Source organism: Megascapheus bottae, chromosome 1, assembly GCF_031878675.1.
Source record: "Megascapheus bottae isolate mThoBot1 chromosome 1, mThoBot2.hap1, whole genome shotgun sequence".
Classification (NCBI taxonomy): domain Eukaryota; kingdom Metazoa; phylum Chordata; class Mammalia; order Rodentia; family Geomyidae; genus Megascapheus; species Megascapheus bottae.
The window spans coordinates 16,408,340-16,552,518 of record NC_143509.1 but is presented as its reverse complement, the minus strand read 5'-3'; the positions used below and the strand labels follow the sequence as shown (position 1 = coordinate 16,552,518).

Sequence of the window (144,179 nt, the reverse complement as noted above, 5' to 3'; positions counted from 1 at the left end):
CCCTGGTTGTGGTGAAGCATTTTGCAATGAGTGAGATGAGGGAGAAAGGCTCCCACTGGCTGTACCCACACCCCACATGCCACACCCCACACCTTGCACACACCCACAGGCTGAAGGCAGAAGGGCCACCCAAGGCCTCAGGGTCTTGCCCTAGCACAGAGGCCCCGCCTCTGCCGCTGTCACTGCCAGCAATTCTCCCCTCCCAATATTAAATCTGAGCAACAGGAAATTAATCCACCTCCCACAATTCTCTCAGCCTGTTACTATTCTCTAAGGTTGTTTCCTTCATTCTCCAAGCTGTCTGTCCATCTCTGTCTCTGTCTCTGTCTCTGTTCCTCCTCCTCCCTCCCTCCCATTCCCCCACACCCCTGTCCCCTCCTCAGATGTGTATTTAAACACTGAAAAGCCAGAAGTGGAGCTGTGCCTCAAGTAGTCTTGAGCACAACTCTCAAGGACACTGCTCAGGCCTTGAGTTCAAGCCCCAGAACCAGAAAAAAAAATAAAAATAAAAAATAAAAAACGAAGGAAAGAAGGAAGGAGAGATGGAGGAAGGGAAGGGAAGGGATGGGAGGGAGCCCAACTGTTGCCCTGGAGTCGTGGGCAGGCTGGTGGGCTGCTGGCCCCTGGCCCTAGTGTGGTCTGAGATTTCTCTGAGAAGCAAAGGTGCTCTCGCCTTCAAGCTGCCATGGGCTGCCAAAGCACAGAGCTCTGCACTGCCCACAGAGATGGGCTGAGGTGAAGGTCTGCAGGGCGCCACCTCACGTCCAACCACGTGAATGGAGACCAGAGAGCAGCAACTGCGGGGCACAGCGACGAATGGGGGGGTAGACAAATCCAAATTAATCTTATTTGCTCTCCATTTAAAAAAAAAATTTTAAAGAGGAGTTTTCTGAGAGTCGAAAGTGCCACCAGGAATGCTGGCGTCCAGCTCTCCGGGGTGTGCGACTGGGCTGAGAAAGGCTAACTTCTACCCAGATGTCCAATAAAAACACTTAGCAAGTATCATTTCCATAAGGCTCCGTCTACTTGAAACACAAGCCAGTTGTTTGGGTCCAATTTATGAAGCAAGGTCACACCAAGGTTAAGGGTGAGGAGGCCTGATGACAACTAAATTGCCCTAAATGGAGCTCGAAATACCACCTTAAACATTCTCCTTTCCCAAGAAATGCTTAATCGTAAATCAAGCCGTTCAAAACGTATTAAAAATGACAAAGAGAGCGAGCACTTACATTTCATTTTTTTCTCTTTTAATTCACCAGTGCATCAAAGATTTTCTCGAAGGCTCTGATTCTGCACAAAAAGAAGATGAAATGTACCAGGAATGCAAGATTCCGGGGATAAGAAAGGATATTAAAAAAAAATCAAATGGTGACCAGACTTAATGTTAAAAATTATTCTGAAAATAGACATATTCATCTTAAGACAAGGAGATGAGGGCTGTCTTCTCAGAGCATAGGAGGCACGCTGCCTCTCACAATAATTAGACACCTGGTTTTCATCTTTGAGGACCTGGGACATCCATTGGAGTGCGTTTGAGTTCATGGGCGCTATTTGTCTACAAGCTCTCTCCTCATTCTTTAATAGGGTTTTGATTTCAGTGAAGCTTAAAAAAAAAAAAAACCTTCCAAAGCTCAGTCATGTTTCCTGAATTGCCATTAGACTAACTTTAGAAGTTTTAAAGACTGTGGTAAATGAAACTTTATGTGCAGGAATCCTTCCTATGCCTTGCTTCGGGAATAACAAGCCATTTTTTAATGTGTCCCTTCCGCTGTCTGTAGAAATTAATTCTCAACCAGAAGCACTGTTACGTGACTAACTGAAGATGCGAACTTCATCTGGCGCTGGGATAGATTGGGAAGCCGATGGACAGTGCAGACAGGCCAGCCTGCCTGGGGAAGGGGGACTCCGGCATTCAAAGCCTGGCCTGGAGTGGCCTGTGGCCAGAAGGAAGAGCTAACTCTTCTCCTTCCCTCCCCGGCGACTCTACAACACCTCCGGGAATCAAGCAATTCTCCAGGCAGCAGGCCTGATTTTGTTTTTCACAGCCATTTTTAGTCTGCTTGGAAACATCTGTTTTTAATTGACTTTGGATTCGAAAACTAATTTCGGCGAGATTGGGTTCAGGCTCCAATCAAGTTGGAACGGAGAGGTTATTGCTTAGACACGTACCCCAAACTTCAGGAGGCGTGGGGCCAAGGGTACCACACTTCCTGAAGGCATGCATGAGACGTGTGCCCTGGAAATGAAAAGGGAAGGGCTAATTCTCTCAGGGAAATGTCTTTGAGGCCAGTGATTTGGAGTTTTAAGTTACAGCTTTTAGAAGCGGGACTTGATTTGGGGAAAGGTCAGTTAGAGGACAGTGTCTTTCTGGGTATCCTGGGGGTGATGCAGTCATTTGGGGTGCTCACTGAAGAGATCAGAGATCAGAATCTCTCTGTGTGTCTCTGTGTCTGTGTCTGTGTCTGTCTGTCTGTCTATCTGTCTGTCTGTCTGTCTCTCTCTCTCTCTCTCTCTCTGTCTCCCCATTTGAAAGAAATGGAAACAAATGCTCTACTGCTTGTACTACAGTTTCTCTTCTGATTTCTCAGTGTATACCCCACTGCTTCATTTCATACCAGAAAGGTAGACAAAGGAAAAAAACACAAGTCTCAAGCCTCACTCTATCCCAGTCCTGGGGCCACCTGCTGAGCCCAGGGGTCTCTCCAAACTCTCCATCCACCCAATCTATACTAAGGCCTCTGCCTAAACTACCTAATTTTAAATGAGGTTCTTAATTTTCTAAATCTCTCTCTCTCTCTCTCTCTCTCTCTCTCTATATATATATATATATATATATATTCTTAAAGTAATTACTGATATATCACAAAGTACTGAAGTCATAAAGATTGCTCAAGTGCAAGAGTCTGTTTTGATTTTCTTTAATGGTGCAGTCCAAAAATAAATAAAAGTAAAACTCATGCCAAGAATTCTTAAGTGATTTTTTGGTTCTGTCCTGGAGACTTACATTGTTTACCTTGCAATGTGACTTCCAGCTAGTGTCAGTTTTATCAAGCTGACGAAAAATATAAGAATCCTCACACCTGGATGCTTTGAAATTCAAAAAAAATTACTGCAAATGTTAGCACACATCCATGTTAAGAAAAGAAAACCCTTGTGTTCATTCTGCATGATCAAAAGATGATTAAAAGCTGGGTGTTAGTAGCTCATCCCTGTAATCTTATCTACTCAGGAGGCTGAGATCTGAGGATCACAGTTCGAAGCCAGCCCATGAAGGAAAGTCCAGGAACCTCTTATCTCCAATTAACCACCAAAAAGCCAAAAGTAGTGCCGTGGTTCAAGTAGTAGAGTGCTAGCCTTGAGCAAAAAGAGCTCAAGGGCTGTGCCTAAGCCCTGAGTTCAAGCCCCAGAACCAGCACAAAAATTAAAAGCTAAAAATTAAAAGATGCAGCTGGGCACAGTGGCTCACGTCTGTAATCCTAGTTACTCAGGAGGCTGACATCTGAAGATCTCGAAAGCCAGCCCCTGCACTAAAGACCTTGAGACTCTTATCTCCAATTAACTATGAGAAAACAGGAAGTGGGGCTGTGGCTCCAGGGGGTAAGGCTGTAGTCTTGAGCTGAAGAGCTCAGGGACAGTGCCCAGGCCCAGAGTCCAAGCCCACAACCAAAAAAAAAAAGAAAAAAAATTAAAAGATTCTAGAAAATTTCTTTAAATCTATTAAGCAATCACTCTAAATATTTTATTCTCTATAGACTATTAGCACTTACTTTTATTGAGAAAAAAAGCACGGGTTATCATTCTAATTTGAACTGTTCTCTGCTGAGATTTTTCAAAAGTAACAGCTCTTTTTTCCCCCTCAGTACCTGCTATATGATCTCACTGGAATTTAATATCTAAAATGTGTCAATTTAATGTTTAATCTTGGCTCACATTTTTTATTTGATGAACTACAGATAGCCAAGGAAAAGACCTTCATTTGAATTTGCTCCCCTGCTAAAATGCTAATAACCTTGGAGACGTTGGAAAAGGAAGAACTTTCCTCACAAATTAACGTCTCAGATACAATGATGAAGTGATTATAGCACTATTTTATTTCTCAGAAGAGACAATATCTAAGAACACTGCTATTCCTCAGTGGAATTTTAATGACAGAAGAGTCCCCCAAAATCTGAGAGAGAAAACTCTCGGACTTGCAACAAGCCAGGGACAATACTGCATGGCGGGGGTGGGGAGGCACTCCTGAGACACGGGACACGGGACACGGGACACGCAGTGTGAATCCCCCAGGCCAGGGAACCACCCGCCCATGCTGGTCCATTCCCAGGCAGCGTAGCCAGACTCAGGAAGGCCCATCAGAGCTCAGAAACTGACAGAAGCAACAACCAGGCAACATGTTATTCATGGTTCTTTTCTTGCCACTACAATACACATCATTTCCCAAATCAGCAAAGTTTTGCCTTGTGTTTCACAAGTATAAATGACATCTTCTTGTTATTTAATAAAAATGTGCAGGGCTGGAAGTTTGGCCTAGTGATAGAGGTGCTTGCCTAGCACACACAAAGACCCGGGTTCGATTCCTCAGTACCACATACATAGAAAAAGCCAGAAGTGGTACTGTGGCTCAAGTGGTAGAGTGATAGCGTTGAAAAAGCCCAAGGGTAGAGCTCAGGCCCTGAGTTCAAGCCCTAGGACTGGCAAAAAAATATGCATGCCTTGCACCAATTCTGAAGGATGTAGAATACACAAAACCTAAAAGAGTATCAACCATAATATCAACAGTTGGAGATAGTATTCTTGTTTGTCTCTACTTTTCATTGGTGATGTTGCTTTGGGTTTGAGACGAGGGCTTGCTACTTTAGCACAGGCTGGCTCTGAATTTGCCATTCTCCTGCTTCACTCGCCCAAGTGTTAGATTACAAGCATGTACCAATAGGTTCAGCCTGGTTTCTACCATTTTTATACAAGAGATATGGGACTATGTTCATGTGATATAATATATATACCTATATACACTGAGTGTATACAACATCGGTAATGCTCATTTAATATATAATACATGCGCAGTGTCTGTAACATTTTATCACGTTTCTCTCTATGATATATACTTCTACACCATTACAATTTCTTTATCAACATTGTTCAATTGCTTTAGGCTTTCCCAAATTTATGGATCGCCTTGTGATCAAGTTCTCAGTTCATATAGCTCTTCCTTTTTGCATCTTCCTAGGAGTTCCTGACAATAGATATTTAGGTGAAGGCTCTTGATAAAAATGTTAAAAATGTCTTTTTAGAAAGAGAGTCATATTCTGCAGATCATAATCAACTGTGTATGGATGAGGAGTGAAGACTGTTCTTACCAGCTTTCCTTCCTATAATATGTTCATATTCACTGATTTGTCAGATTAAAAGTTATGTTTACTTTATAGTGCATTTATTCCATATCTATAGAAGCTAAATTACACATGTACTAATTATTCCTGTTTCTTCCTTTTTTTTTTTTTTTGGTCAATCAAGAGGCTTGAACTCTGGGCCTGGGCACTATCCCTGAGCTCTTCAGCTCAAGGCTTCCACCCTACCCCTGGAGTCACGGCACCACTTCTGGTTTTCTGGTGTTTCGTTGGAGATAAGAGTCTCATGGACTTTCATGCCCAGTCGGGCTTTGAACTGAACTCCTCAGAACTCAACCTCCTGAATAGCTAGGATTATAGGCATGAGACACCAGCGCCCAGCTGTTTCTTCCTTGTTGATTGTCTGGGTTTAAGTCTCATTTGCTTTGCTTCTTGACTTGGGAAAGTTCTTGTCACAACACTAAATTATGTCCTATGCCTATTTCCTAATCTCTTCTTTATCTTTTAGTTTTATATGTATGGTTGGCATACTGCCCTAGCAAATTTTATAATTAATTCTAATTCAATATTAGAAAGCACTAAAGTTTAAATATGTCATCTTGTTTCTGAGTGGGATAAACATCATCTAGACACAAACTTACCCTAGGTTCAGTAAAGGAAAAGCCCACATGCTGTTGGCCCTCATGTTCAAGGTCAAGGTGGCTGGCAGAGGTTGAGGAGGGGATGTTATTGTGGAAACTCCCTTGACCAAGCATGGCTCCTGGGTTTGGCTGTTGCTGCCTTTTGTCTTCTTGACTTGGAATATTTCTTTACAACTGGGAGGGGATGAGGGAAGGGCAAGTGGGAGAAAACATGGGAAGGGATAGGAATATTGAAGAAGTAATGTACCCACTACCTGACCAATGTAACTGCAGCCCTCTATACATAACTCCGACAATAAAAAAAAAATGCTTCATCTCCACATACTAACTACTATGCAAGGAGGTTCCAACTGATTGGGTGCTCAAATGCAACAATGAGAAAAACCTGATTTTACTCCCATTAAACATTGATTTAAAGGTTTTGATTTCTAGGACCTGTGATGAAGGGAGGGAGGGAGGTTAGGAAGAGAGAACAAGAAAAAAAGATAGAGAATATAATAGAATATACAAGTGCAAATTTAAATAAAGGGTTGAGGACGATAAAGGACACAGATTCTCATTGGTTCCTGTCTTGACTGCACAAAGTGCAAGGAAAGTGTGACTTGTTCAGAAGTTGACACACGGCGCTGTCCACACCAAGTGGCTTGTGTGACTTCTCAGGTCTTCTTGCACTGGTGTTAATATTGAAATCTGGATTTCCACCTCGATTCTAGCTGATGTGATTGCTGTGGCACTGAGAGGAGACTGAGAAGCCCCAAGGATGTATTCTGCCCCTCGTCCCTGCAGGTGATCGGTCCCCAGAGCGCTGCTCAGAACCCAGGCATCACGGGAGGCAGACACAGAGAGACAGGAGGCACTGCAGAGGGACCAGGGCCTGCCCAGCAAAGAATGCTCTCGGCTCCCGCAGAGGCCAGGGGCTGGAGATCCAAGTAGAAGACAGGCCATGGAGTGCCATGAACAAACTCTGGCATCTCAGTTGTGCCAAGAGGACCCTAAAAGCAGAAACATACGAAGAATTGTTATTGGAGGACAATCTAAACACATTAGAATCTGAATATTTGAAGAGAGTCCAGCAGTCACTGGAGATAAAACTCAAGTATTTGTTCCCTGTATTCTTATTATTTTGGAACCCAGCAAATATTTAAAAGAAGTGGGTGGTATTTCCTCATCAGATGGAAAAATTACCCACGCATTCAAGCATGCAAAAACTGTGACTAATAATTGTCCTTTTGAAATAATTTCAAAGTGGGCTGATTTTTCTTTAATCTGGTCTCTATCTAGCTTCCTAGTTCGCTCACACAGTGTCTTCTCTTCCCGATCTATAAAATTATCTTTCCTCTGTGGAGGCAGGCAAACTCATCAGCAGTGAGGCCCTCAGTTAGCCTGGGCTGCACCCTGGCCACTTCCCCCGTCCCGTGCAGGAACAAGGCCAGCTCTAGCCATTAGAACCCGGATGTCCTCTAGAAGGAGGTCTTATCCAGCCCTGCCCAGTTCTTGTGTATACAGCTACTCTACTCTGAGAGGAACACTGCATCCTAAATACATTCCAAAAAGCTAACAGACATTTTTACTGTTTTGTTTTGGTTTTTTTCTAGATTGTTTTACTGGGAGAACATGGAGGGAGGGGGGAGAGGTAAATCTCTCTTCCAGGCCTGGGCTTAAACCCAGGGCCTGGGCACTGATGCCCCTTTGTGCTCAAGGCTAGCACTCTACCACTTGAGCCACAGCACCACTTCCAGTTTTTGAATGGTTAGTTTGAGATAACAGTCTCATGGAGTCTTTTCTGCTCAAGCTGGCTTTGAACTGTGATCCTTAGATCTTAGCCTTCTGAGCAGATAGGATTACAGACATGAGCCACCAACTCCCAACACTTTTTGTTTCTTTTCTTCCTCCTTTCCTTCTCTTTCTTTCTCTTTTCTTCTTTCTTTCTCTTCCTTCATCCCTTGCTTTCTTTCTTTCCATTTTCTGAAGATATATATATATATTCTTATATATATATATTCTTATATATATATTCTTATATATATGTATTCTTAACCAACTTCAACAATGCTGCAACATCTTTGTGGAGATAAGATTAACAGCAATTAAAAATCTAGGGGGGAACAAAGAATCTTTCAAACTTGACCAATAATGAATGAGAGAGAAAGAGAGTCTGTCCTTTCCAAATGAAGATCCCTGTTCTGTCCAAGCCCCGCGTCAATCATCCATCAGTGATTCAGGTGACATTGTGTCAGCCAGCATTGTGTCAGCCAGCATGGCATATGCAGGAGCCCTGACCCACTTCAGGTCTGCAGACCTCTCCTCCTCACAAGACCACAGGGAACAAGTTGCCACGAGCAACAGAGCAGATTTTCCACAGCAACCCCCTCGTCCCCGAGGAATGACTGGATCACGTCCCTCCTGCTCCCATGCAATGTCCAGGAGGCCTGAGCCCTGAGAATGGCTCCACTCTGGAAGCCACCCATGGAAAGTGTCCTTCGGTTGGAAGGCAGTGTGACAGTGTGTGCCTGTGAACAGCCTGCAGGGCCCTGGCAGTGGCTGGATAGAGTGCAGGAGAGGTCCACGCTGTCTGACTCATCCTGTCCCACCCCTGCAAGTGGCACGCAGCCACCCTGGAGCTGACCGGCCTGGAAAAGGAGGGATCAACCAGACACAAAGAAAGGAGGCAGGGCAGGCTAGCATTCAAAAAGATGAAGTGTGGGATCAGGAGCCGTAGAAATTAACAACCAAAATTAACCACAGGAAGCCGTCATAGAGTGTGCAGCCCCAGCCTCTGAGAAAAAGAGAGAACGGTGACAGAAGGACCGGAATGTGAGATCCAGAAAAGGCAATATGGCGTGAGACACCCAGGATGGCTGGAGCAAGCTACCCAGGGACCCTGAGATGAGGAAAAGGAATTTTTTTAACCAACCAATTGCGTGCATTCCTGAGGGCCAAGTGGATGAGACAACACAATTCACACCTCTGCATCCAGAGGCTGAAAACGGAGTTATTACCTCACAGGAAATACATCTTCCCCATCGCCGCCCAGGTGGCTGAAGATTTGTCAAAAGAGCCAGCCAAAGGACGTTTCTGAAAGATCTCCAGGGAAAGAATGAAAAGGCGACGGGGCCATAACCCTCCCTATCGGAATAGGGAGCCTCACTCCCTGCAGTCACTGACTGTTCCTATGCTCCCTCAATCAGGTTTTAATAAAAAGCTTGAGATGTGCCAGGAGTAATGAACAAAGTAAGTGCTCTTCTTTAGGAAGCCAGGAGGTACTGGAATGCAGAATCTTAGTAAATATACAAGACAAATACCTATGTCGAGGTTTTTAAAAAAAAATGGTCCCTTAAAAATCAGCACATCCAGATGAACGGATACAGAAAATGTGGTATACACACACAATGGAATTCTACATAGCCAACAGGCAAGATAAAATAATGGCATTCGCAGGGACGTGGATGAATCTAGAGCGAATCATGTTGAGTGAGACAAGTCAAGACCTAAGGAACAAAAGGCGCATGGTATCCTTAATATGTGGCTATTAAATCCAAAGAGTACAAGAGCGAGGACTCAATAACTGCATACCCAATGCTATGGACATGGTAATGGAAATATAAACATAAATATATAGATATAAAAACCTATGACTCTGTAGACATAATGTTTTATTTCATAAATCAATATGTTTCTATGACATATAAACCCTTAGCCTAATTTGGATTAAGTTCTAAATACTAAGTCCCAGTGATTGTAAATAGAAATTCCCTTCTTGAACACTTGTTTGTTAAACTTGTCATTTAAAATATGATGTAAAAATCAACGTTAATAATTTCTTTTTTTAATAATTTCTTTAATAAAAAAATATTTTCAAAAAAATCAGCACATCATCCCCCACGATAAGTCTGCGAGTCCAGAAACTTCTCTACTCGATTCTTAATTTTTTACTGCTGGCTTCACATCAGGAGGCGTGAGACACAGAGACATGTGATTGCAAGACTCTGGGTAAATCACTTCCATTTGTTTAACATCAAAACTGATGAAGCATTTATTTTAAACCATTTGGGGAGCTCAGGATGCAAAGGTAGAGTTCATGGTTTCTTACATATTACAACCACATGTTGAGACAATAAAAAATTACCTTCAAATACATTTTGCATCGGATGGGATCTGTTTTATTCCACAATGCTCCAGGTTAGAGAGACCATCAAATACACAATCCTTGGTGAAACTTAATTTTTTTTTGAACTCTGCATTGACCCTACGTTTAACAGCATTCCAAATTCAGTCTTCTTTTCCCACACAAGATATTGGAGCTAAGCAAGACTCACTTCCAGAAACCTCATAAATTGTCTGAGCTGCTCAGTTCGGGCCTGAGGAGCAAATGGGACAGAGCGGGGCTATTATACTGTTTCCGACTATTTGCTGCCGAAATTCTGGATTAATTCTAGGTTGATTGAACGAGCTGTAGTGATGACTATATATATTCCATTGTCTTAGTGACCTTTTACCAAGTAGTCACTTTGCTTTAGTTCTTGATGCTGTGATTAAATAAATCGCCTCAGAGTAGCCTCGCTGAGGGGAGGGAAGACAGCGGAGGAAAGCAATTGGGTGCCCTGAAATGCTAACGGCTTTACCAGCGGCTTCCACCCAGTTTATAATTCATTCATTCCCCCCACTGGCCACCAAATCCATGCAGCATGCTAAATTCTCAAGCCTCAAGACTAGATAAGATGGAAGCAGCCCCTGTTCTTATGATTCACACAACTATACCATAAATCCACCTGATAAAACCTGACAGCATCTCAGGTTGGTTTCCAAGTGGTATGCCTCCTCTTCCTAGGCCCTGTTGGTGTGGATTAGCAATGGCTCAGTTTCCTCCTGTGTTCAGAAGCAGTTGCTGTGGAGAGCAAGAGAGCCAAGCTCATATGCAGGAAGCCCTCTTCGGGAATCCCTCACTCTCCAGTGCATTAGCACCCAGTGAGTGGTTGGGGCACAAATGAAGAAGCAAACAGAGTCATCTGAAATCCCGGGGACCAAAGCAACAACACAAACAGTATCATTGAATCAGTCAGTAGACGCACAGGTTAAGAACCTGATCTGAACTCAGAAATGTTACCACCCCATCAGGTGGTAAGAAAATTAAGATATGGCAAGACTGAACAACAGTGACCAGGCAAAATCTATGTGTGGGCTCCATTCCAGATCAGCTACAAGATAAATGGTGCCTGGCACCACTTACAGAAATCGCTAGAAGAGCTTGACTTTTCCAGCCAGTCTCTGTCTTTGCCTAACTGAACATTTTCTGATGTATCATTTCTGTTCATTTTCCAAATTACATAGGACAATTGAAACACAAGGCAATAGCATGGGATGCAATATGTGGTTTTAAATGAGAAAATAGTCTATTAAAACAAAGGTATTGGGCTGGGAGTGTGGCCTAGTGGTAGAGTGCTTGCCTAGCATGCATGAAGCCCTGTGTTCGATTCCTCAGTACCACATGTACAGAAAAAAACAGAGGTGGTGCTGTGGCTCTGTGGTAGAGGGCTAGCTTTGAGAAAGCCCAAGGACAGTGCCCAGGCTCTGAGTTCAAGCTCCAGGATTGGAAAAATAAAAGATAACAGTATTAAAAAGAATTGCTCTCAGTGTTACTTTGTTTTCCTCCAACTCTTCTGACTTGTGGTGTGGAAATCATGAGAACTGGGCCATACCCACACTCAGGCAGATGATGGCTGGAACACATGAAGTGCAAACGAGGATGGGGTGTTCGGGAAAGCCAGTCCAAAGCCATCATTAGCCCAGGCCCATAATGTAGTGTATGATTGTGGCAAACACATTTACATGATCAAACACACTCATCTACTACCAGGGCCCCCAGACACTCACTGCTCACACATGCCCCCCCAGCCCATCGATTAGAATTTCCTTCCCAGTGGTGATAAATAGTAAGTAGTGTCTGACTATGACTCTGTGTGTGTGTGTGTGTGTGTGTGTGTGTGTGTGTGTGTTTGTCTGTCTGTCTGTCCTAGGGCTTGAATTCAGGGCCTAAGCACTGTCCCTGAGCTCTTTTGTTCAGGGCTAGTGCTTTCTCTCTTTTGCCACAGCTCTACTTTCAGCCTTTTGGTGATTAATTGGAGATAAGAGTATCACGGACTTCCCTGCCTGAACTGACTTTGAACCTCAATTCTCAGATCTCAGCCTCCTAAGTAGCTAAGATCACTGGTTAGAGCCACTAGCACTGGAGATGATCTCTTTTTAAGTTTTCATTATGCTTCATATTTCTAGTGCATCTGAGGACTGGTTGCACTCTTTATTTTTCTACAATATCTTACAGCAGCTGACCTATCTGGACATGACCAATAGGTCACAGTTTCTATGAAAGTCACTCTCTCTTCCCTGAAACTTTTCTGGAGAGCATGCACTTAGTGTCTGATTTCTCATTATAAATAAACTTAGTGATGATAGAAAATGTTGGCTTTCACAGTTGAACTCCTTTGAAAGATCACCCCCAGGACCACAGAAAAGAATAATTCAATATCTCACTAAAGGTTGCTGAAATTCTTGCTTTTATCAAAGAATATATTCAAAATGAATTCAACATAAGATGGTGAATAGGTTAGGTACATAAATGTTTTATTGCTTTTTGAAATGAATATAAAAGATTTGTAGGTCTTAATCAAGGAAAAGACTGTAAGCACAATGTACTGACAACCTTGTCGTATTGAAAGTGTTTTAGAGCACTGCTTATTTAACTCAATGTAATTTGAAATGGTCAGTACAGTTAATATAAGAACATTTTAATATTTTAAAAGTAAATGAACATCAAAAGAGGGAGAAGACAATTCAGTGCATCTTCTACAAAATAAAGAAAATTGAGGGGAGGGTGTTTTGGGAGGTCTGGCACAGAATATTGAAAAGGATGACATCTGACTGCTTTGCTGAATGGCAACTCCTTTGCACAACTACATAGAGATTAAAATAAAAATAAATGAATTTTAGGGGGAAAAATCTTAAGTTGTAACCTAGAAGGCTAAGATTAAGTTACTGCAATAAACAGAAAGCAGATCATAGAAACAAGACTGACTGCCACACTCCAGTATCTGAGAACTGGGCACACGTTTCTGCCAGAGGCTGAGCCATGGGGTCTCAGACACATAGCTGCCATGGGCACAGCCACTTGGGATTCTGTAATGAGGGGCTGAGCAATCCATACTGCAGGTTCCTGGGCAATGGGATTTAATGTTAGAACAAATTGTCTCCTTGGCAAAGCTTGCCTGCTTTGGTCTGAAGTTTCGCCACAGATTATATTGAAACATCTATTGCAAATGTAAAATCTAACTCTTGTGTGAATGTCATTTCCTCAAATTGAAGACTTCAGGAATAGGAAAGACATCCCACGTTCATGGATTCTGAGAATTAATATCGTGATAGGACTATAACCCAAACAGATGTACAAGTGTGATATAATCCTTATCCAAGTCACAACCTCTTTTCCTAGAAAAATGGTACAAGTTGATCACAAAGAACCCCAAATAAAGAACTCAAATGGAAAACTCACTCTTTGTGACTTCAGAACTTATGATAGCAGTCACAACAGTGAATTAGTAGGCTCCAATAGTCCTACTGAGGAGTAAAACAGAGCTCAAGACCCGGAGAGAAACCCAGATATCTTTAGTCAATTGTTACTTGATGGGAAAGCTAAGACTGTTCAAAAGGAAAGAGTTTTTGTTCCCAACAAATGATATGAGGGAAACTGGAAACCCACATACAAAAGAAGTTCATTTCTTACCTCATCTCATGTACAGTATTGCAAAACACACACACACACACACCACTTAAATAGATTTAAAAAAACATCTTATAAGAAATCCTAACGATAAAGATACATGAACTTGTATTTGGCAATAGAGTTGTAACTACAAAAGCACAAACAATAAAGAAAAACACAAACTGACTTCATTAAATTAGAAAGAAACTACTTATCACAAGACAGTATAAAGAAACTGACCAGACAATGTGCAGATAGAAAAAAATATTTGTAAATTATGCCTCTGTAAGGGTGTAGGATGCAGAACACATAAAGAAATCTTCTTACAACACAACCACAAAAGAAAGATACCCCAATTGAAACACTGATTCCTTTGGAGTGCGTTCGTTTTTTAGGTTTGTTTTTCTACTGACTTTGAATGGCTATGGAAAGGTCAATGTATCTGCTTATGCATGCGATCAGAATCATTTCTCCCCATACCATCTCCAGAGGCCCACCCAACCCTCAAGCTATCCGGTCCCATCTTCACATGTGGACACTGAATATTTTATTCTCTTTTTCCAATATGATTTCAGCTATTTGAAGCTCCTTGAATTTCCATTTGACTTGGAAGATCCTTGTCAAAACAGTTCTTTTTCAGGCTGTTGGGGTTTTGATAGGGACCCCACTGAATCTCTAGATCGCTTTGGTCAGTGCTTCGTCTAAACAATATTCCATCTTCCTATCCATGGATAGTGGGTGCTTTTCCTTTTTTATTTCTAAGGTCTTTTATTTGTTTCGGCAATGATTTGTACTTTTCAGGGCACGGGTGTTTCACTTTTGTGGTTCTATCTATTTCCACCTCTGTTCTTCTTTTGAATAGTATTCTAAGTAAAATGGTTTTCTTCAGTTCCTTTCCACATGACTCATCTTGATGCATAAAGGCACAACCATTTCCTGTGTGTTGTCATTGTATCCTGAAACTCTGGTGGTCACCTGTTAATTTCAGGAGATTTGTTAGTAGGCTTTCAGGATTTGCTCTAGTGAAATCCTGTCATCTGTAAATGGAGATGGTTTTATTTCTTTCTTTTCTGTTTCCTGAACTGTCCTGGCTAGAGCCCCCAGTACAGTTCTAAATCTTGGGGAACGAATTGGGCATCCTTGTCTTATTTCTGATGACAGTAGGGAATGTTTTCAGTCTTCTACCACTGAGTATGCTAACGGTGAGTTTTGCTACAACCACCTTTATCCTGTGAAGAAAGCTCCCTCCTGTTTCTAGTTGCTGAGTATTTTCATCATGAATTGGGTGTTGGATTACATCAAAAAATATTTACAGCAATTGAGATGATTATGGGTCGCTTTTCCTTTGTTCTATTAATATGGCATAGTACACTGATTGACTTTCCTGGGGTAAATCCCCCTGGGCCAGGGTATATAATCTATTTAATTCGCTGTTGGTTTCAGTCTGCTAGTATTTTGTTAATCAGTTTTGGGGTTATGTTAATAAGGACAATGGCTTTCACCTTTCCTTTCTGGTTGTAGCACTGCCTGACCTGAGTCTGTGCCTCCTTGAATGGGTTTGTTCCCTTCACTTCCGCTCTGCTGGGCAAGTCTGAGGACTGGCGTCAATTTTCTTTAAATGTTTGATAGAATTCACCACTGGCATCTGTGCTTTTTCTTTTCTGGGTGGGTTGATTTTTTGGTTTTTTGTTTTCCAGTCCTGGGCTTGCACATTAGGCCTGGGCTCTGCTTGAGCTTCTATTGCTCAAGGTGAGCCCTCTACCACTTGAGCCACAGCACCACTTCCAGCTGTTTTGAGTAGTTTACTGAAGGTTAAGAGTCTTCTGGACGTTTGCACCCCAGCTGGCTTTGAACCACAATCCTCAGATCTCAGGCTCCTGAGTAGCTAGGATTACAGGCTTGAGCCACTGGGGCCCAGCTTCCTGGGTGGGTTTGATAAATGGTTCCATTTTCATACTTCTATAGATCTGTTCAAATGTTCTACCTTTTTTTCTGTCCGTTTGGGCAGATTGCTTCTCTAGGAATTAGTCTACCTCTGTGGCCAGTGCGTGTCACAGCATTGAGTCTGGACCCTTTTCACGTCTGTGAAATCTGCAATATCGCCTCCGCTCTCACCTCTCATCTTATTTGCATTTTCTTTTGGTTCTGCTTGGTCTAGCTGAGTTTGCCAATTTGTTTGCACCCCCCCCCACATTCCCTCACAAAAAAGAATCAATTTTGGTTTTGTTGAGGCTCTCTGTCTCTCTCTCCCTCTCTCTCCCTCTCCCCCCCCTCTCTCCCTCTCCCCCCCCCGTGTGTGTGTGTGTGTGTGTGTGTGTGTGTGTGTGTGTGTGTGTGTGTGTGTGTGTCCTGGGGCTTGAACTCTGGGCCTGGGTGCTATCCCTGAGCTCTTCTAGGGGTGAATCGGAGATAAGAGTCTCACAATCTTTTGTGCCCAGGCTGGTTTTGAACCTTGATCCTCAGATCTCAGCCTCTGAGTAGCTAGGATGACAGGCGTGACCACCTCGCCTGACATTTTTTTTTAAGACAAAGTCTCATAGTTAAGTGTAGGCCGGCCTTGAACTCCTGGTCCTTCTGCCTCTACTCCCGAGTGCTAGGATTGTGGGCAGGTGCCACCCTGCCCAGCTTTCTACTGATCTTCTATCCCGTTAAGGTAGCCTTAGCAAGGAGAAGCCGACCGAACACCTGGGAGAACAGGAGCCAGCCCACCCGCAGCCTGGACACAGTCTCACCATTTCCTCAGCCCAGGACCCCGAGGGACACTCACCACACCCGAGGACTCCGCTCCGGGCCAGGCTGCCCCGCTGTCCCCATCCACACTGTCCCCTCCCTCGCTGTCCCCACCCCCCTTCTGGCTCCAGGCACCAAGCATGGTGATGCAAAGTGGTAGTGCTCCTCAGGGAGGTCAGGCCCCAGCACACACTCACACACACACACACACACACACACACACACACGTAGGGACATGCACACACATGCACGCACACACGAAGGCACACACGAGCGCGCACACGTCCTTGGACATTCTAGCCATTATATCCATGTAACACCATGATGAAAGATGACTGGAATCCCAGAGAGCAGGGGGGGGGGGAGAGAGAGAGAGAGAGAGAGAGAGAGAGAGACAGAGAGAGAGAGAGACAGAGACAGAGAGAGAGAGAGAGACAGAGAGAGGGAGAGAGAGAGACAGAGACAGAGACAGAGAGACAGAGAGAGAAAGAGAGAGAGAGAGAGAGAGAGAGAGAGAGAGAGAGAGAGAGAGAGAGAGAGAGAGAGAGAGAGAGAGAGAGATCATAGGTTGCTCTCTCATGCAAAACACCAAGACACCACCAGCTTCTCATGGGGGAGATGCCGCCCCCCTTCCCTCCATCGATCATAGACCTGGGCTCCTCCAAGATGTCTGGATTTTGACATTTCGATGTTCCCTTTGGAATGTCTGCTTTCGTTAGTAATCCAGTGAAGGTTTCCTCTTCTGGAAACTGTCCTTTTGATCCACTTCACCAAAACTGAATTGCTGCTTTCTTCTTCTCCTCCTCCTCCTTCTTCCTCCTCCTCTTCCTCCTCCTTCTTCCCCTTCTCCTTCTTCCCCTTCCCCCCCTTTCCCCTTCCCCCTCCCCCTCCCCTGCTCCTCCTGCCAGTAGGAGAGTTTGAACTTACCACCTTGTGCTTGCTCAGCTTTGCTGGCTGGCTGGTGATGTACCACTTAAGCCATGCCTCCAGCCCTATTTTCACTGGTTAGGTTTGTGATGGGGTCCTGAGGACTTTTCTGCCTGGGCTGGCTTTGAATTCTGATGTTTACATCTCAACCTCTTAAGTAGCTAAAATTACAGGCATGAACCACCAGCCCCTAGACTTGGATTGCTTATTTTTTCTTTTTAATTCTTTATAGATGTTGCACGTTCATCCATTGTTCATTGTATGAACTTGGGCATATCTTTTCCCCGGCTGAAAACAAAATGTATATTTATCATTTACTCTTTTGTATATTTTAAGAGAAGTTCTAAATTACAACCTAATTAAATTTATCAAATGCATTTATAGTTTTTTTTTGTCCTCAGGAAACATTTTTCTTTCTTTTTTTTTTTTTTTTTGGTCTAAGACTGGGACTCAAAGTAGGTACCTGAGACTTTTGCTCATTAGCTAGCATTCTGCTCCCAATCCCAAGAAACATTTCCACCTAAAGATTTTTTTTAAGTTTTGAATTTTATATTTTTACTGTTTACTTCATAAATTTTATTTACGATGTGAGTTGAAACTATGGTTGTGCTTTTTTAAAAATTTCACTAATTATTTCTTCCCTTACCATTTGCTAGTTTTTTTTTTTATTTTCCCCTTGGGTCTGCACAGCCAGCTATGAAATAAATGCACTGTTTCCAGATCCTACCAGACCTTTCCCGCTTCATTCAGCTTCCCCAGTTCACTTGTCTTACATTCTGTCCATACCCCACTGCCCATTGCCACAGCTTGCAAAGAAATCCTGCCATGACTGTTTTTGCAGAATTATAGACATGTGAACAGTGAGGCAGAATAGAAGAAAGAAGCTAGTGTTTTCTGTGTGTGCTCTTGGTGTGCCAGAGTTTTTGTGCTTTCCCTTTTTGGGGTGCTGGAGGTTTAGATTTTCCTGTCAATGTTTCTGAGTTTGGCTTAGAAAGTTTGTAGCCACAAACAGTGGCTCACGCCTGTCATCCTAGCTACTCAGGAGGCTGAGATCTGAGGATCGTGGTTCAAAGCCAGCCTGGGCACTAAAGTCCATGATACTTTTATCTCCCATTAACCACAGAAAACCGAAAATGGCCCTGTGGCTCAAGGAGGGATAGGGTGGTAGCCTTCAGCTGAAGAGCTCAGGGACAGCGCCTAGACCCAGAGTTCAAGTCCCAAGACTGACAAGAAAGAAAGTAAGTAAGTTAGTTTGGTTGGATGGGGCAGAGCCTCATTCAGCCTTGGACTGATTATTTCCTAATTCTGACCCACGTGTGAATTCTGTGTATGAATTCCATGCATTCTCGTCTGTAAGCTGGGGCGGGGTGGGCGTGGGGGTGCGGCAGAGCTTGGCGGCCCCTCTGACACTCCTTCTCTGGGACTCAGGGGCTCTACCTGACTTTCCTTGTATCAGCTCAATCTGGGGTGGAAATGCTCTCAAGCTGTGGCTTAGACCGGACACAGGGCTAAAACAGTCAACAGCACACACATAGTTACTGTAATGTCCTGAGGTTTGTTTATCATTTGGGGGTTAAATCCAACTATAAGGAAAAAAATCATCTCTGAAGAGCCTAGCTAAAGCCAATTTTCAGTGTATTTTTCTCCTTGTAAATAACTGATAGCCTCATGATAAACACGATGATACCTCTTCTGATTATCCTCCCCCAAAAGTAAATATTTCTTTTGCTGGGTCTTTTGTGCTTCACAGTATTATGTATACATTGCCACACAGGAGGGAAAGAGAGTGCTGCCAACATTTGTTTCCCATACAAAGCATTCACCTACCTTACTACTTTTAGGGGTTTTTGATTGTGTTTTGGTAGCCACCATCTTGTGTGCACTGAAGGTTTAAGCAGGAGAAACCACAGTCAAAGTTAGGTTTGAAGATGAGTTTGGTTTCTGTGAAGGGCTGGCTGGAAGACAGAAAACCAGACACGGGGTTTGATGAGATTCCCCCAGCAAGAGGCACAATCTAGGACTCTCCAACCCAAGTGGACGGAGGAGCAGAACCCAGGATGTGATTGTGCTCTAGAATGAAAAGTTGGCTGTGGCATGCAGGCTTGGGGTGTCAGGAAGCCGCTGGGGTCTAGTCTTTGTACACAGGTCCTAAAGTGTGTGCGTGGAAATCCCAGAAGCTGGGGAGCACAGCAGGAAAGATATGGGAGTGTGTCAGGGCTGTGGTGAGACTTCAGTGTGGACTTGCTCAGTGTGACAGGAAGGACTGGGCCATGGAAACATAAGCTGGGTCAGGGGAGAGAGGGCCTGGAGGCTGATGCCCTGCTGCTCTTTACAGCAGGTCACCAGAGGTGTGGAATGGGATACAACTGGCTTTTTGGTGGTTCATTGGAGACAGGAGTCCCACGGATGCTCCTGCCCAGGCTGGTTTCAAACTGTGGTTCTCAGCTCTCAGCCTTGTGAGTAGCTGGGATTACAGGCATGAGCCACCAGTGCTTGGCTGAGATTTGGATTTCTTGATAACTTCATCTTCCCTATGTGATGGCTCTGCCTGGTGGACAGCTCAGCCCCCCAGGGATCCAGGCACAGCCAGGCTGACCCCCAGCTGGTCCTCAGGCTGGCCCTCAGCCGGGGCCTCGCTCTGGGAGGTTTGGGGTAAGCCTCCTCTGGGGTTCGTTTCCTCAGCTGCACAAAAAGTCCACTGTGGTAGGCGTCACTGCCTTCCTAGCAGCATTTGGTGAGAAATGTCAAGATGGAATTAAGCTCAGGCACTAAGATTTACAGCCAAACGCCAGCCTTTTTCCCCATCTTTATGATTCATCCGGACTTTGTATTCAGGGCCTCTGGCCATAGTAATAATGCAAAGAGAATCGAAATCATCATTCATATTATTAACAAGTGGTTTTTTTTCAGTAATATTTTGAGTAAGTGCCTAATAAAGTTGAAGAAATAAAAGTTACTCATGTTTATTAAAGAGGAATTACTAGGTTGCCATTCATAAGCTTCAATATCCTGCTTAATGATTTCCATACAGCCTAGCAGAGACCCAGTCGATGAATTATGGGCAAGCAGTCCACAAACATGAAGTGGTTTCCTTTTTTACCATTCGTTCCCACTCCATGAAATCTCAGTGAATTGTGTAGCCCCAGGAAGGTCACTTCTTATAACAGAATGAACGTATTAGGGTGACACTGGTTGTATTTTAGCCCACAAGTGAGGGCCGCAAACACTTTGCGGTCCGACGATGCCCCCTTGTGGGAGGTGCTGGGAACAGCAGATGGGAATCCGCTCTGGATCTGGTCTGGCTTGAGAAACAATGACTAGAATTTGTGCTGACCACACTGTTTGGATCTCCCTCCCTCTCCCTCGCTCTCTCTCTCTCCCTCTCCCCCCTCCCTCCTGTGTGTGCATTAAAGCAGTGCCAGACCTTTGCCTCTCTTATAAGGCTACCAGAGGTCCGATTGCACCCATAGTGTGTGTGTGTGTGTGTGTGTGTGTGTGTGTGTGTGTGTGTGTGTGTCACAGAATGACAAGACATCCTGAGATGTTTTCTGAAACTTCCTTCCCAAAAAGAAAGTGTTTTCCTGTCACTCCCTCTAGTGCAGAAATGTGGAGACCCAGAGCAGGGCCTCCCTTGGAGAGTGGCAAGAGTGGTGAGCCTCTCCCAGGCCACGCTGCCTGCTTGCCCTCAGGCAGAAACATTCAGAGTGGTGTTGGTGCCTGCCCTGCAGCCATCACCCTGTGCCAGGGCAGTCGGCTGGCCAGCCACCCTCTCAAATCTGCTCCCGTGGTGCTGATAGCCGATCTGGGGCTCTGTGTCCCTCGACTAGCAGGTGGAAGTTCTCATCCCACTCCCAACCAGGGAAGCAGTGAGTTTATTTAGCATTTCCTATCACGGAATGGCAGCTTAAAGAGCCTTGAAACTGAATTCATCTTCTCGAATGTGATGAAATCAAATACAACCAACTTTAGTGACGCCAGTCATCCATCTTGGACTGTCCCTGCAGGCCTACCGACTTCTGGTTTTGTATGGATGGCCCCTTGGCCTGGTCCTTCTGCTATCCTCTCAGCCCTGTATCCAGTTCTTCCTTTCGGGGGACTTGGGTAGCTCCTCTCTGGCCAGCCCCTTTTCTGGGCCTTGACAAGCATTTTTAGTGGTGGGGAGGGGTAGGGAAAGCGCACAGCTCTGATGGATTCTTCATGGCTCATGGCCCTCACCCGGGACCTGAGACGCTCCTCCAAGTCGTTTACTCATTCTCCTTCCTGTCCCAGTGCATTTCTCCTGTAGGCTGTGCTAGCTCTACATCTCCATCTCCACTTGCCACTCAGTAGATCTGTGGTCATTTTCCCGCTTTCTCCACACAGACTGATTTTCATATTTGTCTTCAGCCTTCTCTTTCTGGCTCACACTGGGATCCTCCTAATTAAACTTCTCATGTGGTTGGGATGACAGATGTACAACACTGTGCCAGATTCTCATTGGTCCCGGTGGCTGTCCTTCAGCCATGATTCCCTTGATCTCAGCCTCCAGTAGCCAGAATGACAGGGATGAGCCACCACACTCAGCCTAAAGGAATTGTTTCAAACAATCCAACTAGATGGATAGCGATGAAGTCAGCTGATTCTCCCAGAGAGCTTGCCATGTCTAAGTTGTGCCTCTAATGACTTGGATGACAGATTTTGTACTAGCTCATTTAATTCTCCTAGCATCTTCATTAGGTAATCACAAGCTTGTTTTCACTGAAAGATGACAGAATGATGGTCTATACTGAAAGGAAGCAACTGCTGCCCTTGGGTCAGCTTGGGCCAGTGGCCAGAGTTTGTAAATAAACACATGCTGGTCCACAGCCACAGTCCTGTGTGTGACCGCTGCTGTGGCCGGACACGGAGAAGAGGGAGGCACTCACAGCAGATGACAAGGATTAGTACCTGGCCTTTCCATGGGCTCTCACTAACCACCAACCTCAAAGCCTTTGTTGTTGCCACTGTTGGCCATGGGACTTGAACTCAGAGCCTGGGAGCTGTCCCTGAGCACTTTCACTCAAGGCTGGCACCCTACCACTTTCAGCCACAGCATGCTCTCAGTTTTTCTGGCAGTCTGTTGGAGATAAGTCACTCCGACTTCCCTGCCTGGGCTGGCTTTGAACCGTGATCCTCAGATCTCAGCCTCTGAAGTAGCTAGCATTACAGGCATGGGCCACCAGCACCTAACCCCCAACAGCTATGCAGGCACACTAAGAATTCATTTTTATTTTATGCAATTTGTTCATAGCCTGGGAAGGCAACTCCACTACTCTCGAATCCCATTTTCATCTTCCATTGCTATTATTTTACGTTTTGATAGTAGATTACAGCAAAGTCTATCTGTTGGTATTGTAAAATAACTTTCCTTGGTAGGAATGTTTTTTAACCATAACCTGGTATTTTTATTTTACAAAATTTAGAAACTGGTGGTGTCTAGGACTTGACCTATCTTTTCTTTTCCTTTCTTTGTTTGCCTTTTCAGGCATTTTTAAAAGTGGATTGAACGCATGAGATCTGCTTATGTGACCCCAGGGGGTCACAGGAGTGAGGATGTGAAGGCCTTTCACACTGAAACCAGAGCCTCCTCACCAGCAAAAGCCTTCCCACCTTCTCCCCCACGTGACTCAGGCCCCAAGCTTTGTTGTCGGAGACAGAAGCATCAGATGATTTATTTCTCAGAAATAACAGCAAATTCCTGAGCTTTCAACATCACGAGGAAGCAGAAGAATCCACGGAAGCATTGTTTTTGATTCTGTTGGACCTTGTTTGGTTGCTTAGACTCAGGTTTTGCTTCCTTTGTTTAGTCTCATTAATGCAGTGTGTGTGTGTGTGTGGTTCACACTTTCCATGGCCCAACCTTAAGCAAATGCGAAAAAGACCGGAAGGTCCAACTACGACAAATCTTCCTCTAATACATACTGGTTTGATATCATCGGAGCCCTGGGACAGGGAACAGGCTCCTCCCAATGGTTCCTATGCAGCTCAGTGAGCCAAAGGCACGTGGCCGCCATGCTGCAGAATTAGTACCCATGGCATCCTCTCTGCCTCCCGCCAGCCAGGCAGCTGCCTCACCCCCACCCCGCACGACCAGTTCTGTAGTTAAAGATCTGTCACGGCGAATCAACAAAATATGCGGTTTGATCAGCACATTCTGAGAGCAGATCATTAAAATATGCAGCCGGATCCCCAAGTACATGAAAAATTAACTAACAAGTTTTGTATCTTGATCAGTTTAATGAGCAAGAAGCCGCTGAACAAGAGTGTCAAATCGCCCAGGCTGGCAAGGGGCAGACGATTGTGTGGAAGCCGTGGGAAGGGTTGGAGCGAACGCTTCCTGAGTTTCAGAATGCCAGTCAAGTTCAATGTCAGGGAAAGCTGATTAGCATGATGATGCAGTCCAGCTGGTGTCCAGCAGGATGTGGGATGCGGACCCTTCGGATGCAAATTAAACATGGATTCTCCCTTGCAGGCCTCATGCCTTGGCCATGCATCTGGAAGGCCCTGCCCACAGCATCACACGCCTGGGTGTGGGGTAGGGGAGCAGCAGCAACCTCCTAGAAATGCCTGCGTCATCGACCCTGGGGAGGGGGGTGGCTCTTGAATCAAACCATGTCAGACATGCGCTGTGTCCTATGAACAAAGAGGACTTAGAGGCCACAAGTGACCAGGCTAGGGAGCAGGTGGGAAATGGGAGGGAATGAAGTCCAGAGGTGGAGTTGCGTCCAGCAGATGCGATCATCACACTGCCACAGGCCGCTCTGCACACAGCTGCACATGCCCCACTGACTTGGCTACCGTATCAGCAGGGACTTGATCTGCTAATTCTGTGCCGTTACTTTATCTTAACCAACCGGCTGGCATGGTCGCTGTGGGAAGGCTGTGTTTCCAGGGCATAGATTTCCCTCTTTTCATAAGGTGCTGGGCAACAGAAAGATGGCAGTCCTAAAGAAAAGATCCAAAGCAAATCCACAGGAGAGCGGGTCACAGACAAAAGGGATTGGCAGCAGGGCAAGGCTGAGGCAGAGCCGGCTGCTGGCTCACGGTGCTGCCAGAGGGCAGGAGATGGAAAAGACACACGTTCAATTTCTTCCTCCCCTGACTAAATATGGTTAGACTTTCCCAAAGGATAGGCCAAATGACTTTGACCCAAATGGCTTTGGGTCAAAGGTGGAATGTGAACCAATTTTTCACTGTTCATTGTTAAGAGGTCTGTTTTCATGAATATTAGGTAATACAGAAATATGACACCAAACTATGACATCATTTCCCAGTCCTTAGGGTTAAGTACAACAATGAGCCAAAGTATATTGAAAGAAAAACTACTGCATGTGTACTAATACACACAGTAAGTGGATTTCTCAAGAAATATCAAGGAATTCTCAAATGGATTCAAATGGAATATTTGAGCTGGGAAATTTTTGTTTGAATAAGAAAGTCATATGCAATTTGATCTATGAGCCAGCATTCTCTATGTACATTGTGAGTGTGTAGATAAGGTTAGATGATTTGTGTGTGTGTGTGTGTGTGTGTGTGTGTGTGTGTGTGTGTGTGTGAGCACAAGTGTACCTGCACCCTAGACCTGAGCTTAACTTAGGGCCTGGGCTTTGTCCTCAGGGCCTGGGCTCTGTGTTCAAGGCTACTTAGTATTCTGACACTTGAGCCAACAGGTTTATTTCTGGCTTTCTTAGTGTTTTATTGGAGATCAGAGTCTCACAGATTTTCTTACTCAGGCTGTCTTTGAACCACAATCCAAGATCTCAACCTCCTGAGTAGCTAAGGTTACAGGCATGAGCCACTGGGCCAGATGGGCTTGATGATTGCAAGACATGAAAGAGTCCTAAATTATGAAGCAGAAGAATTGCCATCTGAACTTAACCTGGGCAACAGTCAAGCAAGACCCCCTCTCAGCAGCGCCATCACCCCATTTGAAAGAAGGCCTTCAATCACAAGCCTGGGAGGAGAAAAAAATATTTATAATTTTGGCTACATTAGTAATTAGTATATCAAAATACATGATAGTAACAGAATGAAGTTCAAGCCACACCCACTGGGAGGACATATTTGAATAGGTTGTACATATTGGAAGATATTTGTATATGAATAAAAGAGCTCTAATGAAAATGAGCACAACGAATGAATAAGCAAAGAATGGACAAGTAAGCAAGAGAAATAAAGCTGCACACAGATGAATTGTGCAGAAAAGAAAAGATGAACAGCCAATTGATGGTAAGAGGATGTTCAGGCTCACCGGCGATGAGTAGACTCTCCACTTAAGACCTGAGAGGAACAGGACTTCCACACCCAACGACTTGTGCTTGGAGACATAGCTCCGATACTGGAGTACCAGCCAGTGAGTGGACACAACAGGTACTGGTCTCAGATCAAAAACAAAAAAGGAAAAAGGAGAGAAAAATTTAAAAAACAAACAATACTAACTGTTGGCAAAGTCGCATAAGTACAGAAAAACAAAAAACAGAATGGGTCAGCTATGCATGGAGAAAGAATCATATGCTGGAATAAAGACATACAGTGAACTGCTATGCAAGTTTACTAACAAAATCAATCACAGACCCACAGACAAACTCCTGGAGTAGAATACTGAGCAAGGTCATGAACCACAGAATGATCTCTACTTAGAATCACATTGATATTGATGTGCTCGTGGGCAGCACCCAGCGAGGCCTTGCTGGGGGACCTGGGTCTCCCACGTGGACTCGGCCTGTGTTGCCCGATCCTCCCGTGTGGACATGGCCTGTCCTGTCCAGCCATCACTAATGGCCGTGTTGACAGCTCCCGGCCACCGCTGAGACTTGCTTGTCAAACATTGACTGCTATGCGGGATTATTATAGATTTTTTTCCTGATAGAGTAATCACTACTGCTTATGTGAAATGACAGAAGCTGCCTGATAGTATTTAATCGACTCCAAAACTATAAGAAATAGCCCAGCTATATAAGAACAAGATGGATGTTGTTTGTTTGTTGTTGTTTCTGAAAAATCAGGCTGGAAAGAAGCTGTGCCTGGCCTGGTTGTCAAGCCTGCAATCCTAGCTACTTACATCATTCCAAATTTTCTGCTGGGACAGTGTTCAACCTCTTCCGTGAACTTGGCCCAACCCACACGGGGCCAGTGCCTTCCTCCAATCCCTGTCTCCGTGCTGTCAGCAGCTCTTCATCCAGTTTCTTCTTGCTGTTTTCGTATATGCTTGCAAGGTGCTACCAAGTTATTCACCTTCTTTCTTTTTCCCTCTCCCTTCTGTGTATCCATAAAACTAATTATGTGAATGGGTATATGTGTGTGTACATGTCCATATATGTGTGTATGTGTGTGTGTCTTTTAGGTTTAGCTTCCCCATATGGGTAAAAACATAAGTTATCTTGCTTCGAGGTTGGCTTGTCTAGCTCAACATGATCTCATCTAATTAATTACATTTTCCTGAAAATGATATTATTTCATTTTTTGTGTGACTGAACTATTCCATACTGTACATAGATAGGTGATGGGGAGATGGGGGAAGAGAGTAGATAGATAGATGATAGGTAGACAGATACATCATGTTTTCTTTATCCATTCATGTGCTATTGGGCACATTGGTTGATGATCTCATTTTGCTATTGTCAGCTGTGTTTTCATGATGTGGGCCTTTCTGGGTGGAGTGAGATGGAATCTTAGTGCCCTTTGATTTGCATTTCCTGTATGGCTAAGGATGATGCACATTGCTTTGTTATCTGTTAGCTGTTTGTATTCTTTCTATGTGAACTGTGTGTCCTGTCTGACCGCCCATTCATGGATCAGATTACTGGTTACCTTGTGGTTGAACTTTGTGGACTCTCTTCTACATTCTGCACATGAACCTTTTACCTGTTGAATAGTTAGAAAAGATTTTCTCCCATTTTAATTGGACTCTTGGGGTGACTTATTTTTTGCCCAGAAACTCTTTAACCTAATATAGTCCTATTGCCCGTTCTTGCTTCCATACTCTGGGCATCTGGATTCCTATTCAGCAAAAGATTTCCCTTTCAGCAGAACTTTTTGAGATTCACCCAAACATAATTTATGTGTTCTCAATCCGCTCAATCCTTCAGCCATTCACGCCATCCCATTGCATTACTTTTCTTCTAGGTTGGTATTGAAGCATGTAATTGTGGTTGCACTCATGTTTTTGCGCTCACTTCCCTGTGTGTTTCCCTAGCACAGTGACTGGGCATGGCCTGGATGGGTCACAGAGCCCACAGTTGGGCCCTGCCCCCTCTGGACGTCCTGCTCCAACAGCGTCCTGGAGAGCCGCTCTGATTGGGAGCCTGCCAGGTCTTCCCACCCAGAGACGCAGTCGACGCCACCGTGGGCACATGGAAATCTCTGCCCTTCTGAGCCAGTGGCTCCTGTTGAATTTGGCCAGATGTCATTTCCAAGTTTATCAAAGAGCAGAGCTTTTTAAAAAGCTAATGACTACTTTTTAAAAAGGTTCTGACTGATAATTCCAAGGGGAAACAAAAACCATGATGTTAGTTGGAGAAAGTGAAATCTTATTTGGGAAACTATTGAGAAAACACCCAATTCCTGTGGGTTTCTCACTGTGTATCTACAAGGTATTTGGATAAAAGTATAGTTACTTTAGGTGACATATGGATTCATAATCCAAGGAGGGGGGAAGCCTCATAAAATAGCTTAACATTAAGTATCTCTTACAAAAGAGCCATTAAACTTGGCAAAATATTAATGAAATAAAACAGATGGGTTAGATTTCCCTTAAAATCCACATAGGAATAAAATGTGCTCAAAAAAATATGTTACAGGCTTTACCAAACTAGAAACATCTGAAAATAACCTAAGAAGTCTCCTTAAGACATGGCGAGTTTCTGGCTTTGTAGACCTTTTAATTATGTGTTGTTTTCATAATGAAGCACTGTAAGGATAGAGGCCGCAACCTAGCTAACCAACTGCACAAATCACTCTTTATGGGGCAGTAAAGATAAAGACAATAATACCACCCCCAAATACTTAATTTCACAGTCAAACCTTCCTAACACATGTTTTATATCCAGGGTGCTAGTTGTTTTCTGAAAATCCCCATAAGCTAATTTTTTGGTCCTTGAAATCTAGTTGGAAATCTCTCAGAGGGCTGGAGGACACAAGGACCAATTAGGAAGTTTCCGTAGCAACCCTGATGGCATCGTTTATAAAGAACCAGCGTTACCTATGCTGGGAAAGTATAAATGGAGGCTAGACCCTTTTCAAGGCAAAAGATTGGTTCATTTTGTGTCTGAACTCTATAAGATCTTAAACTTTTAAAACCTACATTATAGACATTATACCAAAAATATCCACAAGTGCTATTTAAAAGAAAATGTAATAAAATTTAGTATAACCCCAGTGCATGTGTAGACTAATTCTGCAATCATATGAGAAAAACAATGCGCTTTTGAAAGAAAATCCTTACGGCCTTAGAATTGCACTTTCCATAAAGATAATCTAGGTAAACCTAACCAATTTGCTTTGCTTTGCTGAGGGCAATAAAATATGGAAATGTAATTTTTAAGCATTTGGGGGTAAGAAACAATCTTCTCAAGGTTGGGAATACAAAACAGTTCTGAGTCAAGATGTGGAGAGAGCAGAAGCCCTACAGACTAGCCAGGAGGGTTTTGGGTGATTCTAGGGTGACAGAGGGCACGAACGTCTGGGAAGCTCCAAGATGGTTCACAGTGATGCCCAGAAAAGGGAAGAGATCATGCAGTCCCAGGCCTACCATAGAGGGCAGGAGACTGGCTGAACCCTTGAGAGTGTACAGGGGAAATTGGAATGAAGAAGCTAAGCTGAACCTTAACTCATCTCCATATGCAAAACTGGAGGAAAACCAATGCTAATGCCCACAGGTATCTGATAAAAACCAATGTAAATCCTCTTTCTAAGAACATGATGTTCTTAGCCTTAAATTATCTGTACAGTGCACATTGCAAGTGAAATGTCCATTCACACACCAACACATGCTTTCACAGATACATACAGCACACATACACATTCACACACAAGCAAAAAACAATAGTCCCAAGTGTTCACACGGGAACAAAGAAAACCTCACCAAATTAAAAAAAGTCTAGGGATATAAGATGACTGGGAGGGGGCCGGGAGAGGGAAGGTGGGAGAAAAATATGGGAAGGTATATGAATGCACCCACTACCTGACAAATGTCACTGTAACTCTCTGTACATCACCACGACAATAAAATACAATTAAAAACGAAAATTCTGGGGCTGGGAGTTTGGCTTACTGGTAGAGTGCTTGCCTAGCATGCACGAAGACCTAGGTTCTATTCCTCGGCACCACATACATAGAAAAGGCCGGAAGTGGTGCTGTGGCTCAAGTGGTAGAGCTCTAGCCTAGAGAAAGCCCAAGGACAGTGGTTAGGCCTTGAGTTCAAACCCCGGGACTGGTAAAAAAAAATTTTTTTTAATTCTAGACCTATAAAAACTATGATGTTGTGATTAAATTAGTGAATGGAATAGTATCTAGTCACAGCTAAGGAAAGAAGTCATGAACTGAATGAGAAGGATAAATAGCCAGAATGAAATATAGGAAGCCAAAGGATGGAGACAATACATAAACATGACACCTAAATGGAAAAACAAAGAAGGATGGCGTGCATGGATTCCTAGGTTCTTATTGTTTTTTCTTGTAAGAGGTCAAAGAGAGGCTATGAATCAATGACCTTAGTTTCACTTGATCTGGGGCGGGGGGGGGAGGGGCGGTGGGCACATGTATGCGCGTGCACACATACCAATCCTGGGCCTTGAACTCGGGACCTGAGCACTATCCCTGACCTATTGTGCTCAAGGCAAGCAGCATTCTACCCCGGAGCCATAGCACCACTTCCAATGACCTCAATTACAAACTCAGAAAAGTAAAACTAAAAAGAATAAATGTAGTAGGAGTGCTACATTTTTTTCTTAGTAGTGCTATGTCTTGAGGGGTATGGGGGTAGCCTTGAGCTGAAGAGCCCAGGGACAGCGCCCAGGCCCAGAGTTCAAGTCCCATGACCAACAAAAAAAAAGAAGACGAAACAGCGAGAAAGTAGTAACAGTGTATGAATGTCAGCCATTGATGGCTCACATTTGTAATACTAGCTTATCGAGAGGCTAAGAAGTGAGGATCGCAGTTCAAAGCCGGCCATGGCAGCAAAGTCCCTGTGAGACTCATCTACAGTGAACAACTCAAAAACTGGAAGTGGTGCTGTGGTTCAAATGATAGAGCACTAGTCTTGAGCACGAAGAGGCTCAGGGACTGCACCCAGACCTTGAGTTTAAGACCTACCACCACTAACCGACAAAAAAAAATCTACAGATTTTTTTTTAGATTTTATTAACATGATTTGTACCTCACATTTCATGTTTAACAAACAAGTATTCAAGAAGGGAATCTCTGTATACAATCACTGGCATGTAGAGTTTAGAACATAATCAAAATTAAGCTGAGTCTTTGTATGTCATAGATACATATTAGGAAATCAAAGAATATCACTCCAGGAGTTGAGAAATATAAATAGAAGATATAGAAGATAGACAGTGGAGATCAAAGAGAACTTAATGAAACAGAAACAGCAAAAGAAAACCAATAGAACTCTCATTCTTTGAATAATGAATGGCAAGATGACTGAAAATGCTGGTGTCTGGCGCATGGTTATTTTCACTTGTGTTTGAATTTCAAACCTTCGGGAGGAGGTGTGCTTGTTCTTGTGCTAGAGTGTCAAACAGGAGCCAGGTCATGGACTACAGGAGTACTAAGGTGTGTTCGTGGGTATCTTTATGATTCTACTAGAGCTTAATGTGTAAATAAAATGTTTTAAAAATTAACTAGAGTAAGCCAGGCACGGTGGCTCATGCCTGTAATCCTAGCTACTCAGGAGGCTGAGATCTGAGGATCATGGTTCAAGCCAGCCCCGGTAATACAAAGCTGTGAGACTCTTATCTCCAATTAGGCACTAGAAGATGGGAAATGGGGCTTGGCTCAAGGGTAGAGCAGTAGCCTTGAGCTGAAGAGCTCAGGGATAGCGCCCAGGCCAGAGTTCAAGCCCCATGATTCCCCCCCCCCCGAAAAAAATTAACTAGAGCAAAATACAGCTTTTTTGTAGCAAAGACCTCCTGACAAGAAAACAACTCTGAAATACAGTTTAAATATTATTACTATTATTATTATTATATAAGTAGTAGAGTTTAGAAACAATATGCAAAATATAAATCATAAGAAAAAAGAGATTTCATACAAATGCACAAAAGCAATATGACCTCTAGCATTTCAGAAAAGTCAAAAACATGTTCAGAATTTAAAATATATTTAATCTCCTCACTTGACAGAAAAAGATGGCATTTTTCTTCACTAGTAGGTCAAATTAAGGAGTCTTTCCTAAGTTATCAGAGAGGTGACAGAAGAGCTACCCTAACTGTGAGTGTATTGGCTGTACTGTTATTTTGGAGTGTCATTTGGCAGTGTTTTATAAAATTAATGTTCCATGCGCCATGCTCCAGCATGCAGAATCTCAGGCGAATTCTGGCCCCGGGCTCGGGGAATCCTTCCAGGGTCTTCCTTGGTGTGTGCTTAGCTAATTCCAGCCATGCACTGTACAAGCCTCACCTGTGGCCCCATACAATCTCGGGAAATGAGCACCATGTGTGTCCATTATTCACTGTGATTTGCTCAGTTTCCCCCTACTGTCTAGCACTGTCCAGGCTCTCACACCACAGCCCCCTCCCAGGCCATAGGCTGGGACCATGTTGAGAGCCATCAGACTAGAGTGACCTGGCTGCAGGCCCACTCCCCTCCCCTGTGGCCACGCCAGCTCTCCTCGGGGTAGGATTGCTCACATCCTGTTCTGAGATACCTGCCGTCTGAGTCCAGTGCTTTTATCACTCAAGCCTGTGTGACTCTCTCCCATGGGTAGCGTGGGGTCCCTCAGGTGTGGGTGGCATGGGAAGAGGCCCAGTGCAAGTCACGTACACTGAACCTGTCTCCTCCCTGTCTGCTTCAGCTGTAGGACTCACCGGGGACGGAGCAGGCAAAGCACATCTGGAGCTGGGAGAAAAAAATGTTCCTCTCGCTGGAGTTCTCCTGGGAGGGGGCCAGAGTGGAAAGAGCCACAGCCAGACCCCCGAGTTCATCAAGACAACCCAAGCTCTCCCCGTGCAGGCCAGCCCTGAGCACGCTGACCCCAAGTGACAGCCCTCTGTCCTAGAGAGCCACTGGGACCAGTCTCTCCCCTGCTCTCAAAGCCCAGTTCTTGGGCCACCACACCTCTTGCAGCACAGGTGCCCCCATCCCCCAGCAGACAGGTGAGTTCCTGAGGCAGCTATCTGCAGCGCCAGCTCTGTGGGACCCAAGAGTTTGCCCATGTCCATGGGAGGAGATTCCTGGCCACAGCACGCTGGAGCTTGCTGGGAGGTAATAGAAATTCTTTGTTTTAAAGCCAGGCTACCCAGCAGACTTCAGATTGCTTATCTAACAGGCGGCACCCCAGGAGGCTGGGAAGCATTCCCAGAGCTAGTCCTGCCGGTAAGGGCCAGATAGAGAATGTAAAAGCTCTCTCTCTTTCTCCCTGGCCCTGCAGAGTGGAGGCTCTCCATCCCTCCCCTTCTCTCTCCTCCCCCCCACCCCGCTCCTCTTGCTGGAGCCTGGTGGCAGGTGCCAGGATATTTTGTTTCTCCCCCTGTGTTATTGTACCAAGGCTGTGGATCTTACAAGGTCTCCTTTCTTCTCTTGGTAAACCCCGGAGTTCTCCAGGGAGCGCTGGCCTGCACCAATGGCTTTACACCTGTTGTGTGGGCTCTTCGGGAAGTAGCAGGTGAGTACCAGTGCCTCCCCTCCACCCTTCGGGAGACCCCCTCTCTCTTCTTCACTTCTATTTATTCTTAAGATGTCACCCCTTTCACACCTGACACGGGCAATATATGTCTGGTCTGTGTTTTTCCTACTGTTTAGCGAGCTTTACTTTTTCTCCTTCCTCAGTAGAGGGTTGTCGTTTCTTTCCTCTGCATGGTTAGGACTGAGAAAATTAGAAATTTATGTATTTGTTAAACAATTTGACAAGAGAAGGAAATGTGTCTCATTCCGGGAGCTTCTTTTATCTGCTCATAAAGGATTTCTGTTGTGGAATTTTAGCTCACTGGTGCTTTTATAGAGGTGTGCCATCAAGTGTGTCCTGAGTTGCTCTTTTGTGCTAGTAGAAAGCAGAGCTGGAGTTCCCCACAAAGAACTCCAGACTGCCATCTCCTTACAGGAGCTTCTGAGAGAGGGTGGGGTGGACAGCCAAGGTTGGGGGACGAGGTCAGAGGCCAGGGGTAGGGCTTGGGAATGCCCCGGCCACAGGCAGCATGCCCCAAGTAGGGGGACAAACAGCAGCAAGGCACCGGTGAGAAGGAAGAGATCGGACATCTCATCCATCACTTCTTAGCTGTCAGTGACAGAAGCAGCAAGGTCTGGCGAAGCTGGGCAGAACTGTCTGAAGGATAACAGGAGCCATCACAGGGCTAGAGTGTGGGGGTGCAGTGCTGCTGCCCACACAAGGCAGCCATGCCCCAGGCTCCTGGCCCTGGCTGCCACCTCCCTGGGCTCCCGACCCCTCCACCTGCCACTCCGTCACTCCAGCAGCCTGACCTTGCTACCCCATCTGCCCATGAATCTTGGAGGCTTCTGCTGCTAGACGCAAAGTCAAAGTCCTTTCTGTGGTTCCTCTCCTCCAAGTTCTTTGTGTCTAAAGCACAGTCTTGCCCAGAGAGGCAGTGAGCTTTGGTGACTTGCAAAGTGGACTCAATCTCTTGGGTGTGTACCGTGTTCCAGACACCATCTCACACCCCAGAGATCAGAGTCAAGCATGCTAGCTCATGTCTATATGACTTGGAAGGCAGAGAGCTGAAAGATTGTGCTTCAAAGTCAGCCTAGGTAAAAGGTCAGCAAAACTTCAGATCAACAAGTAAGGCAAAGACAGTTTTTATGCTGGACAAGAATGTGAAACCCTACACAAGTTAGAGCTGAGACACTGTTATGATCACAGCAAGGGTGGCAGAGCTGGTGGTGGTCCTGAGCATGTGACAGGCAGGAACAAAGATGGAGGGAGATTGATGGGGAAGGGTTATGAATCTCCTTGTGTACTCTAATCTACAAGGCACCATTTTGAATTTGAAGCAGAAGAGTGATGTGTCTGGTGGCAGCGTTATGAGGATGGCCTGGGGGCTGTGATGGTGACCTGGAGTGACAGCTGTCACTCTCCAGTCCGACAGGATGAAGGGTTACCAGCTCCTTATCCAGGAGGGGCTGGCGGCCACCAACCCACTTCCTATCCCTGTGTGGCATCTTACACATACTTCGTGGCTCCGTGTGATGCTCATGTTGCAGACCTGGCCTGAGAGGTCCCGGGCCGGCGTGTCACAGGCCTTTCACGAGGGGTGGTTTCCTGGTGTCCTGCAGGCCAATAGTCAGTGCACTTGCTCAGCTGTGGCCTCACCAAGAATTCCTCGTGTGAGAAGGGATTTCTCTCTTTGTGTTTGTAATCTGAGGACCCTGGCTTCATTGTAGTTGGATGGAGGTGAAGGTCATTTTTCTCTCCTAGGGGTCCATCTCCCCTTCACCCGTCCCCAAGGCAATTACTTCACCCAGCCAGGAAGGGAATACTTAGCACTAAGCCTGACAGCAAGAGGGAGTCTCTGATAACAGGGCAGCTGTAGGTCTAGTATTCTCCTTCTAAATATTTCATTTATTGGATGGAGCCATAAACCCCACCCCAGTCAAGGGAGGGGGAAGGGTCTTCATGCAAGAGCAAGAAGACCAAAAAATGGATTCTGGAGGCACTTTCAGACCTCTTGATCCAGGTCATACAGGATGTGAAGGACACAGAGTGCCCAGGACTCAGTAAAGCCACTGATGTGTGGAAGAAGAATGGAGGAGAGGGTGGAAACCCTCAGCTTCCACACGAGGAAGGAGGGGCCAACGCAGGGCCCTCTGACCTGGAAGTAGAGGTGCTGCCTTCACTGCCCTATGTCTCTTTCACAATGAGACTGACTTTGCATCTTAGGCCTACTTCTCTAGTGCCCTGCTTTTAAGTAGCTGGACACTCAAACCAGCTTTAGGACACCTGGCTTCAGAGGCCCACATGAAGGTACCATGTTTGTTGGTGGTAAGTCAAGGACAAACAATCAGTCTATCCTCTTGCTGTCCTGTCTGGCAGCACCAATATGGCCTCCAGCAGGGACTGGCATTCACCCTTGCCCTCAGCTTGGCCTGGAAAGATCCCATCTCTGTGCCCTAAATGCATGATCCCTTAGGGCCCATCATGGTGATGGACTTTCATACTACCCAAGGAACATGGTTTCTCATGGAGATTAAGGTATGGTTATAGCTGGGATGCATGGAGAGTAGGTGGTAGGCGGGAGGAAATAACTTGCACCTCACGAGCGTGGCTTTTTATTCAGCCAGCAATTTGTTTGCATGGCAGCCTTGCCAGTGATGTGAACATATTATTGTTCCCTTGCATGTTCCCTCCCCAGAGGGTCAGCATTTGCCAGAGGCTCAGATCAATTCTGTCATCTCACAGGTAGGCAAGACCTGGGGTCTCCAGAGAGGAGACAAAACCCCTTTCTTCTGTCCCTTTGGGAGAGAAGAGCCTCCAGGAGTCTTCAGAGCCTTTCAAGTACATGCTCTTAGAAGAGCAAGAGATGAGGGACCATGCAGAAAGACACCCCCGTTCCCCGTTGTAACAGGCCTGAGAGAGGAGTTCTCTGCTTAGAAAATAAAAGGAAGCATGTTAGCTGTGTGGGTGGGAACCTGGCTGGCTTGGAAAAATCCCTGGGGCTGTTAGGGTTTTCTTTAGCAGCTCTAAGAGTGTGCTACACAGACATAGAGACTGAAGCAAAAGCAAGGGCAGGTGCAGCCTGCCGCTCCTCTGTGACTCCGGAGAGCCATGTGGTATTTTCTTCCAGCATATTTAGCTGGATTCAGTCCACTGCTCCCCTCTCTGTCTTCATCCTCAAGCCCTCTCCTCTATGCCAGGAAAAAAAGAAAAAGAAAAAAAGAAAAAGGCTCTGCGTCTGATATTAACCTAAAACTTCCTTGATTCCTTAAAGTGAGTTATTAATTAACAGAACCTAAATTACTGGTTGGTAGACCAATGTAAATCTAATTCTTTCATATTGCTGAGCAGTTCTGAGAAGCTGCTGGAAATCTACCCTAGAAGTCAGTTAGGCTTTGTGCCAGTTGTCAGGTCTGAAGAGAAGTTTGGGAAGCGGGCGGGGAAGTTGTGGGCGTGGATCCCACACGTGGGGCTGGAGGGAGGGGCTGCAGCACTGGTCTCCCCGGATGGCGGCAGTGCTGGGAGCCAGTGACAGCAGCCCTGCGCTGCAGACAGAGGGCCTGGCAGTTCACTCTAGGGTCACAGATCTAAGGATCAAGCTTCATCTTTCTGTTGCCTATGACCAGCAGCACAATCCTCTGGACTATGAGGTACGGCCATCTACCTTCCTGTCCTTTTGTTCAGTTGAAACTAAAGCTGCTGTCAGAAAGTGCAAGGAAAGGGCTGGGTACAGACTGGGCCCAGGGGCTGCGTGTCCACGCGGGTGGGTATTGGGTAAAGTCCACTCCTTGGTGGCTGACTGCAGCATCGTTAGGCCTCAGGAGCTAAAATCTGCTGTGTTCTTTGATTTGCACAGTGTGCCTTTTGTTTATGCATTTCCTCTGTGATAGTCGATTCTCCTTTCCGACATAATTTTGTTGATCTCAAGAAACACTGAAACGGGCAGGAACTGTCCCCGCCCACAGTTCTTCTGCAGCAACTGTGAGGTATGGCCTCGGCTGTTAACTTTTGCCCCTTATACTTCCACATTGTCCAGTCTAACCACCAGTTTCTCTTTTCCTACATACACAGTTAAGTGAGTATGCTAAGCAGCTGTTGGGTCCAATTAAATGCATGGGTTCTTTACATTTAAAGAATAGAAAAAAAAATACTTGGGAGATTACTTGAGTTGCTCCTAGAGTTGTATAGCGTGTGTCCTGTACATACAAATGAAGAAAGCATCTAGCTTGAGTGCTTTTCATAGTTGGAGAGTCTGGGTATGTTTTCCTGGGGGCGGGGGCGGGGAAGGAAGAGACACAATAGAATTGTAGTTAGGACTTTTTTATTTTTGCAAAGCAAGATTCATATCATTCCAGAACAAAGATGACGTGCCAATAATCCCCCACAGGTGAAAAAATGGAGACAGAATGAAACTATCCTGAAAGCCTGCAGAAGCCTTAGGTTTAGAAAACTCCTTAGTAAGTTAGTTCTCTCTCATTCCTCTACAGAGCAATGTAAGTTTCCTCTCTATGTGGATGGAAAACAAAATGGATTGAGTTCTTACCTAAATGGGTGTCCACCTTGATTTTTTTGTCTCAACTTAATGGCCGTCAGCCTAGTATGAACACATCATGCATGACAGAACACACCAACACTCCGTAAGACAGAGCCAGTAAGCATGGTTCAGAAGAGCCCGGCCTGGGGGCTCTGTGCAGAAGTGGAGGGTAGCAACTTGCCAGGCAGAGGAACCCGGGAGCGCAGGGCACAGAGTAGGCATCCTGGAAACAATAGGCCTGTGCAAGGGCTGAACTGTGTGCGGTCAACTCCATGGGAACGCCTCAGGCCTGTCAGCCCTTGAGCAAAGCAATGCACCCCCAAAGAACCCCGACCCGTTCTTTCAAGGGGGAAACATCTCTGAGATAGCGTTATTAAAACTGCTGGGACCCGAAGGGTCTGCGTTAGTGGATGGGTATTTTTAATTCAGCAAAGATATTTGAAAATGTATTGGTGAAAAATAATGCTGTCCAAATACACGAGAGAGAGAGAGAGAGAGAGAGAGAGAGAGAGAGAGAGAGAGAGAGAGAGAGAGAGAGAGAGAGAGAACCTTTCCATTCTAGAAATTTCTGAAATTAAGGAAATCAGGAATATTCTAAACTAAGTTGGAAGCTAGGGGCTGAATTCTTCAGAATAAATTGACTTCCTGAACTAAGCATGTTTATGAAAAACCCCCACCTCCTCAGAGAATCTGAATTTTCTACTGGCATACCCTGGAGTGGAGAGGATGAACTCTCCCGTTGGTGTATTTCTGCAGAGTATACATGGGTAATAAAGTGCTCGTTTACTTAGCAGTGTAGGTTGGGTACCAGTCACCTTGAGAGATCAGGGAAAGAACACTCAAGCTCCCTCTCCTAAACCTAATTGGAAACTTCACGCATCTGCATCCAGGCACAAAATGACCTGAGATATAAAGGATTAGGATCAATTTCTGCTCTGGTTAGGGGAGGGGAATCACAGTTACTCTCAGCCTTGGTGGGGGTAAGGTTATCACAAGAGTGTTTCTCCAGAGAGTAAAATAAAGTTGTTCCCCCAAATCTCCAGAAATACATTTCAAAGCATGAAGATGACCCATAGCAAATGAACAGCACCCGAATGTAAGACCTGGGGACAGGGCAATCAAAGCGCATGCAAGATGCAAACGGAGAAGACCAGATCAAAGCTTCTTGACGCAGAGAAGTCCATGTGTCACCTCTAGAAAGGTGGGACAGGAAGCCAGGGGCCTCGGACTCACACCTGCAATCCTAGCTGCCAGGAGGCTGAGAAATGAGGCTAGTGGCTCCAACTAAGCCCAGGCAGGAAGTCCACAAGACATATCTGAACCATCAAAAAGCCAGTAGGATTCTTGAATACTTGTGAAATATGTCATTTGAAATAGGATGTAAAAATCAATGTGAATAAATTCTTTAATAAAAAAAATAAGAGAGACAAAAAAAAAAGCCAGTAGTGGAGCTGTGGCTCAAGAAGCAGAGTAGTGCCTGCCTTGAGGAAAAACAGAAAGCCAAACAATGCCCAGACTTCAGGCCCCAATACTGGCATGTGCGTGCACATGCGCGCACGCGTGCACATGCACACACACACACACACACACACACACACACACACACACACACACACCAGTACAGGACAACAAACCTGGTTGCCACAAAGAATCCCCAGATGCAGTGTCATGGACTAAGTGTATTCCATATCTGAATCCTCTTGTTCTAGAGGCAGAGCAAGAGGACTCTGAACCCTGAGTGGGGAGCGAGTTTGTGGTGCATTGGGTGAAATGCTGAGAAGGACGCAGGCATCAGGCCTCACCCCCTTGTTCCCCTGGGCCGTGGGGAGCTGGCTGCCCTCCCCTGCCCGCCTCATTCTTCCCAGGGTGAGTATAGGTTTTCACCAACACTGGAGTTTCGTCTTCTCCCCTAAACAAAACAAGACTCCTTTACTGGAGCAGGCTTTGTGTCCCCCATGAAGCAGCTTCTTCTGGGTGCCTTTCCGTGGCCAGGTGTAGCCTGTCACCCGACCCTGCCCAGGGCTGCCCATAGCTTCGCATTCCTGGAATTCCTCCCCTGGCCAGCCCTGCACCCCTGAGCTGAGCAGATGTCACCAGCCCACTAGGCCCAGCGGGAAGATGTTCTGCCCACTAGCAAACAGCAAGTCAGGGAGGCTGATCTGGGGGGCATTGGAGTCTCCTAGAAATGGCCGTGGTCATTTGTTAGGGAAAGGGCCTCCATCTGTGTGTGCTGAAAAACCAGAAAGTAAAGAACTGTGAGCCTCAGATAAGGATTATGTGAAGATTAGAGCAGGAAATAATGAAGGAAAGAAATGAAAGAGGCGCAGACAGGAGACTTTTGTAAGCCAGTGGGGTTTTATTTTTGTTTTGAAGGTTTGGGGGTCTCTTGCGGGGATGCAAAGAGTATTGAGATTTGAAGGCTGAACTACCAGGATGTAAACAGTGGGCTCTGTGTGGCACTGAACTGTTTCCTCTTCAATAACAACATGTATTATTAATTCAATGACTAAAAAAATAATTATTAATGCAAGGTTGGTGGGAGCACGAGGAGGAGAGAAGTGTTCCACAAAGAGCTTAGAGCATGGAAAGCCCCTGAGTCTGGAGGCATGTGTGTGTCAAGCACACATGTGTTTCAAGCATACACAAGTGTGTGTACATATGTGCGTATACAAGCATTCAGGTGACCCTCAGGATGGGAGATTCATAAGGATAAGGAGTTTCCCAGAGCATGAGGCAGAATTTGCTTGGCCTCTGACCACATCTGCTGTGGCAGAAGTGACAAGCAGGAACCTGGTGCTGCAGTTCACCCTACAATCCCAGCCCCTCAGAAGGCTGAAACCCCACAATCATGTTCAGAGTCAGCTTGGGCGGAAAAGTCCTCCAAATTCTATCTCTAATTAGGGGGAAACATCTAAAACAATCAAACCAGTCCACAAACAAGAAACCCACTGGACTGCTGGCACAGTTCAAGTGGTGGAGAACCTCAGAGCATAGATGCAGAAGAAGAGTACGAAGTCCTGAATGCAAGCCCCAGGACTGGTATTAAAATACAACTCAAAAAAGAAAAAAGGGCCCGGAGTTTGGCCTAGTGATAGAGTGCTTGCCTAGCATGCATGAAGACCTGGGTTCGATTCCTTGGTACTAGATACATAGGAAAAAAAAAAAAAAAAACAGAAGTGATGCTGAGGCTCAAGTGGTAGAGCTCTAGCCTTGAGAAAATCCAAGGACAGCGCTCAGGCCCTGAGCTCAAGCCCAGGACTGGTTAAAAAAGAAAAAAAGAAAGAAAAAAGACAAGCAGAGGGCTAAAAGCTTAGAACACTGACCAGGACAGGCACCTTAGCAATCATCATTCAGAACGGGGCAGCGAGCTGCAGCAGGTCAGGATGAGGACTTCTGGGAAGAGGGGAGCTCAGAAATGACCAGCACATAACCTTACTGGCTGTGCAAAGTCCAGAGACCCAAGGCCTTCACCCCTCTCCCCACAATGCCTTTGCTTTGCGTGTCTTTTGGCTGGTGTCTTTTGGCTGGCGGCTTCTCACCTCTCGTAGCATGGGTTTTCGTCCCGTGGAACTGCAACAATGGAGGACTCGGTGCTCTGAGAGTGTGCAGGACAGGAGGCCAGCACCCACAAGACCTCAGCCAGTGGCTGTGTGGGGATCAAAATCAGAGCGATCTGATGGATGCCCTGGCATCTCAGGCTTTGTGGGAAGCTGAGACTGGGAAGATGGCAGTGCCTGGTGAGCCCTGGCGGCACATTTGCCTGATTCCACCACCTTGGAGGATAGCTGGACGCCATTCTGGCCACCCGTGCTCCCGGTGATGGCAGGTACCGTAGAGTAGGTGGAGGTGGGTCGTGGCTTATGTGCACACCTGTGAGGGCAGCAAGACCCAGTCTGAAAGTAGCCAGTGAAAAACAGGGCTGGAGGCATGGTTACAACCATGGGCTTGATCTAACCCCAAGGTTTACCTAGCCTTGAGCTCTGTAGCAGAATCCTAGAGTTTATTACTACCTGATTAGGAGCACATAGCAGAAGGGTAAGGGTTGAGATCCAGTGTGAACTGAGGGGAAAGCAAACTTCTGTCCAAAATAGCAAAACGAGTCTGGGCAGGAGGGGAAGGCTTGGCTTCCATGTAAGTCACCAGACAGGGGGTCTAAAAGGCAAGGCCTGTGTCCCCTGGTTCCGCCCATTCTCTCTTTCTGTTTGACTCCCTCCGCAGTCTGCCAGGTTTATTTGTTGCTTGTCCACTTTTTTTCCTTGAAGTAGAAGAGAGAAAATAAGAATGAAATAAGTGTAGGGTATGAGCTGCTGCTTTTTTTTTTAGGTTAAAATTAAATTCCAGAGAGATCTAATAGCTTCTGACAGAACTTGCTGAGCCAAAAATAAGTAGAGAACTCATTTGAAGACCATCAAGTGGAATCTGTCACTCTTGTCTTCGTTTCTCAGTGTCTTTTCTCCCTGGTGGGTGCCAAGGTCATGTTCTGAGCTCTCGTCATTCTGCCAGTGGCTGCATTGTGTCATTTGTCTCCCCTTTCAGAGAGTGGCAGCAGTGACCTCAAAGTCTGGAGGAAAATGGCTTCTCACGGAATATGAAGTCTCCCTCCTGCTACATGGTTTTCTCTTCCTAACACCTGATATCTGAACACATGGATCTTCAGAAAGTCAACTGATCGAATCCCTCACCATGCATCAACTGTTCAGACTTGTGTTGGGACAAAAAGATCTCTCCCGAGCTGGGGACCTCTTTTCTCTGGATGACTCTGAGATTGAAGACAGCCTGACAGAAGCTCTGGAGCAGATTAAGATAATTAGCTCGTCTCCAGTAAGTACCCTGGTTTATAGACCAGATCTTTGAAGTAACCAGGCTAGGACTAAAGGAGTGGATACCACCGGGGAAGGGGAAAGCCATGGTCCCATGGGAGAGGAACTAGTGATATTCACATCTCTTCAGTCTACTCTGTGGTTTAACTGGTGTCTAAGAAAAACCATCCAGTTGCTAGCACAAAGGATCGTTGTTGCTGTTTGTTTTTGGCCAGTCCTGGGGCTTGAACTAAGGGCCTGGTTACTGATCCTGAGATTATTGTGGCTCAAGGCTAAGACTCTACTCCTTGAGCCACAGCACTACTTCCGGCTCTTTCTGAGTATATGGTACTGAGGAATTGAACCCAGGGCTTCCTGCATGCTACACGAGCACTCTACCCCTAGGCCACATTCCTGGCCAGAGCACAAGAAATCTTACAGAGCAGTGCTGCGTTGCTCCACGTCCACAGGGCTGTACGTGCCTTTCCATGCCCAGACACTCACCTCCCCGGAGGCAGACACTCAAAAGGAGGCAATCTTTTCTCTTGGCTTCCATATCTGGTTCTACCTTGACCAGTCCAAATGCCAGAGGCTTCATAAAGTGCATAGGTCAGTAACCACCGAGATCATTAACTTTCGAACCAAGGTAAATACAAACCCACTCTTTTATAAGACAGTGAGAATGTGCAAGGTTGTCAAATGATTACAGTGTGTGTGATAAACCAGGAGGGGAGCCCTCCTTGAGCAACAACTGGCTCACACTTTAAAGATAATGATGATCACAACTGTAAAACAGGTCCTGTCTGGGGTATAGGGTACTAGGGCGGCGAGAGGGCCCAGGGAACAGAGGGAGAATACAGTCACACATACACATGTATGAAAATGAAAAAATAGTCTTTGTTGAGATTGTATTAGAAATGGAATGAGGAAAAGTGACAGAGGTACGTTGTGTGCGGTGTAGCTGTGCCAATATGAAGCCCTATTCTACAACTAATGGAGGCTAATAAAAAAATGCAAAACCAAGAAAAAAAGAAAAAGAAAAAACATCCAAGGAGGCCCTGGCCTAGCAGGCACGTGTGCTCCTGTGTGCCTTCCTGTGGGGACCAGAACCCTGGAGATGGCAGCCCTGAGTGACAGTCTCACAAATGGATTAGTGAGCGCAGCTTTTACACCCTTAAAATGACGTGGTGAGTCACAGTAACAAATTAGAGGTAAAAGCTGGCCTGCCGAGATATATCAGGGCTGCAGGGTCCCAGGCAGGTGTGTGCTGGAGGATGAATAATGAAAGAAGACAGGTGACACTTCCTGAAGCCCTGATACTGGGAGACCGGACAACAGCTGCCAGTGCCAGAAAGTGACATTTACCAGGGCTTGATAAGCCCACATTTGCTCCTCTGGGGTCTCTCGAGCTGTGTGCCTTTCCTGTGCCCCATCCTCTACCCTCCATTCCCCCATTTAATTCAATTCACCCATTATTAATTCCAGCGGTGAACAGACTATTTTAAACCCTTCACCAGCCCGTCCCTCCTTGCTCTGTCTTCTGTGTCTGGATTACATAGTCTGATGTCATTTCCCCCAAGTGGACGTGGGGGGCCCAGCGTGGTGTGATGTTGACTGTTAGCCTTCTTGTTTGTGTTTGGACCTTCTGTGAACTTCTTCCTTCTTCACTGACTAGCACACTCAGCCTCCTGTCACACCCTGCAGTTGTATTCAGCTTACCAGCGCACAAGGCAAACACCCCAGGGAGGGGCAGGAGCAGAGAGGCTCAAGCCAGCAAGCAGGGAATTGGTGTATGTGTTCACATTCCGTGGCTCTTTCCACATTCTCCTAAGGAGGCATTTCAGAGGTATTTGGGCAGCCAGGGTGGCTCCTCTTCAAGCCTGTCAGCATTTTCGCTTGCTGGCAGATAATATTTCCCCTCTAAACAATGAAGTCATGTCCCAAACTCTCTTCCTTCCCCAGGTAATGCCTCTGACAGCAATTTATGTGTACACGTTTTCTTTTCCAGAACATTAATTAAGAGTGGCTCGAATCACAAAGAGTTCCTGGTACCTTTCCACCTTGGGGGGACGCTGCCATTTCCAACATCCCCTCTTCTGCTCTTCTAGAAATGATTTGGCTGAATCAGCCACTGATTTTTATCTTTCTACAAGGAAAAAACAAAAACCTCATACAAACAGAAAACTCAGCTAAGATCCCTAAAGCTTATTTCCACCAGAGGTCAGTAGTGGCTCTTACTTCTTTGCTTCTCTAAACTGCTTTCTCTTGGTCAGAGGTAGGATTTAAAACAAATGGGCTGTCATCTGTCTCCATTGGTGAGGGGGGAAGGCTGGAACTGCCCCTCATTAAAAGCATGGCTGGCAGGTTAAGCTATCCAATTATCACCCCACGTGAACAGCAAATCTGGAGCGGAAGACGTCTGTGGGTTTCCTTCATTTAATTTCTATCACTTTTTTCTCTTTCTTTCCTTCCTTCCTTCCTTCCTTCCTTCCTTCCTTCCTTCCTTCCTTCCTTCCTTTCTTCTTTTTTTTTTTTTTGTATTCCTAGGGCTTAAACTCATGGCCTGGGTGCTGTCCCTGTTTTTTTTACTCAAGACTAATGCTCTACCACTTGAGCCACAGTGTCACTCATAGCTTTTTCTGAGTATTTTATGGGAGATTAGAGTCTCACAGACTTTCCTGCCTAGGCTGGCTTTGAATCATGACTTTTAGATCTCAGCCTCCTGAGTAGCTGTGATCACAGGCCTGAGCCACTGGCCCGACAGCTCACATCTCTTCTTTTTTTTCTTAATATTTATTTAATTTTATTGTCAAGGTGAGATATAGAGGGGCTACCATTCCATATGTAAGATAACGAGGACACTTCTTATTGAACATTGTTACCCTCTCCCTCATTTTTCTCCCCCCTTCTCCCCCCCCCGCCTAAGTTTTAAAGTTAATGTCCAACATATTGTCTTGTGAGTATCACTGTCACATCTCCCTTCTAAAGTTTGCCCTCAACCATGGAAGCAGAAGAAAACCTGAAACTTCTACTTTTCATACATTAAACTTAAGGTGACAGCTCTCTATGGCCTCTTCTTGTCCTTTCCAGGCTGACCACAGGACCACCCTGTGACTTGCTTCCCTGTCACTGACCTATGACCTCCTTGGGTGACTGGACTTCCCCTAAGGATCCAGGTCCCAGCAATCAATTTCTCTTCAGAAGCACAGAGCTGCCTTCCCGGCAGATGACATGGCCCCTGGGCGTATGCTGATGAGGCTGGCGTAGGTTGGGGGTATTGTTTTCTGCTCTTCATTTTCTTTCTTTTTTCCCTAAATCACTTGATTATTGTTTTAAAGGTGATAAACAGCAGGGTTACCTTTTTTATTTGCCAGTCCTTGGTCTTGAACTTGGGGCCTGAGCACTGTCCTTGGGCTTTCTGAAAGCTAGTGCTCTACCACTTGAGCCACAGCACCATCTCTGGCTTTTTCTGTACATGTGGTACTGAGGAATCGAACACAGGGCTTTGAGGATGCTAGGGGAGCACTCTACCACTGGGCCATGCTCCCAGTCCTGAGCGGGGCTACCTTTACCTACATCAGGTGATCAGTGCGTTTTCTATTGCATGGCATCTTCTGCTAGCTCATTTCTGTCTATCCCCTCTTTCCCCTCCCCTCCCCACGGCAGATCGCACAGCTCACTCTCCTTCATGGCCTGAGCACGAGTGCATTCCATGGCGACCCTTCCTCAGTGGTTTACCTGGGATTCTGTGCCCTTCCCTCCCTGCCCCAGATGTGCTTGAGAATTCACCTTGTACAGTGCAATGAATGCAGAGTCATCTGCAAATGAAAAAAAATGAATAAAGAAGTCCTTTGTTTCCTGTTTTTTGGCGTTCACATGTGTATTCCATAAACATCTAAAGAGGTGCTTGGAGAGTGCATCTCTGAGATTCTCTCCTAAGAATATCCTCTTTTGATTTCACTGTATGTGAGTATCTGGGATTCTGTCTGATTTGTCATATCCTACTGTGTTTTAGATCACACTTGTGTGTGTCGGGGAGAGCATGTGCTGTTTGTCCCTCTGCTCTTGTCTTACCTCACCCAACATGACTTGTTCAAGTTCCATCCATTTCCCTGCACATTTCATTGTTTTATTCTTTCTAATGCCACCTTATGTAGGCACCACAGGTTTTGGACGCCTTCATCTATTGTGAGGCAATAGAAGAAGATATGACCATATCTTGGCTACTGTGAATAGTGCAGTGATGAACATGGCTGTGCAGGTGTCCTTGTCTTATCCTGGGTTATGATGCTCAGGGTAGATGCCCAGGGCTGGTATGGCTGGGTTGCAGGGAAGGTCTATATTTAGGTTTTGAGGAACCTCCAAAGTGCTTTCCAGAGTGGTTGTCCTAGTTTACATTCCCACAAGCAGTGCAGTAGGGTTTCTTTACCCCACATACCCACCAGCATTTGTTGTCTGAATTCAAAATGTTGGCTAGTCTAACTGGGATAAGTTGGATCTCGGGGTTGTTTTGATTTGCATTTCCTTTATGACCAGGGATGATGAGAATTTCCCCATGTATTTCTTTGTCATTCTTACCTCTTCTTCTGAGAAGTCTCTTAGCTCCCTTGCCCATTTTCTGGGTTATTAAGTTGGGGGGGATCATTTCTTGAGCTCCTTGTGTATATTGAGTATTAGGCCTTTGACTGATATATTGCTAGTAAAAATCTGTTCCCAACTGGTTGGCTGTCTTTCTAGTTTTGTAGCTATGTTCTTAGCTGTGCAGAAACTTTTTATTTTAATGTAGTCCCATTTGTCAGTTTTCTCTTCTCTCTATTGTTCACGTGGGTCTCTGTTCAGGAAGTTTCTCCCTGTACCTATAAGCTCTAATGCCTCTTCTACTCTCTTTTGAAGTAGTTTCAGCGTTTCGGTTCTGATGTTGAGGCCTTTGATCCACTTGAGTTAATGTTAGTGCATGATTACAAGCAGGGATTCACTTTTAGTTTTCCACATGTGGCCGCCCAGTTTTCTCAACACCAATAGGTGAAGAGGCAATGTTTTTTCCACTGTATGTTTTTGGTTCCTTTGTGAAATATCAGATGACTGTAGGTATGTGGTTTTATTTCTGCATCTTCTATTCTGTTCCATTGATCTTCAGGTCTATTTTTGCGCCAATACCAAGCTGGTTTTGTTACTATGGCTCTGTAGTAGAGTTCAAATCTGCTATTGTGATACCACATGCATTGCTTCTTTTGCCTAGAATTGCTTTGGCTATTCTTTGGTTGTTCCACATAAATTTTTGGATTATTTTCTCTAGTTCAGTAAAACCATCATTGGAATTTTTATGGGAATTGCATTGAATTTGTGTATCATTTTTGGCAGTATGGCATTTTTGCGATATTGATTCTACCTAAGCAAGAACATGGGAAATCTTTCCATTTCCTGGTGTCCTCTTCGATTTCTTTCTTTTTAGAATTCTATGGTTTTCACCTTATAAAGGTCTTTTACATTTGTGGTTAGGTTGATTCCTAGGGTTTTATGGGGGGATTGTAATGGGGTTGTTTCCTTTTCTGCCTGTGCATTGTCCTGCACTCTGTTCTCTTTTGGTGAAGAGTCCCTCTTGATGGGGTCTTTGCCAAGACACACTGCTATCGGAAGGCCACTGGCCTACCAGTCAGGGGAGGGAGGTCAGAGACGGCTCCTAAGCTTGTCCAGGGGAGGGAGGGAAGGATGGAGACTACTCGCCTAAGCTTGTCCATCAGAGCTGATTCCCAGAAATCACAGGTGACTTACTGCAATAATCATGGCCAAGAGAGGAACTCGTTTCTGTCACCCAAGCTGCCTCACCCACATTCTCCTTGCCAAGCACATCAGATTTCCTTCAGATCTACAAGTCACAGGCTAGTGGTAACAGCAGTAGCCTCAGTTGCTGAAGTTACCCCAAGTTTTACTGTTACTCACTATCAAAATACTCTGGCAAAGAAGCTCCTCTTCCTCTCCTGGAAGTTAAAACACTTTGCGTGTGTCGTCTTTTAGCAGATGAAATCTTGTGCCTAGAACTTTCTTGTTCCTAATCTCTATATCCAATAATTCAGCGTCTAGCCTCTGCTAATGCAAAGAGGGATAAAGCCCTTAAACTTTGGTGAGGAGTTCACGTGTCATGGCTGGCTTCTGTCTTTCTGACTGAACACTCTTAGCACCCCGGGGTTTCCAGGATGGAGGAAGGAGGAGGTTTTTCCTAGGAGTGTCAAATTAGCTGACTGTAAGAAATACGTTTCTCTAATTTATCATGATAGCTGTAAGAATGAGAGTACTTTATAGATTCTAGAAAGACATTTTAATGAAATTCACTCTTCATTCTTTGATAGAACACCAGAATCAGTAATTAAGAGAGTACACTGGTTCTTTTTTAATGCCATAAATTGTAGTACCAAATATCTATCTCACTGACAAAAGCCAGTGTTATGCTTATTAAAGAAACAGAATAAAATATGTAAACTTTGAAAAGTGAATGAGGCATGTCCTACATGATTTAAAGCATTTACTGAGCTCTCTTGGTTTGGCCATAAAGTTTTACATCAAAAAAGAAAGGATGAGGCCGGGGGTGTGGCCTAGTGGTAGAGTGCTTGCCTAGCATGCCTGAAGCCCTGGATTTGATTCCTTGGAACCACATATACAGAAAAGGTTGGAAGTGGGGCTGTGGCTCATGTGGTAGAGCACTAGCCTTGAGAAAGGCCAAGGACAGTGCCCAGGCCCTGAGTTTAAGCCCCAGGCCAAGGAAGGAAGGAAGGCAGGAAGGCAGGAAGGCAGGAAGACAGGAAGGAAGTCAGGAGGCAGGAAGGAAGGAAGGAAGGAAGGAAGGAAGGAAGGAAGGAAGGAAGGAAGGAAGGAAGGAAGGAAGGAAAGAGTTGAGATCTGAAGATGGAGGTTCAAAGCCAGCTCTGGCATGGAAGTCCGTGAGACTTATCTCCAGTTAATCACCAGAAAACTGGAAGTGGTGCTTATGGCTCAAATGGTAGAGTGCTAAGCCTTGAGCTGAAGAGCTCAGGGACAGAACCCAGGTCCAGAGTTCAAGACCCATGACTGACATGGAAAAAAGATGTCGTAGGACTTATATACACCAAGTGACAAAATTAGAATTACAAAAGAACTGAGAAACAGAAAAGGTGAACAGCCAATACAGCCATGCAACTGAACTTCATGTACACAAAGCAATGATCTAGGCAATGAGTTTCTGTGTGTGTGTGTGTGTGTGTGTGTATTTTGTGTTCACAGAGCTTGAACCCAGAATCTTGTGCAGGTTCTCCCCTCCTGAGATCTACCCCCAACCATGGAAATGAAATGTCCAGTGACTAATAGTAAGCAGCAAAAGACATTAGCTATTTGGAAGAAAATAGACATTTTCATTTACTTCTCTAAACACAAAGAAGTTTAAAAGCTAAGTTGAAGTGTTAAAAGATGAATTTCTAAAAAGACAATAATGCAATGTTTTGTTGACTTTTTATACATCTAGGAAAAAAGCAGAGGTGTCTATTAGAGTTTTATTAGACTTTTCAATAAAGAAAACAACTATTTTAAAACATAAAAAAATCACAGAAAAGGGAAGGTGTAAATGACTTCTATGCATTCTCTGAACCCTATTTATGAGCTAGGGTTTGTGGAGCACAACCCAGAGGGATTGGAAGCCAAACTTACTGGCACACTCATTCATCATTAGAAACTCCTTTTTGCATCTTTTGAACTTTTGTACCATATCTACGCATTGTATTTTAAGTCAATAAAAGTCATTAAAACATCAATTTTCTAATTTAAAAAAGGAAAAACAATGAAACATCAAAAGATTGATAGGGTTTGACTACATAAATTCTTAGTGCATTAGTAAGTAGTAACAAAACACTAAAAATAATAAAATGTGCAGTCACATTTGCAACCCAAATGCTGGCTTAGTGTCCTTAATAGAAAAACAGATTGTACTAAAAGGGAACCATCAAAGAAACCAAAATAAAGTCATCTAAGGTGTAAAGTGAGGACGTAAGACACAGTGTGCAATGTTCAAAGGAGGAAACACAAATGACAAGAAGATGTGAAAATATGCAATCTTACTTTGGGTCAAGGAAATTCCTAAGGTAAGAAGCAAGGAGATACTGTTTTTCAATGAGTAAATTATTTAAAAAAATAAATAAATAAAACTTGAAATACTTTGATCTTACTAAGGCTCCGGAAGCTAACCAGGTCTTCATCCCTACGGTGAATGGCTTTACCCTCCCCCAATTATCTGGAAAGTCATAGTGTGGGTCTTGGAAATACCCCTGCCTCCGCTTCACCTCAGAAACATCTTCTTTAGAATCATCTATAGTACAAGGAATCCATGATGCAGAGAGGGAATTGTGCAAGAGGTCCCATTTGCTCTATCATTTGTGTGCTGAAAGAGAGAGGTAGCTCATGAGGAGAACCAAAACAATAACTTGGTTTTCTTTTTCATAATCATGACTAAAGTCCAATAGCCTGAAGAGTAACGTTACTTGCAAATGACTAACAAAGCTCCTTTGGGCTCTGGCTGTTCTCCTCTCTGTGTGCTCTAGGACTGTGAGATATTTTGCCTGCGCCAAGTGCTCCATAGCTGAGGAAGAAGGTACATATTACATGGGGCCATGGGCCCTCACCCCCCATCCCAGCACTCAGCATGGCTCCCATTTTCTCAGTGACTGAACGAGTGTTTCCTCCTTGGAGGGATGACTTTGTAGAATTCTGTTTAACATGAAGGTGTCCTTTCCAAACAGGATTATCACACCAGTAACAATGACCAGGCAGTGGTTGAAGTCTGTATCACAAGAATAACAACAGCCATCAGAGAGACAGGGTCCATTGAAAAGCACGCCGAGGCCCTAGTAGGGCTCTGGGATGCCTGCCTGGAACACAGCCTGAGACCTCTGGGGAAAGAGGAAGATGCTCCTCATGCATCCGACATCATGAGCTGCATTCTGCAGGTAGGTGGGTGGGTGCTTCTCCCATGCAGCTGGATGCCCGGCTGGCAGTTGCGGGAGCATGTGACAGCTGTGGACAGCATAGGCCCTATCCGGGGACACTGCTGGCCAGGCATAGTGGCATACTCGTAGTCCCAGCTGCTCAAGAAGTAGAGGTGGGCGGATTGTGGTTCCAAGCCAGCCCAGGCAAAAGTGAGAAAGATCCTCTCTCAACCGACAAACAAGTTTAGTGGTGTGTACCTGGCACCCCAGAGACAGGAGGGTCCTGGTTTGATGCCAACCCAAGCAAAAGCATGAGGTGCTGTCTGAAAAACAAACTAGAAATGGATGGAGGGAGGGTGTGGTTCCCGTGGTAGAGCAAGTGTGAGGCCCTGCACTTGATCCCCAATATCACACACACACACACACACACACACACACACACACACACACGTGCGCGTGCATGCACGTTCCAGAAACCATCAGTCACGAAACCAGAAGGCTGGTAAGTAATAGACTGAGAAAGTTCTATCAAGCCCAAGACATGTCCCTGATTTTCTGCTGATGCTTAAACAGAAACATAATCGAAGGGTCTTCCCAGGACTAATTCCTAAATCAGAACGCATGTGTTTCCCTCTTTTAGAGAGGCCCACCTCCATCCCCTGGCTCCATGCATCAGGCTGGTTGGGTCCTCTCCTTCAATCAAAGCAAGACAGCCTGGCATACAAAGTCCCCTGGAGAGCAGAGAGCAGAGGATTAAAAATCTACAGAGCAGGGAGCAGCTATGGCAATTAGATTGCAATAGTATTGAGATTAGATTGCTAATTTCAGATTAGCTAAGATTAGGCACTCTCTTTTCTACAAATCACTGACAGTGTAATCTTGACCAAATACCTCATTCTCTGCCCTCAGTTTCCTCATATGTGGAATGCAGACAACAGGAACTGCCTGTTGGGAGCTCGTATGAGCTTCTCCTGGCCAGAATGAGTTTGTGGTGAGGAATAAACGCACAGTAATAAAGATAAAATATTTAGCGAGTGCTGCGTGAACGTTCAGTGTGATTGCTGCAGTCACCACCTGCACTCAGTACTTTCTCACAGAGTAGGAAGGTCATCAATTATTTCTTTATTATTATTATTTACTGATCACCTAGCTCTACCCTATGCATTGAAGTATATCCAGCACCTAAAAGAGCACCCAGTGCAGAGCTTATGCTCCAGTGATATTCACTGAGTGACAAAACAAATGAATGGGCTCTGAGGTAGAAATGGTACTGCTGTCTCTCCAAAGTGGGAGCGGGATCTGATCCCAGCCTCAGACAGAGGCCTAGAGGGTAAGAGATGACCCAGGCATCACCTCTCTTGTTCCTCGGGTCTGAATCCTTATCATCTGTCACAGAGCCCCCTGGAAAATGGTGTCAGGCAATTTTTTGACTCAGCCCGGATGCTAGGAACCAGGCACTTTATAGGTAATTCAAAAAATAAGTGTGCCCGTGCTAGAAGAAGCATGCTTTAGTCATTGAGTATTTCTCAAGCTCAATCATTTTCTATGGCTCTTTAGTTGAATTTCAGACCTGAAAGCCAGCACGCTTTTCAATTGGTGACACCGTACACAGCTAGAAGAGTCTACTCTAGCTTGCCTCCTTCCTATCTTAAAACACTGGGAAATGTTCCCAAAGTGCAGTTTTGAAAGAAAAAAAAATCTGCCCCCGAAGCACCAATTGTTGTGCATCTAGTTAAGAAATATGATTGCTGGCAACAGTAGAACAAGGCCCTTTTGTTTCACCTCTCCAGCGATATATAGCTGTCCCCAAAAGCAACCTCACTCAATCTCTTCCTGCCCCAGCACTGGATGCTCGTATCCGTGCCAGGGGTTCTAACACTGCCAGCTGCTGCTGACAGGGTGCATTTGTAGGATCAGAGCCACCAGACTTTCTGTGACTGTGTGCCATATCTGTGATCCAAATCACTTGAGAGATAAAAGAATTTTATGGGTCTGGGATCTCGATGTCTTTGAAAGTGAGGCTTGGGTGCTGGGAGGTGGTTGTTTGTCACTTGTTGGGGCCCCAGGACCCTCTGTCCAGCGTCATCCTGGCGTCCTGGTACCTTACTCACATCCTGTCAGTTGTAGCTGAGCCTCAACTTCTCGATGCCCAAGGAACTGTCTAGACACCGGGTCCAAGAGGCTCTGGCGGCCATTCCTTGGTGTTCATGGGAACCATTTGCTCTTTTCTTGATATTTTCTTCCTTTGCCTGTCCTTTGAGAGAGGCCCAAGACCTATGCAGGAGGGAAATAGAAAAAACTGAGTTTGTTTGTTTAACTAATGGCACTTGTCATCTGGGGTGAGGTTATACATTTTGATTGGAACCAGAAACAGACTTTAATAGCTGGTCACTGTTTTTTTCCAGATCACCTAAGATTGTTGTAAAGACGAGATTGGATTGGTTGCAGTGTTGTTGATGCTCAGAAGGGCTGTTCATCCCAAAGCTTAAAACCTCTGGTGTCTGGTAGTTTTGATGCCAATACCTTTGTTTTTCAGCAAGCAACAAGTAGATGTACATGGGGGGCTGTTCTCCTGATGGAAAGCACATAGCATCTCTCTACCTGCAGGCTGTCCTTGGCAAAAGAGCCAGAGTAGATCAGACACACCGGGAGCTCTTTGATGAAACTCTCGGAGAAAAATTGGGTGAATGGGTTAACTTCTATATGCTTTCTTCCCTGCCATATTGAGCCCACTATAGTGTGCCATCAACATTCAGAAAATCCTGAAACAAATGGTGGCATTGCACAGACTGTTCACTGAATTTATGCTCTCAGTCTACTTACAGGTGAATTTCAACTCCTTCATATGACATAAGATAGCTCAGAAAAATGGTTAACCATGCCTGAATTAATTTTCAGTTACACAAAACTTTGTCTAATGAAATTGAGCTTTTTTTTTCATGCTTTTAGATTGTCTGGGTATCTTCATTTGTGAAATGTCTTCTAATTTTCTATTGGGTTGTTTCCTGTGTCTCATAGACTTGGAAGGTTTTTTTTTTGTCAGTCCTGGGGCTTGAACTAAGGGCCTGAGTGCTGTCATTGGGCTTTCTCAGGGCTAGAGCTCTACCACTTGAGCCACAGCACCGTTCCTGGCTTTTTTCTATGTATATGGTACAGAGGACTCAAACCCAGGTCTTGGTGAATGCTAAGCAAGCACTCTACCACTAGGTTGAACTCCTCACCCCAGATTTGGAGATTTTCTTATATACTTTAGGCATAGTAGACTTGCTGGATTAGTGCATTGCTAATGATTTCTTTCCTTTGGGCTGTTATCCTTCTTCTTTTAAAATGCTGTCACTTGATGACTGGCGGTTCTTAATTTCTTCCACTCTGTAACTTTTTCTCTCTCTTCATTGTTAATGTTTTTGAGTTCGGTTTAAAGATACCTTGGTCTCTGGGTAGGCCTGAGGCCATCAGAGATATTCTGCCTGTTCTCTTTTCCACCTCTGTCTACTCTGCTCACGTTTACACACTGTATCTAGCACTGATTGCTGCTGTGGCTGGTATAAAGGTGAAGACAGTTTTCTCCCATATAAATAGCCCCAATTGCCACCACTTTCAAGATGACATAATATCCTCAAGGGACCTATGTACCACTGAGGATCTTTGCTTTGTGTTGTTTCTTCTGTCCTTTCGGTAGGACTTGATTTGGGAAAGGTGAAATCCTCTATTTCTTACTATCTAAGGATTTAGCTTTCTCTTTAAGCTCCAAGAGAAACTTTAAGACCAGAAGTGGCCCAGGCTTTTGGTCTTAAGATACAGATGCCATAATAAAGATGTTAAACTAGAACTACAAATTAAACAACAGAATTTATCACATTTCTCATCAAACAACACAGAAATAGCCATCCAGGGCTGGTATGGTGACTCTGTGGTGTCACAAACCCAAGCTCTTTCTCCCACACACAGTGCCTGGTTTCTCTCTCTTACGATCTAGCTAATTGCTCAATTTGTTCTATTGTGTCGCAGGCACACAGCACTGGGCAACACATTCCTTCACAGCCAGAGCAAGAGAAAAGTTGAACACACATGCCAAGCACAGGTGGCTCACACCTGACTCAGAAGGCTGAGATCTGCAGACCCATGAATCAAAAGCAACCCCAAGCTCCCCCCTCCCCCTCCCCGCTAAAGAGTTTGAAACACTTTATCTCCAATGAATAAAAAGCCTGGAATGGAGTCATAGCTCAAGGGGTGAAGTACCATCCATGAACTCAGACACCAAGTGAGAGTAAAAGGCCCCAAGTTCAAGCCCTAGTGCATGCACACGTATGTGAGTTTGCACGCACGTGCACACACACACACACACTCCTATCCTGAAACTGACTTGGCAACATCCAGTCACAAAATGGTCTGGGAAGTGCTACTTCTAGCCATGTTCAATCAGAAACCCAGGAATCTTCCACCAAGGGAAAGGGAGGGAACAAACAGAACAGCTGCCCAAACATCATCCCTGCCAGCCCACGTTTCCCTTCCATGCTGCAATCTCTGTGAATTGAACCTAGATGCCAGTTGCTTGTGTTTGGATTGTGGTCCTTAACCCAGACCTCTTTGAAACATAGTCGGTGACCCTCAGAAGCCTAGAGGTCTTCCTGAGCCAAGAAGTCAGTGCCAGGTTGTGATCTATGGATCATAGACTGGCCAGTATCTATTTATTTATCTATGCATGCATGCATGCATCCATCCATTCATCCATCCATCCATCCATCCATCCATCATCTACTTCCTTATTTCATTTGCAGTTCTAGGGTTTTAACCCAGGGCTCCGTACTTCCTAGCTGGTGCTCTGCTTCTGGAACCACATCTCTGCCTCTTTTGCTGGGTCTCACTTCTCTTTCCCAGGAGGGCCTGGAGTTCCATCCCTTATTTGTGCTTTTGTAGACACACGCCATGGTGCCCACCTTGTTCTGTGGAGACAGGGTTTCTGAAACTGTTTTTCGGGCTGGGAGCAGGCCACCCTGTGATCCCCTGACCCCGAGCAGCTAGGATGACCCATGTGGGCTGCCAGCACCCGGCCTGTCCAAGACTGACTGGAAAGATGGTGAGGAGTCTTGCGGAGGGGGAATCTGGAGTTGGGTGATACCCCCGTGAACCCCAAGACTGGGGAAGGCCTGGGATTGGAGTCCAGGCTCTGGGTTTCCCTCCGGTCCCCTCTCCTGGCGCCAGGTGCCCCGAGACAGTTAGCACTGGAGATTTGTCCTTTTTCCACTAATGCCACTCAGGTTGACACCCACCATGCCCGGGTGTCTGTGCTTTCACAACCGTCCTCCAGGGGCTCAGCTAGTGAGTGACTCGGGCCTGTTGCTTGTCCTGTCTCCTCAGAACTACCACCGGCCCCCGGTCGCGGCCTTAGCCGTCCCCATCGCCGTGAAGTTCCTGCCCCGCAGCCGCCAGGACCTGTGCAGGAATTTATCCAACTACCTGTCGCTGGCCGCCATCGCCGACGCGGAACCACTGGCCGGTCACACGGAGGCCGTGGTGTCGAGCGTCCTCCGAGGTGCAGTGCGGGGCTGGGCGGGCGAGGGGCCTGTGGAGGAAGAGGTTGGCGGGGAAGCGCCATGCGCGCGCGTGGAGAGCCATGCTAGAGGGCCAGGCGCATGGAGAGCTGGGCGCGGAGGGCCGGGCAGGTCTGGGGTCAGGCTCGTGGAGGCTCTCATTGGCCCACTAGGTGGGAAGTCACCTGCTGGCAGAGTCCGTGTCTGCTCCCTGGCAGATGACCCACCCAGGGCTTACTGCTTCCTCCAGCACTGCGCTTCCCAGGCTGGGGGTCTCCTTCCCATGACCCCGTTCACCGCGTGCCTCCAGCCGTGGACCCGGGGCTGTGACTCGCGTGGGTGTGACTCGCGTGGCAGCTCTCAGTGGGGTGAAAACTCTCCTCTTTCTTTTCTTTCCAAAAGTAGAAATACCTTTTGTGCAAATGCACAATACCTTTATAGCAAATGCATACAGACACAGGAACCTGGCTTGGGAACCATTTGCAAATACATGGAACACAACCACAGACAAACAAATAAGAAATGGTGAAAAACCAGCTCAGCACACCTCTGATGCCTATGCCCACATTCAAATGAAATTTGAAGGAAGTCTGCTGACAGAACACTTGCCTGCTTTTTCCTTTTTCCTTTGGTTTCTATTAGAAACCATTTTTTTTTCTTGTATTGGTAGGCAAAGAACTATGTGCTGCATTATTTAATATGCACCTAGATGTCCCCAGCCCTCATTAATAAAAATGCATGAGTATTTCAGCCCATTATATGATTGCCACAAACCCTCCCATATACAGCTGACACAGCCCCTCAGGGATATGGCTGGCACAAGCCCCTCTGCATGCTCAGAGTCAACATGAGCCCCCTGTGAAGTGAGATCCTTCAGGATCAAACTGAGAGCCTCATTTGCTCTAAATTTGCTAAAAGTCCAGAGGAACAATGACAATTTTTTTTTCACCATCTTGAGAACAATTTGGGGGATGAATTTTTATACTCACTAAGCATTTTAAAACCATAATAGTAAGACTTGTAAGTAAGCAATTTATGAAAGAAAAAAAAAGAATCAAATTATGTCTTTACAGTTGCCAAGAGCTTAGCTCATCCACTTGTTTGTTCTTGATGCTTTTTCAATAACAAAGGAATCTTTGAAACACAAAATACACTTTTTAAATTCATTGCAAGCATTTGATATAAACAAATGACTTGGTTTATTTGATCAGGCAGTATTTAAATTACCATAAAAGTGGCAATTAGACCTATAAAAGGTTTTGGATTTTAGAACTGAGGTAACTGTAAAACTCTCCAGTCACTCTCTGGGGTTGCAAAGCAGAAGAATTTTGTGTGACTGAGTCATTATGTTTTCTGTTCTGCAAGCTTTGCCTTCCATCTCCTGCCAACAGTTTTGGAAATCATCATTGAGATTTCCTTTTTTATTTCTTTTTTTATTTTTTTTGCCAGTCCTGGGCCTTGAACTCAGGGCCTGAGCATTGTCCTTGCGCTTTCTCAAGGCTAGAGCTCTACCATTTGAGCCTCAGCACCATTTCTGGCTTTTTTATTCTGTGTATGTGGGACTGAGGCATTGAACCCTGGTCTTCATATATGCCAAGCAAGCACTCTACCAGTAGGCCAAACTCCCAGCCCTGTTTTTCATTTCTTGTAGTGCTTTTCCTAGCCTTTACACCTTCTTTACCTTGTAGTACTCTAACCTTTATTCTCCCATAGTTTATACTCCTCAAAAAAAAAGAAAGAAAAGAAATAAAAGGTCAACTCCCCAATCATAATAATTACAACACCACTGATAATAACTACAAGGCTAACATTTATTACATGCATTTCTTATGGTAGATTTTATCACTTGATACCCATAAGAGCTCCATGACAGAAATCTTATTATACCATGTCTCCAATGAGCAGTATTATGTAACAGAAGACCCCTGCTATTGATGGTTTGAAGAAAAGTAAAAGGAACTTTGAAGAAGAAATGGAGACAGAGAGGAACTGGAATGTCAATTTGCAGACCTGCGATGTGACTAAGAGGTGCACGCAAACTTCAGGCTTCCATTATAACTATTTGGGGATCCGTGGCTCAGCTTGCTTCTGTGGATTTGGTTGATTTTGTGTCTCACAGTGTGGACCACCCCAGCTTTCAGGCTCCATCATCAGAAACATCAACTGCATTAAAAAATCCACAGCCATTCTCAGTTTTTCTCACCTGACAGAAGCCACATGACCATTTCTAAGCCAACCCATTGCTAGTCCAGTGGATGCTGTGCCTCAAATGGCTGGGCTACAGGCCTGAGCCACCTTGAGAGCAGAAGCTGGAGTGGGCTTCGGCAGCACCACAAGGTGAGGAGTTAAGAAGGAGTGGATCCCAGAAGAAATCCAGGCTGTGGCCAGGAGCCAACACTGGACACAGAGAATCGACAGATGCCCGTTGTATCATCTTTAGATGGGCTCACTGAATCTCAGAGAACTCAAAGCCAAATTCCAGCCTTGGCCATGTCACTGGACAACCCTCCTTTACAGTTAAATCCCAGCTCTACCAAAGGTTGATTGCATGTTTAATCTTTCTGAGCCTTCATTTCCTTCTGCACAAACAGATTTGTCTAGGCAATTACATGAAACGGGGCCCACACATAGGTCTCAATAAGTATTAGCTTAAAATAGTGAAGAGAAAGTCCTGACTGTCCCCTTCTATTTGAGCCCGTTAGTGCCAGAGAACTTGTTATTTCCTGTGACAGTCTACATTATCCTGGGACAAATCCCTGTGTTGAGTCAGAAGTTCTTTCCCTGTGGCTTCCCACGTGTGGTGAGGCCTTTCCCTGGGGTATAACCCCACATTGCTCTTTCTCACAAGAAGCTTTCAAACGCTGCTGCTCGACTACCATTCCTCACTTCTCCACCCCACCCCTCTTCTTCCCCAGCCTTAACAACCACAGAACTCCTGCCAGCTGACTGACTCAGTCCTGCCTCCAGGACGCCCTCTGGTCTCCCTGCTCTCTCATTGTCACTCTGCCACCCCTAGCTAGCCATGATTGTCCAAGTACACATAGCCTCTTGTTAAGAAGCTACATTTTGCCTAACATATCCAAAAAGCAAATTCCCAGACAATCACATCCTTCACTTCTTTTGAGCTTATGGTCCACTAAATCTCCAAAGACTTTTGTTTGTTTTTTTTTTTTTTCAAATAATCAGAGTTCTTTCAGCATATGGAGCAGTTTCTTCCCTATTCTGGCTGTTTCTTTGTTGTTTTAAGGCCTTATGTAAAACAATCCTTAACAACCCTTAGCAGAAAGGCCATATGTGTGTTTTCTTCTACAAATCTGCTTTTATGAGATTGTTAGTGTTTTTCCATGGCAAGATTTTAGTAGATAATCTTGCTTAAATCTGAATGTACCCATAAGTTTCTTAAGGTCTTGGTCATCTAATTGTTTATAAACAGTGCCACTCATGTTAAAATGCTGACTAAAAAAACTGACCGGATGACTCCCAGCCAGTCTCCTCTTACAGTGTCTCGGTGGCATCTACCCTTCGATCTGGTGGATATTATTTCACTACTCATATTTTTCTCACAATTATACTACACATACGTCTGTCCCTGATTCCAAACCAAAAGCCTTCTACATGTTTATGAGTTAATTATCAAATAGATGTGTATACTTGTCCCTGAAGGCAATCATTTCAGTAGTTTAAGCTACTTTACATTACTCATATTACAGATGTAATGTTAACTTTTACATTAAGTTTAACTACAAATTCATTTTATTTTAATCACACAGTTTTCTTACTTTTTATCCTATGAATTCTCCCTGTGAGAAGGAAATCGTAAAGAGATTGTAGGTATCATTGTGATTCATACTTGAGACATAAAGGAATAGAAAATCTGAATATCCACAAATCAAATAGGATTATTGTACTAGTAAATTGCAATCAATCTATTCATTTTTTGTGCCAGTCCTAGGCTTGAGCTCAGGGCCTGAGCACTGTCCTTGAGCTTTCTCAAGGCTAGAGCTCTACCACTTGAGCCTCAGCACCACTTGTGGTTTCTTTCTATGTATGTGGTGCTGAGGAATTGATCCTGGGTCTTCGTGCATGCTAGACAAGCACTCTACCACTAGGCCAAACTCCCAGCCCACAATCTACTCGTTTTTTAATTAAAATTTTGTTTCAAATTGAACAAATATGGAATAGATCATTACAATCATGTTCAAATTGTTCCAAATAACTGAAAAAGAAGTACTTTTTACCTGATTCTCCAAAGCTGGTATAATCACAATGCCAACATCTCATAAATTGTAAGGAAGAAACTGTTGCCATTCCCACTTTATGAAATGCATAAATACCGTGCTGTGCTCATCCCAGGAATATAAGGATGGTTCAATATTCAAAGTGAAATTTCCCCACAATAAGTATCAACAGGGAAGATCATGTGGTCAGAGGGATCGTCTTATAAAATTCAGTAACCTCATGAAAAGAATAGCAAACTGGTAATTTTGGGCAACTTCCTTAACCTACTAGAAGGGTCTTTATTTACTTAATGGAGAATGTACCAGTAAAGCCACAATGAAGACAAAAGTACTACTATATTGACCGGGAGTTTGGCCTAGTGGTGGAGTGCTTGCTTAGCATGCACCAAGACCCAGGTTCGATTCCTTGGTACCACATACATAGAAAAAAGCCAGAAGTAGTTCTGTGGCTCAAGTGGTAGAGCTCTAGCTTTGAGAAAGTCCAAGGACAGTGCTCAGGCCCTGAACTCAAGCCCAGGACTGGCAAAAAAAAAAAAAAGTACTACTGTATTGATTTCTGTTTACTAGAGCACTAGAAACCCTAGCCTAGACAGGAAAAAAGAAATGGACATTATAATGATAAGAAAGGAAATGACTAGCATATCTAGAAAATAAGATTTTCTGCAGTGTGAACCCCAAATAATTCCTAGTCGGGTTTTAGACACAATAAGATAAATTGCTGTAAAGTTGCAGGAAGTGATGCCCAAACCCAAGAACAATTCATTGAAAATATATACATAGTCATTTGTTTGTTTGTTTGTTTGTTTGTTTTTACTCTTACCATTACCAGAGCTTGAACTCTTACAGCTTGAGCCACAGTCCCATTTCTAGTTTTTTGCCAATGAATTGCAGATAGACTGACAGATTTATCTGACCAGCTGGTGTCAAATCATGTTGTTCAGATCTCAGCCTTTTGAGCAACTAAGATTATATGAGGTTGAAAGGTAAATAGTATTTATAGCAAAAAAAACACACAATACCAAGTAGAAATTATACTTGGTTTAATTTTATACCAAGTATAAAATTATGTTTTGAAAAACAGCCAAATGAAAGATAAGCAAATACATCAATATACTGTGTCCTGGATGGAAGAAGTTGATATAGCAGAGTGGTCACTTTTCAATTTAGTAAAATACCACCTGAGATTCCTATAAAAGATGACAAAGCTATAGGAAAAACAACATGGAATATTCTGGCCAATTTTTGAATATAGGAGATGTGCAGCAGGAGGAGAAAGCAGTAATTTCCTCAACATATGTCGTAAAATCCTAGCAATGGAGAGAGCACTCTGCAGGTACAAGAACAGGCCAGTAGTAGCATGAACAAAGAGAGAGTAGGGACAAAAGTAAGCCCATGGATACCTGAATACTGCAAATCTTTGCAATAGAAGAGTAAACTATTCAATAAATTGTTCTAAGGGATTTGTCCATAGCATGTGTATTTAATTTCAGGTGACACAGACACTTAAATATAAAAACTGATAGCAACATCACAAAAAAAATATTTCACATAAACTAAAATTCTAATAAACTAAATAAACTAAAATTCACATAAACTAAAATGGACAAATAGTGAGTGCTTCCACTTGAATTTTAATGTATTAAGTTAACTTATTCTTTGCCATATGCAGAAGGGCCATGCCACCTGTCCAGTACTGGGAAATAAAAGCAGATGAGCACCTCATCTTGCATCGCATTATTAGGAGCATATCTCAGGGCTTCACTGATCATTTTGAGGGCTAATGGAGACCTTGACTGCACACATTGATCAGGACCTCTGTGATGCAATGTTCGTCCTTGGTATCTGGTTGGAAAGCAGTGACCTCTCTTCCTCTGCATCTCTAAAGAAAGGGTCCTAAGAAACAAGTCCTCCCTTTCAACACACCTTCTACCTAGGCCCCTGGCACAAATCACAAGATGGCCTCCAATGACTGGAAATATAACTAAGAAAATCTTTTGGGAAGAAATTGCTATATTGTCTCTTGAGAGTTTCAACTTCTCTCTGATTTACTGACAACATCCTAGAAAAGGCCGTCCAGGTAATTAAAAATAAACATAAACTTTATCTCATTTCTTTCTTGGTATGAGACAAAGTTCAAAACACTGCTTGGTGAGCGGTCTCAGAGAAATGGAGTTAGAAAATTCACTCCAATGTAGCAATAAAAATATGTTTCACATAGGACATATTAAGTCAATAAAGCATCTATACTTGGAATAATTCTCAGTCTACTCTTCACCATGATTTCTGGGATTCTTCAAATATCATCATCATCATCATCATTGTTATCCTCAATCTGTTATCAGCAGCAATTTAGTACCTGCTATATACCAGGTCCCTCATAAATTATTGCAGTCAGAGCTATGCCCATTTGTAAGCCTTAATAATTCCTAGAGGGATGCTCAATCTCTAAAAAAATTCCGTGATACAGCTTTAAGGTAACTGCATTACAGATTGCCAGGAAATAATTTACTAAACCAATCCTCTAGGTAATGAGCTATTAATTTTATTTTATTAGGAATATTTAACCTGAATACTAATACACATGGGAAACATAATGTAATATGAATAAAAACGGAGAGAGAGACCCCATTTGGAATGGACGAAAACCTTTTCAGGTCTGCTGGCCCAGCCTTGAATGTGCAGCCAGTCTGAGCAGGTACCTTCTCCACTTCACCAGCAAACAGGGTTGCACAGTAGGTGGAGCTTGCCTAATACCCAATTTGTATGGTACACTGTGAAAATGACTCAATGTAAAAGAATCCTTGGGCCAGGAGTGTGGCCTAGTGGTAGAGTGCTTACCTCGCTTGCATGAAGCCCTGGGTTCGATTCCTCAGAATCACATATGCAGAAAAAGCCAGAAGTGGTGCTGTGGCTCAAGTGATAGAGCTCTAGCTTTGAGAAAGGCCAAAGAAAGTCCTGAGTTTAAGTTCCAGGACTGGCAAAAGAAAAGAAAAGAATCATAGGCTCTCAGTCACACATTTAAGTTATGTGATCTGCTGAGTGTTTTCCTGTCTTTAAATCAAATATACACCTCCCGAAGGCAAATGTCACGGAAGGTAAAAGTGAACATGCCTGTATGGTAAAGGGAACACTTAAGATTGTTGCAACACTAATTCTGCTTCCTGAGCAGGGTCTGTGTAATGGTTTGTTATCTGAGTGCAGTTCAGCTACCATCACCGCAGAATCAGAGAGGGGCAGTCACATATAATGCTTCAATATTGCTCAGAACTAGATTCTGGCATGTGACCACCACACATAACTGCTTGCCTTGTGCAAAGATGCTCAAGCCCTGAGTTCAAGCCCCATGCCCAGCACACACATGTGCGTGTGCGCACACACACACACACACACACACACACACACACACACAAATTCAGTAGGACACAAGCTAATCTCATAAAACATTTTATTTACAGTAGTCTTATAAAAATAAAATTAATACAAACTCATTTTACAATATAACTTATACGACTATGTTCTCAAAAAGTGACATTTGGGTATAACCCCTAAGCTCCCTTCGTGTGTTATCCAGTCACACTGTGGTATGTACAAATACGAGTTGCCATCTTTTCCTTTTTCATAATAAGGTACAGACCAATAAGAATGAACAAAGACCTACAAATCTCATTTCATTTTCCTTCCAACATAAAATACAACTCTGGCCAAAACAAAATTAACCAAAGGAAAACAAAACAATTGTCCCTCTGTTCCACAACACAGCCCCTCTGACAGACTCTAGGGTTCATCTGACCGGGGCGCGCATTCTTGGGGACTGTGGGTGAAGCCTAGGGACGCATCTCGGAGGGCTCTCTCCAATGTCCCCCGCGTGTGCCAGGATAAATCCCGACTGACCTCAGCTTCCCTCCCGCGAGTCTCAAGTGCTCCTGCTCCGTGGAGGTTTCCAGGCTTGGCGCGTGGGTTCTCTTTCAGGCGCGGGGGGGCACGCGCGCGGCAGCACTAGGAGAGGTACTGCGCGCCCCCGTGGGGCTGGATCTCCGTGACCCCCCAGCCCACCACGTTCCCACGGATGTGGCAGGACTCCTCCCCGCCCGTCTCTCGGATCTCGTCCGGGCTGAGGACGCGATCCCAGATGTTGAAGCCTGTGAGCCTTCCAGAAAAGGCCAAGCTTTCGTCAAAGCCCCCGCCCACACAGCAGCCGTTCTTTTCTTGGCCAATCTGCAGGATGCCCCCCTCGGGAACCAGGTGACTCGGGGCCAGCTGGGCCGTGCTGGCCAGCAGCTCCCCGTCCGCCCACAGGGACGCGCGTCCGTGCTGGGTCGTCCACGTGCCGCACAGGTGAGTCCACCTTCCCAGGGGAACCGCCGTAGGCGCCACCAGCTTCTGCGCCGCTCCACCCACCACCAACTCTACAGAGCCTGAGCCCAGGTACAGCTGGATCTCGTATGGATTCCCTTTCGTGCCATAGGAAAACAGGATGGTTTTGTTGAGGACATCTGTGGCTTTGACCCAAAGGCACGCGCTGAACGACCTCAGCTTCATGGGTCTCGCAGGATGCACACTTCCAAAAATCTCCTTGGAACGCATTGGGAATAAGATGGCGACTTCACAACCTACCAGAGCCAACAAAAAAAAAAAAAAAGAAGAAGAATATGAGAAACATATACAGATGCAAGTTCCTTCTGAATGGTTCTGGCATTTTTAAGTGGCATCATTATGTTCATCTCTATAGTTGAGAAACTTCCAAAGCAGGACATCGTGATGGAAGAGGCCTCAGTCTATTGACCGCAAAGAAAATAAGGACAGTGTCGCCTCACACTTCCTGAAGCCCCTGAGCAGAGAGGTAAAGTGCACAAACAGAAGAAAAACTCAGCCAACCAGGCTCAGCCCACACAAGAATGAGAACCACTCGGAATCAGCATGTTGTCTCTTTTGCTGCTTCTCTACTATGTCCAGTTACATGGAGTTAACGGTAGACAATGATTCTGTAATTTTCAAGGATTTGGAGCTCAACTCAGTCCCATGATCTCGCCTTGCCCAGGTTCCTTGAATAACAAACAGTGAAACGCAATGAACATAACCCAATCTTTGTAGCCATTTGATGGAACTGGGGAGTAGATTTTTGGGGGGAGGGATGGGTCATAGGGCTTGAACTCTGGCCTGGACACTGTCCCTGAGCTCTTCAGCTCAAGGATACCACCCTATCCCTGGGCCAGGGTGCTGTCACTGAGATCTTCAGCTCAAGACTACCACCCTAACCTTGAGCCACAGCCTCACTTCCCATTTTCTAGTGATTAATTGGAGATAAGAGTCTCTTCGCTTTGTATTGCCCAGGCTGGCTTTGAACCTCAGATCTCAGCCTCCTGAGTAGCTGGGATTATAGATGTGAGCTCCTATAACATACTAACCACATCTGGCTAGTAGATCTTCATATACCACACATTTAGGGATGATTGTAAATGTTTGCTGAGTTTGTAGAAATCACCCTTTGAAAGACAAAAACATACAACTATGATGACAACTGTCTACTGGACACCCTCCAAGGGACAGATACTTGGCTAATCTATTTAAGTCTTTATTTTTTTATTTTTTTGTCGGTCCTGGGGCTTGAACTCTGGACTTGTGCACTGTCCTTGAGCTCTTCAGCTTAAGGCTAGCACTCTATCACTTGAGCCACAGTGCCACTTCCAGCTTTTTTGTGGTTAATTACAGTCTCCGGGGCTTTCATGCCCAGGCTGGCAAAAGCCAGCAATCCTCAGATCTCAGACTCCTGAGTAGCTAGGATTGCAAGCATGAGCCACTTGTGACCAGCTATTTATGTCATTTTAACCATAAAAGTGTGCCTCTGTGTGTGTGTGTGTGTGTGTGTGTGTGTGTGTGTGTGTGTGTGTGTGTGTGAATATTGAGACTTATTCAGAACTTTTGGCTTTCAATTGGCTTTTCTGGTCAAGCCCAGCACTCTACCACTTAAGCCACACCTCCGGTTCTAGCTTTCTGCTGTTTAACTGGAAATGAGAGTCTCATGGATTCATCTGCCCCAGCTGGCTTCAAACCTTAAACTTCAGATCTCAGTCTCCTGAGTAGTTAGGATCACAGGCATGAGCCACTCTCTCTTCACAGATGAGCAAACTAAGGCAAAAATAATTTATCTGTGAATGTCTAGTTGATGGGGTTTTTAAATGCGGCTTTTAACTTTTGGGCTGTCTGTCTGCCAAAGCACATTCATACCCTAACAGATACACTCCACTGCATCCTAATAACAGAATCCTTACATTTGGATACAGGACTGCAATTCAATTTTCTATGGTGCTGTTGCAGTCAGTGAAGCTTTTGGAGCATAGCCTCCTAATTTCTGCAGGCCTTAGTGTTATGTATTTAAAGCCCCTTGCCCTGTGTGAGTCTGTATAAAAAAAAAAAAAAAAAGGTATGTGGTACTCAAAAAGACATACTTAAATGCTCTTACTTGACTCAAAAAAAAAAAAACCTATAAAAACTTTTACAGACAGTGGCTCAAACCTGTAATCCTAGCTACTCAGGAGGCTGAGATCTGAGGACCATGATTCAAAGCCAGCCTAGGCAGAAAAGTGTGAAACTCTCATCTCCAGTGAACCAGCAAAAAGCTGGAAAAAGTATGGGTCAAGTGATAGAGCAACAGCTGCAAGGGAGAAGCCTAGCAGAAGTGTGAGACCTTGAGCTCAATAGTTAAGCAGTGCTGGGGAAGTCTTTGAGTAGTGAATTTCAAGGGGCCTCGTTGGAGAGCATGTTTCTGTAGAAGAGCCTTAGGAAGAAGCCATATCAGGCCAGAGGTCAGTCTGCTGTTAACCTGTCCCGCTCAAGGCCACACAGCTGGTCTGGGAGCTGGAAAGAAAGACCTACATGTGTGTTTAGAGAGCAATAGTGCTAAAATCTTTCACAGCTAAGCCCAGATTTCTGGTGAATATGTATCCAGAGAGAGGGACTTTTTAAAGAATTAACATAAAGCTGGGTGTTCATTTAAAACAGCCTACAGAAGATGTGCCTTAAGATGGTGATTTCTAGAGCATATAAAGAGAAATTAGGGAAACCAATGTCCATGTGAAATTTGGTAGTCTATGTTACAACCTGACAGCTGGTTCTGAGCCAGGCTCTGTCCTGAAAACGGTAAACAAAAGTAAATTTAATCTCTCAATGATAGTCAAAGAGAATATTGTGATCTAGCAAAGTCACACCTAAAAGCAACACAAAAGCCAAGATACCAGTGTTCAAGGCAGTCATCCTAGCTATCCAGAAGGCTGAGATCTGAGGATGACAGTTCAAAACCAACCAGAGCAGACAAATCCAAGAGACTCATGTTTCCAATGAACCAGTAAAAAGCCAGGAGTGAAGCCATGGCTCAAGTGGTAGAGTGCCAGACGTGAGCAAAAAAAACAAAAAAGCTAAGGATAGTATCCAGGCCCTGAAATCAAGCCCCAGTCAATAGAAGAAACAGAAGAAAGAATGGGAGGAGGGGAAGAAGGAATGAACAAACGAACAAACTAACTAATAACTGCAACTGGTCCTGTCATCCCTGAAAATTCTAATTGTTCTGTCAAAGGTTCTTAATTTTTAATTAGGCATTTTGATGAGATTTTGCTTGGTGTGGAGTTTCTACTTGCCCCATTAATGAGATCCAGTAAAGATTATGGGACAGAGATGGCCATATCTGAGGGTGTTTGAGGCCTTCTGACCTCCCCTAGGTTTCAGTGAAGATGTGTTCAAGAGGGAGCTTCCTGGGGCCGGGAGTTTGGCCTAGTGGTTAAAGTGCTTGCCTAGCATGCATGAAGACCCGGGTTCGATTCCTTGGTACCACATACATAGAAAAAAGCCAGAAGTGGTGCTGAGGCTCAAGTGGTAGAGCGCTAGCCTTGAGAAAGTCCAAAGACAATGCTCAGGCCCTGAGCTCAAGGCCAGGACTGGCAAAAAAAAAAAAAAAAGAGGGAGCTTCCTGTAACATAACTAACTAAGCTCCTGTTGACACCAGGCCAGCCAGTCATCTGCATTCCACAGAGTCCTTGATGGTGCCTGGGAGACCCCACTTTCTCTCTGGTTGGGGTACAGTGTTTGGGGGAAGTTCATGTTGGGAAGTTTCTGTGGAATTTGGAGATGGGGGTGGGGAAGAAGACCAATAATAGACTCTATGGATTCTTCTTTAAAATGGCAAGAAACACACTCATGAAATGACTTTTAGCTAATAAGTCTTTTCAGTTATTCTATCAAAGACTAAACAAAATTAAAACCAGGTTCTTACAAGGCCAACAAGATGCTTTGCATCCCCTAGGAGTGAGGCAGGGGCCGGAGGCAGGGGGAAGATTTATGGGGTGTAGACTGTGGATTCCAGCCCTTCTGATGTGCAGAGGAGAGGGTGGAAACCAGAGCAGCTTCTCCCAGTGTTTGTTTGTATACACTACTTGCCCCATGGCTGTCCATGGCTTGCAAAACAGACAAACAGAATCTGTGCATTGAAAATGACAAGATTGCCCTGTTTTCCTTGTCACTGAGGACCTACTCTGTTTTGGATTTGATGCTTTTTCTCTGAGGCTTACTTGGTAGTTAAGAAAATACTCTTCTGACAAGCGATCCTCCAGTACTTAGTTACAGACTAACATCCTGACATGGCTTCTGAAATTTCAGAGGGGGCTCAGGAATGGGATCCCTCCTAGTTCTCTTGGAAATGACGTGGTGGGGGAGGGGGGCGGGGGAGAGAGCGTTGTTTGCAAATGTGTTGTTTGTGAGATTTCTCATAAAAAGTTCAGGTCATATTTCCTCGCACTGACCATCTGAAACAAGGCACATAGCTGGTTGGTTTTGTTGTTGTTCACCTCGCCATTGTGTAGAAACTCTGACTTCTGAAGTGTCATTTCTGGGTTCTAGGACCTTCCCTTCCTCCCCCTTCCTCCTCTAGCTGACACCTCCGGTCTCCCGTCTGTTCCACCCCCTCCCCGGGCGGAGAGGGTCACTGACACTCGCGGATCCCCACACTATGCCCCTGACCCTCGCGGCCCAGCCGACTTCACGGGCCCGAGCTTGGGACCTGGGGGACAGGCCCGGAGGGCGCGGGGAGGAGCCGGCGGAGGGCGGGTCCGCTCAGCTCCTCTTCGAGACAGCCTGACGCAGAGAGGGAAACCCGAGCTACCCTGCGGACAGAGCCGGATAGAACTAGGGGAGGAAATCCCGATCGGAGGGAAGCGAGCCGCCGCGGGGTCACGGTTATCACCGTCGGGCGGAGTTCCAGCGGCGACCGGCGGAGCCGCGCGGGGGGACCCTGGGTCTGTGTGGAGGCTGGGCGGGTTACTGTCCCCAGCCCTCCACTGGCTCCTCGGATCGGGGATCGTTTTGAAAGGCCATTGTCCGGCCCGGGACGGGGGTGTGCGCGTGGTGAGCGCGTGCGGACGTTCAGGTCCACGCGCGCCCCGTTGGGAAACCCGGCGCGATCGCGGCCAACGCGGGAGGGAGGGCGCCCGGATCCCCGCGGTCCTTACCTGCTGGCAGCCCTCGGCGGGCCGCCCACCGGCGCACAGCCCGCAGCTCCGCCCGGGTCTCCCGCAGCTCCCGCAGCACGGCGCCCAGGGCGAGCCCGGCAGCCGCCTCGCCCGCTGCCTCTCCCTCCGCCTCGGGGCGCGGGGCCCCGGAGCCCTCCAAGCGCGCCAGCCGGCGGCTCGCATCGCGGCTGCCCTGCAGCAGCTCGTCCAGCGCACGGGCCAGCCGGGCCTCCCCGGGGCCCGCGGCGCACGGCCTGGCCAGGCCACTCGCCAGCCGGCCCAGCTCCGCGCGCAGCCGCTGCAGCTCGCCGCGGAGCACCGCGTCGGTGGCCTCCAGCAGCATGGCCTCCCTCATCTGCGAGTTCTCCAGCATGGTGAACAGCTTGTCCCATTCCGAGGGCTCCCGACGACAGTCGCATGGCGTGGCTAGGGAGAGGGACACACACGCGCGGTCACCGGGCCGCCGAGGCCTTCCCCGAGCGTGGTCCCGGATCACTGCCCGCCTCCCTGGGGTCCCCGGGTCACTGCCTGCCCCTCGCACCCCTCCTCTGAAGGACACCCCCAAGGCAGATGTGTGTGCGAGTCTCCAGAACGACCCGGGCCGACCCCTCGGCACAGACCCAGTGGGTCTTCCAAGTCGCCTTTGTGCGGCTAACGATCAAAGTGCGCCGTCGGCGGCGGTCTCTGTCTGCGCGGGAGACGGAGCCGCGCTGCAGCCAAAACGCGCTAACGCCGGAGATCCGCGCGGTGGAGTGGCGGGGACGCCGGGGACTCACGGGCGTCGGTGGGGAGGGGCGCGAGGTCCAGCTCGTTGTCCAAGTTCACGTACAGGAGATCGTAGTCGTCCGCGGCGCACGCGGCGGAGCAGAGCGCGCAGAGCAGCAGCGCGGGGAGCCGCATGGCCGGGGGAGGAGGCGGCCGGGCGAGCCGCGTCTGAGCCGGGGAGGGAATGTGCGCCCCAGCCCAGCCCCGGCCCTTAATAAGGACCCGCGAGTCTGGACGGGGCTGAAAACGCAACGCCGCCCCGCGCCGAGCCGAGTCTCGGCATCTGGGGGAGGGGATGGGGGAGGTCGAGGGAGCCGAGAACTTGCACAATGGAAAACCCTGATTGGAGGAGGGTCGGAGCGGAGAGGGGAGAGGAACTGGACTTCCATTGTCTCCCAGGAGATCAGCTGTGGTGACTTGAATTGGTCAGCCTGGGGGGATGGAGCGGAGGGGGGGAGGGAAGGAGCACAGAGATGGGGCGCCTACAGTCGCCGTCTGGCGCGCGGTGCGTCCAGAGGCGATGGAGCGGACCCTCTGCCCGCGGCGCCCAGGCGGAGTGGACCCTGTCTCCCCGCCACCGAGGGCGCTCGCCCAGCCCTCACTGCAGCCCGGGGTCGCGCGGTCAAGCCTGGAATTCCCGCAACTGAACACGGCGCATGTACTCTGCGACCCTCTGCTGTGGCCGCCAGGGAAACAAACGCATCCACGGTGCAAAGACATGTTAGAAGGCCCAGAAACCCGACCCAACTTGGGGATAGGCCGGCTGTCTTGGGGCTGAATTCTGCGGTCCCAGGACCTGGACGGCCCCCAGGCTCAGTGCAGCTTCGCATTTCCCACCCTGTCCACCGGGCCACACTCGAGACTCCCAGGCCCGGTACACTCGGAAACAGTGCCTAGGGAACGAATGCGACAGGGAGAACGTGACACGCGGCTGGTAAACGTGGAATCACAAACACTAGTTGTCATTCATGGCCCCAGCCATAGATGAAAGAACTGCTGCCCACATAAATAAATGGAATACCATACAGCTGTGAGAATATACGGAGAAATTCTTCAAAACAAACAAAACACCTCAAGGTGGAATGGAGAAAATGTTACTGTACATGGTATATAATGCAACAGGATACATCATAAGATGATTATAATTAATACACCGTAAACTATGGTGTTATTCATAAATGTGAAGTCATGAGAAATACACACACACATACACGTACTTACCAGGAAATGATTCTAGCCCAGGTGGTTGTCAGGCAGACCTGTGCTTGCTGATGGCATGCAGTATTTCTTACTCAAAAAAAGAACGTAATAACATATGGATGGAAATGAGATTTTTTTCATCCACTGTGTTCATCAGTTTCCCTTTTTCTGAATATTTTTTATTCTCTTTGAATAGTTGTACAAAAAGGAGTTCACAGTCAACAAAGCAGTTTATGAATACAGTGCTTCTTGAGCAGTGTTGCTCGCCCCATCCTCTTTTTTTTTTCCCCCTAATCCTGGGGCTTGAAGTCTGGGATTGGGCAGTGTCCTGGAGCTTCTTCTACTCAAGGCTAGTGCTCTACCACTTGAGCCACAGCACCACTTGCAGCCTTTTCTGGGTATGTGGTACCCAGGAATGAAACCCAGGGCTTCACACATGCTAGGTAAGCATGGATGACGAGGCCCTACCACAGCCAGTGTTGCTCCTTTCAACATTCTTACCCACCCTTCCCAATCCACCCTTTCCCTCCATTTTGTTCATTTTTAGGTTAGTTATTGAAATTTTTGCCATTTAGCAAAATTTTGTGCTATCCCTTCAACATTTTAACCCCCTTCAACCAACCCTTCCCTTATTTTTCTCAATTCTGTGGTATATTCAATGAACTCTCAACTGCATTCTCCCCGCTTCCTGGCTTCATTCTTTTCTCTCTCTCTCTCTCTCTCTCTCTCTCTCTCTCTCTCTCTCTCTCTCTCTCTCTCTCTCTCTCTCTCTCTCTCTCTCCACTCTCTCTCTCTCTTCTTGTCCGCACACTCCCCTCTTGCAAGTACTTACTTTCTGGTACTTATTTTATTGGGCTGTGACTTAGTCTTTTCAAAGAATTATACTATTTGAGCTCTCTATAGTCTATTACACTTCAGTTAATTCATTCGTAACCATCTGCATACTCAAAAAAGTCATTCTGCTTTTATTCTGTGTATTATTTGATTTAAAATTGAGCTCAACTGGAAATGTGACTGAGCCAGGATTTTCTCCTCCTAAGCCCCTAGGACCTTTGGTGACAGTTGTACAAAAAGCCACACATGGTTGTCCTGTCCCACACCATGACATCTTTCATCAGAAGATGGTCATCATGTCAACATAACTAAGCCCTATGACGTAGCGTGCTCTGAACAAATTCAGTGTTTCACGAAACTCTTCATCCAGCTGGGTCCCAAGTACTTCATGTCTGTAATCCTAGCTACTAAGAAACCTGAGATCTAAGAATCATGGTTCAAAGCCAGCGTGAGCAGACTAGTCTTTTCTTGTTCTTGTTGTTGTTGTTATGGGGCTGAACTCAGGGTGTGGGTGCTGTCCCTGAGCTTTTTTGCTTAAAGCTAGCAATCTACAACTGTGAGCCATGGTGCCAGTTCCCGTTTTCAGGTGATTAATTGGAGATACCCAGAGCTCAGTCTCCTGAGTACATGCATGAGCCACCCCCAGGTACTCAGATCTCTGAGACTCTTTATCTACAATTAACCATTGAAAGGCTGCAAGTGGAACTGTGGTTCCAGTGCTAGAGAGCTAAATTAAGGGGGGGAAAAAAAGGCTAAGGGAGAGCACAAGGCCTAAAGTTCAAGTCTCACTATGGACACACACACACAGGCACACACGCTTTCCTTTAGAAAACTCGTATTAAATGATAAACAAAAAACAAACAGATTGCATAAAGTTATGGGAAATATATCCAAATTAACACAATTTTTTAAAACCTGAGTACTTACAACATCACACATTCTGGGGGCATACAAATAAGACATGAAATACAATTGGAAAAGACAATTCTCAAAATTCATTGTTCCCCCAAAGCATTCATTTTTATTCCTTTCACTAGAGGTGGGCATTGATATTCTGAGCTTTCCTTCATGCCTATAATTAAATATTGTTTGCATTAAGTGCATCCTCACCCCTTCGTGAAGACCTATATATGTGCAGTTCCTGAATTTTTTTTTAATTCTTTCCCTGTATGTCTCCTATAAACAAAGCTAAATTTAAAGCAAAAGAAAATCGTTTGGGGCTGGGGTGTGTTTAGCTTCGCGACAGAATACTGCTTAGCATGTGTGAGGTCCTAGGGTCAATCTCAGGCATGGCCAAGAAAAAAACTGAAAAGTAAATAGTGTCAAGAAAATTCTTGTCCAAGAAATCCCTAGAAACCAATTCCCCTGAGATGCTTAAGTACTTGAGAGGAATTTGGGAGCCAGAGAAAAATCCATACCATCAAGCGATGCACAGATGGTTCCCATATGCTGCTAGCCTGTGCACTACTTTTCCTTGAGGTGTTGCCATGGGAGATCCAGTTGTCTGTATATACCGTGGGGGCAAATCACATGCGACAAACTGAGTCCCTTAAAATCAGGCAGAAGTTGGAGATTTAAATCCACATCGCTACTTTTCCAATGGTGCCTAAAACAACGCCTGCTTTCCATATGTCCTTGGCCTCTATCATTCTTTGTGGCCCTTAGGAATGTGAAGACATTCCTCTGTGGGTTTTTTCCCCCTCGTTCAGTTTCATTTGGGTTCAGGCTTTCAACACCGCTGACTTTCCATTTCAGCATCATCGAAACATGGCTCCTTGTCAAGAATTCCTCACTGGAGCCATTTCCTTCCCAAGGGCGTGGCCTGCTTACTGTCAAATGTGCCTCTGGCCCGAAGTGCATTACTCAGGAAAATTTCTACTTGGATAATAGTGCTGAGTGTATCATGAAATAGCCCCTTTTATGAAATCAGCTTAAATCATGCTTTAGTTGGGGGTGGGGAGACAGGGTCTTCCAGAATAAGAGATGGTGGTTTTTTTTCTTCAACAGAAAACACAGTCAATGGCATTGCTGTTTAATGCATAAGTAAATGCACAGGTATGTATGGATGATAATGCTATTTCTTCTGCACACAGACTGATGAAGCCTTTTCCCTCCGCAGGGAATGTCATGTTGTTAAGGGTGTTACCTGCTGTGTACGAAAAGCAGCCCCAGCCAATTAACAGACGCCTGAGCGAACTCCTGGCCTTGATGTCTCAACTGGAGCCACCAGAACAGTACCATCTACTACAGCTTTTGCACGTAGCAGCCAAGAGAAAACACGCAGAGGTAACTGTGCCTCGCACACTCACTGCAAACAACAGCATGTAGCTCTTGATGGTGGGATTGGATATACCCGGGGCCTCTCCTCACTCCTGCAGACATAAGCAACTGTTCTTAAGGGAAAACTCTCAGCCACTTGTGATATATATATATATATATATATATATGCATGTATATATACACATTGCAAGGACCATAAACTTGATTCCATCTACCCACTGAGATGCTGATAATACTGATAAATATTCTCACAGACACACAGACAGAATACCTGACCATGCATGTGGGCATCTAGTTACACAGTCATCCAATGCCTGACATGACCCATCCTGGCCACAACAATGGCAAATCTGTAGGCATCTCGGGGCAATTTCGTGGCTGGTTTCTTAGTTTCTGCAGTGCTGGAGGGTGAATGCTGAAGTTGGCAAGCATTCCATCGCTGAGCTAGAGGCCCGAACCCTTAGTGCAATTCTACTGTGTTTATACAGGTCTAAGAAACAGTAATTTCTCACGTTGGGCCAATGAAAAAATCCACACAGCCTGGAATGAGAGCAAAGCTAAATTTTCTAGCTTGCACATAGGTTGTTGGTTGGATTTACATGAGAGGTTGAGATAATTTGGGTACTGATGGTTATCAGTAACACAGAACCCAAACAGAAGGCTTAGAAAGGTGGAAGGAATCCACCATCAATATGGTAGAAAAGTTAAACAGGACTTCAGATGAGGCTTGATCCAGGACACAGCACACAAACAAGAAAAAAAAAATCCTCTCTTCACATTTCTCAGATTTTATTTCTAGATTTTTGGACCCGCAAGACTAGAGGGTCAAGAGTTCATCCTTGCAAAGTATTAGCAGTATTAATCTGGGGATGGAGCTCAAGGGATGAGTGCTTGCTTGCCGTATGCAAGGGCCGGGGTTCCAGCTCCAGCCTGGTTCCTTCAATGACCATACATCTGGGAGCTGCAGGGTACAGCTTACCGGCAGGTGACCTCCACTCATCCTCTGCTCCCAGCAGACCCAGGACTTTCTCTGAGATGTGAAGCCAGCTCCAACCAGGCTGTGCAGAGCACGCCAGCCTGAAGAAAGCCTAGTTTGGACACTAAAATCTAAGAACAATTATCCGAAGCCCAAAGCACTGCTTTTCTTTCATGTGTCTGATAAGCTTCAAGAAGCAGCTCTGGTTTCTATCAGTGTTATTATAATGCACAGCAAAATAACCAACTCTGAAAAATTATATCTTTGCTTATGGTACTCAGCTTCTCTTCCCTTTTTTCTTTCTTCAGATTCAATGGTGCTCAAAAGTATATAGCCCTTTACAAGACATTCTGCCTCCTTCTCCTCTCTCTCCCTTCCCTCTTCCTTTCTCTCCTCCCTTCTCTTTTCCCTTTCTTTTTTTTTCCTTCCTTCCTTTTTTCTTCCTTCCTTTTCTACTTTTCCTTCCTTCCTTCCTTCCATCCTTTCTTTCTTTCCTTCCTTCCATCCTTTCTTTCTTTCCTTCCTCCCTCCCTCCTTTCCTTCATTCCTTCTTTCCTTCCTCCCTCCCTCCCTCCCTCCCTTTCTTCCTTCCTTCCTACCTTCCTTCCTTCCTTCCTTCCTTCCTTCCTTCCTTCCCTCTCCTCCTTATTTTCTTTCAGAGACAAATCATACTGTGAGCTTTGGGGTATATGGCTGACATTCAAACTCAGCCATGACGCTCAAAGCTCACATGACGAGAGCTTCATGTCATGTTGAGCTTGGTTTCCAGGCATTTGATCTGCAGAGCAAGGGCTGGGACAGGGGATTGGCTGGGAGAGGCAGGAACTGTGTAAGTGTTTTCCATTTCTATAAGCCCAGGGTTGGGTCTGTTGCCCTGACCCAGAGCAGCTGGCTGTGACTCCTCCCTCCATGCCAGGGGCCTCTGAAGGACACAGTCATTTCCCAGTGCACAGGAAGCCTCTACAGAACTGTGGGGCCACCCTGGAAACCAGCCCATCCTTCCTTTCCAGAGTTCCAATCCAAGTATAAAGTTCAGTCTATATAGACAATAATTCTGGCCATCCACAGCTATGTTGTTTGTGTCCTGGTTTGTTTATCATCTACGATCACTCAGTTGTTGGGTGGTGGTGATGTTTTTACTCAAATGTCACCCTAAAAAATCACTTAATTTGCCTTCCATTGATTAGTTCTCAGTATTTCTTTATTTTTATTTTTATTGTCTGACATGGGACTTGAATTCTGGGCCTGGGTGCTGCCCCTGAGCTTTTCAGCTCAAGGCCACTGACCTACCCCATGAGCCACTGTGCCACTTCCAGTTTTCTGGTGGTAAATTGGAGATGAGCCTCATGGACTTTAGTGCCCAGGCTGGCTTTGAGTCGAGGTCCTCAGAGCTCAGCCTTCTGAGTAGCTAGGATGACAGGCACCAGCCACCATAGTCAGCTGATCTTCAGTGTTCATTAACTCATGGACTGCTCTGGGCACTGCGTACCCACTGGTACAAAATCACCATGATTCTCAGACTGCAGAAGCCTAGTTCAGCCTGAATCAGGCATCCAGACCAGTGATGTCAGAGGGGGAGGTAGGAAAAGGGGGTGCTGGGACCCCAGAGCCCATAGGGGCCTTATGGGAGCTGGACTGATCCAGGAAGATGACAGCCAGGAGTTTCTGGAAATTCCACTTCATCTGAGGCCTCCAAGTTATTTGCAGAGTAAGAATTCCAAGGAGGGCAAATCACAGGAGTAAAAGCCGGAGCCACAAGAACATTTGTGGAGAAATTTGAGATTGAGGCTGTGGGAGGGTGTGTGTGGAGAGAGTGGGTGGGCGCTGTGTGACGGGCAGAGTCAAGCTTCTATCTGGACAGCAAGGACAGCAGAGAGCTTCAAGAGGGGAAGGGACACCACTGTGACCATGGGGTAGGAAGGCACTGAAGAGGCCAGATGGCAGGCAGAGGACCTGGGGTGGGAGGAGTGCTGGAATGGACTGTGCAAGGCCATGGAATCGGGGTCTCAGCAGGTGTCCCCACTGAGGGGCCTTCGCTGAGCCTGCAGCCTGCACTGGGGCTCTACATTTTGTAACTATGCAGCCCTGACCTGGTCACTCCTGTTCAGAAGGAACCCTGTCCTTTGTGAGCAGCTCTAAGCCCAGCACCTAAAAACAGGTGCTACAGGAAGGACTCAGTGGACGTTTGTGAATGGGAGGAGGAGGGACGGGGAATCCACAGAACTTGGTGCTCTCTGGCACGGGAGGGGCAGTTGTAGGAATCACTCCCATTGCCTGGCTGGAGCCGTCCCATGGATAATGGTGTCATGCAAGGAGAAGGGAGACACTCAGGACCAGAAGGCGTTTTGGCAGGCAGCTGTAACCAGATTCAGTTTTAATACCGAACTCCACTTGCAACCCACCTTATCAAAAAGAAAATAGAGCCATTTTTTAAAAGAGCAAACAAAAGAAACAGCCTAACAGAAACATAGATGGCCCATTTTCTTTACTCTTACTGTTTAACTTTCCATTGATTTTTTTTCTTTTTAGTTCTTTTTAGTAGACAAAATAATTCATTTCATTCCCAGTCTTCCATAAGTCTCTATGTTCAATGTAGCAACTCTGTTCTACCAAAAAGACACATGTTCTCATATGAATGATTTCATTTTACATTTATAAAAGCGTTCAGGAATCTAGGAAGAAATGTTAGGACAATGGGACTGTGGTAGAAATGACATTGCTTTAGTAATTTTATCAGATTGCTATTTTCTTGGATCAAAATGGAAGATGAGGGTAGTGTGGGAGGTCTTTCCTGCTCCTGTTACTGAGCTATCTCCACAGTATTGCCCCAACTTGAAGGCTTTGGGTGAAAAGTCTCTTGCTAACTTCCATTGTCCTCTAAATCATAGCACCGTGGCTGGCAGAAGACACAGAACATTCCTCTACATGAAACTTGGTTTATAAGCAGCAGCCTCTAACCATATTGCGAGCCTTATTCTTCCATACCTGGGCACAGATGAAGAAGAGAAAGAAACTGAAAGTCCCGAAGACCTTATTGTACATTTTACATTCCCAAGTCTAGACATTTGTCTGTGTTCCCATGAGGCTAATAATTCAGGATATGTTAAGTTCATGTTTCATACTCACAATGTGGGCTTTCAAATGAATTCTGATTTAATTAAGCTTTTCTAATTGTCTCTTCTTTCTTCCCTCCTCATCTCTTCTCTGTCTGCAGGTAGTTCAGAAAGGAGTTCCTTTCTTAATCAAGCATTTGAAGGACTCTGCTCACAACGACACCATTCTGAACATTCTTCTAGAGATAGCCAGCTACAAGCCACTGGCTTTGATCAGTTTCCTTCCAGTGCTGAAAGAGACCGGCGAGAAATTCCCCTACCTCATCGGACAGACAGCCAGGATCTATGGAGTGGTTGGGCGTGTGGATGAAGTGAGTTTGGGTTTTTTCCTCTGTTTTCCTGAGTTCCTTAGGTACAGTGGAGCTCTAGAGTCTCCAAATTCCTCTGAACCCTCTTCAAGCCTATCTGTGGTCTCTGCTGAAGGGATCAGAGTTCGAGAAATGAGGATTTCATCGCTTGTGTGGAGAGGAAAAGGAAGAGGGAGGGTTGAGATGAGAAGCCCCTAAGACTGATTCAAAACCACTTGGAATAGTAACAACCCATAAACGGGCTTCATTTCCATTCTGGATGGAGCTCCACTCAGGAATTAGGTGTCAGCAGTATGAGCTGATGAGAGCCCATAGCTTTCATGTCAGTAAGAGCCTGGGTTCTGTATGTTCTGAGCCCTCTGGGTCATGTGACTAAGGAGAGTGAAGTAAATGTTTGTGGATGATAATAGTTCCAGCCTAAATATTTGCATAATGGAATCTTTCCGCAAGAACAGCAGGATTCTATCAGAGTCTGTAGGGATTATACAAGTAAGAGCTTGTAGAAATTTGGATGTGTACTCAAACTCACACACACACACACACACACACAAAATAAGTTTACTCCCTGATGACTTTATGAAAGGGGCTTAGGGTTTAAGTATTCTTAAACAAAAGCAAATATGTAATTGATAGGAGCTTTTCATTCCGTTTACTTACGTGCACTTAGACAAGGATAAAACTGTTAAGATTGTAAAGGGAAATTTCATCGTTCACTAAATTTAATCCCCTAAAATACAATTTAAAAACAAGAAGGTTACCTAGGTGTAGTAGCTCACATCTATAATCCCAGCTCACATCTATAATTCCCAAGTGGAAGCAGAGATGAAGGGACTGAAATTCAAGGCCAATCCAGGCAAAAATGCTACTGAGATCGCGTATTAACAAACCAGACAGAGGTGATACATAGCTACAATCTGAGCTATACAAGAGGATTGCAGTCCAAGACCAGGTTCAGGTAAAGCGTAGGAGACTTTATCTGAAAAGTAGCTAAGGCCCAACATTGAAAATGTGGTAGAGCATCTGCGTACCAGACATGGGCCTGGAGCCTCAAGGGTACCATGCCTGGCATGATAGTAAATGCCTGTAATCCCGCTCTCAGGGGGTTGGGGCAGGAAGACTGTAGGGCTACATAGACAGACTCTGTCTTAAAGGAAGAGATTAAACTAGCAAGCCAACAGACAAAACCCAGGCAGGTGACATGACTTACCCAGGCAGGCTGTCTGGAGCTAGATCCCTGCGGCCTTCGCATCCACCCGCAGAGCTTGTCGTAAACCTGTGTCTGTGGCGCTGGTTCCCCGAGGAACTGTGCTCAGCCATGTGGGTCCTGGGGTCCCACTTGAGGTGGGGTCTTGTTCAGCTTCCAGAAGGAGGCGGAGGAGCTTGGCTCCCACACAGCCCAACTGGTGTCATGTGACATGGGCCTCAGCAGCGTCTGATGGAGTGGGTCTCCTGGGGCCCAGCTGCTCCTTTCCACCTCTGTGGTGGGGAAGCCCTGCCCCATGCCTGGCTCCCACCTCCTCCTTCACCGATTGGTGTCTTCAGTTCCAAGGAGGCTGGTACACACTAAAAGCTGCCTGCCCCGAGCTGCCCTTATTTAGAACTTTGCAAGGTCAACAGGGAAAAAAAAAGAAATGCAGTCTCTGTGGCATATAGCCTGGAATCTTGGAAGCTTCCTTTGTCTGCACTTCAATGCATCTCCTGTTGTTGTAAACTCACTGGTGATTCCTCAGGTGTGTGATAGTGTTGGGAGCATGCAGTTCCCCACTGCCCGCATGCAGTCTACCTACAGCACCCACGCTCCATGGACTGGCCTGAACGAGAAGGGCAGTGCTGGCAGCGGTGGGTGCAGAGCAAGGAGAGATGGAGTTCATCCCTCTGTGCTCAGGAGATTGGTCCCAGCACCCCTCAGGGTACCCAGCCCTGCAGGTAATCACGTACATTGCATAAAATGGCTCAGTGTTTACCTCAAACCTTTACACATTTCCTGTTTCCTTTAAGCCCTCTCCAGATGGTTTATGACACCTAATGCGATGTGAATGCCACACTATGGATGCAGCATTGTAGAGTAGGTTTGGCTGGAAGTAACACATACATCCCCAAGCAACAGTGATCGAAACAATTACAGCATCTGCTTCTCTCAAGTGTTATGTCTAGAGGGCAGTCAGTCGGGAGTTAGGGTTCTTTCTATGTTGCTCTCCCAGCTCCCCAAAACCCAAGAGCACATGGCAACCATGACAAGAGGGGCCAAGTCAGCTTCCCTGTCCACCCAGCATTTCAACCAGCAAAGTCGGCGCAGGGGAGGGTGACTCTTCCAGACAACCATGCACAACCCTTCTCTTGCATCCCACTGGCTAACTAGTGCAAACTGAATGTCTAGCTGCAAGAGAGATGGGGACATGCCATCTCAATTTGGTTGGCCATAGCCCACCTAATCAAGAGAGACCAGCAGAAGGAACGAGGGACAAGCATCGCCTGCTGTACAGCAGACCAAAGAATTTCTCTGGGTTCGTTTTCTCCCCTCAGAAGAGAGGCCGTCCCTTCTGGCTCTGGCTTTTGATCCTATCATCCTATTGCATTTAGGATCGCCTAACACACTGACCGGTGTTGAGAAGTACACAATGACTTCCTGCTCAGAAGCAAATGTCCCCTGCCCCTGCCCCTTATTTTTGCTTTCCACTCTTGCAGTCACCATTCAGAATCCCTCCTTTTCACTTTAAGGAATTCTAAATCTCCTATGTCTCAGGTGTAAGCGTAGTTATCAAGGCTGCTGTTAGTGTCCGCTTGAGTTAAGTAAATTTGCTCAACTATATAAAGAAAATGTGGAATAATATTTGAAGTGTGTGTGTGTGTGTGTGTGTGTGTGTGTGTGTGTTTCTTTTTAGCTTCTTTCCTGATTCTCTCTGGAAATAAGAGTTTCTGGAGAGTTGGATATGGATGAAGTCCAAAACAGGGTGGTAGATGTATGTCCATGGGACATGAAATGAGAAAGAAGGCTGAAGGTTTGTCCTGAAAATCCCACGGCCATCTTTGTGGGCCTCTGGGACAGGAGGCTGTGTGACGTGGAATGCTCCAAGTGTTTAGGATGAGACATGGGCCCCGAGTGAGCTCAGGCCCTCAGTTCCTCTCTCTTATCCTGAAGTGTCCTCGTTGAAAGCAGACTTGACTTGCAGACTGTCACTTTGATACCTGAGTAAGTTTCAGTTGTATTCAGAGCTTTAAAGAATCAGCTTCTTTTCCTATGATGATTTGAAAGATTTTAGAAATACAGACAAATCTATTTGATTTCGGGAAACTCACTCCACCTTATAAAATGTCTATGATCTGGGGTTGAAGCTACCTGCTGGCTGGCCTGTAGCAGCCCCCACAGCTTGGCTCTTTAGAAAGGATACAACTATCAGTCCAGAGATAGCCACAGGGAAGACTCAGCCCGTAAAGTTATTAATTGGCTTATGTCCTACCTTCTGTGCTCGCCTGAGCCTGGCATAAGAACTGTAGAGCTGGCTCCAGGGAGACAGACTGGGTGTGACTGTCTTTCAAACCAAGGCCCATCTGGGTGGGCAAATGGTTTCCAACAGCTTGGTAACAGCACCAGGAATTTTTCTTCTGATTTACCCAGCAGAACAAAGCATTCACTCTCATATATATTTATATATATGTATTATATAATATATACAGAATATATAATACATATTCTATATTATTTTATATTATATATATAATTTTCAAGGCCTGTACATCCTTGTTTTTCTCTACTCTTCCCCAAATGAGCTCAGAGACCTTTCTTACAGAAACTTAAATAGAACCATGATTGATAGCTGAGTGGGTCTTGTGTTACTTTGCTCGTATCTAAGGTGCATCTGCTGGGTGGTGAGTGCAGTGGAAAGGACCAGTGGGCAGTGATGCCCTTGAGAGGCTCTTTTCTACCCTGTAAAGGTCACTGTGAAAGTCACATTCAATTCTTCCTCTCTGCAGGATTTACTCTACTCCTGTGGGCGGCTCAGCTGAAGAAAATTCACGCACACACAAAAAAAGAAATAGTATTTTATTAGACGTGTCCCCCAAGTAGCAAAAACACAGGTGTCCCTGTTTGCTTTCTCAGACGAGAAGACTGCCGTGGAGGGATCTCAGACAATGGGGAAATGAACTTAGTAATTCCTTAGGGTCCTCATAATGTCACCCCCAAGAGTGCTCCCAGGTGGTGCTCAGCACAGCCTCTGCCATGTGCTGACAGCAACACAGGGATGAGGTGAGTGGTGAGGGTGACAGGGAGACACTCATCCTGCAGGCTTACTGGATGTGTGGGATCCAGTCCTTATTTTTCTTTTCTGTGCCATGCCCCCAGTTTGGGGGTTTTTTTTGCTAGCTATTTGGACATAAGAGTCTTGTGGACTTTTCTGCCTTAGAATGGTTTCAAACGTGATCCTCAGAGCTCAGCCGCCTGCATAGCTAGGATTACAGGTGTGAGCCACCCAGTCTTCTGACTGGGTTTTAGTATTTTTGTTTGTTGGACGTGAGCATGCACAGGGCCTCAGCCCATAGGATTGCGTATGGTCTTCTTCCAAACACAGGCCAGCGTGGAAAAGGCTCTCTAGAATGATTTGATATCGTGTATGTATACGATCTGTCCCTCCACTCAAGTGTCACCCAAACACACTGAAACAGTTTTAGTTTAACAGCTCCGTCCTCACTAGGACTGGATCTACAGCAGACATGCAGACTGCAGGCAGCAGGTCTCACATACTCCATTTCTGAGCTCTAAGCCAGACGTTGAGGCAGCAGCCATACATAGTGGAAGAGGAGATTGGGGGGGGGGGGGGTGGCGGTGAAGCATTGGCAGGGTCTAGCAAACGCTCGCCTGGCACCAGGAAGATGCTGCAGGGGGGCGGGGTGGTTGTTCTTCCTGAGTGGGAGATCGCTGGGCTGCACCTGAGAAGCATTACATGGCCTGTCCCTGGGGCAATGTGGTCATCGTGGGTGTTAAATCCTGTGCCCCTTCCTTGTTATTCTAACTGGCTGGAATATGCTGGGCAAGCACACAGAAGTATTTATTACATCCTCTCTGGGCTCAGAGTCAGAAGTGACCCATGGTCTCACCTGGGTCATGTTTCTCTGACATCCGCAGACCTACAAAATCAGTTCCAGGAGGAAAGGGAAAGAAAAGACAAAGGCAACCGGAGAGTGAGGTATGGCTCTCATGCTGCTGCCTGGAAAACATCCTGGCCACTGGAGCTGGGTGAACCAGTTCACTAGCTTAACTTGCAAATCCAGAATCTGGGGAGGAGCCAGCCAGTGGTTTGAGACCACAGGTCCCCAAGAATAAAGAAAACTTGGGTTAACTCAATGACATCAGGAGTCATTTTTCTCCAGTGGGTGGGTGCCAATTGGCTGCTAGTTAATACCACAAAGTTGTCATTGATCGAGAAAGTTTTATTTTTTTTTCTTTACAGTGAAAATAACTTTGGTTTCCTTTTTTCCAGTGCTGAGAATCAAACCCAGGTCTTTGTGTATGCTAGGGAGTCACTATACCACTGAGCTATGTCCCTAGCCCTTGAAAACACCTGCATTTTATACTGCACAAAAAAAGTTCACGCTAACTAAAGACTAAGCCAGGTGCTAGTGGTTCATGCCTATAATCCTAGCTATTCAGGACTGAGTTCAAAGCCAGCCCTGGCAGGGAAGTTCATGAGACTCTTATCCCCACAAAACTACGCACAAAAAGCTAGAAATGGTGCTGTGGTTGGAGTGGTGGAGTGCAAGCCTTGAGCAAAAGAATCTCAGGGACAGTGCCTAGGCCCTAACTTCAATCCCCAGTACTAGCACCAAAATAATATTAATAATAATAATGGTGGTGATGATGATGATAATAATGGCTGAATTGGTGATTCTTTCTCTATGTGTCAGGCACTAAAAAGCAAAGAGGAAATAAGATTCTACCTTTTGGGAGGCAGTTGGGTTTTGGGTGTTTTTGGTCGATTGTGTGGCTTGAATTCAGGGCCAGAGCATTGATGTTGCTGAGCCTCTTTGTGCTCAAGGCTAGCACTCTACCACTTGAGCCACAGATCCACATTTGGTTTTCTCTGAGTGGTTCATTGGAGATAAGAAACTTTTCTGCCCAGACTGGCTTCAAACAGAGTCCTCAGATTTCCGCCTTCTAAGTAGCTAGGATTACAGGTGTGAGCCACTGTAAGTGGCTTCGTGTGTGTGTGTGTGTGTGTGTGTGTGTTTGAAATGGCCCCTCACTTGACAAAACTATTGACACTTCTCTCTCTACCCCACTTCTACTGATGGTTTCACATAGAATGTCAAGAGAGACACAGAAGGCATTCCTCTTGCTCAAGTTTCATATGGAATTGTGTAAAATCTTACTTGATCGATCACAGTGTGTGCAGGACCTGGAAGCATTCTCAAAGCTCCTTGAGGGCTGAGATAGACAAATGTCACCATCCGTGAGGCATTATTACAACTCACTGCCAAAATAGACAAAGAGAGCACCTGAAAGCAGATACAGTTTTTAAATATAATTTACTGTTTCTATTAAGGCATTGGATAGAGGAGTTACCATTTCATAAAGCAGGAAAATGTCACCCCTTCCTTCGCTTTTTCCCAAATTCTCCTTCCTATCCCTGCCCACAAGTTGCATGGCTCATTTTCCACATAGTGTTTCTGGATTTTTCACATAGCGTTTCTTGAATGCCATGACTGCATTTGTTCACCTATCCGCCACCCATTTCTGGCCGCAGATACATTTTTGTAGAGCTATGAATGCTTTTTGGACTGGCATATTTCAACCTTCATTGCTCATTTATCACAAAATACAAGCCCTGATTTATTTCACTGGGAGTTGGTACTTGTTCATAAGGTTTGACCTAAAGAGCTTTGGGGAAGACATTTACCCAGGTACCAGTGACTCACACAGCCATTCTAATTACTGGAGATGATCAGAGCATTGCAGTTTAAATCTAGCCTGAGGATCCATATAGCTGAGGATGGTGGCATGCTCCTATTATCCCAGCTCGGCTCTGAGGAGAAGCCTACAATATCCAGATGTGGTCCAGGTGTGCATCCGGGCAGGGTGCAAGACCCTATGCAAAAATAGCCAGTGATGCCAGGCATTCATGCCTCATGCTACTTTCATAACTTGGTCCCATTAGAGCAATTTCCTTCCTTCCTTGCTTCCTTGCTTCCTTCCTTTCTTCTTCCTTCTCTCCTTTCCTCCCTCCCTCCTTCTCTCCCTCTTTTCTTTCTTTTCTCCTACCTTTTTCTTTCTTTCTTCCTCTTTCCTTCTTTCTTTCTTTCTCTATTTCTCTTTTTCTCTCTTCCCTTCTTTCTTCCAGAAAGCAGTTAAGGCAGATCACAATGAAAATACAGTTTCTGTGAGAGTTAAAGATTGTCATTTTGCTACTTTATTTACTGAGCACATGCTTTTTGCTCATTGCTTCCATTATTCTAGCAACAATTCTTCTCTTTCTCTCCCTGTCTCTTTCTTTGTTTACCAACCCATTGGAAATGGCTCTCCTCAAACCAGCCTGCTCTGGCCTGCATGCCTCGCTAGGGTCCTGTGGTTACTTTTCTCTCTAGCTCAGTAATTATACCACATTTGTTGAACAGATATTTTCTAATCACCACCAGGCTGCTGCTTCCAGTTCTCAAGACATTTTTCAATGCTAAGTTCCAGCCTGGTGTTTCAAAAAGTTTGCTTAGTTAAAGCAAAGGGAATAGTGGCATCTTTGTTCTGGGTAATCTGTAAGAGGTCATTTGCATGAAGGGGTGGGAGATTCCTGCTCAGAGTAATTCAGTCTGGGTCCCTTGAGCTGACACAAAAGGTTTACCTTTAAGAGGCTTGGTTCCCAAGCCCTGGGTTAGGGGAAAGAAAATCTGAACTATACCACCTCTAAACCTTTTACCATCCACAAAACAACACTGCATTCAGAGGTTAAATTAGACTGCTACAAGCTTTAAAATCTTAAGTATTTGGGGATCCATGCAAGACAAAAATGCTGGAAAATAAACTCAGCATAAACAGAGGGACACAAGTATTGAAATGTAAATATGGCCACACTGAGTAAATGTTCTTTGGAATAGAATTTTAAATTGGAAATTTATATTTGATAGCAGTTCATGTCCAGCATTTTTGTACTTTAAGAAAAAATAAAGGAAACCTGACTTACAGAATTTAAACTCCATGTACAACTTCTTAATGTGAATAAGTATTTTTAAAAGTAACCAGCAGAAAAAAAGAAAGAAGAAATGACCAAAATGAAATGGAAATGTAATTTAATTACATTATTGCTTGAAAGAGCATGAAGTTAAATTAAGCAACTTTAGCACATGAAGTTGCTGTTAAGTTGTTGAGATTATTAAGTTATTAAGTTAATATCTCAATATTAACACATAAGCTGAGTAACAATACATTAAGCCAGCTCTTATATTCTTCCATTTTTATCGTAAGCCCCAAGTCAATTTCATCCGAACTTCTTTTCAAGGAAGAAATATAGTAAGATCCAGATTTAAGTAAGTTGATGTCATATTGCTTAATAAGGAAAAATAACACCCCATTGGGCTTCCTACAAGAATGGGGTTTCTTTAGCATTCTGTGCCATATACAAAGCATCAAATTGACTCCAGTTCAGCCTTACTTTTTATCGTGTGACAAAATCTGAGTTACATGCAAAACAAAGGATACATCTGTTCTCATCAGCTGTTTCTTCACTTTTTTTATTACTGGAACTTATTTTTTTATTGTTTTGTGCAGACAGCATTTTTCACTAGGCATGATTTATTACCTTGCCACGTGCCCCAGAGACTCTGTTCCCCAGGTCCTGCAAACTGTATCAAAACGATAGGGCAGAAAAACTTCCTTCCATATCTGACTGATCAATTAGGGTGTGGAAACACATCTGTGTTTAATGTCATTTTTATCTGTCAGTGGTTAGAAAATATACTCAATTATCTCAGGATAAGATAGAGAACAGTTGAAATGTGATTGAGAATTGTGACTTTTGTTAAAAAAAAAAACAATAGGTGTTGGTGGCTCACTCCTATAATTCTAACTGTTCAGGAGGCTGAGATCTCAGTTCAAAGCCAGCCCAGGCAGAAAAGTCTGTGAGACCCTTTATCTCCAATTAACCACCAGAAACCTGGAAGTGGAGTTGTAGCTCAAAATGGTGGGGCAATAACCTTGAGCAGTAAAGCTCATGGACAGCACCTAGGTTCTGAATTCAAGCCTCACAACGGAAAGGGGGGTGAAATGCTCAAAATTAGGTATTTTTACCCAAAACAGACATTGGTAAAGTTTTGTGGGTTTGGGTTTGTTTTTTTTTTGCCAGTCCTGGGCTTGAGCTCAGGGTCTAAACACTGTCCTTGGACTTTCTCAAGGCTAGAGCTCTACCACTTGAGCCTCAGCACCACTTCCAGCCCCATTGGTAAAGTTTTTATCTGTTTACATTTCCTTAATCCACAAAAAAGGATTTCAGGCAAATCACCTTTTGTATGTTTTGAACATACATATTGCCTCTCAACTCTTGAATATGATAAACTAACATTTGATGTGTTCCTTTGCAATCAAATATATATATATATATATATATATATATGATATCTAGTCCTATCTTAAACTCAGGGCCTGAGCATTATCCTTGGGCTAGCACTCTACCACGTGAGCCACCACTTCCGGCTTTTTCTATGTATGTGGTACCGAGGAATCGAACCCAGTGCATGCTAGGCAAGCACTCTACCACTAGGCCAAACTCCCTGCCCCATGCTTCCGTGTTTTGTGATAATATTTTAAGACTAACAGAGTCTTATTCTTATTTGTGCAGTATATTTTTTTTCAAGAACTAAATTTATTCATTTTGGATTCCTGGCCTGCTGGATCTGATTGGCTTGCATACTTTAATAATAGCAAAGCTTTGCAGAATCGAAATGCTATAACTTGATGAAACAGTAGAGATAATTTTATGAGCTCTCAATGCTGATGATACATGCTGAGGTGCACGACACCTTTTCCCCCCTTTATTCTGTGCCCGTACTGGGGCTTGCAAGGACTAAGGGACCCTGCATCTACCATGGCCTTTTCCACTCAAGGCTGGTACTCTACCACTTGAGCCACACCTCCACTTCTGACTTTTTGCTGGTTAATCAGAGTTAAAAGCTGGTTTTTTAACTGTGATCATCAAATCTCTGCTCTTGAGTAGTTAGAATTGCAGGCATGAGTTACCAGTGCACAGCTTGGCTCAAGAGTTCTGAAATACAGTGGCTATCTTAAGGGGAAAAATACATATATATTTATGATTTTGACCTATTAACTCAATTAACCATTGCTTTCACAGAATAGTTTTTACTTGAAAGCATGGCCAATCGATAGCCTACAATTATTGAGTTTGGATATTTAGTAGATATTATCTGTAAAAAATATGAATTGAGACTTTTACTTCTGGCAAAAATGACTATTTCAGCCTCCTCTCAGGATCCAAGAGGGACAAAGTCCAGGACCCCCAGGGCATCAAAACCCAGATGCCCCATTCTGTTGTTAAAATGATGTATCATTTGCATGTCATCATCTCCCATAAATCATTTCTAGACAACTTGGAGCTGCTTCCCTGCTGGGATGTCCTGTGAGGAGTATTGCAGGGCACTGGGTCAGGAACAACGATGTGAACCAGGTCTGATTAGATCTGACCAGGTCTGACCAGGTCTGATCGTGGGCTGCCCAGATGCGCAGTGCTTTCTCTGCACCTCTGTGATCTGCAGCTTGCTGGACCCACAGATTTGGAATGTGTGGCTAGAGCATGCGAGCTGCATTGACTCCTGGTGAGAAAATGTGAGATGGGAAATGAAAATGTGCACTTTGGACCATCTGTACCCACCTGGCTAAGCCTGGCTGTCCAGAACTTACCAGAGGACTGATGCCATTATTAAACTTAGGCTGTGGGCATAGTGTATGAAGCACATCCTTTGGAAGACTGGCCAACAGGGAGCCAGTGTTTTCCCAGATGACCTACAATATCATGCACAGTACAAAATGGACCCACAGACATTAATGGAGTTGGGTCCAAAAATGCTAGCCAATGTCAACCAAGTTCTAAGAAGCTATTAGTTACTGAGTCTGGGTGTAGTCCCTAAAACTACATGTAATTATCTGTTTGGATAATAGCTCTTCTTTCTCCAGCTAAGGCCAGATCTACCCCCAAATACGGAAACAGATATGAGAATCCAGCTGGTGCCCATTTTGGTAGCTACAAAAGAAATTTGTACAAAAGAATAGGAACCATTCTTCTTGTCCAATAGCTGGCTCATGGAGCTTTTTCTTAAGCTGGGCATGAGGGTGCTTGCCTGTAATGCCAGTTATTCAAGAGGTGGAAGCAGGAGAGTCTCATGTTCGAGGCCAGTCCTGGCAAAGTTAGCAAGATCTTACCTCAGGAATAAAATACAAATGAAAGCGACAGAGTGCTTGCCTAGAAGTAGTAAGGCCCTGATTCCAATCTGTCGTAGTTCAAAAGAAAGCACAAAATGTGCCTTTTTTCTTTTTTTGATATTTTTTATTGTAATTAATAAAAGGGTTGCATGATATTTGCCAGATAGTGTGCCTTTTTTCTTAAAAGTATGTTATAGATTTAACATGTATAAAGATTATTGTTATTTTCAAATGAATTGTTGATTCTTTTTTCCTTGTTTCCATATCTTGGCATAGATTTTGGTATCTAGCTATCTATAATTTCATATAAATATAAAAAGGCACGTAGATATTGCTTCTTTGTGTTTCTCTTCGAAAAGTATGCTGATTCTTTTTCTCAATTTCCAGTGTGGTAAATCCCCCTAGGTATAACCTCTAGATATAGATAGACAAAACATCTTCAGAGGCTGCGGGCTCTGAGGCGTCAAGAAGGCTGGAGCGTGAAGTGTGACTCAGTGGTGGAGTGTGAAATGCCACTCAGTGTGGAGTGCCTATCTCAAAAGCTTGAAGCCCTGGGTTCCAATTTCACTATAGCCAAAAATAAAAAATAAAAGCGAAGCAAGTACTGCGTGCTGAACCAAAAGGTTATCGAATTGCTGATCTATCTGTTGTTTCCAGAGTGTGTGTGGTGCTTGTGTAGAAAATCAAAGCCAAGGGCCAGGAGTTTGGCCTAGTGGTAGAGTGCTTGCCTAGCATACATGAAGACCCGGGTTCGATTCCTCGGTACCACATATGTAGCAAAAAGTCAGAAGTGGTGCTGTGGCTCAAGTGGTAGAGCCCTATCCTTGAGAAAATCCAGGGACAGTGCTCAGGCCCTGAGCTCATGCCCAGGACTGGCAAAAAAAAGAAAAAGAAAATCAAAGCCAAGTCAGCAAAGAAGATTGTCCCTGTGCCGGCCTGAGCCACAGGAAACCCGGGTCTTGCTTGGCGGTGGGTGGGTCTGCTGTGTGCAGGACAGCCTCAGACACAGAGGGGATCCTTCTACCCGTGCCTCAGTTTCCTCCTGGCAAACAGCAGTGATCTGAGGGTGGGGTGAGTGAACACTGAAAGCTTGGTGCTTAGTCTTCCCTGTGTGGCTCCACTATTATAGTTTTGATAATGATGGTGGTGGTGGTGGCAGTGATGATGATGATAACGATGACAATGACGGCTTGCTGTCAGTGCACAGTGGAGGCACACAGCAGGCCCACGGAGGGGTGTCTGAAGGCAGAAAAAATGCAGTTGCCCGCCCCCAGGAACCAAGTACTTTGGGGCTGAACTCAAAATCTCCTCACTCTCTTTGTGCCCTAGCATCCCACTCTGTGCTCTAGCTGTGACCCGAGAGACACCTGGACGCACCCCAAGCTCAGAACAGGCCATGCCAGGGTGGCTGGATCCCATGTCATTGTTGGAGAAGTCATCATTTTTCTTTTTCCTCAGTTGTGATTAATTTTCCTTTCAGCTCTGCTTGATTGCCAAAACATCATTTAGAATTATGTCGATTTCAGCAAATACCCAGGCAGCCAACTCTCACCTTTACGAGGACAGATGCTTCCAACAAAGGGCTTGCCAATTTTCATAGTGAGAACTATTTACACTGTTTTCCAGTTCTGGGATGAAACCCAGGGCCGCACACCTCTCTAGAACAGCTCCTACTGGGGCTACAGGATACTTCCTAGAAAAGTAAATGATACGATTGTCACATGGCTTTTTAAGAATGTGTTGTTATCATAAAGGTGATGTCCAGAGGGGCCACAGTTCGGATGATGTCTCCCCTTCCCTTGCTTTCTCCTGGTTTTTCCCTCCCATTCTCACCCACAGACTATATAGCTCATTTTCAATCTAGTGTCCAGTGTGTACTACGGCTGCATTTGTTTTATTTTGTCCCTCCATTGCTGTGTCTCCCCTTCCCCTCCCAAAGTCAGAGAAATGAACATATAGAATAAAAAGGAAAGAAAACAAAAACAGCAAAGAAAAAAGAAAAAAACACTATTGTTTTCATTTCCTGGAGTTCATTTTAATGAATATTATTTTGTATGAATAGATGCACATAGGCATTATGCCTTTCTGTTCCTCTCCTAAGAATATCCTCCTGGAAGTGGCGATGTGGCTCCAGAGGTAGCGTAGTAGCCTTGGAGCCTAAGAGCTCAGAGACAGCACCCAGGCCCAGAGTTCCAGCCCCACAACTGACCAAAATTAAAAAAAAAAAAAAACAAGAACATCCTCCTTTGGTCTCATTGGGTGTGAATGGCTTTTTTTTTAAACGTTGAAAAGTAAGCCAAGTGTCATATCTCATGTCTGTAATCCTAACTACTCCAGAGGCTGAGATCAGGATGACTGCGACTTGAGTCTATAGCCTCTCACAAAGAAAGCTAGCAGCCAATACCAAGCAGGGTGTGGTGGTGTACCCCTGTCAGCTCAGCTCAATGAACCTATAAATAGGAGGATTTACCAGGAATTACCAGTGTTGTGCCTGTTGTCTGCCTGCTTGCCACTGACACAGCCACTCTGCCCTGCACTCCGGGATTGAGCCTGAGATCAGGCAGCAGGCAGCAGCTCTGGCCCCACACCCAGACCTAGTTCCAATTTCACATAGCCTGCACCAGTGCATGCGTAGATGTCTTGAATCAAAACCATGCTGACACTGGCATAGAGAAGTCTATTAGACACAGAACGCGTAGGGCTAATTGTGAGTAGGAAACAGGGCTGCAGGGAACTCGTTCCAGTCTTCATTGTTCAGCAATCACATCTGGCCAACCTTTATTGAAGAGACTTCTCACAAACCCACAGCTCCAGCCTCTGTCTCACTCATCTTTGCAGTGAGCCTGGCCCTGCAGGACTGGGGAAGAAGTGCCACGTTGGTCCAGGCAATTCTCCAGAGGTGTGAACCCGTGTAGCACCAAGTCTCTGAAAACCTCGTACTAAAGACTAGGAAACTTCACTACTGGAATTCTCTCTGTAGTAAGCATAGAATTTTTTTGCAACTAATACTTCATATTTCAGCATATTAGTTTTGCTTGACTCAGTTGATTGAGGGGTTTCATTGGGACACACACACACACACACACACACACACACACACACACACACACGCTCATAGACTCAGTTCCTTGCCAGGCTGGAGCACTGAGAAGGCCTCCCTAGGAGACTTGTTAGGGAATTGTAAAGGCCACGGGGCCCCTTCAAGGCAAACATGCCCCCTCATTGACCTTTGCCACCAGACTCTGGCACAGGCATACTACAGGCATACCATACCTATTTGGTGATTGAATAAAAGCATGAAGAAGCCAACACCCATGACCCGTATGTGTTTACAGATGTTTATGATTTAAATAGAACTTCCACACATGAGAGAAAACATGCGAACAGTGGAACAAAATAAATACCAGGAAGCAAAGACATGTTTTGTCTGGGTGGGAGGGGGCGAGATAGGCGGGAAGTAGGGAGAATGCAGTCATAATAGTGAGTGTACATACCTGATCATGGACCTAGGAGATGGGGGAGGGGAACAGAGGTTTGGGAGATGGATGGATGGGTTGACACTGTACCCATAATCTGACATGCTGGATTGAAACCCCTTTGTACAACGACCTAAAGACAATGCTAGTACCAGCAGTACTAAATCACATCTCTGCTGGTCTGCCCAGGAGCGAGCCCGGAGCTGCCTGCTATGCCTGGTGACCCAGCTGGCCAGCCTGGAGCACTCTTGTCACTATCTCCTCCTGCTGGAGATCAAAGGCCTCACCGAGGCCTTCTCCTCTATCCTGGGCCCCCAGAGCAGAGACATCTTCTGCATGAGCAACAGCTTTGCCACCATCGCCAAGCTCCTCTTGCGACAGCTGGAAAGTGCCAAGGCGGAAATCAACAGGTGAGGAGACCCAAGGAGACCCACGCTGGGGAGGGGGTAAGTGCCCACTCTGGGGTGCCCCCAGGCAGTACCTGCAGCTACGCTCCTCCTCCCAAGAGGAGAGACTCCCCAAGGAAAGCCAAGCCCAAATCGATGCAGAGAAACTTCTAGATAAACTGGATCATGGGCCAGAACTTTGCTACAACTATGAAAACCAAAATGTTCTATAAAAGATGTGTAGAATACAGTAAAGTAGTTAAGAGTATGGTACAGTAATCAGGCTGTATCCTTCTTTATTTCTTCAACAAGCATTTGATAGTTGCTTATTATATTCCAAGAAACTGGGCAGATGTAAAGAGACTGAACATGTTCATGTTCTCGCCTTTATGTGGTAATAAAGGAGAAAATTAGTTAAATAGAGATTATAACTTGACAATAGTGGAAGGTTGTTGGTGAAAAGAGGGTTCAAAGAACTTGGGGCTCCTGAGATGGAAGCATCTTCCTCTTCCAGGAAAGGAGCTGAGATCAGACAAGACTTTGAGGAGGTGATGGTTAGAACTTAGCCTGGATTGCATGTGCAGAAGCAGGTGCTGCTATCCATTTCACCATGAGTGACTTGGATATAGGTATGAGAAGGACAGCCACTGGAGACACTGTGCTTTTATCCTGCAGGCCATGAGATGTCTTTCTGAGCTCCAACACATGGTGGGGCGTGCTCAGAACCCATTTCAGGAAGTGCTCTCTAGCCTCTGGCCTCAGTGGGTAGAATAAGATAAGAGTCAGGTGAGATAGGAAGGACAGGACAGTGTCTGAGGTGTGAATCACGAGGAGGTGGTGAGTGAGCCAGCAGTAGTCTGGCTGTGCTGAGCCCAGGGCACCTGGATTGAAGAATGGAGCCAATGCAGTACACAAAGCTGGCCCTTTCAGTAGGCTGGCCTTTGGAAAAACAAGGAAGACCTTTGCAAGAAAGTAGGGGAAAGAGAGGGAGGAAGGGCGCTTGGGAGAGAGGGAAGAAAAGAAAAAAAGACGGAAGAAAAAGAGAGAGGAGGGAAGGGAGGGAAGGAGGGAGGGAAGGAGGAAGGGAGAGAGGGGAGAAGGAAAGAGAAAGGAGGAGAAAGAAGGAAAAGGAAGGAAAGAAGAAAGAGTATGAAATGTGGGGTGCAGGTGGGGAGGCTGTGCCTCAGCAACAGAGCACCAACTGTGTCTATGTAAACTAACCCCACCCCAGCACCACACCAAAAAAGGCAAAGGCCCCCCTCACCCCTCACCCATCTACCTCAGCGTCCCCACTGTCCATTCAAAATCCTTCTCAGCCAGTGTCCCCTCTCGTGTCAGTCTGCATCTGATGGATGCCAGTCATGGATGGCAGCCTCAGAGGCATTGTGCAGCGACTCCACCCCGCACCCCTGGGTTGGTTGCTAGGGCTTCTCCCTACCCCCCACCCCCGAAGGCTGCCATGGAGGCAATTGAGCCCTGGTCATTTCCATCTGTATCCCAATGCAGAAGGCCTGCACTTTTGTCTACAGTGCACAGCAAAACCTGATCCTTGCAATTAATGAGGGAAAGAAGCAGTAAAGAGATGTGGATGGGAATTAAAGATGATAAGATACAAAACAAGATGTCATCGCATTTACAAATCTGACACTAGCTCAACAGCCCAGATTTTAGGCCTGAGGCCCAAGTTATGAGGATGTTCATAGAAAGCCCATGGCCTCCCAGAGAGAACAGGACAACAAGCAGGGACCTCCTTTGTGCCAAACACTGCTGAATAGAACAGAGTTTTTCAAGATGGCATTCTTCCTGTTGCTCTATCCTAAAAAGAGTGTTTGTATCTGAGTCAAATTTATGTGTAGACACAGTGGACATTTTGTGCATTATGAGATGTTACATGACCCCCAGCCCTGGAAGACTGAGATATGCTAATGAAAGTATTTTTTAAAAGTAAAAAGAATCACCTTGTTACAAAGAATAACCAACAGGCACTAAGTCACAGGACACTCGAAGCAGAGCATCTGGAATCTGAAAGGAAATCTGGAGAGACAAGGGTACAGCAGCCATCACAGATTGCCAAGTAGAGGGCGATTTGCCCCAACTGAGGCTGAGAAAGCACTATAGAGCCTTCTGGGTAGTCTCTAGCCATCCACCATTGGCCTTCTGGAGCCCAGCCACAGCCAGCAAAAAGAACGTGGCGCCTGGCTACTGGGCAAGCAGCTTGTGCCAGTAGGCTGCTCTCGAGAGGCACTGATAGGAGAGCAGTTTGCCATAGACAGTTTTAGGAGATCAAGCCCAGGCCCGGAATGGAGCTAGAAACTGTGAGGAATGGAAATATGGAAAGAAAGAGGAAAGGAAGTAAACAGGAAAGGAGAGGGAGACAGAATGGAGAAACCAGAGGATGAGGACAGAGGAAAAACACTCCAGCCTGGCTTCCCTGAACTTGAGACTTAAATGAGAGATAGACAGACAGATGGATGGATACATACATGTATACATAGCTAGATATATACAATAGATGACAATGATAGACAAGATAGATAGATAGATAGATAGATAGATAGATAGATAGATAGACAGACAGACAAGAGCAGAGTGTTCTAAGGAAGGAGTGGATCTTGAGAGGCCTGTAGCCATCACCTGTATAAAAATAAAACCTAAACAGCATGCATGGCCCTCTCTGGGCTGTGACCCCTCCGAGCACAGAGTGGGACATGTGGCTTCATTTCCGCCCCTCTGGGAGCCGCAGGGTTAGGTATGACACGAGGCTCCACTTAGGCTCACCTGGCTTTCATCCTCCTTCAACCAGCATTGGGGTGGAGGTGGGGGGCTGGCAAGGCTTTGTGGGTACTGAGGACCCCACTAATCATCAAGGAGCACTTGCGGGGCCACCGTTCCTATGGTGGAGATGGGCATGTGAGACCCTGGGACTGCCCGGCAAGGTGGGGGCAGAGGAGTGGGCAGCTGCTTCACAGTGAGAGGAACACTGCTGGGAGGGGGAGGTCAGGGGGACAGAAGGACAAGGGGACAGAAGGACAGGGGGCAGAAGGGCAGGGGGCAGGGGAAGAGCCTCCGTGGAATGGGGCAGTGGTGAAAACATGTAACAGAGGAACTACATCCTGGACCCCGTTTCCACACAGCCCAGACTTCTAGAGGGGAAGAAGAGATGAGAGGAGCCTGGCCCTCTCCTGCCTGTGTGGGATACGTGATGGGGTCCAGCGACAGCACATTCGTCTCCCAAAATGATCCTTGTTGCTGGCTGTTGTCTGTCGTGTCTGAACTTTACAGTTGCAGTTGATCTGCTGTTTTCTGGTTTGGTTTCTGACCATCTTTTCAGTTTGGATAGCAAGAAGGTGCATAATTCCTTTCTCCATCTTGTGGAGACTGTCTAGTGACTAAGTCTCAACTGTGCTGACACGAGGTATCAGGACAGGATCATTCTTCCTAGAAACAGTCTCCCTCATCCATCGGCATCTGAAGTGTCACTTATTCCTACAGTGAACTAGGATGCACCCCAGGGGTACCTAGAGAGAGAAAGAGAAAGAGAGAGCGATGATAGAGGAAAATAGAATAGATAGATAGATAGATAATAGAGGAAAATAGAAGAGATAGATAGATAGATAGATAGATAGATAGATAGATAGATAGATAGATAGATGATAGATAGATAGATAGATAATAGTAGGAAGATAAATAGATGGTAGAGGAAAATAGAAGATAGATAATGATAAATTCATAGAAGATAGATGATAGAACAAAGATTATAGAGAAAAGATAGGTAATAGAGATGGATGATTCAGAGATGATAGGAAATAGAGACAGATAATAGATAAATGGATGATAGAAGAACAGAGCAATGATAAAGAGATATATAGATGATAGGTAGATAGATAGATAGATTGTTCTTTCCAATATATGCATGCCTGTAATAAAATTTTATATTATTAACTTAGGCTCAATTGGAACAAACCTTAAGTAATAATAGACCAATTATGACCACGATTGCAATGGAAGCTATGTGAATCTGGTCTCTGTCACCCTCTCAGAATATCTTATTGGAATGCCTTCTGCTTTTTCCCTTTGCTATAAGGTTGGGGGTAGGGGGTGTAGAACTTCAATAGTAGCACAGCAATGCCACAAAGGTGGACACAGAGCAGGCTGGCAGGCAGTGCGCTAACCAGAGAATACCCTGCCTGGGCTCCAGACAATTCCTGTCTCTGCCAAGGTGGAACAGGCTACCAGAGTTCATCATGGTACCAGCAGGGAGTATGATTTGAAACAAATGAATTACTTCTGGAATTTTCCACTGAACACCATGGGCCACTGAAACCCCAGAAAGCAAACTTCAAGAAAATGAGGCACGAGTGCCCTTGATTTAACCTTGACTCCCTGTGAGCATCCGAGGCTTTGTTCCAGGTGCAGGTGCACACTGGTGATTTTATTCACCGTTTGGAGTGCTTTGCAGCGACTTGACATCGCTGTCGTATCTAGAGATCGCAGGCTGTCCTCTGTCTTTCCACGTCGCGGAAGACTGAACACAGAGAGTTGGCCCCTTCCTTGTACAGTGCTTAATACCTTTGGTCTAAGTTGTGGGAAAATCCCTCTCGATGTTTGAGACTGTTCCAAATTCAGACACTGGCCAGCCTCCACACACCCGCATGCTGGGATGCTCTGGTGGAGGTGGCTTCCATGGCTTTGAGCCCGCAGAGCCTGTCTTCCAGGCTTCGCTTGGCATACACAGACCTCCTTCTTGAGGGCCAAAGGTCCACAGTGAGAAACAGACATCTCGGGCTTTCCCATTCTCTGTGGCTTCAGTGTCCAGTCTATGATCTCTCGTGATACTTTTAGCAACCCAGTGATGCAAGCCACTTTTCTTGGACAAAAATGAGAATTGAGTGATTTGCCCTTTCAAAATAAACAGAAACTTGGAGCTGTGGACTGGGCCTTTGCCACACTAGGGCAACGTGCAGCCCATCTCTTCTGTTTTGTTGTGCTTGTTTGTCTTCTTGCAGAGATAAGGGTTGAACCTAGACCTTGTGCGTGCAAGACAAGCGCTGCATCACTGAGTGACAGCCCCCGCCTCCACCCTCAGGGTCCTTCCTGAAGACCTGTGGGGAGCTAAGCCATAGAGGCATAGCTTTTCAGGAGCAGGACCCTACCTGACCCCCAGGTACAGGCACATTTGCCCATCACTGCGTTTACCTACTGAGCAACCAGACAGAAGACTGTTCCCGGCCCTCAGCCTTTGGGTCTTCTTTCTTCTGCACGAGTGCAGATCCTGTGGTTGCAAGCCAACATTGTCAGATATTATTAACTCATATTGTTTGTCTTTGATTTGAGGAGCCAGGAAGAAAGGCTGCCAGTCTCCCCACCCCTCCAGCCTGATAGTCTCATCAGTTTCAGGAGATGGGAGAGCTACCCAAGGGCCAACTTGTCTCCCTGGAGAGGGATGAGGGAGGTCATCACCCACCCCTCTGTCATCCCTAGAGGTGATTGTCTAAACTTTACTTTGGCAACTGAGACCAGAAACCATTCAGACTAGAAATCATCGGGACCTCTTGTCATGTGCCGTGTTGACTTAAGGCCAAGTTAATATTGAGGGGATTATAGAACTCTGGCAAAGATTTCTGTAGAATTACCTCTGGAGTCCGAAGTGACAAATGCAAAAGAAATAGCAACCCCCTGCCTGAGCCCAATCCCCTGGCCTGCACCCCACAAATAAACATCCACGGGGCTGAGGCTCCACCAGCAATTGTGCATTCAGGCTATGTTTCCTTCTTTGAAGGAAAAACAGGAGAATTCATTTATCTCTGGAAAGCAACTTTGTTTTCAAAGAGTCATCTATTATATTCTCCCTCTCCCTCTCTCTCTCTCTCTCTCTCTCTCTCTCTCTCTCTCTCTCTCTCTCTCTCTCTCTCTCTCTCTCTCTCTCTCTCTCTCTCTCTCTCTCTCTCCCTCTCTCATTCTGGGGTGAGAACTCTGGCCCTGGGCACTGTCCCTGAGCGTCTATTGTTCAAGATTTGTGCTCTACCACTTGAGCCACAGCTCCACTTGTGGTTTTTTCTGTGATTAATTGGAGATTAGATTAGGGTAGGTACATTCCTGCCCAAGCTGACATTGAACCACAATCCTCAGATCTCAGCCCCCTGAGTGGCTAGGATTACAGGTGTGAGCCACCAGAGTCCAGCTTTTTATTCTTTTAAAAGCCAGAAAAGGAGAGGCTAAGCATTGGCCTCGTGGTAGAGTGCTTGCTTAGCATGCACGAAGACTTGAGTTCAATTCCTCCCTACCACATACATAGAAAAACCGGAAGTGGTGCTTGACTTAAGTGGTAGAGTGCTAACCCTGAGGAAAGCCCAAGGACAGGGCTCAGGCCTTGAGTTCAAGCCCAGAACTGACTAAATAAAGAAAAGAAAAGGCAGAGGACGTTATTATAACCCTGATCTTTTTCTCTATAGTTTCCCCACCTTCTAATTTGTTGGAATTAAAATTGGACCTACCTTGTTGATAAAGCTGAGTGTCCCCTGGGGCCGTGACTTTGGCCTAGTGGTAAGAGTGCTTGCCTAGCATGCATGAAGACCCAGGTTCAATTCCTCCGTACCACATGCATAGAAAAAGCTGGAAGTGGTGCTGTGGCTCAAGTGTCAGAGTGCTAGCCTTGAGAAAAGCCCAAGGACAGTGTCCAGGCCCTGAGTTCAAGCCCCACAACTAGCAAAAAATAAATAAATAAAGCTTCCTTCTCTCCATATTAGCACATGTAAAACTAGAAAATGTGTGATGTTAATTGAATGCTATATTTTTGGAGCATTCTTAATTCAGAATATAATAGAAAGTCTCTAAACACTTCACCATGCATTTCTAATACAAAGTTGACTTAAATACCAATGTTCCCCAATTCTTCTTCTTCTTTTCTTTTTTTAACCAGTCCTGGGGCTTGAACTCAGGGCCTGGACACCATTCCTGAGCTTCTTTTACTCAAGGCTAGCACTCTACCACTTGAGCCACAGCACCACTTCCAGTCTTTTCTGTTTATGTGGTACTGAGGAATCAAACCCAGGGCTTCATGCATGCAAGACAAATACTCTACCACTAAGCCACATTCCTGACCCTGGTCCCCAATTCTTTTAGCATAAGTTGTATAGAAGCAATTTCAAAGACCTATGTCTCTAATAGATACTCAATAAATATTTGATTAATGCCCAGTGAAAAATAATATCATCCAGCAAATTTCTCAGCTCTGAATAAAAGGATAAAAGGAGAATGTCACTATCTGAAGACTGAATATGACTGTCATCTAATTTGATCTTTTCTGCTCCAATTTTTTTTTTTTTGTCGGTCGTGGGACTTGAACTCTGGGCCTGGGCACTGTCCCTGAGCTCTTCAGTTCAAGGTTACCGCCCTACCCTTGAACCACAGCGCCATTTCTGGTTTTCTAGTGATTAATTTGAGGTAAGAGTCTTTAGTGCCCAGGCTGACTTTGAACCACGATCCTCAGATGTCAGCACCCTGAGTAGCTAGGATTACAGTGAGCCACCGCACACGGCTTACCGTCTTTTCTGCTCGTTTAGCACAAGAACCAGTGCTGATACTGCATTTCCTGAGAAACTGGGGGAAGCCAAGCTCACAGCCACTGAAAGTAAAGATGACGAGAAGCTTCAAGAGAAAATGCAGGCCTTTGAAAACAAAATTAATGCCTCGTCTGGCTCTATCAGACGATACAGTTTGGGCCATATTTGCAAGGAAGAAAGAAAAGCCATTAGATTTAACAGGTATAAATTTTATTTGGTTTGTTATTTACAGCATGCACTTCATGTTTGCTATTAGTTTTGCTGTTTGTGGTATTTTAGGGGTTTCTTTCTTTTGTTGTTCTTATGGGGCTTGAACTAAATATCTGGGCGCTGTCCCTGAGCCTCTTTGTGCTCAAGGCTTGTGCTCTACTACTTGAGCCACAGCACCACTCATGGGGACTTTTCTGTTGGCATCAAACCACAATCCTCAGATCTCAGCCTCCTGAGTAGCGAGGACTACAGGTGTGAGCCACTGATGCCTGGCTGGGGTACTTTATATGCATCTTCTGCCTATTACCACCCAAAGCCCTGCCCTTTTGTGCGTGAAGTATTAACCACAATGCTCTTGTTATCCAAAGATATCGGCACTCAGCTGCATATGCCAATTTTAAGAATGATTGCCAATGGGTTTCTTTTACTATTGGTGAAAAATCAGAAGTACAATTTTCAAAGAAAAAAAGAATCAGGCACTGAATAGTTTCACTCCCTGGAGGCAGTGAATCTGTGTCCTTGTGTTAAGATTTCTTTTGCTTTGCAGGAATGATAACCATCCTTCCTTAACCTCCCTAACTGTATGGACTTTGGTATCGTAGGTCCAGAAGTTTGGCTCTGCACACGCTGCTCTTGAGAGATGTGGGCTCAGATGATGGGGAAGAGGAGGAAAGAACAGAGCCACCCACCAGCCTCTCTCTGTCTGAGATAAACCAGAGGGGCCACAGGAGTGACAGGCAGTCCCTGGAGACAGAAACCCACTGGGCACAGCTGAGGAACTCTCCTGCTTCACAGCCAAGCATTACACAGGCAGAATCAGAGAATTTGACTGAAACAGTAATAGGAAAGTCTCAAGAGGTCACTGCAAGTCCTACAGAATATCAAGATAAGCTCTACTTGCATCTGAAGGAGAACCTCAGTGCAGTGAAGGCCTATGCACTGGAAATCACCAAGAGGGTCCCCATTCCAGATCAGTGCACCATTGAAGGTAAGTCTTCTTATCCACCTATCATCCATCCATCCATCATCTATCCCTCCATCCATCCATCTATTCATCTATATATCCATCCATCTATTCATCTATCTATCCATCCATCCATCCATCCATTTATCCATCCATCCATCCATCATCCATCCATCCATCCATCATCCATCCATCCATCCATCCATCCATCATCCATCCATCATCCATCCATTCATTCATCATCCCATGCTTGAGAAGTTTCACACAGTCAAGAAAAGCAAACTACATGCATTGTGGTATCATTTATCAAAGTATATTCTTTTGAAAGCATTACATTATCTTAATTACTTTTGTCTTTTGGGTAAAAATTCTTCTCCTTTCAGCAGGTCATTTGAACCTAATTAGGTGCATCAGGCCACTGGCTCTGATTTTTACAAACTATCATAATAAGTTGTTCCTACTAGCATGTCCCCAATGTGCAAAAATATCCTGGAAAGAATCTGGGCGCTGGTGGCTCACACCTGTAATCCTAGCTACTTAGCAGGCACAATCTGGGAATTGTGGTTCAAAGCCAGCCTAAGCACTAAAGACTGTGTGACTGTTAGTTCCAATTAACTACCAAAAAACCCTGGAAGTAAAAGTGTGGCTCAAGTAGTAGAGTGTTAGCCTCAGGCACAAAAGTTCAGAAACAATGCCTGGGCCCTGAGCTCAAGCCCCATGACACACACACACACACACACACACACACACACACACACACACACACACTGGAAGAAAGTCTGTGACCTTCCAGCAGGTACATTTTCATTGCTGACTACGTAGGTTTTCACTGTTCAGATCCTGTGTGTGGTGGGGGGATTAGGAGCCAGTCAGAAAATAAAATACACAGAAAAAGCAGGGTGTCCATCCAGCTACCCCATGAGGAACACAACTGGACATGTCATCAGAAAATAGTAAGATTTGGGGCCAGGAGTTTGGCCTAGTGGTTGATTGCTTGCCTAGTATGCACAAAGACCCGGGTTCGAGTCTTCAGTACCACACACAGAGAAAAAAAAAAACGGAAATGGTGCTGAGGCTCAAGGGGGTAGAGCTCTAGCCTTGAAAAAGTCCAAAGACAGTACTCAGGCCCTGAATTCAAGCCCAGGACTGGCAAACAAACAAAAAAAAATAGTAAGATTTTAAGTCCTGACAAGATCAGTGAGCTAACCGTATCTTAGGTATGAGTCTTAGGTAATGTCAGCCCTGTCTCTAATTACAGAATTTTTTGTGTTATTTTGCATTTTAACTTTTCTTACCTATGTTGATAACAAGCATCCTAGCACCCTCATCCTGCTTCTGGGGAAAGATGATGATTTGAGAGGTGGGTGCTGCAGTGACAGAGGGTCCATGCAGGCTCACCCTTCTCCCTGCAGGCTAAACTGGCTTGGGTGGATCAGAGGCCTCGTTACCTAATTTGGACTTTTCTCCAGTGAAAAGGAAGGATGTTACCTTCCTTTGAGATGAACACTAGGACTAAGGTCCTAGCACTCTGGTAGAGCTTGCCATCCATCCCAGCTTCCCCTTCCAGAGAGAAAGGCAGCCAAAGAGAGCCATCCAGGTCATACTCACCCACGACTGACTCTCTGAGCTCGGTATGAGAAGGGCCAGTTCCTCTCCTCTGCTTCCCAACCCCTTTCCTACTTGGAAGAGAGGGAGGGAGGATCTGTAGAACGGAGGCTTGAGCAGCTCATGTAGAGAACTTTGGCCCTTTCAGAACTGCAGTGACATGGCAAGGCTTCCTAACTTCTTTGTTAAATGGTCAAAAGTAATATTGCTCGTAGCCACGGGTCGCTATGACCTGAGTTCCACAAGAGATGGAGATGAGAAATGTCAGGACTTCAGACCAGGTGGCCATCTCAACAGAAAAAGATTAAAAACAACAACAACAACAACAAGAAAATGTCGGGTTTGGCAGCCCAAGCCAGTCATCCCAGCATGACTAGGGGACTGTAGAAATCTAGGCCCTATCGCAGAAACCATCCAAGCAAAGCTGGGGTGTGACTCACACAGTGGAGTGCCCGGCTGGCAGGCGTGAAGCCTTGCATAATGCTCATATTCAAGATTGTATTAAGATAGCATGGGAACACCTAAAGTCGATAAAATTCAATCAAATGAGCTCTTTAGAATTGCTCATTTTTCTAATAATCTATTTACTTAATGGGCAAGTTGAAGAGTCTAAAGCAGGAGAGGCTGGGTGGAGGGCATCCACAGCCAAGGTCAAGTTCGACACATTTCCATGTGTTTGTGGGTTTACATTTGGCCTAAAATGTGAAAGGCTTGCTACAGAGTAGGCTGAACTCCTGTGACAATGTGGGTGAAAGCCTGCAGTCGGTTCAAGCCCCTACGAGTCACAAACACCTACCTCTTACTGCCTTGAATTACTGAAATCAAAAGTAGTTGATGATTCAAGTAACTTGAGGTTTTTTCCCAAACTATTGAATGAATCCATCACTTTTTGTTTGAGAGTGCTATTTCCTATCAGGAGTGACCTGGACAGAGTGTGCATTTTTTTTAACATGACGTTTTAGAATTCATTCATACTTTTGCAATTTCCTTGCATGGGGGGATATGTGTAAGGGATGGAAGATTTGTTTATATGACTCAACTGTTGATACATCTACCAAGAAAGGACTCAGACTAGTTGCTAGGGATGCATTATTATCTCAGAGAACAGTATAACCCGTTCAGGAAAAGCCAGGGTCATCTAGCTGGCACAATTCTACTTCTCGTCATAAAATCACCCAGCTTCTTCCCTTCAGAACCTACTGGGATCAAACTGGGGCTTAGAAATTGGGTTCTGGGACCGGGAGTTTGGACTACTGGTAGAGTGCTTGCCTAGCACGCACAAAGACCTGGGTTCGATTCCTCAGTACCACATACATAGAAAAAGCTGGAAATGGTGCTGTGGCTCAAGTGGTAGAGTTCTAGCCTTGAGAAAGCCTAAGGGCAGTGCTCAGGCCCTGAGTTCAAGCCCAGGGACTGGCAAGAAAAAAAAAAAGAAGGAAATAAGGGAAGGGGAGATAGGAGAGAGGGAAGGAGAGACAGAAAAGAAATGAATGAAAAGTAAAGGGGAAAAAAATTCTCTTGGCATTAGGTTTGTCCATATGAAAGAAAAAACTAATATTGGATTGTGTTAACTTATGAAACAAAAATTTCATAGAGTTCAAGCTAACACCCCGATAACAGATGATGTTGAAAGGCAAGAAGCCTTACAGCCTCACACAGGGTGAGGCCATGGAAGGTGTGGGGACAGAGGACATTCCTAACCCCAGCCAGCCATCATCTACTGTCTGGTACTCACCCCACAAGGGACAGGCAAGGACTGTTGGTGGATCCATGTAATTGTGCCATGCCCCAGGTCTTCCCGAGTTTGGGCTGGGTGACATTTTAAACATAAAAATAGCCTGGTGTTTCAGATGAATCCATCACTTTTAAACCTGGAGGCCTCTGATGCTGGTTTCCGGCCACTGGAAGCTCTGTACTCCCGAGCAGAGCCAGGCTGTATCACTCTGCTTGTTTCTAAACAAGACCAGAAGAACTGGGCTCATCTGCCAAAGAGTGTCTTAGAATTCTGAATCATTGGTATTTGTTTATGTGAACAGAAATGATTCGAGGAAGAAAAAAGTGTACAATAGTAAAATAAAACTGTGAAAACTTAGACCATCACTGGATTGTCATAAAAGCTGATGTAAAAGCTTATAAAAATATTTTTGTAACCCTCCGGAACTGTTACTTTGAAGTATTTCTCAATTTGGTAAAAATCCATTTCATCTGTCCTGCCTATCAGTAGTGACTCACAGAAAGCTCGTTTTTAAGCTAAAATGTCTTTTCTCTAGTCAGCCCACGAGAGCTCAGTTTTCTTAAGGCAAAAGTCACAGTAATATCAGGAGCCATTGTCATGCTCAGTGCACTTCTTGCTGTCTCCGGGGGGGAGGTCCAGTCTGTCCCCATACGGCAGTGACTGGGCAGGCCTTCCAATTATAGCCACACACAACGGACTCACATCTTGGAGAGTGCAAAGCCAACATGAGCATGGCTCAGAAATAAGGGAAGAGATGATGGGCACAGCCTGTGGCAGGGAAGGAGACTGGGGAATCCCTGGCCCTCCCCAGGCCTACATCCCACTTCAGAAGCCCTGCCAGGGCAGACTGTTCCCTCATTCTCACAGCAGTCTCTTGGGTAATAGGGAAAGATGGAGGACACATTTTTGAGTGTGCTGAGCTTGAGGGTTTGCACATGTTCCAAACCTGAAAAGTGGCAGTGGGAATTTTGGGGACCTCTGTAGTTGGGCCGTGAAGCTGGGGGTCAGAAACATGAGGAGAGGGATGGTGACGAATGGGTACACCCAGTGGTTTGTGGGGAGGTTTCTTCTTTATTTTTTCATTTAGCCATGGGATTGAGACCATTTCTCCATGAAGGAAGCTATCAAGTCTGCAGCCAGAGAAGAATTTGAAGCTCTTGTTCTTTCTCTCAGAATCTGAGGGGAACCAATGAGGGGAGTATTGTTGTCCCCTGTTTAGCCAAGCTAAATCAGGGGACACATAGGGTCAACATTTCCCTTAACCCAGGCAGAGAATTAAAATCAGGCAGAAGTAAGTTGGAGACAGCATACAATCTCCCAAACCCAAGGCACAGGGAAGGGCGTTGGTCCAGGTGCCGTGTGCAAGTGCACGCGGCCAAGACAATCAGCCAATGAAATCCCGTTTTACGGAAACTGACATTATTCTGCTGTGGTACCGAGTGGACATGAGGGTCTGCTTGGTTTTTTGCCAAATTCTTTCCACGACAACCTTGAATATGCTTAAATATAAGCTGTCTTTTCCAGTAAATGCAGTTGCATCTATGCCTACAACCCTGTTTTCTCTTTCCTTTGGGCTTTTATTTCACAGCCACATCAAAACAGTTATACTGGGAGGAATTTTTATTTCAGTATTTTCTTGTTGTTTCTTTCAACAAAGTCATTAAAAGGACTAAGAGTTGAGTCTACTGCAAAAGAATCAACACAAACATAGAGTTTCTTGATGTTCCTAAATTATTGATATTGTACTATCTCATTAATTCAGATGTCAAATTCATAGCAAACACTTTGATGTTATTATTTCTAGAAACTCTACCATGTTAAACTTTGCATTCCATGGTCTTTTTTGTATTTTGAATTTGTGTACCACACAGAGAAGAATAATGCTTAAAGTAATTGTTCTTAAAGTAATTCAGTAACTATGTGAATATAATTGCCAAATTAAAACACAAAATACATGAGAATTTTTCCAAAGCAAAAAATATAAAGCGAGTCGGACTGATGGCTCACACCTATAATCCCAGCAACTCAGAAGATAGAGATCTAAGAATTGTGGCTTAAAGCCAGTGCAAGCAGAAAAATCCACGAGATGCTTATTTCCAATTATCCAGAAAACAAAAACAACAACAAGGAAAGTGTGGTTCAAGTGGGGGAGTATCAGCCTTAAGCAAAATAAAAGTGAAGTGAGAATCATGAGGCCTGAGTTCAAGCCCCAGGACAGGCACAACAAATAAAATCAATAAATGAAACAATAGCATTTTGCCATTCTTGCTTGGCTGTATACATTCAGTATGAATGAGTGTCCAGTGGGCAAGGAAAGCCAGCAAATTTCAACTCAGACGCTGGTTTTCCGGACATTTGGAGTTTCAGAAATTCTCAGACGCTGTTAGTGAAGAATGGCCATTGTTAACTTTGGAACTCTAGCATATTTTTAAGGAAATGTAACCCATGTGTTCATTTTTACTCTATCTACAAATGAATCCAAATTCCTGCTCACTCTCTCTGTGAAGATAAGGCTTAGAGAACTCTTCTGATCTCTGTGAAGTAATTGGCTGATAACAGATCTCTCTCTCTCTCTCTCTCTCTCTCTCTCTCTCTCTCTCTCTCTCTCTCTCTCTCTCTCTCTCTCTCTCTCTCTGTGTGTGTGTGTGTATATATATATATATATATATATACATATATGTATGTATTGGGGGGGTCATGGCCTGGGTGCTCTTCAGCTCAAGGCTACCACCCTGCCCCTGGAGCAACAACACCACTTCCCATTTTCTAGTGGTTAAAGGGAGATAAGTCTTCTGTTATTTAGTGCCCAGGCAGGCTTTGAACTATAACCTTCAGAACTCAACCTCCTGAGTAGCTAGGATTACAGATATGAGCCACCTTGCTGGACTGTGATAACAGAACTCTCCAGAGAAGAGCTCTTCTGATTGGCTGATAATAGATATCTCCAGAGATGAGTTCTTCTGATTGGCTGATGACTGATCTCTCCAGAGATGAGCTCTTCTGATTGGCTGATAACAAGTCTCTCCAGAGATGAGCCCTAGAACTGTGAGGACAGATCGTGCATAATGACCTGATTGTTTTTTTTCAAATGATAGCAATAACTTAAAATTTAATAGCCAATCTTTGCTCTAATTTTCAGCTATTTGGAACCCCTTGTTCTCTCGCCTTTTTTTCCCTAAGATGTGAAGGAAATATTTGCTAATATGTATTTGTGGTTACTCCTGGTATCATTGATGAGGTTCTAGCACCAATGAAGAAGCAGAAAATTGGAAGCTGGGAGTTGGGGCTTTAGCCCAGTGAAAGAGCACAGGAAGGAGGCTTCTGGGGTGCTAACTTGAAAGTCTGGGCCTTCCTCACAGAAGAGGCACCATGGAGGGAGGCTGTGGCACCTCGTTCCATGGCTTTGCTTCAGCTGGACACGCAAAGCAGGGTTAGGAAGCCGTGGGCTTGGTATTGGCAAATACAAGGTCACTGGCACAAAAAAATTAAAAATCATGACACAAAACAATGGCATATTGTTATTAATTTTTAAAAAGTAATAAAAACAATAGTGTATAGTGACAGATACAAAGTCACTGCCAAGCTCACTGCTTCCTAAAACTACTTGTTTAGGAATGTGCAAAAGAATAAATGGGGTACACAGTCCCTGAATTGTATGTAATAGGCTTCACCCACTCTGAGCCAGTTAACAGCTCCTGTGTGTTTGGAAAATCGATGAGAAAACTGAGTACATGAAAAGTTGGCTGATTATTTTGTCCCCTAGCAGACATGGCTTCTATTCAGATCCTATGTGCTCTCTTCAGGAGGAAAACTTTTGGACTTCTAGGGTTATTGATGCCAGGACTTATTTCCTGTAATAAATCTTCCCATCTCCTCCCTCTCTTTGATTTCCTCCTCTCCTGCAGTTCATATAATTTACACTTCTCTATCCCAGGCACATTCCTTTCATTCTTTTGATTATTCTACCCAGATCCCCATTCTTGGGAAAGTCTTGGGGATGTTCTTAGTCTATTTCTAGAGGGTAACAGATGAAATCAAACTTCTCCAAGCATAATGGCTCTCCATACTGCAACAGCAACTACACCAAAGAAAAGTGATGTGTGATCAGGCCATTTGTCCTGATCTGTGCTCGAAGACTGCCATCGGGTGAATCAATTGCCTTCCTGAGAAGCTTGCAAGGAGACCTGGATCCTGTTGAGTCTGGTTTCCTTCAGACTGGCATTATTTTCTAAAAGCAGCTCCCAAAGTCAAGGTAGAAAATTACTTTATAGAATTTGTCACTTTCTGTTTGGTGAATCCCACTTAGCAGCAAAAAATAAAATGGGATGACTGGTACCCTTCTCAGCTGCCCACCTGATTAGACCTCACCAGTGCCCGGGACAGCCCCAGACTTCCTGAAGCGTCCTCTGGACCTGCTAGTGCCATCATTTGCAAGAGCGTTAGGAGATGTCTTACCTGCTCCAGCCTTATGACGCCATCAGCCTTCTGATGAGGACTGTGTTTGTCTCTTGGCCACTAAGGCATCACCAGAGTTGGAAGATGCTTCTCAGCCAGAGAGCAGGAGGACTGTGAATCACAGGGGGACTGCTGTGGGCTTGTCTTCCCACACTGAGGAGAAAAGGAAATGTAAACGAGCTCGTTTCAGTGGAATTTAGTAATCAAATTTCCTCAAGGTTTCTGGCCCCCAACCTGGTTGCTGTTATGCCTTTTGGAGCGTTGCTGAGTAACTGGAAGTACGTGGCTGGTACCTGCAGCGGCTTACAACTTGCCTGCCGTATCTGCCTCTACAAACTTCGGGTAAATCTCTGCTTGGTAAAGCCAGAACTTTATTTAGAACATATGGTTTCCCCTGATTCTGGGCAACCACAGTGATTCTGTATTATTACAGAAACCAGGGGCATTCGTATCATGTCAAACAGAAATGTGTGTTTGATTTAAAATTCATGGAAATTCCACGAGGCCTTTCATGTCTGTGAGCTCTGCTCGCTCCTGTGAAAATACCCTACATTTATTTTTGTGGGTGGGGATGTCAGCTGCTGCGTGTCCTTACGTGTGACTAGTGTTTGGGAAGCGTGGAGGGTGGACGGCAGGAAGGCACTAAGTTATTCCGGATAACCACCCCGGGGAGGACTCTGTGATTTCAGATCAGTACTGCATCAAGTTCATCTCCCCAGAGCTGAGGCAGACCTGTCACAGTTGTGGGAGAGCGACTCCCCAGGGGAACCCAAAGTGCACTAGAAATAATACAATTCTTTAAAGATATGCTCAATCCTCAGTAAATGTTCTGACTGACATTCTTAGTACTACTGCTTTGGGGAGAATATTGGCTAAAGTCCTAGATATATTAAAGACAAGATGGAAATGGACCAAAAGATATAAATTTGGACACTGTACTACCATGTGCTGAACTTGTGAAGTAGACAGTCATCTAATCAGAACTGCCGTGACAGGCGCTCTTCGCAGTAGCTGGTCCTCGTGTGCCTGAGGAGCAGGGACCAGGAAGTGACTGCTGATGTCACTATTCAGACACATCTGCTTCTCCACAGGATGGCTTGATTTTTAAATCTGGGCATTACAACAATAAGAAAACCATGATTTGAAAATATATGACCATTCCTCAGTAGGATCAACATAGAATGACCATATAGCCAGACATTCCATTCTTAAGAATGGAAAAGAAGAGTCGAAAGAAACCTAGGAAGTGTTCCTATACATTTATAGCAGCACTGTTCAAAATAACAACTGGAAACAACCCTAACACCCATCAGTGAGTAAACAGACACAGAAAATGTGCTGTGGTTGTAAGGTGGGAAATCAAAGAAGCCACATTTTGAGAGGCCAAATCTTGAAGTCTTTATTGAAAGACCAGTGACTGCATAGTACACTCAAAGACCAGCAGCCAGAAAATACACAGGAAACAGGCCAGAGAGGAAAGGAAGAACAAATGTGGTACCTACAAGCCAATTCAGCTCCAATGGGGAGTTGAATTAGAATGCCAGGGTGACCGGAGAACAGTCAGGAGACAGGACATGGGACGCGAACATGGAGACAGTAACATGATGTGATGAGGTGGAACATGGAGACAGTGGCATGGTGTGATGAGGTCTAAACAGGGTCAGGCAAGGTCACAGGAAACTCCCAGTCCCAGGCACTGATTTTAGCTCTTTGAAGAACCTTCAAAGTACCCGCATTTTTATTTTCTTTATTCTTTATTTGCCTGCTTTCTATTGATCATCCATGTGTCACAAAAGAAGAGAAGCACAGCTCCCCCTGAGTGGAATCAGAGGCATCCCCATGACCCACCAAGGGTGGGGCCGTGAATGAGCATGTGTGGGAATGTGCCATGCAACTCACTCACCGATTCCATAGAAGCTGAGCTGCACCAAAGACAAATAATAAAGGATCCACAAGTCTCTAGAATACGGTGAGGACAAACGTGGTACACAAGTATAGGATTTAAGGAACTAGAAATAGCTAGGTGGAAATTATACCCATTTCTGACTCACACTATATATGACTGGACAGGTGTGGAGCAAACTGGGGCCTGGCATCCCGTGCGAAGTCTGAGCTCACGCGGAAGCTCCTTCCCAGTCACATGGCCTAGAGCTAACTAGTGTCTTGGAGCTTCAGATTTTTCCTTGAAAGTGGAAGTATCTATACACTGTCTTATAGCCTTTATTAGGGTCCCTATCAACTTTGAAGAAACTCTAATTCACTTCCACTTTTTAACAGTAACGAGTCCATTCATTTTTGTAAATTCATTTAAAAGTTCTAATTAATGGCAGAGAGCATGGCCTCGTGATAGAGTGCTCCCCTAGCATGCACAAAGCCCTGAGTTCAATTCCTCAGTACCACATACACAGGAAAAACTAGAAACGGCAGCTCTGTGGCTCAAATGGTAGAGTGCTAGCCTGAGAAAGTCCAAGGACAGTGCCCAGGCCCTGAGTTCAAGCCCCAGGGCTGGCAAAAAAAAAAAAAAAGCCCTGATTAATTCAGCAACAATAGGTTTCCCTGGGTTACTACTATCATCCTACAAATTTTCAAAGTCTACTCTGTGGTAGAGCCTAATGCATCCCAATTTGGGGTCAGCCACGCTGAGCTCAAAGTCTGCCTCGGATGAGCAGCCGTGCACTTTTTTTTTCTTTTCTTTTCTGGATCCCTGAATACCATCCGTCTTTCCTCTGTGTGGTGGCACAGGGCTGCGTGGTTGCACAAGGTGTGCACAGCAGTCCTTTTTAATTATAAATTGTCTTTTTTTTTAATTTTTTTTTTAAGACTTTTTTTTTTGGCCAGTCTTGGGCCTTGAACTCGGCCTGAGCACTGTCCTTGGACTTTCTCAAGGCTAAAGCTCTACCACTTGAGCCATAGCACTATTTCTGGCTTTTTCTATGTATGTGGTATGGAGAAATTGAACCCGGGTCTTCATGCATGCTAGGCAAGCACTCTACCACTAGGCCAAACTCCCAGCCCATAAATTGTCTTTTTTTTTATTGTCTTTTTAGGCTAACTTTCTAACAGTCTAGATTTCCTCATCTTCAAAGTAGTAACAAAAGAGAGGAAGAAGGAAGAGAGGGAGAGGGAAAAGAGGGAGAGAGAGGGAGGAGAGAGAGAGAGAAGAGAGGGAGAGAGAGGAGAGAAAGGAGAGGGAGAGGGGGAGAGAGGAAAGGGAAAGGGAGGAGAGGGAAAGGGAGAGGGAAAAAGTGAAAGGTGGAGAGGAGAGGATGGGTGTGGAGGGGAAGAAAGAGGAGCAGAAAGAAGAGGACAGGGATAAAGACAAGATATACTCTACCATGGGCCTACTCTTTCCCGCTAGCACCCTCACCTCTTCATAAAATCATCCACGTGTAACTCCAAACCACTGATGAGCTGAGAGCCTTTGCCATCCACTCACCTCCACTACCACAGGAGTCTTCCGGGGACATTTCAGTGTGACGCAGTAGCCACGCCTGCTGTGGAGGGCTGCAAACATGAAATACGGAGGGTTGCCTTGTACATGGAAGTCCATGGATGGCTGCACGACTGTCACGTCGTTAGCCTGGCATATTCTGCCTCAGCCTGTGTTTACTACGCGTCGGGCATTGACTCATCCTAGACGGTGCCACACATGGCTCTTCCCACAACACTGGCTCTTCACCCCCACGCACGTCACCACGTTCTTGTCATTTAGTGGCTCTACTGATGATCTCCAAACATCTCTTGGAAGTTGTCTTTGTAGTTTCTGTACAGCCTGGAGAACAGAGGTCACGGGTGGCAACCCATCCACCACCCAGAACATGGCCGTGGTTCTTCCACCTGTCTGCCCACAGGCATCCGATTAGAGGAATGTGGAGCGGGATCCAGGGGTCTTTTTATTGTGGAGAGGTTTGCTCCTCCATGTCATCATCCAAAACAAGAAAAATGGAGTGCTCAGGACAGTCTGCCTTAGGGCTGCCCTCCCAAAGAGACCCCTCCGCTCCAAGCACAGGGGTGGGGAGTGCTGGCTCCAGGCCTGCACTCTGCAGAATGGCCCCTGAGGGGGTTTGGACTCTGGGAAGAAAGTAATGGCCATCCTGTGTGTGCTTGCTTCTAGATACCGTGAGGAGCTGCGTGGCCAAGCTGTTCTTCAGCTGCTCCCTCAGGGGCCAGTACTGTCTGTACAGTAAGTCCAGCTTCACGCTCATCAGCCCAGAGCCCCGGCCCTGGATCCAGATCATGTTTCTCTTCCAGCAGGTAGGCTCCTTTGTGTCTGCCAGCGGGGCCGTGCTGTGTTAGTGAACCACGAATTCTTGGGTAAAAACTAATATGTAGGCGACAGCCACACATACAGTCCATTAGTAATTTCACTACGGCTCTTTATAATTTAAGATAGATTTCTTTTTTTTTTTGCCAGTCCTGGGCTTGAGCTCAGGGTCTGAGCACTGTCCTTGGACTTTCTCAAGGCTAGAGCTCTACCACTTGAGCCTCAGCACCACTTCTGGCTTTTTCTAAGTATGTGGTACCGAGGAATCGAACCCGGGTCTTCGTGCATGCTAGGCAAGCACTTTAACCACTAGGCCAAACTCCCGGCCCTAAGATAGATTTCTTATAGAGAACTCTGGGTTAGTCATCAGTGGGACAAAGCCAATCTTGAATTAGCTTTGAAAAATGACGGAGGGTGAAGTCAGAAGTGGAGCTCTTGCCTGGCATACATGAGGCCCTGAGTTGCCCCACACTGCAAAGAAAAATAAAAAGCAATGGAAAATACCTTTTTGTAAAATAGCAACAAAAAAAATCTTCTTTGGAGAGATAGCTTGCCCTTTTGTAGAGCAAGCCTTTATTTCTCTAAATTCTTTCACAAACCAATTAATCTTATTGTGAGCATACCCTTTGGGGCAACGGTAAGACACACTACTCATTAAATGGAATTTCATGAAGAAGATCTTTGAACTTAACAATGAAGAGTTTCATGCCAAAATGTGAATTACCAAAGAGGCTTTTGCTCCAGAACACTTGTCTTAGCTACATTCGATTGTTTCTAAAGTACCAATGAAGATTATAAAGTATGGTTTACTAAGGAGATCTCCCACACCAAGTTTAAGAATGAGGAATTTTACAAGGCAAACTCAGATTGTTGGTTCCTCAACACAACAATCTCTTTACTGGACTTACTTCACAAATAAAATATCCCTTGGTACAACTACTCAAAAAAAAATCAATTATGTTTTAGAAAAAGAAGATGAAGGGGTAAGGGGTGGAGAAGAGAGAAAAGGGAGTTGAGACAAAATAGGATACAATGTTCTATGTTTGCAAATTAAGCCAAAGAGCAAGATATATCAAATATCTAATAAACTATTTCTGCAATAATTCCTACAGACATCACCAGTCAAATAAACGTATTATCTTCTAATGTCAGGCTTATTGAGGACAAATGAATTTCAACGCTGAGCATCAGCCAGAACTCAGTGACACTATAGTAGATAGATATACACTGGTGTGGCTTCCAGTTCTTCTAATGAACTCTTACTAGCATCTCTTACAGAGCAATTCAGATTTCCATGTGAACCGAACTTGCTGCAAGAAGACACCGAACATTGATTTTCTTTAAATAATGATCTTCGTTTCCTTCTAGTTTTCACCAGTGATTTGATATTCATCTTTGGCTTCGTTCTTAGGTTTTATGGTTTTCCTTTCTTTTTTTTTTTTTTTTGAAAAAAGAAAACTTGACTTTTCCCCCTGGCAGTCTTATTCTATGGATTTTTGTCTGATCTGTTTAAGCAAAATCACCAAAACAGCATTGTGTATGAGATCTTGTTATTTCACTGTAATGATTTCTTTCTTTTTCAAAACCTTTGTTACTATAAGAATCTTCTGGGTGAATCCTAGCTTGAGGGTAAATAAAAATCCAATTTTCACTCAGATGATTACAAACCCAGAGCTACTCTTGGGTACTGGATCTGACTCTCTTTTCTGTCAATTTCATACTTCCTGGAGTTCCCAAGTTCTCAGATTCTAGTCTTTAATGAGTTTGTACGGCAAGACAGATCTCTTTATTGTCTCATTGCAATTTAAATTGTCAGAAAGTTCACCCCAAGGCAACAAAGGGTGGCAGGATCAAGCTGTGACCCCCAATCATATGATGGGGACCAATCACATGATGGGGCAGATTACATGCTGTCTCTGGGCCAAGAGTAATCAGATGTCTCTCTTCTTGATGCCAATTCAGAGCCTGTTTCCTGAGCCCCTGTCCCTACAGAGCCGGTCTGTGCAGTTGCTCCGAGCCCTGTGGGAGAAGACACAAGCAGGGGACTCCCACAGCTTCGAAACTGCCATGACAGAGTCCACATTTCCACAGCAAAAGGTAAATGCTTCTCTCTTTGGATAATTTTTTTTATTTTGTTTCATTACAATTAATTTTTTTTGTGCCAGTCCAGCTTGAATGCTAAAGCCCTGCATTCAAGAAACTGTCCCTGAGTTTATCTCAAGGCAACCACTCTACCACATGAGCTACAGTGCCATTTCTGGATATTTCTGGATAGTTTACTGGAGATAAGAGTCTCACAGATGGGACCGGGAGTTTTTGGCCTAGTGGTTAAAGTGCTTGCCTAGCATGCATGAAGACCCGGGTTCGATTCCTCAGTACCACATACATAGAAAAAAAAAGCCAGAAGTGGTGCTGAGGCTCAAGTGGTAGAGCTCTAGCCTTGAGAAAGTCCAAGGACAGTGCTCAGGCCCTGAGCTCAAGCCCAGGACTGGCAAAAAAAAAAAAAAAGAGTCTCACAGACTTTCCTGCTTTCGGGTGGCTTCCGACCTTGATCTTCAGATCTCAGCTTCCTGAGTAGCTAGGATTGCAGGCATGAGCCACCAGTGTCCAGCCGCTGGGTAGTTATTTTAAACCAAGATTACAGATTGCATTGGACCATTTTTTCCCTTGCTCTTGTATTTCCCTTCTCTTATTATCAGAAAACTCTTATTAAGTCATGAGTTTCAAGGCATGGTATAGCAGCACACACTAATAATCCCAGCACTGGGGAGCAAAAAATGGGATTGCAAACTCAGGCCAGCTTAGGTCCTAGAGAGACTCTGACTAAGAAAGGAATGGCTTTCTTCTGATTCCTTAGTGGATCTAGGACAGTGTTATCTGAATGCAAAGTCCACTACCTTGTGAGGCCCATAGATTCACCAGTATAGTCCAACCCGACCACAGTGTTATCTGAACACAAAGTCCACTACCTTGTGAGGCTCGTAGATTCACCAGTATAGCCCAACCCGACCACACAAACTCTGCATTCACCATGTGGAATTGGAGCCTTTCCGAGATGAAGACTGCAGACTCATTTAAAGATTGCAAAGGGACAAGGCAGCCAGGCACTGGCTCCTGCCCTCTGGGGCTTCTCAGCTCTTCCTTCCATACTACTTCTTGTTTTGTCACTGACATGAAAAGAAGCTGCACAGGAAGAGGGCATGCAGGTGAGGTGGAAGGAGGCACAGAGGACATGAGACTCGAGCAAGAATGGAGCCGAGAATCAGGACAAGGCCCATGGTTGGTGCAGGGATCTGAGGTCCTCAGATTTGGAAGAGTCCCAGAAGAATCCCAGACGCTGTGCTGGACACAACTGCTTATGGAGAGGGGTGCTCAGAGGTGGGCCTGTTCTCGGTGGTAGACAAAGCTGCCATGATTTGAATGTGTGTGTCCCTCAAGCTTCCTTGTGCTGGAACTTGTTCACACATGCCAAAAAGATGCAGAGTACTTAGTGGGTTCATGGACATGCTGGCAGAACCCTGCTAAAGGAAGCTGCTAGGCCCTCTGTCCCTCACCAAGTGAGAGGACAGTGTCCACAATGCCAGCCTTTGACAGGTGTGCCTTTGGGCACACTTCAGATAGAAGGGTAGCGCTAGTTCACGGGCCGGGGTAGCTGAAATGCCAGCGTGGCGTGGCCATCACACAGAAACCAAGGCTGGAGACTGGTCACAGTCTGCACCTGAAGCCATGTTGAAAACTGGATCACACACTGCAAACAAGGGGAGCAAAGAACAGCAAGTATTACCAGCTTCTGTCTTTAGGCTCTTTGGGAACTCACAGATTCTGGTTATTTTTAGATGACTACTGGGCAAACCTGAAGCACAGAGACTATACCATCATGGTCTCAGTCCTTGATTTAATGTTTAGTTGTTGTTGATGTATAAAAGGTTGTACATAGCCAGTAGCCAGAGGCTGACCTCTAATACTCAACTCAGAAGGCTAAGATCTGAGGATCACAAAGTCAGCTGGGGCAGGAAAGTCCTAGAGACACTTATCTCCAAGTAACCAGAAATCCAGAAGTAGCACTATGGATCGGAGTGGAAGAGAGCTCGTCTTGAACAGAAAACACCAGGGACAGCACTCATGACCGAAAAAGAAAGTTATCCATATTTATGGGGTGTTGTGGGATGCTTAAGTACATACGTTCAGAGTGTAATATTCTAACCAGTACAAGTAGACCCATCTTCTCAGAGATTTGACATTTCCTTGTAAACATCCAAAAGCCTTTGCTGAAATACACAGCACCTGATTACTGGCTGGAGACACCATCTTGTGCAACAGAACCCCACAACGGCGTCTCTGGTCTAATCATAAGTTGGAATCAACTGACCCACTTTCACATCTTGCCCTTGTTTTATTGTTTAGAAGGGAAACAAACATGACAATAACTCAAAGTACAAACGGGGAGCAAATGATTTAAAACTATGACATCGTGTCTTTGGGTGGGGGAGAAAGTAGCATGGCAGAAGATGGGAGTGACTGATGGGAGATTTATTTATATGAGTCCAAAAGCAACTAAAGACATATCCAACTATTTCATCACTATTTTTTGGCTTTGGTTTAAGAATTTGACAAGAAGTAGTTGCTTAAAAAGGAAATACCACAATTGCATCAGCATAAAATAAAATGGAATTCCTTGCATATCTCATTCAAATTTTCAATTGTTGCCTCATTTCAAGAAAATGCATCAGAGTCTCATAAATTTTTCATTGTGAACCATATTTTTTACTGGAGGCATAGTAGATTAAAACTTGGCAGCCTATTTCACATCCTAAGAGAGTTTAAAAAAAAAACAAAACTTGGCAACCAGATTTTCCTTGCTTACAAGTACACTGATTTATCTTTCTCCTATTTCATACCAATAGATTTCCCTATAGGGTAGGTTTAACTGTAATGCTCATAATTTTGTTTATTCATGAGTAATAGGAAAACGCTGATACCTGGAATGTACACAATGTGGTAAAATTTCTCTGCCCAGGACTTCTCTGACAACGTGGCTCTCTCCAATCCTTTGTGAAGAGTTTTACATACAAAATACAAAGGAACTATGAGAACTGGGCCCAGCCTGCTGTATTTTCACAATAATGATCGAGGTGTGTGTGTGTGCATGTGTATGTATGTGTGTTCGCATGCACTAGTGATCTGGAGGTGATGAACATTTTGCGTGGGGTGGGGGGTCATGGGGCTTGAACTCTGGGCCTGGGCACTGTCCCCGAGCTCTTCCTTGAGCCATAGCCCCACATCCCTTTTTCTAGTGACTAACTGAAGAAAAGAGTCTCATGGTCTTTAGTGCCTGGGCTGGCTTTGAACCTTGATCCTCAGATCTCAGCCTCCTGAGTAGCTAGGATTACAAGTGTGAGCCACTGTGCCCAACGTCAGTAAGGAACATCTGTGCATCTGTTCCTGCAGTGAGGTTTTGCTTCAGACCTGGGAATTCAGGCACTGGGGGAAGAGGGAAGACAGTTTAGAGAAAATGCCCAAGCTTCCAGAATGAACCCTTCTCGGGATTTGTTAGGGTAGTTGTCTTTTACTGTGAGGGGGGAGGGTAAGGGTTACCAGTATGGGGGCTCAAACTTAGGGCCTCACACTCTCACTTGACTTTATTTTGCTCATGGCTGGTACTCTACCACTTGAGCCATAGCTCTACTTCTAACTTTTTGCTTACCTGGAGAAGAGTTTCGTGGATTTCTTCCACCAGGCTAACTGCAAACCTCAATGCTCAGATTTCAGCTTCCTGAGTAGCTAAGATTCTAAGTGTGATCCCTCAGCACTCAGCGAGGACTTGTTTTTGAATAGAATCTTGGATTTTTAAAGCTGAAATCTCTGGTTATGATCTATTAAATTAATGCTGAGCACAGTGATGCACTGCACCCATGAACCCAGCATTGAAAAGGCTGAGACAGGAGGATTACACGTTCAAGACCAGCCTTGAAGAAATGTCCACTTAGAGGGACCATGGTCCCATTGGCTGAAGCAAGTTGTGTGCAAGCAACTGTAGCTCTGACACTGGCTTTTCAGGTCTCCTCACTTCTGGGAGGCACAGGGCAGTGGCTCTGCACGCTTATTAAGGCAGTTGAAACAGTGGAGAGCCTGCTGCCTGCCCAGCAAGGAAGGGCAAACCAAGAAAGCTCTACCTGCTTAAGGTCTGTACTTTTGTTTATCTGGATTTTGTTTAGGAAAGTGTCTATTTAGGTAGGCTGGCCTTGGACTCAGAATGTTTTAAGAATTGCAATTTCATGATATGTTTCTACAGCTAGAGATATCCTTTATTTTTTGTTTGGAAGACTTTCATCTGTTCATCTATTTTTTGTTATCATCACCTTATCTCAGAGATGAACTCACTAGACATTAAGTTGGAACTCAGTCCACATCAGTGAGAAAGCACTCATCATTAACATATTTCTAATTAGCATTCTCACATTAACATATTTCTAATATTCACTCATCCCACTCAGAAACCTGACATGTCACTATGTTTATTCACATCTCATTCTGCCTATGGCTCTGTGACCTTGTGAAAATTAATTTCTCAGGCCTGGAGTGTGGCCTAGTGGTAGAGTGTTTGCCTAGCATGCACAAAAACTGGGGTTCGATTCCTCAGTATCACATACATAGAAAAAGCCAGAAGTGGTGCTGTGGATCAAGTGGTAGAGCACTACCCAAGAATAGTGCTCAGGCCCTGAGTTCAAGCTTCCGGACTGGCTAAAGAAAGAAAAGAAATTTGATTTCTCTTCTACTTAATGTAGTCATTTATAAAATGGGGACAATAGTATATTTGCTTCATTATGTTGTTGGAATCAGTGAAATGTTTGGCATTAAGCATATAGGAGCATTACTGTAGGGTTTTGATGTCCAGTGAAAGTATTGTTGTTAATGTTGTTGATTTTGATAGGTTTCTTTTTTCATTTTTTCTATGGGGATTGAATTCAAGACCTTGCATTTTCTAAGCAAGTTCAAGACAGTATCTTTTTATATCATGATTTGCATTTCAAGGAATCTGTTCCAAAGAAATAATTCAAAATGTGGACAAAATTTAAGATGCACACAGGAAGGAATTTGAGGATGGTTTTTAAACAATCTAAATGTCTAAGGATGAGAGAATACAATCATGAGATATCCATTTAAAAGAATATCCTAAAACCATGAAATACCATATTTATCAGTAATATTTAATACCATTAAACCTAAGAGTGGCAAGCACCATATTTTAAGATACACACTTGCTTACAGAAAGGGCCCTTTTAGGAGGACTGCCCATTAAGACAAGCAGAGGGAGATGTACAAAAATGTGAATGCTGCCTGGCTGTGGAAGGCGAGATTAGCTCTTATAAATTCTCCATGGATGTATTTCTCTTACAGTGAAGAAAATATGAAATTGCATTGCTTTACATAAGTAGATGCAGTAATATTGAGCCATGCACTTAAAGGGGGCTCCTTTCTAGATGATCCATGCCAGCTATGAAATAGGAGTTCAGAGAAAGGAGGAAAAAGCCATTGGCTTGCTGAAGAAACGAGTGGGATCCCCACAGAGGACATCAGTAATTCCACCCCTGGCCCTGCCACCCCACCAGCAGGAGGAGTCAGACTCTCACCTTCAGAGGGTCAGGCAGTGGCAACAGGCCAGTGCTGGACAGAAAATACTCTCCCTGTCACCTGAGCTCAGGAAGTTCCAGACATCAGGGAAACCAGGTCTCAAATGATGCCTGTCATCAAAAAATAATTCAGTCAAACTTACTGCTGCAGTACAACCTCCCCATCTGGCCACCTTGGGGGATTTCTGTCCCCACTGCTGCAAACATACTTGACAGTTCCCAGGACAACTGGCTATAGTGATGACCCATAACTAACGGGACCTGGGTGGAACTAAAGGAGAGCTTGAGGCGTTCCCCAGGGCTCCGATGTGGTGTGCCAGATGCACTTGAATAAATAAAGGCAGGCGTAGGTAAATAGTGAATTATCGCCAATTAACCACCCAAAAGCTGTCATAGATCTGTGGCTCAAGTCATAGAGCTTGGAAGCAGTGCTCAGGCCCTGAGTACAAGCTCCAGTTGCAGCACTACATACATGCACACACACTCCTGTATTTGTGTATGGATCATGACATCACCATGCCACCTCCCTTGCTGTGCTTCTGCCGAGAGACCAGGGGGATCTACATTGCAAATGCCTGGCCTGCCATGGCATTACCAGGAGCCACAGCCCCCGTTCTGGCAGGATCCATGGCACCCTGTGACGTGGCCCAGGGGAATTGTCTCCTGGCACATAGGAATCCAAATGTGGAGTGAGTTAGGGCAGAAAGAGGGATTAGACAGATATAGCTGGGAATATGGAGGCGTCGTGACCAGGGAAAGGGTAAAACAAGGAAAGATTAAAGCAATCTTGGAAGCTAAAGGACAAAAATCTCAGGAAAGGGCAGCTGGGTTGGTAAAGCACTTTTTTGACATGCATGCAGCCTCAGGTTCAAACCCAACACAGGAAGGAAGGGAGGGACTAAAGGAGGGAGGTGGGGAGGAAAGGAAGGGAGGGAGGAGGGAGGGAGGGAAGGAGGGAGGGAGGGAGGGAGGGAGGCCTGTTGTTCTCTAGTCCTAGGTTTTGAATGCTCTTATCCTGATTGAAAAGTGATTGTGCTGATAAATATCGCCTACTCTACATGGCCCCTAACCACCATCTACATGTGCTTTGACTCAGAGTGTGCATGTACTTTTCTGAACATTTTAAATTGGCATGGAAGGGCTTTCTGGATTTAGCTGAAATCCTTACTTACCACATGTATTCTATTTCTGTCACTGTTCACAAGCCAGACTTTCCCAGAATGCAACACGTCCCTTTACTACTGTCCTGTACATTCCTTCACAGTCAGACAGATGTTCTGCATCAGGCCAGGAATTTTTAAAAGAAGAAGAAGAAGAAGAAGAAGAAGAAGAAGAAGAAGAAGAAGAAGAAGAAGAAGAAGAAGAAGAAGAAGAAGAAGGAGAAGAAGAAGAAGAAAGGAAGAAAGGAAGAAAGAAAGAAAAAGAAAAATGTGTATCAAACAGTTAATGAAATAACTCTACTCCTGAGGGAGCAAAGATATGCATTCCTCTGCAGAGTGTTCTACTCTTAGTGGTTGTAGGTCTTCTCTTAAGTCATCAGAGCCTGAGTCCTCCGCTCCCCCTGACATGGCAGTGTGTGAACACCCACAAACCCTATACCCGAAGGGAGACTTAAAGACAATGTGGGTAGGAAGAGGACTCATAGAAAAGCCCGGTAAACACTCAGAGGCCCCGTCTCCTTGTAAGTCCCTCCAAACCAGATCACCCCTGGCCATGTCTCCCAAACCTTTCCTGCATGTCAGGAAAGCAGTCAGCACACTGAAGAACAGTTTCATGAGATGGCCTCTGTATCCAGTAATCTCAGGGGTTCATCTTCCTACTTCAGAGACTCACAAAGCATACAAGGTCAGCCTGTGTTTTCTGTCTGCACACAAATAGCTTCTGTTTAGAATTGAAGTGTGACAGAATGGTGGCTCCTCCAGGTACATGAGTCCGTTGGTTTCTGGGGGGCTTGCAGGGCCCCCCAGTGCAGGACCGGAGCATGACATCCCAAGGCCACTGCACACACCAACACATTCTATTCTGTTGACCTGAGCTGTCATTTGTCAGCAAAATAGCGCTGTAAATATCCATTCATCTTTCTATGCAGCCTGGTTTATGTTTCCCCTAAGAGGCTTGCTACAGACTGCTTGCATTGTCCAAATTCCTACTTCCATTAATAACCTCCTTTTCCAAAATTGGAGTCATCTAACCAATGGTTTTGGAAAACTATTTTTCTCACCTGCAAGGACTTTTCACTGTTTTGAGTTAAATGGCACTTGTCAAGAGAATTCTTCACAGTGTATGTTTGAGAAGATGATTTTGTATGTTCTTTTGAAGTGAGCACAAATAATTTTAAATTCATTATTCCTCACGTTTTATGGGGACCTGGTTTGAAATATGCCTGGGAGAATGTGACATCTCTAAATAGAATTATTACTTATGCTGAGAATCAAAAGGCCAGGCTGTTGGCAGAACTCATTTATTTGTAGCTGTAGATGAAAAGACTTGATTTCTTACTGGCTATTAGAAATCACTCAGAACTTCATGTCATTCATAATAATATGGCAGCTTGCTCAAGGCCAGCTGGAGAGTCTTATATGGTTATCTGCTCACATGTCTGAATGGAGCGTGTGTGTGTGTGTGTGTGTGTGTGTGTGTGTGTGTGTGTGTGTGTGTATCATGAAATTCACTTGCTATATTTTGGGTGAAAAGCAAGTGTTAAGAAAGATCCTCCCTTGTTTGATGGGAGGAGATAAACCGGTGAACTCAAAAGATGAGAGGTTTCATCTGCCTGGGAGTTACATAGAAATTATTCCTTAGCATTATTCTGGAGTCTAATTGTCCTAAAGGGAGTTGGTAATGCATTGGTTTTTGTTCTCACCTGAAGGAGAAGGAAGAATAGGAATATGGTGGAGTAGAGAAGAAGGGAATAAGTAAGAGAAGGAGGAAGAGAAGAGAAAGGGAAAGAAAGAGGAAGAGGAGGAGTGGAAAAAGAGGAAGGAGAAGAAAAGGAGGATGACAAGGAAGAAGAAGGAAGAAGGAAGGAGGAGGAAGAGGAGGAGGAAGAGGAGGAGGAGAGAAAGAGGAGGAGGAGGAGGAGAGAAAGAGGAGGAGGAGGAGAGAAAGAGGAAGAGGAGGAGGAAGAAGAGGACCATCTGTGGATGCTATAGGACCCAGAAGGGTAGAGATGAAAATAGAGACAAGTAATGACCTCAAGCAAACTCCTGTGCAAAGTCAGAATCCCCGGGATTTAGGGTGACTGCTCGTTGCTTGGTGCTTGCTTCTTTCGTAACTATTTTTACTTTCATTTTCCTAATGTGCTTGCAGTGATGTGCTTCAGTCTTTCTCTCTCCTTTGGGGGCTGTTAGTGCCCACTTCAGGAGTGCAGAGCCACCATCTCTGTGCCTCACTAGGTGTCTTTGTTTCACACCTAAATCCTCTGAAGAGGCATGGCAGCTGCTGGCTTCAGAGCCTGAGCTCAGGGATGGAGATTACCATCTGTCTACAACTTTTACAGTAACTTTTTGCTGAGGCAAATGTGGATTTGTGGCAGCCACCTGGGAGTGTGGTCTCAGAACAGAAAACAAAAAGGAGCCCCTGAGTACTATTTAAAGCACTTCGTTTGTTAGTAGTGTTTGTAAGGAATGAAAAATTGATCCTTAATTGTGTGAGGAGCTGAAAAGCCATCTGCATACCAATGGCCAAGTCCAGACTTTAGAGACTGAGCAGTTCCGAAAGTGATATTTATGAACACCTGCTTTTTCCCCATAAATTTTAATATGGATTTCATCCTTTAAAACCTCCAAAACTCCTGGGTGCTTCTTCAACCATTATCTTGGGGAACATTCTTTTAAAAAAAGGAAAGAAAAGAAAAAAGTCTTCATTTTCCCATGGAACACACTCTAAATCACGTCTATAAAAAATGGCATTCCAATATATGCGGTGCTATTGAAATGCCTGTGATATACTGTTAAATGATAGGAATACAAAACGCTGTTATCAGCATTTTCTGCTAAGCCCAAGGCATGGGCCATCATAGTCTTAGGAATCAATGCTGAAAAGTATTTATTCTGTTATTCTACAAAGACCTTTTAGTGCTTGCTACATACCAAACACTTTTGGGGTGCTGAGATTTACCACAACCAACACAACAAACTCCCTGTCCTTATGGTATCTAGGCTAATCTTTGGTCATGTTCTCTCTTTAAAAATAAAAAAAAAAATCCTTAGGTTTTCATGTAGTGCATTGGAACAGCAGGCTGTGCACTAATGTGTGGTAAAGTGATGTCTGTTCTAGTCCTGATATCAAACCAGATGCTGGAAGTGGTGCTGAGGCTCAAATGGTAGAGCTCTAGCCTTGAGAAAGTCCAAGGATAATGCTCAGACCCTGAGCTCAAGCCCAGGACTGAAAAAAAAAAAGTGTAGAAGGGGGAAGTTGGCTGTGGAATAGAATTGGGGGGGGCACTTGGTCCCCCTCAATCAACTACCAGAAGCAATGCAAGCATCACTTGCATCCACTCCTGAGAATGCTAGGAATTCCTCAGAGAGAAGAGTACTGGGGCCAAAGGTAGGGAATCAAATCACAGCTCAACAGGAGGCAGATGCAAATAAGTAGAAGAGGGACCTGTAGCTAATAAGACTATTAAGTCTAAGTTAGGACGGACTATTACAATGGGCTTGAGTTCTTTGCATAAGGAAAAGTTTAGGGGGACTGTCAACTATTTAACTCAGGCTAATAGATTTCCATCCATTTACAATCTAATGGAACCTCTTCACTCTGCCTCTTGAACAGCAGCAAATTGCAAGGTTGATCACCTCAAAAATGAGCATTCTTTCCAGTGTATCAGTTTCTACTCAACTGTTCAGAGGAGAAAAATAATTAAGTTGCTAATAAATTACTGAAGACAGTAATTTCCGTTAAAACCAACAGAAATGGATGATGGAATGCCATGTAAAATTTGCATCTGTATTTAAGATTGAAATCATTCTTGAGCCATTCTGAAGAATTTCCCATCAACTCCTTGCAAAGCCAACCTTAAAAGTAATATTTGTGGAACCTGTGGGCAGGGACAGGAGGGGGAAACTGGGAGGAAGGGAAGAAAAGAGTGATATTGCCCCCCAAATAAATGTACTCAATATCTTATTTATGAACTGGTCACCCCTCTGTATAGCACCCCTCTGTATAGTAATAACAGACATTTTTTTTCTAGTCTTGGGCTTGAGCTCAGGGCCTGAACCCTGTCCTTGAACTTTCTCAAGGCTAGATAGAGCTCTACCACTTGAGCCTCAGCACCACTTCTGGCTTTTTTCCATGTAGGTGGTACCGAGGAATCGAACCTGGGTCTGGGTGCATGCGAAGCACTCTACCACTAGGCCAAACTCCCGGCCCCAGCTGTCAGTATATTTTAAAATGCAAGTACAAATGTGGTCTTTCCTTCGGCCACACTGTCACTTGGAGGGCCCCTGCAGTTCTGGCATTGCTACTGGAGACAAGAGAAGCCCAGTCCAGGTCAGACTGTGACACCGCCCCAGAGCCCCGGGGCCTAGGCCCTGGGCTCACAGCCCTTCCCTTGCGCTGGCCAAGGACAGGTACTCACCGTACTACGGCCCTGAGCACAGAGACTGTCCAGTCAGTCGGGGCTCGGGTGGTGAGGAGTCTGGGCGCGCGCTCAGTCCCTGCCGCAGGCCTGGCAGGTCATGGGCTGTGTGCTTCATGTCTCTGGAACAGGCTCTGGACCAGGTTCAGCTCCATCTCGAGGAAGTGCGGTTCTTCGACGTATTTGGCTTCAGTGAAGCGGCCGGAGCATGGCAGTGCTTTATGTGCAACAACCCAGAGAAAGCAAGCGGTAAGAAGCCCTGCCCTGCACAGGCCGGCCAGGGGGCTGGCTGGGACCCCTGGGCTCTGCCCTCTGGCCGGCCTTCCTCCAGTGCATAAGAGCAGCCAGGGGGCCCAGCAGAGCCTATTCCCCGCTTCTGGCTGAGAAAGGCCTGGCACCCAAGTGAGCATCCGGGGAAAGGCCAGATGTGGAAGGGATAGGAACAGAGACAGAATGAGCAGGAGAATCCAGCCTGGTCCCCAAGAGTGAGCACTCGCACAGAACCCCAGGCACACCTTCTTCCTCAGGGTGCAGCTTCACCGTTAAACTGTGCAAAAAGTGAAACATTTAAATAGGAAGTCATTGTCTGAAGAAGAACTGATTACCAGGTATTCACCCTTCCTCTCCTTTTCTGCTGCTCAAGGAATTGGGTTTAGTGACCTTGCCTCATGATAACAACCTGAGCCATCCCTCCCACTCATGGCAGACACTGTATCTCATTTAGTCAGTACAATAATATTGTGAAGTGTTTATCTCTGGTTTCTGATGGGGATATGAAGGCATAGAGAGATTTGGGTAACTGCCTGCAGTCCTACAAGGTTTGAACCCTACGGACTCCAGAGCCCATGTTCTGTGTCCTGGAGATACTGGACATAATCTGGCTAATACAAACAGGTGGAGGGTGAGTCTATGGCTTGGGTTGTCTGTGGACGTGGAAGCTCCAGTGAGGAATCTACCTGCTGAGAAGCAGGGATCCACAGCACTGAGCAATGCTCAGATCCTGTTGGATGCAAGGCCATTTTATAGATGAGCCATGGCTGAGAACACCATTAATGATGCCACTTGCACTCAGTCCCCTCACGTGGGGGTTTTGTCCTTCTTAAAGGTGGCCCATTGTGGGCTGTCTGTTCACTGATTCATTAACAAAATGCAGAGACTGGAAGGGTATTTATGTGGCCAGATGGAGGTGTGAGGGGCTCACAAATACTAATTAAAATGTATTGCTCCAAAGAATAGATGTGGAAGGGAAAAGTTTGCCGCAGAGGCAAGCTCTGTGAGGCACAGACTGCTGCTGGCTGATTAGAGTCTGCTCTGAACTGGTACCCACATGAACACCCCAACTTTTCAAAACTTTAATTCAAGCAAATAGGGGATTGGAAAATTGAATGACTCTGTTACAAAACTTTCTAAATATTTCACATAAAAAAGACACCAGAAATGCAGCTTATTGTAGATCATGGTGAAATGAAGTACTTATCAGCCCTTCAGAGTTCTCACTCCAAGTTCAACAAATATCTCCTTGTATCAGCCCAAGAGAGGCCTCAGAAACAGGGCTGAACGCTAAACACACAACATGCTCCTTGAGTATCTCTTTTCCCAGATTCACTGCCATACATTTGGAAAGAACATTTTGCACATTTGTTCTCTCGTATGTGTGTTTCTCACAGTTAAATATAGACTGAGAACATACAGCAGTAAAAACCCAAACAAGGCCCAATATTTTATAGCATAACACACTGTATCAAAATGTTTGGCCCTGGGGCCGGAAGTTTGGCCTAGTGGTAGAGTGCTTGCCTAGCATGCACGAAGACCCGGGTTTGATTCCTCAGTACCACATACGTAGAAAAAAGCTGGAAGTGGTGCTGAGGCTCAAGTGGTAGAGCTCTAGCCTTGAGAAAAGTCCAAGGACAGTGCTCAGGCCCTGAGCTCAAGCCCAGGACTGGCAAAAAAAAAAAAAAAAAAAATGTTTGGCCCTGAAAATCTCTGTTGGATTTTTTTTTTTTTTGCTCATTTCCCTTTGCTACATGAAACTCATTTAAGTCTGAGGGAAATCCCATTTTCAACTTTCCCCCCCCCCAAAAAAGAAAAAAGTTATTCCCTGAATGTATATATGTTGTTGGTTTCATCTTACTTCTGTAAACATACAAATTATGCATTTAATCTAAATGAAAGCTGTTATATAATACGATGTCCGTATGTATTTTCCTTTTTTTTATAGTTTTCTTTTCTTTTTGATCCACTGCATCACTTCCACTTTTCTGGTAGTTAAATGGAGAGAAGAGTCTCAACAACTTTCCTGCCTTGGTGAGCTTTGAACCACAGTCCTCAGATCTCAGCCTCTTGAGTAGCTAGGATCACAAGCATGAGCCACCAGCACCCAGCTTCAAGTGTATTTGTCTAAACATAGCATTTATATGCATGCTCTGTTTAAACTCCAACTTCAAACACAATCAAAATGTCAGAATAGGCCAGGCACAGTCTCATGCCTATAATCCTAGCTACTCAGAAGGCTGAGATCTGAGGATCAAGGTTCAAAGCCAACCAGGCACAAAAGGACCTGGGACTCTTATCTCCTCTAGAAAACAGGAAGTGAGCTTGGCTCAAGGGTAGGATGGTATCATTGAGCTGAAGAGCTCAGGGACAGCGCCCAGGCCAAGTTCAAGCCCCGTGACCCACACACAAAAAAAGAAAAAATGTCAGAATGAGTGAGCCTCGTACTACAACCCATGCATCATTGACACTGGCATGTTCTTGTGGTTCATGTGGCTGTGTGTCTTCAGCCGCATGATCTCTGGGGTAGGAATATGAATGAGGTATGGCATCTCAGCTCTCCAAGGGATTCGGGATCTAAACAGGGCCAGAAGGTGTACAGGAGACTATCTTGCATACCTCCTTGTATGTCTTTAGCATTCAAGAAATACTGGGTGAGTGAATAATGTATACTGTTTCTTTTTTAATTTTTTCGTCAGTTGTACAGCTTGAACCTCAGGGCCCGGGTACTTCCCTGAGCTCTTTTGCTCAAAGAAAGCTCACTACCACTTTGAACCACAGCACCACTTCTGATTTTCTGGTAGTTAATTGGAGATAAGAGTCTCAGGGACTTTCCTGCCCAGGCTGGCTTTGAACCATGGTCTTCAGATCTCAGCCTCCTGAGTAACTAGGATCACAGGCAAGAGCCACCAACACCTGGCTGAATAATACATAACATTTCTAAAAAGCAAAGTCAGGTAGGCCTCGTCCATGGATGGGCATACTTCAAGACTGAAGTTCCCTCAGCAAAGGTGGTGCGTGGTCATACCCAGTGCAACATGGACCCGCGGGTGGAGCCTGGCACTGCTCCTCCTCAGGAGAGGCCACCACGAATGACCCCAAAGGCCTGGGCCTTAGCACCTCCCTCGGGGTTCCACCGTGCCTCTGCCAGGCCAGATACCCCACCAGCCTCTAGAATCCAAGTAGGAGGGGACTCAACCACAAAAGGCAGGAGAAACTGGATTCGGGTGGGATTTGGGTTGTTTTGTTTTATTTTAGGGATTGACTAACAATACAGTTATATGTTTCTCACATATTTGATGTCTCGATGCTGACCAGCAGCTTCATAGAAGTGAGGCCCATCAGTGCCTATATGCCAAACCACCCAGCCCTTCATACAGCATGTGCCCTGAGCCACAGGAGGCCTTAGAAGTCAAGGACACATCAAAGGGTCACTGCCGAGTCAGGTGGAAAGCTTGTTGCTGTGCTGTCTTTCTACCAACTTCACAGTCTACACACACAAGTTCACTGGGCAGTATCTGTTCATCCACGAAACTTCAGTGTCCATGCAGGTAGAGAGAGCTAGCGCAGCTCTGACAGCACTGAAAGTGCTCATTCTTCTAACCCATGATGCTCAGCTCCACAGGCATCTTCCTGTGCACTTTTCTTACCTTCTTGCTCCTCTATTAACTCTACTTTGCAGGTGAGGGGACCAAAACTCAGAGAGAGGAAGTCTATCTCCCAAGATGGCACAACGACTGAGTGGTGGAACCAGGCTTTGATCCAGCCTCAACTTTTACATCTTAGTCCAAATCCAAGTTGAGGACATGGAACGCAATAGAGATCTAGGGGAAATCTTTTCTTCCTTTCTTTTTTTTGTAATTTATCAGTCTCTTCAGTGACTTATTTTACCAGAAGAGCAGGAAGTTGGATGTGGTAATGTGTGGGAAATTAGCATGCATGGCCAGTAGTTACCACAGAGACACTTCCCAGTCCAATTGCAGATTCACTTTTGGTAATCATTTGATAAAAGTACTTTTACATACTTTTACCAGATTAGGAAAGCCAGAGAAAATAACTCAGTCATCCTGGGCGAGTTGCCTGGCTGGATTAATTTCAGATTCTGAAAAACAGAATCAAGATTGAGCAACTATGTCTAACAGAGCCCGCTTTCTTTCTGGAAGTGCAGGCTGATGTCCTATATTGACCCAGACTGCACAGCGCAGTGAGTCTGCAGGACCAGTCTGCGAGCATCTGGCTTTCTGCTTGTCAGATGAGGAGAAAGAATTCAGTCCTGACTTTGACTCTTGTTTCTCAAGACATGTGAAAGGCTTTGCTCTTAACTCCCCCAAGAAAATGCCAGGCAGAGCTCTGGCCTGGCACTCAAACTCCTGTTTGTAAAGCTGGCCACACAGGATCAACCCCTCCCAGTCACTAGATATTTAGAATGTGGATGCAACTGTCCGTAGAGCATCTCCTTGGTTTCTAAGGAAAATGGAAGAATTCTTTTCACTCAGCCTTTTGTCTTTTGTCCTCTGCAAAAAATAATTTTGAGGGCTAGGAGCATGGCCTAATGGTAGCGTGCTCACCTAGCATGCATGAAGCCCTGAGTTCCATTCCCTGGAATGCACAGAAAAAAGCCAGAAGTGGTGCGGTGACTCAAATGGCAGGATGCTAGCCTTGAGCAAAAAGTATCCAAGGACAGTGCCCAGGCCTGAGTTCAAGCCCCAGGACTTGGAGTGGGGGGGGAAGGATTTTGAATGTTTGTATGCAAGTGTGCTGTGCCTGGAATCACATGACAAGGAGAGATGGCTTCAGCATGAAATCAGTATTCAGAAGGCCTTTACTGTAAGGAGGTTTTCTTCAGGCTGTAGAAAGTACTAGAACTGCACCAGAGGGTCTGCTTGATGGGCTCTGGTCTCATAGGCAAGGGGACTTCCTGCTGACATCACAATGGGTATGTGACCTCAGACTTCTGAGAGTAGAACGGCTGGGCCCCAGGGACCTTCAGTCGTCAATGCCATCCTTCTCTACTTCCTTCACTTGTCCGCCTTGTACAACTTCAAAAACAGTGAAAGAACCCCAGCATGAATGTATGCAATGGCCGGGTTTGTTGTGTGGTGTCTTTCCTCTTTCCACATTGGTCTTAGCTGCTAAAAGCCAGACAACAGAAACAGTGCAGTGCTTCTTGTAGAAGCTGCATGTTGTCACATTTTCATGTATATATTGACCATGCGTCATTTCTGATTATGTAAACTGAACCCTGGTTCACAACTCAGGCAATGAGTATATTTATTTTTGTGGTTCATGGGGCTTGAATTCTGGACCTGGGTGCTATAAAGTGTACATTTCTTATGGACAATGTCACCCCTTCCCTCGCTCTCTCCCAGTTTTCCCCTCCTATCCCACTCACAAGTTGTATCATTCATTTTCAATATAATGTCCTGTGATTATCTCTGCTCCATTTGTTCACCCCTTGTCTCTCCATTTCTGTGCCTCTCCCTTTGCCCTCCCAAAGACAGACAAATGAACAAGCAGAAGAAGAAAACAAAAGCAGCAAAAAAATGAGAAAAAAACCTCTTGTTTCCATATCTTGTTATTCATTTTTATAAATATTACTTTGATCAGATACACATAGGTGTTGTGCCTTTCTGTTCCTCTCCTAAGAGTGTCTTCCTTTGTGTGAATGCCTAGGCATTCTCTCTAGAGACCTGTACAATTTTATCATGTGCCAGTATATTTCCTACCTACTTTCCATCTGTGAGAGGAAATAGGGGCCATTTGCCTTTCTGAGCTTGGCTTACCTCACCCCTCATCCCTACAAATGACATAATACAATTCTTTCTAATGGCTGTGTAAAATTACATCGTGTGTAGGTACCATTCACCTATTGTAGAACATATGGGCTGTTTCCACAATGTAGCTGTTGTGAACAGTGCAGCAATGAACATGGATGTGCAGCTGTCTTCAGAATATCCCGGTTTGTGATGTTCAGAGTAGATGCCCACCAGTGACGAGGGTAAGGAAGGGAGCAGAGATAGGTCATTTGAGGAAGGGCACAGAAGCATGGAGAGTTAGGTGTGTTTGTCTTTGGTGCTAAGAGTTGAAGCCTTAGGAAAATATATCTTAGAGTGTTACATGGACTTTAGATGCCAAATAGTTGAATACGTTGACCTATGACTATGTATAGAGGAGTATTTCAAAGCAGTTTCTATGTCACAAGCAATAGAACTTTGTTGTTTATTACCAGTTACCAAGAAAATTAATAGTAGGAAGTGAGCCTTGGATTATTAAACATGTTGTGCCAATTGTTGTGCTAGCAGAATTTATTTAAATCTACAGAACAGAACATGATGACCAAGGCCTCCCCAAAACACAAAAAGCAGGGCATCTGCAAGAGCCATTGCTAACCACATGCTCATGAGGTGAACTAATTCCTTTCAAAAATCTCACCTCTCAGCATCATGTCTGAATCCTGTATTCTTTCAGGCAAAAAAGAGGAACATTTAGCTAAATTCTCCATGTATTAGCCCACTTTTCAAATATGCTCGCCGGTTCTGGTTTATCATACCATTCCGACCTTTGATCTTTTCCCAAATCAATAATGGGAAATGAATGGTTTGATCTTTTTGGTTTCTTCCCCAGTTGTGAATCAAGATGGCCAGCCTCTCATGGAAGGAAAACTAAAAGAAAAGCAGGTCAGATGGAAGTTCATCAAAAGATGGAAAACGCGTTATTTTACATTGGCTGGGAATCAACTTCTGTTTCAAAAAGGGAAATCTGTAAGTTGCTGTGTTGCCCTTCCATGCTTGCATTTTTAAGGGTCTCAGCTCCACCACCCAACTAGGTATTTTATTTAAAATTAAAACTCTTTTCCTTTTTATTTATCTTAAGTTAAAATGTTTTTTCTTCACTTTCTTGAAGTATCATCTTATAACAAATGTTTCTTTGTCTAGTCTGTGGATTCCTGCATTATTTAGCTTAGTGTCTTCTTTAATTTTTTATGGAATCTTTATCTAATTGACTTGAGCATTCAAATCTAAAGAGTACAGCAATGACTTGGCTGTCTTGGCTCAAGTATCATGCTTTCTGTTTTCTTCTGGACCACCTACATACAGTTGTGGCTCATTGACTCTAATTTTTTAAGTAACTATAGGCTATATTTGGAAATGCAAGGCCAAAAGACGGAGGGGGGGAAGAGGGAGAGAGAGAGGGAGAGAGGGAGAAAGAGAGAGAGAGAACAGTAGGCAGGAAGGAAGGTTGATTTGTTTTAAGTAACAAAGTCAACAAAGCTCCATTTTTTCCATTTTTATTAGCATATATTATTTGTACACTGGAGTTTCATTGTGGTCGTCTTCTATCTGTATACAAATAGCCCCCTAACAGATTCATTCCCCTATCCCTCCTCCTCACCCTGCCCCCTGCTTCTTGAAACATTTTCTACAGGTTTCTTCATCCTGCCTCGTTCCTCCCGTGTAAGAGTAACAGAGTTCAATTTTGATTAGGAAAATACTAGTTTTCTAATCATTTAAAGTTGAGTCCATAATTATTAAATTAATGAATGCTGATTTAACTTAATTTTCACCCTGAACTAAGATGCTCCGTAAACGTCTCAATTCTGATTTTTTTTTGGTGGAAAAATGTCCCCTAAAATAGCATTCCATTCCAGTCAACAACACAAAGTAATCCTTTTCCTTCTCTTCAGAACAGTTTTATTTATTATTAAACTCTACTGAGACCAAATCAGAATAAGATCTTGACCAAATTTCTTGGCTATTGTGATACATGATAATAATTGCTAACATTTATTCAATGTTTATTATGAGGTAGCTGAGTGTAGGAGAGATGGCTTGACTTGTTTAAGAGAACAGCCCCTAAAGCAAGAAAGGGTAAGATTGGAGCCAAGCTTGGGCAAAGCGCTCCTACCCACATTCTCAAGTGAAGATTCTCAGTAACTTCCCCCACACTTAAAATACAGAGCCCGTGGTAAGCTTTATTTATTAATCAGTCAGCAATCCTCCAAGAAGTAGAGCCAAAAAAAAAAACCCACCTGTACTCAGTGTAAGTAATAACCAGGAACAATCAGTAGAGTAAAGGTGAGGGAAGGAATCCAATCACATATGTACATATATGGACATGTCAGAATGAGGGTCTCCTGTATAACTTATTGACACTAATAAAAATGGAAAAGAGGCACACTGGTGGCTTGTGCCTGTAATCCTAGCTACTTAGGAGGCTGAGATCTGAGGATCATGGTTCATAGCTAGCCCAGGCATGAAAGTCCATAAATCTTTTATCGATAATATATTACCAAAAATGTAGAGCTATGCTCAAGTGGTAGAACACAAGTCTTGAGCAAAAGAAGCTGAGAGACAGCACTTAAGTCCTAAGTTCACGTCCCAAGATGAACACTAAATAAATAAATAATAAGTGGAAAACAGAATGCAGACTACAGAAGTGACTTATTATAAGCGTTGTCCCACACAGTTATGGTGGCTAAGACATTTCCAAGTGTAGAAGTTCTATTTACTACCTGGAAGATGGAGAACCAGATGTAATTCAGTCTACCCCCAAAGATAGAGTCGAAGACCAAGCACCTAGGACTGGGGGGAGGGGGAGAGTGGTGCTAAGTCCAAAGGCCCAAGAACCAGGAGTTGCAATGCTGAGATAGGGGAAGACAAATGTCTCCTTCACCTTCTTGTGTCACCACGTCCCCAATGCTGAGGACAGACCTCTATTTCTCAGTCTACTGATGAAATCATTACTGTCTTCTGTGACAACTTACCAGACATGCTCAGACACAGTGTGCTAACTGCTATCTGGGCTGGGGGGTAACTCAGTCAACTGACATATGCCCTTAACAACTACAAAAGCCAAACTCTACCTAATGAATGCATGCCAGTTCTGAAGTTCTTACAATTTATTCTGGATACACCATGCACTATATTTAAGAGTTCTCACTATAAAATTTATTTGAACATTTTACTCAACAGGAATCTATTTCATGTTAACTTTTTGAATGCTTTCTCTCTCTCTCTCTCTCTCTCTCTCTCTCTCTCTCTCTCTCTCTCTCTCTGTACGTGTGTGTGTGTGTGTGTGTGCACGCGCATGTGCATGTGCGCACACCAGACCAGAGGCTAGAACTTAGGGCCTTGCACTATCACTTAGCCTTTCACGCAAAGCTGGAGCTCTACCTCTAGCTCTGTTTTTTAATAGTTAATTGGAAATAAGAATCTCTTGAGTTTGTCAGCCTGGGCTTTCACACCTCAATCTCCACATCTCAACCTCCTGAGTAGCTTAAGGCATGAGCCCTTGGCACCAAGCTCAAATTGCATTTTAGATCTGTTATCACCTGCTGAGCTTTCTGTGCTGGAAGATCTTTAGAAATGGAAGTTTATGGCCTGCTCAATGTCAGCAGTTATTGCAGATTTTAAAGAAAGGCATTTTGACCTAGGTTCACATTGAAGCAAATTTAAAGTGTTTAAAATGACCATCTGAATTTCCTGTATTTATTCAAAAGACTAAGGAGGGACAGGGAGAGAAAGTAACTTCTAAGACCCCTAACATGGAGCAGAATTCATCTGTACGCATGCTTCTTCCACTGTCCTGTGATGGTCAAGTTCTTCTCTATGCAAAGCTTTCAGATAAGGCTCAGAGTAGCCAGGCGCAGTTGCTCACACCTGTAATCCTAGCTACTCGGGAGGCTGAGATGGGAGAATCTTGGTTCCAAGCCAGCCTGGGCACTAAAGACCATGAGACTCTTATCTCCAATTAATCACTAGAAAACAGGAAGTGGTGCTATGGCTCAAGGGTCAGGCGATAGCCTTGAGCTGAAGAGCTCAGGGACAACACTCAGTCCCAGAGTTCAAGCCCCATGACCAACTAAATAAATAAATAAAGGCTCTGAGTAGAAGCCATTTTAAAAATTAGCTAAGTTATTGGACACCTTTGTCAGGGAACAACAGTTTGACACTCCAGAAATCTGACAGAACATGGGGCTCAAAGAGCAGGAAACATTACAATGTGGGACGAAAGCTGCAGCCAAGCCTCCAGCCTCCAGGGACACAGGGCCGGCCAGTGCCCAGGGGCACTGAAAGCTCAACCGAACCATACGAAGCTATACTTTCAGTGAGAATAGTGTACATGTTAAAATGAAAACAGGAGGCTGGGAGTGTGGCCTAGTGGTAGAGTGCTTGCCTAACATGCATGAAGACCTGGGTTCTATTCCGCCCTGAGTTCAGTCCCCAGGACTGGCAAAAATAAATAAATAAATAAATGGATGAATGAAATGAAATGAAATGAAAATAGGCTGAATGATTACTTTTATGTTCTGAATAAGGTCTTGAACCCCAACCAGTGAGGTGCCTATGACCTCTCACTCTGTGTACTCCCATCTTAGCTCCTCTTTAAGTCACCACAGGAACTTTTTCTTCTCCTCATCAATCCCTAAAAGCTGCAATTCTATATTATGGACCAAATTAGAAAACTGCAACCCTATTACTTACTGTCAGACATTTCACATTAGGCCACTAAGGTGTTGGCCTGTGCAAACATTCTCAAACATCATTCCACAGAGCCCAGAAAGAATTTTGAAGCATTCTTGGAATACTTTAAGTTGCATTAACATATTCATCATAAGTACTAGAAGACTTTGGTATCTGTTGAATTGTAAATATTGACACTAACATAAAATGAATGAATATCTTCTTTAAATGTAATTATTAGGATAAAATACAACAACAGTTTACTACCTAACACTATCTATTTTCTTTCTTTCTTTCTTTCTTTCTTTCTATTTATTTATTTATTTATTTATTTATTTATTGTGTTTCTGTGCTCATTTTGGAGTTTGAACTAAGGACCTGAGCACTGTTTCTTAGCTATTTTATCCAATGCTGGCGCTCACTGCTTGAGCTACAACTCTACTTTCACCTTTTTTTTTTTGCCAGTCCTGGGCTTGAGCTCAGGGCCTGAGCACTGTCCTTGGACTTGCTCAAGGCTAGAGCTCTACCACTTGAGCCTCAGCACCACTTCCGGCTTTTTTCTATGTATGTGGTACTGAGGAATCGAACCTGGGTCTTCATGCATGCTAGGCAAGCACTTTAACCACTAGGCCAAACTCCCAGCCCATACTTTCACCTTTTTGATGGTTACTTAGAGATACGAATCTCACAGTTTCCTTCCTGAGCTGATTTCAAACCTCGATCCTTGGAGCTCAGCCTCCTGAGAATCTAGGATTACAGATGTGAGCCACTAACACCCAGCCCATGCAAATTTTTCTTTTTTTAATAATTTGTTTATTGTGATTAATAGAAGGGTTACATTATATTCACCAGATAGAAGGTGCATAACTTCACAAACATTGATACCCTTTCTTATGACATGGTCCCCATTTCCCTCCCACCCACCCCTGCTTATCTTGATTTCCCCCTTCCCTATCCAATTTCAAATAACCAATTAAGCACATATAAAATATCTCAGATAACAAGGTGAAATATTGTAACAATATGAGATAAACAAAGGGATGGCAAAAGAGATGAGCGCTAACATAGTACATTAAGGACAACAGTCACTCATTATATGGCTTTTGTTTCCTTATCCTGGAGGTCCTTACATTTAGTGTCATATTATTTGGCCTAATGTCTCTAGATTTTGTTCTATTGTAAATCTCTGCTAGGAGAGCCAAGGTTTCTACTGATTATGACAAATGAGGGAGACTCTTGGGCCTATGCTCTTTTGGGTCTGGCTTACTTCACTTAATATGATTTTTTCTAAGTCTTTCCATTTCCTTACAAATGGGGTGATATCATTTTTTCTGACAGCAGCATAGAATTCCATTGTGTATAAATACCACATCTTGTTGATCCACTCATCAACTGAGGGACATCTGGGTTGGTTCCATATCTTTGCTATGGTAAATAGTGCTGCAATGAACATCACTGTGCTAGTGGATTTAGTATGCCCTTGTTTCTGGATGATTTTTTTTTTCAGTTGTGGGGCTTGGAACTTGGAGCCTGGGCAGTCTCACAGACTTTCCTGCACAGGCTGGCTTTGAACCACAATCTTCAGATTTCAACCTCTTGAATAGCTAAGATTATAGGTATGAGCCACCAGCACCTGGCTCATTTTATCTTATTTTTAATGCCCATAAATTAACTCTTCATTGATAGAGGTATCAACATTGCTTTTTGTCCTTCTGTTCATATTTCTGTTTTACCTCTCATGACAACTTTCTCCTGAGGCTCTATCATCTTCACTATAAGACCATGTCTATAATTGTTTGGACTTATTATGAGCATCCATCTCTAAGGAATAAGATTTTTTCCAGCTGAGTTATCTTTTCAAAATATTAAAGCATTTGATTAAAAAATACTATAATAGCAAATTTAAGAACTATTAAACATTAAAATGGGATCTTCTACTTTTGAATTGTGGAGAATATTGTGCTTGCCTGATTGACAGCAGTCTCCCGGCACTAACATTGAATTCCTGTCAGGCCAGTGTGGGACAGGTCTTCTAGGCTGGCTGGCTCCCCACAGAAAGCCAGGGCTGCATGGGAAAAGCCTGTTCATGGCAAAGTGGAAAAGTGTGGCTGTAAGAGAGGTTGAGGGCAAGAAGAGCTAGAAGATTCCCTCTCCAGCAGACAGCTTATATCCTTTTTATCCTGGAGGTTGGAAATTGCTTTAGAGAAGTTTCTGTCACCTTAAACATCACTCCTGGTGCTGCAGAGAGCATTGAACTTTCTGCTTTCAGAAAAAACAGGTGTGACGCCCTTGATCACTCCCTCACTCAATGTTTGAGGACAAAGTATTCTTCCAAAGAGCAGGGACTTCAAAAGAGATTGATCAACTCCAAATTGACCCCCTATCAGAGGAAACAGAGAGAAAAGAAATCACTGCTGTGCCCCTGAGAAATCTGCAGTTGAGGTAATAGTGTTCTGAGTTGTATGGCCTCTTTCTCCTATGAACACAGGGCTAACAGCAATGCTAGAAGGAAGAGTCAGACAATCATGGTTCCAGATTGCCTGCCAACCCACCTGTAAAGAACTTGCTGTTGACCGGCTTCCTGGTGCCTGTTGTAGCACCGGCCAGTCACCAAGGTCTTTCTTTGGTTGTTCTGATTTCCCAAGGCCTTAGCCTCCAAACCAGCCAAGGTGCCTGAGCACAGGCAATGAGGGGCCCAGCAGGCCAGAGCCAGCCTGGCCAAGCCAGCTCACCTTCTCTTCCCTTCCCTGGCCTTCCAGAAAGAAGATCCCGACGATGCCCCAATCGAGCTCAGCAAAGTGCAGAGCGTGAAGGCTGTGGTAAAGACGCGCAGGGACCGCGCCCTCCCACGGGCTTTCGAGATCTTCACCGACAACAAGACCTACGTGCTCAAGGCCAAGGACGAGAAGAATGCCGGGGAGTGGCTGCAATGCATTCACGTGGCGGTGGCACAGGCCAGGGAGAGGGAGAGCAGGGAAGTCACCACCTACCTGTAGCCAGCCGCTGCAGGCCAGGGCACCCAAGCACCACCAGGGCTCTGGGGCCAGAATGCTTTCTACTGACCACCCAGGGACTCAGCCCCAGCCCAGCCAGATTCTAGCAAATCCCATGTCCACAAGTTCTGTGCTGACCACAGACAGCTCTCTGATTCCTCTGTGGAAAAGGAGCTGGAGCTGAATCCTTAGTGCTCAGGGGCCAGCAAGGGGCAAGCCCTGGGTGAAGGACTGTCTGCTGATAGTGCATGAGAGCTAGGAGTGTTTAATGGTCCACAAACTAAGGGATGGCTGGCACTTCTGATGAAAGTCAGTCCATCAAAGTATTAAAAGAAAAAAATAAAGCTAGGCAGTGCTGGCTCGTGCCTGTGATCTTATCTATCTACTCAGGAGGAAGCTGAGATCAGAGGATTATGGTTCAAAGCCAGTCAAGACCAGAAAGTCCATGTGACTTTTATCTCTAATTAGCCACCCTAAGGCCAGTAGTGGAGTTATAGCTCAAGTGGTAGAACATCAGCCTTCAGCAAAAAGGTTCAAGGACAGCACCCAAGTCCTGAGCTCAAGCCCAAGGAACAACACAAATAAGTAAATAAATAAGAACCGACAGGAAAATTCAAACATCATTACACAGAATAATGCCATTTAACTCATAGGCATAGAATTACATCCATCTTCTTTTCCCAAACGATGCTAATATGTAGTCAAATGGTTCTCAACTAAATTAAATATCTGTCTTTCAGAATTGCTTATTTAATTATTCCCTTTAGGATCTTATCATATGTTTTACAGTTTACCTACTCAGACATATCTCTTGCCCAGGGAGCTACTTACTGTGAGATAAATTGAGCGTAGAAAGCCATTTTTTTTTTCCTTTTCCAAATACATGCCATCTTCCCCGGTGACTCAAA

At 44.9% G+C, this 144,179-nt stretch overlaps 2 protein-coding genes across 4 annotated transcripts; one reads left to right on the top strand and one right to left on the bottom strand.

Moving 5' to 3' along the window:
* Nucleotides 1-42,435: 42,435 nt before the first annotated feature.
* On the top strand, nucleotides 42,436-143,970 carry Veph1 (ventricular zone expressed PH domain containing 1). Of its 3 annotated transcripts, XM_090333493.1 has the most exons (14): nucleotides 42,436-42,604; nucleotides 51,342-51,548; nucleotides 56,886-57,065; nucleotides 57,181-57,190; nucleotides 75,709-75,875; nucleotides 80,060-80,269; nucleotides 95,345-95,565; nucleotides 103,104-103,304; nucleotides 103,916-104,301; nucleotides 116,187-116,326; nucleotides 118,299-118,433; nucleotides 129,677-129,794; nucleotides 136,440-136,576; nucleotides 143,038-143,970. In XM_090333493.1, the coding sequence occupies exons 1-14, from the start codon at nucleotides 42,467-42,469 to the stop codon at nucleotides 143,272-143,274; spliced, it is 2,487 nt and encodes an 828-aa protein (XP_090189619.1). In that variant the 5' UTR covers nucleotides 42,436-42,466; the 3' UTR covers nucleotides 143,275-143,970. The 3 variants fall into 3 exon arrangements, with proteins under 3 accessions (XP_090189619.1, XP_090189540.1, XP_090189708.1); XM_090333414.1 differs by lacking the exon at nucleotides 57,181-57,190 and having other exon boundaries at nucleotides 56,886-57,060; XM_090333582.1 differs by lacking the exons at nucleotides 57,181-57,190; nucleotides 118,299-118,433 and having other exon boundaries at nucleotides 56,886-57,060.
* Ptx3 (pentraxin 3) lies at nucleotides 64,730-71,690 on the bottom strand. The gene is made up of 3 exons (XM_090333294.1): nucleotides 71,567-71,690; nucleotides 70,791-71,216; nucleotides 64,730-65,906 (listed from the first exon to the last, which is right to left on the bottom strand). Exons 1-3 carry the CDS (start codon nucleotides 71,688-71,690, stop codon nucleotides 65,293-65,295), a joined length of 1,164 nt encoding a protein of 387 aa, XP_090189420.1. The 3' UTR covers nucleotides 64,730-65,292.
* Nucleotides 143,971-144,179: the final 209 nt, after the last annotated feature.

What these genes read in the sequence shown, in the direction of transcription:
- Veph1 (XM_090333493.1), top strand. Translation starts at nt 42,467, where the DNA reads ATGCATCAACTGTTCAGACTTGTGTTGGGACAAAAAGATCTCTCCCGA. An exon ending in CAACCCAGAGAAAGCAAGCG is followed by an intron (nt 129,795 to 136,439) that starts GTAAGAAGCCCT and finishes TTTCTTCCCCAG; the next exon opens with TTGTGAATCAAGATGGCCAG. An exon ending in TGTTTCAAAAAGGGAAATCT is followed by an intron (nt 136,577 to 143,037) that starts GTAAGTTGCTGT and finishes CTGGCCTTCCAG; the next exon opens with AAAGAAGATCCCGACGATGC.
- Ptx3 (XM_090333294.1), bottom strand. Translation starts at nt 71,690, where the DNA reads ATGCGGCTCCCCGCGCTGCTGCTCTGCGCGCTCTGCTCCGCCGCGTGC. An exon ending in GCCCCTCCCCACCGACGCCC is followed by an intron (nt 71,217 to 71,566) that starts GTGAGTCCCCGG and finishes CCCTCTCCCTAG; the next exon opens with CCACGCCATGCGACTGTCGT. An exon ending in CCGCCGAGGGCTGCCAGCAG is followed by an intron (nt 65,907 to 70,790) that starts GTAAGGACCGCG and finishes TGGCTCTGGTAG; the next exon opens with GTTGTGAAGTCGCCATCTTA.